This window comes from Staurois parvus, unplaced genomic scaffold, assembly GCF_062004578.1.
Source record: "Staurois parvus isolate SC_StPar_1 unplaced genomic scaffold, SC_StPar_1.0 ptg000471l, whole genome shotgun sequence".
NCBI lineage: Eukaryota > Metazoa > Chordata > Amphibia > Anura > Ranidae > Staurois > Staurois parvus.
The window spans coordinates 1,557,361-1,701,539 of NW_028318267.1; the positions used below are offsets into that span (position 1 = coordinate 1,557,361).

Below are 144,179 nucleotides of genomic sequence, written 5' to 3' on the forward strand. Positions count from 1 at the left end.
AAATAAATAAAAGCTGATCATTGTAAACATGCCAGTGTTAAATGGTTTGTCTAGTCCCTGTAAACTGATACATCTGGAAGAAAGCTTGTTCTTTTGAAAAGCAACAGACTTACTGGCTGGATCACCAGATAAAATTAAGGAAGAAAATGTAAAAAAAGAAAACAAATGCATCATCACATCTAAGAATTGGTAAGCCTCAATATAATATATGTTTCTTTTTGGTTTAACCACTTTTACCACTTCCCGTCTGCCCATGGCCTATGGATTTGTAATCTTGGGCTAATCTACCTGTACATCAGCCTGCAGCGGCAGCTCCTGCACAGCTCACAGATTGCCCAGCAACCTGTATGTTGCCTGGACACAGCGGATCACATTACCACTGTGTCCGGGCGATCACATGGTGTTCTTCCATGTGATTGCTGTGACCAAATCACAGCACTCACATTGTAACACTGAAAGTGAAAGTAAAGATCAGTTCTCTCTGCTAGAGCAGAAAAGACGCAGCATCCTGTAAATGTACAGCAGCCTGTCAGTCTGCTTGTAGACTCACATACTGCAGTGCCAGCCAGCCCTGGAGTCCCTGATCACTGTCCATTGTAGTGAGTAATAAACATGCAGCCAGCCCCTGTCAACTGTCCCAGTACTCAAAATAACATGGCCATACACCACACCAATGTCCTGATCACTGCCATACCTCATACTAGTGCCCTGATCACCACCATACCCCACACCAATGTCCTGATCATGGTCATACCCCATACCAGTGTTCTGATCATGGTCATACCCCATACCAGTGTTCTGATCATGGTCATACCCCATACCAGCACCCTGATCACCGCCATACCAGCGTCCTGATCACCGCTAAATGCCATACCAAGACCCTGATCACCGCCATACCAGTGCCCTGATCACCGCCATACATCACACTAATGTCCTGATCATCACCATACCAGCGTCCTGATCACCGCCCTACACCATACCAGTGCCCTGATCACCGCCATACCCCATACCAACACCCTGATCACCGCCATACCCCATACCAGTGCCCTGATCACCACCATACCCCACACAGTGTTCTGATCACGGTCATACCCCATACCAGCATTCTGATCACCCCATACACCATACCAGCATCCTGATCACCGCTATACCAACACCTTGATCACCGCCATACACCATACCAGTGTCCTGATCACTGCCATACCCCATACCAACACCCTGATCACCACCATACACCATACCAACACCCTGATCACCGCCATACCCCATACCAGTGTCCTGATCACCACCATACCCCATACCAGTGTTCTGATCACGGTCATATCCCATACCAGCATTCTGATCACCCCATACACCATACCAGCATTCTGATCACCGCCATACCTCATACCAACACCGTGATCACCGCCATACCCCATACCAACACCGTGATCACCGCCATACACCATACCAGTGCCCTGATCACTGCAATACCCCATACCAACACCCTGATCTCCGCCATACACCATACCAGTGTCCTGATCACCACCATACACCATACCAGTGTCCTATAACATCAAAATAACAGCGCAAAATCAAGATCTCCAAATAAATATATTATAAGTGCATAAATCAAATGGCCAAGTGAGAAAAAGTCCTTATTTTCATTAAATTTCAGTGTATAACTTATTCAGCATATACTAACACCTTCCACCACGTGCAAAATAATATCAACCGCACTCACCAGATGAAGGTGAGTAATGAGCCTTATAGGATATAAGGGATTCTAAGCCCTCTAGATAAGATCAAATCTTCTTATTCACCATTAATAGGGATAAAACGCCTCCACTTTATTCCTCCATGAATTCCTCAATATAGCAGAGAAAAAAGAAACTACATAGTGTAATACTGCCAAATACTCATAAATAAAAGGAAAAACTAAGGCCACTCACATGGTCAGATATAATAAAAAAGCCTTGTTTAATCGCCTATATGGCTTAAAAGTATCCAGGTTCCACAATCAGAAAGATATATAGGGATCTCACGCTTCAGTTGAGTGGCAGAGGATGATCAGCCTTCCCCCTCTGAAGATGGCCGCTTGGAACGCACTCGGCCTGCGTTCCAAACACCGGAAGCGACGCAGACCCAAATGACGGCGGACCGGAAGTACGTCAACGTGCCTCGCCCCTCCCACAGGGCGTTCTCAAGACCATACCAGTGTCCTGATCACCACCATACACCATACCAACACCCTGATCACCACCATACCCCACACCAGTGTTCTGATCACGGTCATACCCCATACCAGCATTCTGATTACCCCATACACCATACCAGCATCCTGATCACCGCCATACCCCATACCAACACCCTGATCACCGCCATACACCATACCAGTGCCCTGATCACCACCATAAACCATACCAACACCCTGATCACCGCCATACACCATACCAGTATCCTGATCACCACCATACCCCACACCAGTGCTCTGATCACCGTCATACCCCATACCAGCACCCTGATTACTGCCATACCCCATACCGGTATTCTGATCACCCCATACACCATACCAGCATCCTGATCACCACCATACCCCATACCAGCATTCTGATCACCCCATACCAGCATCCTAATCACTCCATATGCCATACCAGCATCATGATCCCTGCAATACCCCATACCAGTGTCCTGATTACCACCATATCCCATACCAGCATCCTGATCACCCCATATGCCATACCAGCGTCCTGATTACCGCAATACCCCAAACCAGCGTCCTGATCACCGCCATACCCCATACTGGCCTTCTGATTACCCCATACCATCATCCTAATCACTCCATATGCCATACCAGCGTCCTGATACCTGCAATACCCCATACCAGTGTCCTGATTACCATCTGTCACAGTGTAGGGACCCGGCCAATTATTAATTCCTAATTAATGATCCAGAGTGTCACAAGTTCTCTGCCAGCCCAGTTATTAATTCCCAGTTATTAATTCCTGGTTCCTTTTAATCCCTCCTGGACATAGGAAGAGCATCCTCCAATTAGTATTCGACTCCTGTGTGCCAAAGGCCCCTAGCTGTAATTAACGCGCCCCCTCCACAAAAGGTCCCAAATTCAATTAGTGTATCCCCCCCCCATTGTTACCCTGTTTACAGCTACAAATCCAATTACTGTGTTGTGTCCTGATGTCCTACATTGTGTCCATCCTGTCCAACAAGTCGTTTGCCTAATTATAATATCCTCCCCACTAATTAGTGTCTTACTATTGTATTAATGTTTTTTCCCCACTGTTACACTGTTTACAGCTGCAAATTCAATTATTGTGTCCATCCTGTCCAACCAGTCATTTGCCTAATTATAATATCCTCCCCACTAATTACTGCCTTACTTTTGTATTAATGTATTTCCCCCACTGTTACACTGTTTACAGCTGCAAATTCAATTATTGTGTTTCAGTGTCCATCCTGTCCAACAAGTCTTTTCTGTTTACAGTTACAAATTAGATTACCGTAGTTCCATTCCTGTCCATTCTCTCCATGGTCATCCAAAATGTCCCTAAACTCAATTAAGCCAGTCCCTCCATTGCCATCCTGCTAATGACCCCCCTCCACCTCTCATCCTGCCTTTAAGAGGTCAGTGCTGGTCTCTCCTGGAAGCCATTCTGCTGGGCAACCACTGAGGGGTCCAGCTGGACTCTAGTGGCCCCCCCGGCTCTGCCTGAGCCCCATTGGAGGAAGAGGGATCCCAGAAGCTACATCAGCCCTGCCTGGAACGCTGTCAGCTCTGCCTGAGACTATCGCATCAGCTTTGCGTGAGTGTATGCTTCCCTTGTGCTATCTGACTGCTTATGAACTGCTTCCTGGATTACAAATTGCTGTAGAGACTTTAACTTTGCCCACCGGGGCTGGATTACAAGTATTTTGGACTCTCTCTCCCTGCACTACTCCCCATTGAGTGACTGTTGTCTGTTTTAATAAAGCTTTAAGTGTTTGCCGTCTGCCTTGTGTGTTCTGTCCCGCTTACCCTCCGTCACACCACCATACCCCATACCAGCATCCTGATCGCCGCCATGCCCCATACCAGCATTCTGATCACCCCATACACCATACCAGCATCCCGATACCGCAATACCCCAAACCTGCATCTTGATCATCGCCATACCCCACACCAGCACCCTGATCACCTCCATACAACATATCAGTGTCCTAATCACCACCATACTCCATAGCAGTGTCCTGATCACCACCATACCTCATACCAAAATTCTGATCACCGCCATAGCCCATACCAACATTCTGATCACTGTCATAGGTCATAACAGCGTCTGTTCTGTTCATTGTCTGCGTGTTTTTTGTACAAAGTGTTGTTAAGTGCGGACTGAGTGTGAGCGCACAGTGTAGGAGCGTGTAACGTGTGTCTCCTGCCAGGAGCAGTGCGGGACAGTGAAGGATGGGATTCAGGCAATAAAAATAATATTTGTAAGTGGATTAGCAATTTATGTTGGGCCAGAGGCAGAGCTGAAGGCAGGGAGTGGGGCTGACAGGGACCATTAACAAGGTGTCAAGAATAGGAGGTATGGCAGGTCAGAGGTGACATTCCTATCCGCACAAATTCATTGCATGTGAAAAATGAATCTTTATGTAACAAGCAAATACTTCGACTTTGCAGAGAATATCCAACCATTCCTGATAAACACCTGTGCAAATGATTTCCTCACGCAATGAGCAATTTAATGCAGAAGAGAGTCGGGTTCCGCGAGCCTGTCTTTGTGGCGTACCAATTTTTTTGCATATTCTAGGACTATCTTGTGCTGCTTTTAATTATTAAAGCCATCATTTCACACTTGTCACATTGCCCCTTCTCACGTGTTTATTGCCTGTCAGCTGTTGGCGAATAAAAGAACGAAAAGCAGTTTCAGGCCTAGAGATAACCTTCGGAGGTTTTTTTTTTTTTTGCTGATCTTTCTAAACTCAGCAAACAATTTTTCAGTGTTTATGCAACAAAAAATAATTTCCTCATTTCATATCCTGACTACCTATCACAGTTTCGGAGACCCTGAAATGCCAGGACAGTAGAAATAACCCCCCCAAATGACCCTTTTTTTGGAAAGTAGGCACTCCAAGGTATTTGATAAGAGGCATGGTGAGTACTTTGTTTGGAAAATGAGGAAACGTAAATGTATTCCTATTTTCTTTTTTCATCTTTCAAAACCCTGTGACAAAAAATGAGATCTGCAAAATACTCTCCGTGCTCCTTATCAAATACCTTGGAGTGTCTACTTTCCTGAAAGGGATCATGTGGGGGGGGGGGGGTATTTCAGGGCTTCCGAAACTGTGATACGTAGTCAGGACATGAAATTAGGAAATTACGCCCTTTAAAAGTCTGAAGGTGGTCATTGGTTTTGGACCCCCATACATGGCTAGGCTTCCAAAATGTCTCTTGCATGTGGTGTCCCCATACTCAAGGGAAGTAGAATGTGTTTTGAGATGCAATTTTACATACCAATGGCATGTGTGAGAAATATCTAATTAAAGTGGCAACTTTAACTGTGTAAAACAAAAAGAGCATTTTTTTGTCATTTTCCAAAAGCTTGTGGCAAAAAATAAAAATCTTCCAGGGACACAACATGCCTCTCAAATACCTTGAGGTGTCTACCTTCCCCATTTGGGGATGGGGGGTGTTTGTACTGCCCTGGCATTTGAGCACCTCAAGAAATTTGATAGGCAGTCAGACAGGAAAAGCTGTGTAAATTCCAGTATCTATACCATAGTTTGTGGACACTATAACTTTCACACAAACCAATCAATATACACTTATTGGGATTTTTTTACCGGAGACATGTAGCAGAATACATTTTGGCCTAAATTTATTTTACTGGATATATTTTATAACAGAAAGTGGAAATATTGGGTTTTTTTCAAGATTTTTGGTATTTTTCATTCATAATAAAAAACCTAGTAGTGATCAAATACCACCAAAAGAAAGTTTTATTTGTGCAAAAAAATGATAGAAATTTCATTTTGGTACAGTGTTGCATGACTGAGCAACTGCCAGTTAAAGTAGCACAGTGCTAAATAGCAAAAAATGGAGGAGGTAAAACCTTCTGGTTGTCAAGTGGTTAAAATACTATTTTAAACTTTTTATTACAAATAATGATGTACAATAAAAGTTAAAGTAGATGTAAACCTTAACTCGATGACATTTTATTTGCTAAAGCATGTATCATAAACAAGTGACATTGTTTTTTTTGTTGTTTATAGAATTCTGTTCCCATTAACCATTTGCCCTCCTGAGGATTTACCCCCCTTCCTGACCAGGCCATTTTTTGTGTTACTCTGCACCTGTTTGATCTCCATTGTCAGCACAGTGTAGGGGTGGGAACAGTCATATGGTTGGTGAGCCTGATGCCGAGGAGGGTCAAATCTATTTTCTATTTTTAAAAGAAAAAGGTGAATATCAGAGTTCGGAGGATAAAAAGAGTGTGATTTTCACAAACACGCTTAGTATTTATGGAAGCCAATAGTAAATATTTTATAGCATTATCTTAAGCACCTACACAGTCCCTTGCTTGCCCCCCCCCCCCCCCCCCCCACCTACCCTCCCCTTCCCCAGCAATCCTGTTTCAAAGTTATGTAATAAATTGCTGGATGCAAGATCTTTAGGTTGTCACTATTTTAGTTTTAGGTGGACCCGTGTAATCCACTATCCGGACTCTAATGTACTAGGAATACCCTGGACAGATCAGTATACCCCTTCTTTCACAACTACTGATCCACGGCTGCTACAGTGAGTACAGGCAGTGTATCTTCTTCTAGGCCCCCAAGGTCAGTGTCTCTATCCTTAATTGCTTCTCCAACTTTATTTGGAAGCTTTATACTCAGGGCCGGTGCTTCCAATAGGCAAAATAGGCAGCTGTCTAGGGCGCACTGCCACCTAGGGGCACCTGGGTGCAACAGAGGCTGGTACTCTCTCTGTGCGGGATGCCACCAAGTCATGAATGATCCTACAACTGAGGGGAGTGGTGGCAGAGGGGAAGAAGAAAGGACAGAGGAAGATGCCGGGTGTCTGGGGCCAGTGTAACAGCTGAGGTTCCGATCCTTTCAGTGTTCCTCTCAGACTCAGTCCCTTACTGCAAGCCGGCTGGCAGCTGCTGATCACTGTGGAGTTCCAGTTCTTCTCTTCCCATTCATCAGCAGAGGCGGAGCTGTGCTTGCGAAGGAAGGTAATGTCTGACTTTCGTCTCGCGTCTGTGTGAGTGTGACCCGGCTGGCCATCCATCACATGTGCAATGTGTCAGTGAGTGATGACATCATCACGATCCCACAGTTTGCCCTTCTAGTGCCTGCTGGGCCTGCTGATCTGTGTCAGTGTTGGTGCTGATCTGTGTCAGTGTTGGTGCTGATCTGTGTCAGTGTTGGCGGTGGTGTGTTGTGTTGGATCTGTCACTGTGTGGGATCGCTCAGTTCAGGTGTTCTCTGTGTGTGTGTGTGTGTGTGGGCTGGACTGCCTGCTGTCACAGTGTTTTATCTCCCTCCATTGCCTAGGGAATTCCAGCCTGGGATCTGTCAAAGTGTGGATCCATCATCCTCCACTCACTGCAACTGTCACTCTGCCACTGCCAGCCACAGATACAGTCCATCCGTGACACCGATTATGTCTTTAATATTGATGCTGGTGGCATGTTATGGCACTTAGTTTTGCAAATTAAAAGAAATTTAGCAGTTTCATGTTTTGTTGATTTATTATTTTCTACTGTGTTTTAATTTGTTTTATTTTTTGGGGATGGGGGGGTAGCTAGTCTTGCCTAGGATGCAAAATAGTATAGCACCGGCTCTGTTTGTACTCACATGACAATCTGTACCAGGGGCGGACTGACCATTTGGAAACTCGGGCACTGCCCAAGGGCCCGGGGTCAATAGGGGGCCCCATGAGATGCCCCTGGTACCTTTTTCATAGGCTTTTTTGAGTTTGGGCAAGGACACAGGGGCCCTATGATCCCCTATTGACCGGGGGCCCCATGAGTTGTCAGTCCGCCCCTGATCTGTACAGAGTAAAACGGTATTCTCCTTTACATTCATGTTTCCATTTCCCTTCTGCTATTCACTATCTGAGGATTTTGTAAGCTTATACTCAAGAAGAAAACAAATGCACACCCACAGCTGAACAGAACGGACAAAGCTTGGGAGATATCAGGGTTCACCATACACCCTACAATCTGACTTTACAATCCTCATACAATCTTCTTTTAATTAACACTAATCTTCAAAGACCTAAATAAACCACCCAATCAATCTGCAAACAGTCAGGCCGACCTTTGCACTACATAGTGGTTGATTAATCTAAAGGCACTTGTACGATCAGATTGGAGCATGTGTGGTGAGCTTTAGACAACAAGTAAGGTCAATCGGTAAACTGCTGCGTGATATTGTTGCTGTCATTTTGTGAGACAGCAAAAAGTGGATCAATACCCAAACAATCTTTGCTCAAAAATGTTTCCAGAATATTGGATTAATGGACAAAATATTTATTTAAATGTTTGCATAGCTGAAACATCATGTCATTTCGTTCTCAAAGGGGCAAAGTTAAAAAGCAGTTTGAATGGGGAAAATACCACATTATGGCCACTAGATGGTGGTGAGTATCAAAAGAAAAAAGCCATGTTCCTCAGCTCCATCTAATGGCCATAATGAGGTATTTTCTTTATGCAAATAGTTTTTGTTTTGTTTTTTTCAAAAATACCATTCAATCTGCAGAGAATACAGTCTGAGAACTTTGCACAGAAGAAATGTACATGCAGTTTGAATGTACAAAGAGCTGTGCTTTTTTTTTTATAAATAAACCCCAACATTATTCCAGCTGGCCGATCTATTGCACTGTAACTACATTGTGTCACAATGAAAACCAGGATCCATTTAGTAGGTGGTATGTGTTCTCTGTATGTTTTATAAGGGTTCATTTTCGATTCTGATTGGAGTATGTTGGGCTGGCCATAGATGGCTCAATTTTCAGCCAATTCCTGTTATATAGGGTTGAGTTCAGGCATGTTCAGATCCTAGTCCCAACCCACCTGTGCGATCCCGCCAGGAAGCTAGGGAGAATGTCACCAGCACATCGAGGATCATCAATATGGGTCCAAAAGTTTTAATGAACGATCACATAGTTACGGCAAAGCAACATTTCGGAGTCTCGCAGGACCCCTTCATCAGGCATGTGACCATCGTCACATGCCTGATGAAGGGGTCCTGTAGGACTCCGAAACATTGCCTTGCTGTAACTGCCTAATGAAGGGGTCCTCTGAGACTCCAAAACGTTTCCATAACTGCCTGATTTAGGAGTCCTCTGAGACTCTGAAAAGTTGCCTTGCCGTAACTGCCTGATGAGGGGGTCCTCTGAGACTCCGTAACGTTGCCTTACCGAAACTGCCTGATGAAGGGGTCCTCAGAGACCCCGAAACATTGCCTTGTCATAACTGCCTGATGATGGGGTCCTCTGAGACTCCAAAATGTTGCCTGGCTATAACTGCCTGATGAAGGGGTCCTCTGAGACTCCAAAACGTTGCCGTAACTGCCTGATGTAGGAGTCCTCCGAGACGCTGAAACGTTGCCTTGTCAAAACTGCCTGATGAAGGGGTCCTCCGAGACCCCAAATGTTGCCTGGCCATAACTGCCTGATGAAGAGGTCCTCTGAGACTCCAAAACATTGCCTTTCCGTAAATGCCTGATGAAGGGGTCCTGCAAGACTCCGAAACATTGCCTTGCTATAACTGCCTGATGAAGGGGTCCTCTGAGACTCCAAAACATTGCCTTGCCGTAACTGCCTGATGAAGGGGTCTTGCGAGACTCCAAAACGTTGCCTTGCCATAACTGCTTGATGAAGGGGTCCTCCGAGACTCCGACACGTTGCCTTGCCATAACTGCCTGATGAAGGGGTCCTGCAAGACTTCGATACATTGCCTTGCCATAACTGCCTGATGAAGGGGTCCTGTGAGACTCCGAAACATTGCCTTGCCGTAACTGCCTGATGAAGGGGTCCTCCGAGACTCCGAAACGTTGCCTTGCCGTAACTGCTTGATGAAGGGGTCCTCCGAGACTCCGAAACGTTGCCTTGCCGTAACTGCCTGATGAAGGGATTCTCTGAGACTCCGAAACGTTGCCTTGCCATAACTGCCTGATGAAGGGGTCCTGCGAGACTCTGAAACGTTGCCTTGCTGTAACTGTCTGATGAAGGGATTCTCTGAGACTCCGGAACGTTGCCTTGCCATAACTGCCTGATGAAGGGGTCCTCCAAAACGTTGCCTTGCCGTAACTGCCTGATGAAGGGGTCTTGCGAGACTCAGAAACGTTGCCTTGCCATAACTGCCTGATAAAGGGGTCCTATGAGACTCCAAAACGTTGCCTTGCCGTAACTGCCTGATGAAGGGGTCCTCCGAGACTCCTAAACGTTGCCTTGCCGTAACTGCTTGATGAAGGGGTCCTCCGAGACTCCGAAACGTTGCCTTGCCGTAACTGCCTGATGAAGGGATCCTCTGAGACTCTGAAACGTTGCCTTGCCATAACTGCCTGATGAAGGGGTCCTGCGAGACTCTGAAACGTTGCCTTGCTGTAACTGCCTGATGAAGGGATCCTCTGAGACTCCGGAACGTTGCCTTGCCATAACTGCCTGATGAAGGGGTCCTCCAAAATGTTGCCTTGCCGTAACTGCCTGATGAAGGGGTCTTGCGAGACTGAGAAATGTTGCCTTGCCATAACTGCCTGATAAAGGGGTCCTATGAGACTCCAAAACGTTGCCTTGCTGTAACTATGTGATCGTTCATTAAAACTTTTGGACCCATATTGGTGATCCTCGGTGTGCTGGTGACATTCTCCCTTGCGGATTCTGTTTGGTTCCAGCCGACAGTTGCTGCAGCACCCACTCATACACATATGTGCATTTGGATTGTACACTTGCCCGCCAGGAAGCTGTCACTGTACTGGCTCAGTCATCTGCAGCCAGGAATTGCCTAGGATGCTTGTGACTGGCCAATAACAGTGACAGCTTCCTGGCAGGATCGCTCAGGTGGGTTGAGACTAGGATCCAAACACATCTGAGCTCGTCCCTACAGCTCAATTGTCCAAAATTCAAGCCGTGGGGGCCCTGGCAACAAATTATCAGGCAGACAGGGATTGCATATCATCAGCTGCAGTCGCTGTTCAGGTATTCAGACAGCCGCGGGTGCAGAAACGAACGACTACAATTACCAGCAGTGGAGATTTCTCCATCCACCCTGCTTAGCGTGTGTAAAGGATTGATTGACTTTCACTCATTCAGCCTGTGAATGTGGGCCAGGTAGAGCAAGCCTTGGTGTAATTTTGTAGCAGAGGTGTGCCCTGTATATACACGACACTTCAATGAACAGGACGTTTAACATCCTCTGAGTAACCCCAGACTCCTATTAATCCAATAATAGTTCGCTTCCCTTTTGCCATCATTAAGCTGCCACTTACTGTTAGACATCTGAAGTCAAAGCTGTAATTCTGGTTCTCGGTGACCATGAAAAGCCCTTGATCTTCTCCGTTCTGCGACATAACCGCACTTTCCGCATGACTTTCTGGGGACTGTCTGATGTACAGAATATGACTCATCGCTTTCATACATTCAGTGTATAGGACAACTAGAAGGCTCCTCGCATGAAAAGTGTCGGGTTATTTTAGTTGCCTCAACCTCGTGCTGAAACAAAACATTAATGTTTTATGAAATCCTCCATGTTTTTAGCTGAACACAACGTATTACAACCACTTGGACTTTCTGCTTCATTAGCATAAGGGGTTGTGTCAATGATGTTGTTTTCTTGCTTTTGCCATGTATTTAGAACATACAGTACATCAAAAGCAGGTCAGCAAAATTCCTTTTACTTTCATTAAAGTGTTACTAAACCCACAACCAGGGGCGGACTGACCATTTGGAAACTCGGGCACTGCCTGAGGGCCTGGGGTCAGTAGGGGGCCCCATGAGATGCCCCTGGTACCTTTTTCATAGGATTTTTTGAGTTTGGGCAAGGACACAGGGGCCCCATGAGTTGTCAGTCCACCCCTGCCCACAACTGTAAAATCAGTCTGTATATGCAGTAAAGCATGCTTGTTATACTCACTGCTGCACCTAAGGGGTTAATCCATGTTAAAAGGCTGTTTGAGCCTGTCTTCTCTGATCCTCCTCTTCTACTGTCCCCAATCAATCTGATGATAGTACAGAGCTCTAGGAGTCACTCTGCACATGCTCAGTTTGGTGTGTATTGCTAGAGAGTTTTTTTCTTTCTTTGTGATCAGCACAGGGCCAATCAGCACTCTCCAGACAGAGGGCCAGGGGTCATGCAGCCTCATAGGACAATCACAGGACAATGAAAACTCCTACAAGCTTTAACCAGTGCTCTACTGGACACTGACAGATGTCACAAGACTGCTCTAACTGCTGATGAGAAAAGGTATTTAGCAGTTAATATTTACTAAAATAATTGCATTTCCATGTTCTGTGTACTGCGGGAGACCAGATATAGTAACACTTTAAAAGGAACATGTTACATATACATCTCCTGCTGCCTCTCCCCGATTCCCACCTCAAGCTAGGTTCACACTTGTGCGGGTGGATGCCACTACATGATCGTACCTGTTTCTGCACCCGTAACCACACTCAGAGAAAAACGCACTGCTTCTCAGGAGATGCATTGGGGTACCATTGATCCTAAAGGCACCCCCTTGCACTTGAAATCAAACTGTACTATGCCTGCGGCTGCGTTTTCTGCAGAGGCACAGGGTCCTTTTCCCTGCTTTTTCAGTGGCTACAGTAGCCCATTCAAATGAACAGGCTGCTGTGCATGAGCAAACACAGCTGCAGGGAAAACACATGTATGTGAACCTAGCCTCAGTATGACAGTGGGCTGGGGATCTTCTTCCCGTTCCTGCGGTCACCATTCAAAAACAGTGTGGTGCAGGGTTCCACCCACATGGCCACATCATTCCTTCACAGTTTCCTGTGAATGATGAACTACAAGTACCATCATCCACTGCAGCAGATGGCTTGTAATTATGAATGAGCTGCAAGAGCGCTGATGAGCACCCTCATAGTTCATTCACAAGACTTGCAGCCTTCAAACTGACAGCTGTATGCAGGCATGGGCTGAAAGCTGTAGGTCCTGTTTGCAGAAGCCGGACATTGCACCTCAGATCCACTGATCATGGCTGCAATGCTTTCCATTCTCCTGCAAAAAAAAATAATAAATGCACATTTTTTTTTTGCAAAAGCACATATAACAGCCTTTTCTCTGCAAACCCTGCATTGGGGAAAAAAAAAAAAAAAAAAGACTGTCAACATGGACCCTTAAAGCGGAACTAAACTGTATCTGGCACCACAAAGTAAAAACGCTGTTTATTTCATAAGCAAAATAAAAAAAATTAATGTTTAATATTTAATGCAAACTTCCCCATCCATCCGTGCTTCAAGGCTTTTTTTTCTTTTTCTGAGAAATCACTTAGAAAAACAACCCCCCAGCATTACTAGCTGTCGCCAATAAAATAAGAGCAAATGATTCATGTAACAGTTACTTCCTGGAATCCATTTGCCCATAGCTCAGGCATGCAGGCAGGAGGGTGTGCTTAGCTGAGAAGGCCCCTCCTCCAAATGAAAGGGAAAAAAAAATGCCCATGAAGACTCCCTGGATGTATCATTTTGGCCTAGGCTAGAAACCAGGAAGCAACTGAAGAAATGTAAAATTAAAATGTAAATTAAAATGTAAATATAATATATATTCCTATCTATTTAATATTGCTAGCAGAGTAAATGTTAATCAAAAGAGTTTCTTTTCGCTTTAAAGATATGATTGGAGGCACCTGGCAAGTGCACATTCACATGTAAATAAAAAAAAATACTTTAAAAAGTGTTTTTTTTTAAATTTGGAAGACTGTTTATTCTATATATTACATTGCAGCAGCTAGTTTATATATATTTATATATAGGACATGTAACAAAAATACAAAGCTTTACAATATATACATGTTTAAACAAATAAATATATTTGTACATCAAAGGAATAATATAACTGTATTACAGTTTATAAATCTGCATTGTATTCCTGGCACAATCCATTTAATTACACATATTGGTGAAATAAGATACATTAAGAAACAATACATCAAGCACAGAATTAGAAATGTCTGCATTACTGAAGCCAGTACTAAATCATCGGTCTCTTCTTCTTGTAACACATTTTAATAAAGCGGTATTAAACCCAAAGCCAAAAATGTAATATATTACAGCTTGCCAATCATTAGATGTGGTGGCTGCATTCATTTTTTTAGACTTTTTTCCTTCTGTTTTCACCTGATCTGGCCAGTAGCACATCTCCTGTATTAGAGCGCCCCCACTCTGGATGAAGGAGCACAGGGGGCACCTTTGGACAGCAGAATTGTCAGTTTGCGATGGCGGGGAATGTTAGATGTATTAGCAGATTTAGATACACTAACAAATTGAAGCCAAACTCCAGCTAACACTTTATAACCAGTTACAGCAAACTTTTTTTTTTTCTTTTTGGGATAAAGCTTTTAGATGAATAAATGGAAGTTGGTCATTGTAAGCACCCCTGTCAGTGGTAAATGGTTTGTCTCAACCCTGTAAACTGATACATCTGGAAGAGAGCTTGTTCTTTTAAAAACTAACAGACTTACTGGCCAAATCACCAAGAGAAAATAAAAGAAAGAATGCTTAAAAAAGAAAACTAATGCAGCCATTACATCTAAGAATTGGTAAGCTCCAATATAATTAATATTTGCTTTGGGGTTTAATACTGCTTACAAAAATTGGTTGATTGCCACTGAAAACATTGCAACTTGTAACTCCTAGTATTGGGTGAATGCCCAGTGAATGTTGTACTTACCAGCTGACATCTTGAGCAGACCACACACATTACAATCTAATTGTATAAACGTCTTTAGATTTGCCAAGAATTATACTATGTAAGGGCCGATGTAACGGAATATTGCCTTGTGGTGTCATGGAGGTTAAAAAAATCTCCACCTATTACCGTACTGCATGGCACTTTGTGGAGTGTATTGTGGCGTCATTCATTTAGGCTAGGTTCACACCAGTCTATGCTCTGAAAAACAATCAGTTATGGTTCACTTTTCAAAGTGCGGCTTAACAGCAACTGTCAGGCGTTCAGTATGTGATCCTACGGCTTCCTGAATGCCCGTTTTATTGTTTTTGTTTTTTTTAAATTGCACCACAAATGAGAGCCAAACGTTTGGCTCATATATGTGGTGCAGCCCCACTGACAGGTGAGTCTGACACTTGTCAGCTCAGCATGCCACGTTAAAGTTGCAGCATGTGAACAGCCCCCTCTGGTTGTATTTTAGACTTTATGTAGATGACTGGGGGGGCATTATAAAAACCGCACAGCTGTCTGTTTTTACTGCCCTCCGGCTGCCCATGTGAAAAAAGCCTTAGAATGTCACCCCAACACACAACCACAGAAGCCTAAAACACACCCACATGCTGTGTCTCACATTAAAAAAGTGCATGTCTGTTTCTTAATTTGTTGCCACGTATGCGTAGCAGTCAGTGTACAACAATGCTAACAAAAAAAAGTTGCTAATAGCCAGGGATAAAGATTTTTAGGAAAATACTTTTCTGACTTAAAATATTGATCTGTCGTTTCGCTTTAACTTGGGAACAGACACACAAATCACTGCAGAGGTCTCCAATGGAGTCTCCGAGAGATGTAAGTATTTTTAATTCTTCACGCCCAGTGTCCACCCAAAGATAATACATTAGATAAGTAACAAGTTCTGTTTATTCCCCCTTTAACCAGAGCCAGGATCAATTAGGTGATGTTTAGAGCTGCCTGCAGAAAATGAGCGATCTTCCAGTCGCATCACTGAGCTGTGTAACTAGGAAGGTTCATTAATCTGGTTAATGAGTTAAAAATATTAAGTACATAAATGCTACAAGCAGCCATCAAAGAATAAAAATACCCACAGACTTTAGATGGGAAGCAGAGGATATGATGATTGTTTGACTGTCAGCTTGAATAGTGTATGAATGATTGCAAACGACCAATCGCACTTCAGCGTTGTGTTAATGCAATGCGCATTTTGGAATTCATTATGTTAAGACCACCCATTCCTTAATAGGCTTCTAACACACCATTTAAAAATGAACAAAAACATACATGACCCTTTTTTAAAAATGCAGCACACCAAAACACATGTATATACGTGGTGCAGTGCTTTGGGCTTTGCTGTACCAGTGAGAATGTTCTATGAGTGGTGCATTGCCATGCCATTGCGCAAGAGTGAATGGGCCCTCAAAGTTTCTCTTTTGAAAATGTTATGAGCCCCCCCTCCCCTATCTGTAGCTGCATTCCCTGCCAATATTTTTTTTTTTTTACTTGCCTCCCTCCAGGAGGACCCATGGTGGCATCAAGGGAGTCCCTGAGGTCTTCTTTTCACCAGAGCTTGGCTCTGACACAGAGCACCATCTAGGATCCTTCCTCCCTGCTTCAGCAGACAATAGTCCTGCTTTGATTGCCAAGAAGGACAACACCACTGAAATCTTTCCTCCACGTTAGGATGCAGCTACGCAGGGTGACAACACTGCAGTGAATTCAATTCAAGATAGATAATGTTGTCACCCTGCAGAAGGCAGGATCGCCAAGTATTTAATAATATTTAAAGTGGTTTGACAAAATTTAGGAGCAATTATATTTCATAGCTATACATGATTTACTTATAGGCTGTCCCTACCCCTCTGCCCTGGTGAGAACACATGGTGAAACCTGCATTTTTAAAGCACATCACCGCAGTGCATGGTACTGTGTGGTATGCAGTAGGTGACACTTCTTTTGAATGGCTCCCAAAGCAGATATACCATAACAACAAACACACCTGTGCTGTTCAGTACCATAACATGGTGCTACGCTACTAAAATAGTGCAGGTTTTTTATTTTTGTGCATTAATGCATGAAAGGGCGTGAAGGAGCCCTTGAAAAACAATGGTCTGTAAAATATGAGTTAGCCATATTAAATTCTTTTTGCAGATCCATGAGAAGTATGACTTGTGTCTAGGAGCCTCCCCTGATGACAAATGATCCGTGGGAGACAGCACACGTGCCATAAGTCAGGCCCCATTCACACTTCAGCGGAGCGTCTTTGGCTGGTTTTTTTAGTGCTTGTACAGGTGTTTTTGAGTGCATTTCAAGCCTGGGTGTTTTTCTTTTTCTTTACATTTTTAGCCAACAAAAGAGCAAGTCAACACCCAAAATATGTGCATTTATTCAGGTGCACCCATTTAAGTCTATTAGGGTCAAAACATGTGACTGTGCTCCAGAAGACGCTCATGAACAATTTCAGCCTACAAGCTTCGAGTGATATTATGTTCAGGTGTGAATGGGCATCACTGAATAGGATTGAAATCTTAGTGTCAACCATGGGAGCTCTTCTGGTAAAGCTTCCAATCAGTCACCTGTGAATGAGGCCTTAAAGGAGAAGTTTACTTTTTACAAAAAAATAATAAATGCACATTATTTTGCAGGTAAAAAAATGTGCATTTTTTTCATATTTTTTTTAATATTACAGAAAAGGCATTGCACCCTTCCTAGATCCTGAAGACACTCAGTAAGCTGTCTGCCCATGCCTTGTACTGGTAGGCAGGAAGATCAATGGACTACAAGAGCGCACACCAGCGACAGAACTACACGCCGTCAGCCACAATGGCCGATAGTACTTGTAGTTGAGTTGCCACCTCATCCCTTTAAAATCAAACACATATTAATTACACAGGTTCTGGGGCTAATTTATTGCAGATAAGGCACTGAGTTTAATTACCATCTTAAGCAGCCACAGAAGCTGCATAATTAATATGTGTTTGATTTTAAAGGGATAAGGTGGCAACCCTACTTGTAGGCATTATTTCATAGGAAACTGAATGAATGACGCAACCATGTGGGCGGAGCCCCATATTGCCGCATTTTGTTTGAATTGTGACAGCGTATGTTGGGAGAAGATCCTCCCCGACTGCTGTCACAGGGAGGGGGGAGGGGAGGCAGGAGCTGGAAAATGTTACATGTTCCACCCTAAATATGAATGGAACTTGTAACATGTTCCAGAAGGTGAACTTGCCCTTTAAAGTGTATTTCCACTTTTGCAAAACCCCCATTATATATTTATGTGTTACCATTCACACAGCTTGCCTAAAAAATAATTTAAAAAAATATTCTTTACCTTTCTAGTGGTTTCTTAGGAGTCAATTAATATACAAAACTTTATAGGCAGCTTGTTTTGTCCATAACAACTTGCAGTGTGCTTATTAGGGACAGATTGGACTAAAAGTGCATTAGCGTACAATGTGCCACTCAAGCCTTGAGATCTTTAACCCTTTAGTACGACATATAATGTGCAAGTCTACAGTAGTTTACAACTGTTATTGAGATCTGGCAGCACAGTACAGATGGCTATTTATGGTGAACATAACTTCCAAGTCCCCTCCTTAACATTGCATAGAAGCTGAAAGCTAAGTAGGATTTTTTGGGGATTGGGAGTTTTCAGAATAAAAAGGCAAGTAAAAAGGTAAGAAGCATTTTTAAAATATTTGTTTAACGTTATGCTATGTGAATGGGAACATGTAAGAAATATAAAAGTAGGTGTGATCTTAATCTGGCTGCCAAAGCTGGAAACACACCTTAATAGTGGAGAAAAAAAAAAAGAGCCGTTGTCACAACAGTACACAATATTAGGCTATAATATAGGTGTTCCATGCGGAAGATGGTTCATTCAAAACCTGCAAACCTTCCTAAATGAAGAAATAATTGATGACTTCACCTTGTTTGTCACAGAAGAACGTGCAAAACATAGAAAATGTCAAACAGTTCAATCAATTCCGAGCTTGCATGGGAGGTGAGCGTGGCAGGCTATGACTCAGGACACATCAGTGGTGTTGGGTGTTTTAAACAGCATTTTATGAGAAGATTCTCCCAGAGTGCCAATCCTTATTAGTTTCTTGCTTCCATTGATTTGAAACTCCTGGTTGGACAGCCTGTACATGAAGGCTTCTTATATTCTGGCAGGTGAGCTGTCATTGTGTCAGTCCTACATAGCCAGAAATGGGGACTCAAGCTGGCCATAAATGGATTACATTTTGGCTAGTTCGGCAGGAAATATGAGTCCCAGATAGCCGTGCAAGCACCACCTGGCGCACCAAAAGTCAATTTAAAATGTGCGAACACTTAGTAGCCAACTGGTGAGCATAGAAAGCGTCCAAATACTTGGTCTTTAATTGGTGAGCGCACGTAGCGCATGAAGTGTCCGAACACATAGATGGAGGGAGTGGGGGCCAAACTCCTGACCTTTGCAGCCATGCTTCCTAACCTTAGCCCTACCTTAACCCTACCCTGGCCAGAACTCTAATCCAAAAAAGTAATCTTTCAGCGGCATTGCTGTATTCAGTCAGCCGCAAGTACATACAATAGCCAGCAGTGGAGATCCCTCCATCAATGTTGTTAGCATGGATGGGGAGATCGATTGAAGAACATTGAGCATGGTTAACTTTAGGCTACAGCCATACAGGAGGAGTTGGTGGCTTATATTTCAACTGGGGTGCCGCAGCACCCTGGGGTGTTGTTTAGGTTCCCCCAAGGTGCCGCATACACAGAATGAAGTTTTCCCTGACTTAGTATCATGTATTGCCATGGTGCAGATGGGCCGAACGCCGGCACAGGAACAACCAATGAAGCTCTAGGGCCAGTAGGCACGCCATCATTCATTGCGATGGTGCTGGCAGCTGACCCGCCCACAACATGGCAATGCATGTAACAGATCAAGGGCAGGTGACATGCAGGGCTACCCCCAGCATTCAGGAAAGGTTGGAAGGGGGCTTCCCCGTCTATACCTGCTATGTCTCCCACCTTCTGTCATGCTGCTAAGGTAGTAAGTAGGGCACTGATGGGAAAAGGGGACACGCCCCCTCCCATTCCCCTGGTCAGACACGCCTCCTTTCTGTTCCCCTGGTCAGACACGCCCCCTCTCGTTCCCCTGGTCAGACACGCCTCCCTTTGCAAGAACACAGTCTGTGTGTGAAGATACTTGTGATGGCGGATCTTAATCAGCTAGGCCAGCACAGAGCACTGGTGCGTGAGAGCAGGAAGTATATTTCCACTAAGAGAAAAACATATTTCAAGACATTTACAAGTAAAAAACTACAACATACAGTGATAAATGACTAAAGCTGTGAGATGTCAATTTGGCTTTTCCAAGAGGAACTAAATCAGAACAGATCTGATGAAGCCAAACTAATCACCAAAGAATAGATCATTTATTTCCTTGGGTGCTTTACAAGAGGTGTAGGCAATGTACATTATATTATCAAGCTCCCATATTTCCATTTTTAGCTCAGCTTACAAAGCATCGTGCACTTTTCGAAAAATGTAATTAAAGTTTAAAACCCCTCCAGCATTTTTTTTTTTAGTTGTTTCAATATTCAAGTTGTTGCATTCATTTTTTTCGCTTAGCAGGGTTGTCCTGAGATAAAAGAGAAATCCTCATGTTGCAAGCAGACCTTTAGGGAACAAGTGCATTAGAAACGAGACTGTTCTTGCAACACAATATTTCAGAAGTTATTAATTTCTGTTTTTAAAGTGGAAATTTATGGTGCATATTAAAAAAAAAGGGGGAGAACAGGCAGGATTGTTAATGCAGAAGAGATATGCTGTGTCTTTTCTGAATTAAAGTTAACTACATGCCTGTCTGCCCCTGTACAGTGAGCTGCGCATGCTCAGCTCACTGTAGAAATATGGCAATGTGAAAGCCGACTGCACTCTTGCGCATGCATGGGAGTGACATCATATTGGCCTGGCCAATAAAAGCAGCTGACGATCAATACCTGGAAGCCGGCTACTCAAAAACATCAGCCTCCAGTGGAGGGTTCCAGGACGCCGCAGCGCTGGAGCCAAGGTGAGTATAGTTCCCCTTTATTGTCAGTATAGTACACTGTATGCATTTATGTATATCATGTAAAATGTATATCATATAAATGTATATCAACGCAACAACAATAACGTAATACAAATCCTTAGATGTGGCTGCTGCATTAGTTTTCTTTTATCAGGTTTTTGTTCCTTTATTGTCACATGTTGATCCTTCCAGTAACACATTTCCCCTCCTATTTCCTATATCAATTTACTGCATCTAAAGAGAAGCAGCAATGTCATCGTAGGAAAGGAAGTGTCTTATGACTAGAGAACACCTCCCCCTCTCCAAAAACATGGTGGGTGGTGTTCTGTAGTCCACAGAGATTTCTAGGAATATTGTAACTGATAACAGTGCAGCAAGCCTGTACAGGACGTTATCAGCTGACAAGATTTCTGGCAGGATCAACAGGTACTTTTTTTTCACAAAACACTTTCAATGATATATTTAAAAGGCCCAGAGGGAGACAATAGGAGACGTTCATTGTCGTGGGTTACATACTCCTTAACTTGCATTAATCATAACTGAATGATACATCCAGGAAAGTGCATTTAAAGCTAATTAAATACAATCGTGTATATGGGACTTGCATTCATAGGCAGGAATAACAATTAGGAAACCAATTACATCCAAAGCCAGCTGTGATACAGAAAGCACTATATAAATGGAGTCTAGATGCCAATGCACCAGGAACTAGGCTTGTGGTAGAAAACAGCCTTATCTAAGCTAAGAAAAAAAAACCTGCAGACATGGATAAGCAGCAATTGTATGACCATTCTCTCTTCTGCTGGAGCTCTCCTTAATGTTTTTTTTTCTTGGATGCAGATCTGCACAGTTTCACATACTAAGAACCTATTTAATTGGCCAAGAACATAGCCTGTCTCATATGTTAGTAAAGGTTCTGCTCTCACAAGGCCCCCACATAAAATTAATTATACTATTTATAAAAAATTGTTCTGACTGAAGAATCCACTGAACATATAAAAATAACAATATACAAAATATACAGCATCCATTCCAATTATAAATAGATCCTATGTACATGGTACACGTAAGAGGCCAGTCTTGCTGCCGTCCTTGACAGTTCTATGTCAGGAATAGCCAGGAACAGTATAGAAGGCACAGAAGGAGGCCAAGGCCTTGTGTGAAATGTCTCTGGGAGCCATTGAGAGGGGATGTGGTGGAGAAGATGGCGTCTGTCTCGTTCCTGGGCAGAGCAATGTTACAGATATTTCCTTCACAGCATGATGTGCATGCCTGCAAGAACAAAAGAGAAGGTTATATTATATTATTTTTTTCCCCTTAAATTTTTTTTGTACATGATGCGCAGGACTTAAAAATACAAATGTAAAAAACATTTTTTCTTTTTAAACTGGTGAATATGAAATGCTGTGTATGAAAATGATATAATCTTTTATCCAGCCAGAAGGTGGAGCTGTAGGCTCCTTTTGCATGTTTTCTTCTGTCTCTTTTACTCCTTGGTTGTAAATTGTCTGGTATTTGCAGAGCCCAGTAGCTCAGGCTGACATTTAAAAACACAAGAGAATGACTTTTCACAGAGACTCATCCTTTAATGGATGGCTCAGGAAGAGGTTTTAGTCAGGCAAAGACAGTATAAATATAATATATGGGATTGCAATCTGTGCATGGGTCTAAGCAGGGCTTTTTATCAGGGGGATGCAGTTCCGGCACCTCCAGCACTGAATCTATGTGTTGGGTGTGCTGGAGGGTCTATTGATGCTGGCTACTGGGGTATCTACTGTTGCTGGGGAAGGGGGTTTGTAGTGTAGCTGGAGGAATCCACTGTTGTAGGGAGTAGTCTTATGTTGCTGATGGGGGGGACCTACTGTTGCTGGTAAGGATCTATTGTTTCTGCAGTGGATCTAATAATACTCATAGGGGATCTATTGTTTCTGGGTGGGGGGATATTTTGTTGCTGGGGAGGTTCTATTGTTGCGGGCTGTAGGGACTCTATTTTGCTTCCTTTTTTGCTATCATTAATAAAGTTCATACAAAATTACTTAGCACCACAAAATGATAGTGGATTCTGTTTTCTCTAAAGGGGCGATACTGGGAGGTGGGTTAGGGGGCAAATACAAGAGACAATGCTCAGAGGTGGGTAGTCAGCAACTCAAAGACAAGTGGTGCACCTTTGAGAAAAAAATCCCTTGGTCTAAGGAATAAATTTGTAGCAGCCAACACTATACCACAATACAAGGTATAATACACATAATAAAAAACATTGTTATGAGAAAAATAGGTAGGCTGCCATTGCGGTCTTCTCCTTCTGACAATGCTAGCTGTCTAACCATTGTGCCAACCTTCCGCAAAATTACATTGAATGTTAATGATCACATTTTCTGTGAAAGTAAAAGCAGTTTTATACATACTTGTGAATTTTTAGTAGCTATTTCAAACCGCTCAGGGCATCCATGCAGCATTGAATCTACCGATGCCCCACTTCCAGGCAAAAAACTAGCTGTGGGGCTGGTAGACGATGCTGCATAGGAGTGATGAGCACACTCTATTGGACAGGGCATGGAAGCTCCCCGCGTGGGATGGGAGCCCCAGCTACAGCAGAAAACATCCATCCTGATGGTTCTTCTAAAATTGAAATTGAACTCCAAGCAGCAAAACACACTGATAAAAAGTGAATGCACCAGATGTGTTTTTCCTGCTAAAGGATTTGAATTTCCATCCATCCAGTCCTGAGATAGACACAGCCCCTCCACAGAGCACAGTAAGCCCCAGCGACCTGCATTTTCACTGCTGAAGTTAGAAGAATGCTGCTAGGTCACCTCCCGCCCCAGCACTAGATCTTGTAGGAGCACTGATGAGGTAATCTCTCTGATTTCTCCTCCTGTCAGCACTTTCCTTGTCACGTGAATGCAGGATACCCCTTCCTCTCTCAGTCTAAGTGCTGCTGTATAGGGGTTTACAATATAATGCAGCACTATTCATTCTGAATGATGCCCTAGCATGCCTAGGCAGTGCACCCCACGCACCCCGATGGGTCATGACTAAGGCCTGTGGGTAGGGCGAAATGCGTTGGAGCATGGCCTGGACGGAGCCAGGCTGAGGCTGTTAATACCTGAAGGACAGTCGTGTTTGTTTGGTGTACGGCGATCAGGACTTTTTTCTTCTCAAACTGATAAGAGGCATGGAGGAGCTCAGCTATGAGGAAAGATTAGAGAAACTGAATTTATTCTCTCTTGAGAAGAGGAGATTAAGGGGGGATATGATCACCAGGTATAATACATAAGGGGGGATATGATCACCAGGTATAATACATAAGGGGGGATATGATCAACATGTATAAATACATCAGTGGTTCATATAGTGAACTCGGTGTAGAGTTATTCACCCTGAGGTCATCACAGAGGACAAGGGGGCACTCTTTACGTCTGGAGGAAAAGAAATTTAATCTCCAAATACGGAAAGGTTTCTTCACAGTAAGAGCTGTGAAAATATGGAATAGACTCCCTCAAGAGTTGGTTCTGGCCAGCTCAGTGGATTGCTTTAAAAAAGGCCTGGATTGTTTCCTAGATAACACAGAATATAACTGGATACTAACATTTATAGGTAAAGTTGATCCAGGGAATATCCAATTGCCTTTCGGGGGATCAGGAGGGAATTTTATCCCCTGCAGGAGCAAATTGGATCATGCTTGGTTTTTTGCCTTCCTCTGGATCAGTTGTGGGTATAAGATTATAACTTTTTTTTTTTTTTGGCCAAACTGGATGGACTTTTTGTCTTTCTTCAGCTAGACTATGTAACTATGTTTTTCTATACCTACAGTCAATGGAAAATGAATATATTGCTTTAAAGGTGTACCTTGTGGCCATGCTTCCCACTGTCTCTGCATCCCGTGTTCAGGCAATGCTCCAGTGACGCGCAGCGTTTTGTCACTGACAAACTTTCCCCCAGAGCATTCATGATATGGTGAGAGTGACAATATCGCGTATCTGGTGACAAAACATTTAAAATACAAATATTAAAGGTCTGCACTGAATTTGTACAATAGTTAAAAATGCATATATTCAGATATTTATCCCATGCAAATTGCTGTTGGTCAAAACTTACACCAAGCCCCGGTTCACATCTGTGTGGTGCACTTTAGGTGTGTTGCATTTTAGGTACATTACTATTTAACTATAAATTGTACGTTTTAAAGAAAGTTCATCAAAGATGCAGCAAGCAGGGGACTTTTTAACATAAAACGCACATAGAATGCACAGGCGTGAACAGAGAATAATGTTATTTTCAGGGCACACAAACACAACTCCAAAATACCTAATAAATAATTCAGGGCATTTAGAGTACATAAATACATCTAGGTGTCTATATTATGCTCTATCATTGCAAGCACAATGGGTCCATTTATAAAGGTTTTTATATATTCACACAGCTTGTACCCAAAATTCACACATTTTTTCTAAATTGGATCCACTTGATAAAAATGTGAATCCTGGGTGAAAGTTGTGTGAAAAAAGGATATACATATACCCAGGACTTTTTTTCTCAAAAAATGGGTGCAAGAACGACCCCCTTCTGAGTCACCCCTTGTTTCTACCCCCGTACCCACCTCCGAGCACCGTCCCTTGGTACCTACTTCTACATACCTCCCTGTACTGCTCATTTTAGAAAATAAAGAGCAAAGTATCATTTTGTATGGAATTTGTCAATGAGTACAAGAAAAGCAGTAAAATCAATCCCCTGCAGCCAGCAAGAGTAGGATTCTCCCAGCAACATTGGACCCCCGCAACAAAATACCACCCCAACAACAACAGGGCCCCAGGAGCAACAGATCTTCCCTCAATATTAGATCCCTTCCAGCAACAATTGACCACCATTAAAAATAGATCCCCTCCAGTTACAATAGATCCCCCAGCAGCCAGCATCAATAGACCCTCCAGCACCCCTTGCCATTACATACATTCAGTGCTGGGCGTGCTGGATTTTCCAGAGCTGCGTTCCCGTGTTCCCACTGGCAAAAAGCCCTGCATATACAAAGCTGTCCACCATACCGCCCCGAACTACATCACTGACCTAATATCCAAGTACCGCCCAGCACGCACACTCCGCTCCTCACAAGACCTCCTTCTCTCTAGTTCCCTGGTCTCCTCCTCCCATGCCCGCCTCCAGGACTTCTCCAGGGTGTCACCCATCATCTGGAACTCCCTGCCCCAACCCATCAGATTATCACCTACTCTCCTCTCCTTTAGGCGCACCCTGAAAACCCATCTCTTCAGGAAAGCCTACCCCACCCCCTGCTAACTTGCCGACCTCCTCCACTCTTCCTACCACTCCATCCCCCACAGCTATCTCCTCCTGTACCACTATCCCCTCCCTCCTAGATTGTAAGCTCGAAAGAGCAGGGCCCTCAATCCCCTCATGTTTTGCATTGTATTGGTATTGTTCTGTCACATGTTCTGTCCCTCTTTGTAATGTACAGCGCTGAGCGAACTATTGGCACTTTATAAATACTGTATAATAATAATAATAATAATATACCCCTTCATAATTTGGTTCTATATTTTTCTTGTCATTTCTTTTAGCCTGGAGTTTTTCTTTAACATCACATCACATTTGTATATAGTAAGGCATGAGTATGTGTAATCCTGCGAGGATTATTATCATAGCCAGGAAACTTCTCTGGGGAGTTCATGCCTAACCCCCCAAACAAATCTCCATTTCACTATTGCTCAGCGATCTCAACACACCCCGAAAGAAAACAACAGAAGCTTTCTACAAACTAACATACCGCCGGCAGAGGTTCAGTTATTACAAGCTGTCGGACCCATCTCTCATCTCCGCTCCACCTACACAAAGGCAGCGCTCATACAGAAACAGTTATTGAGTAAGGAAAGAATAACAAGATTGTCAGAATTCTGGCAAACTACAAACTCGATAAGTGATTAGCAAGACAAGGATGAATATTTTCTCTGAAATGAAATATATGATGTAACTCATTGAACAAAATATGTTTGTAGTGAATGACCTCACTGATGGAGAGCTAAGGGACACAGCTGGTTTTTGGACCCACCTTCAGGGCCATGTAACCTTTATTTAGGAATACGTCTTCAAACGCTGAAGTGCAACAACTGAGCCAAGCACAAATTTCAAGATATTGAACAATTTTATCACAAATAAGGGTGGATACTCTACAGCTGCCTCTCTCAACCGGGGTGCCGTGGGACCCTGGGGTGCTGTCTGAGGTCGTCAGGGGTGCTCCCTGAGGTCGTCAGGGGTGCCGTGGAATCCTGATAGAGAATGGCATTCAGATCCGACTGACCTATCACTGCTCTGCCAAAGTGTAGATTAGCATAACGTGCGCTCGATCAGGGCAGGCAGAAGGGGCAGCTCCGCCAGTGGGAAGGGTCTTGCACCAACCAGGAAGAGATTGAACCCCGTTGGCAATGGCGGAGGAGGCATCTGGCATTGCGAAGTCCGGGCAGATTAGATGCTGGACACGTGGTACAATTTGAGTGAGGGGCGGAGTTCCTGGCCGCCTGTAATGAAAGATCTGCTGGAGGTGGGGGACATGTAGAGAGAAAAGTCAGAAAAGTGATCAATGACAGCACCAGTACCAACTCAGATGGCATCAGTGGTCTGCACCAGGTGAGGATGACAAGACTGCACCACCCAAAGGTGACAGGCAGGGACAGTGCCCAAGACAGCCTGCTCTGTACTCTGTTATATGGAGGCTGCCTTTGATTGACTTCAGTACAACCAGCCTAGCGATAGATGGATTGAAATTCATCAGATTCCCGCTAAACCGGCAGAATTTCGATCCATCTATGGCCACCTAATGTGACAGCAAGGACATTTTAGAAAGACAATTGTGCTCTTCCAACCTTGCACTAACAGTTTGGGAAAGGCACTTTTTTGTTTCAGCAGGACTATATATAAAGACATGGTTTGGGGAGTATGGTGTGAAGGAAAACAGAACAGTGAGCAGCACAATAGTTGTATTACTAAATGCTGAGTCTAGCAGTCTCAAGCCAGCAGTGCCTTAGATGTAATATGAAGATATACAGTTATGAGGCTATAGGCACAAAAATGCCTAGGCACACTTATATACTAGGAAGACCCCTGCCATTTTTTTTTTCTTTTAGGAGGTATTCCAGATAAAAAGGTAAATCTTTTAGGCTTAAGCCAACCATAGATAGTACGGGATTTAAACCATCTATGGGCAGGCTGATTGTACCCAAGTCATTTGTTGTATGACTTGTACCCAAGTCAATTGTTGTATGACTTGTACCCAAGTCAATTGTTGTATGACTTGGGAACAACAAGCATGTTAAATTGTTCATGTGATTATTGCTAGCAGCTAATATAGCCGCTAGCAGTAATCACAGTTTTCCTCCAGCTGCGGGGAGAATGCAATAGCTCTGCAGGAGGGATGCCCCTATCAACACCGACAGTGTTTATGGGGGAACCGAGCAATCTTCTTTCCTGTAACATATGGTTGCAAGAAAGAAAATCTCACCTTCTATGGCCTGATTTGGACACCATTACGGAGTCAGATAGATACCCCTGATGGACTCTGATAAAAACCAGAGCCAATCAGCAGGTACACTGTGTCCCCAGAATAAATGGATTCACAGTCTGCAAAACTGGGTTATTCCATGAATGGTTTCATCCTCCCTGTCCTACTTTTCCCGCCCGCTTCTTCCTGGTCTTCTAATGCCCTGTGAAACTTATCTACATGAAAACATCTGAGCAACATCATAAACTACAACTCTAATCCCCTGTGAAGGGACAGCTATTGTACACTGATTAATTGCTGAGTGTGGTTTCCAGACATACTATATCATGGGCAGTGGACACGGATGTTTGGTAAATACACCCTGACAATAGAAAGGGCCTCTTTCCACCTGGGAGTAAAGACATCTGTGAGGGAATGCTGAAATATCTCTTTCTCCCTAGCTGGAGACCAGGTGAGGTGATGACGGATGCGCAACAGGTAAAGCATAAATCACAGGGGATGTCAGCCATACAGAAGAGATTACCTCTAACGGCATTTCACTGAAGGTAATGTCTTTAAATTCCGATTATCAAGAGTAAAGTAGCTGCTTTGGCAATCTAATTGCTCTCCACGATGTAGAAATGTTAATAAGTGGACCTCATGTATATGATTGAACAATTTGTGTGTAAACTAAAACCGGCCATAGATGAGTTGAAAACCGAACAAAATTTGTGTCGATCAGCAAATCATTTGCTTTTCACATGATTAGTGTGCCAGCTGCGACACAAGGTTTTCGTGCCGCAATCATAAATGCCTGATACAACATGCTGGGGGCTTTTGGGGTTTTTTTTAACTTATTTTCAATGTTTGATCGACAGAATGTTTGGTTTTCAAATAATATTTGGTCGGCTTAAGTCAAGAGGCACTGTATACCTTCTATGAAATTCTGAATTCTGAATAGAAGCTGATTGGCTACCATGCACGGCTGCCCCAGAATAAATCTACCTCTATATTTCATCGACCAGGCTGTAATATGGTCTTACATATGTTCAGTCCCACTTACATGTACACTATATTGCCAAACATATTAGGACATCCCTCCAAATCACTGCATTCAGCTGTTCCAATCACCTCCATGGCCAAAGGTGTATAAAATCAAGCACCTAGGCATACAGATTGCTTCTACAAACATATGCAAAAAAATGGGTCGCTCTCATGAGCTCAGTGAATTCAAGTGTGGTCCGCTGTGCAATAAGTCCAGCCGTGAAATTTCCTTGCTACTAAATATTCCACGGTCAACTGTTAGTGGTATTATAACAAAGTAGAAGCAACTGAGAACAACAGGCCACGTAAAAGGACAGAGCGGGGTCAGCGCATGCTGAAGCGCACAGTGAGCAGAAGTCGCCAACTGTCTGCACAGTCAATAGCTAAAGACCTCCAAACTTCATGTGGCCCTCAGATTATCACAACAACAGTGCGTAGAGAGCTTCATGGAATGGGTTTCCATGGCCGAGCAGCTGCATCCAAGCCTTACATCACCAAGTGCAATGCAAAGCGTCGGATGCAGTGGTGTAAAGCACGTCGCCACTGGACTCTAGAGCAGTGGAGACGTGTTATCTGGAGTGACCAATCACGCTTCTCTGTCTGGTAATCCGACGGACATGTCTGGGTTTGGTGGTTGCCAGGAGAACGGTACTTGCCTGACTGCATTGTGCCCAGTGTAAAGTTTGGTGGAGGGGAGATTCTGGTGCGGGGTTGTTTCTCAGGGGTTGGGTTTAGCCCCTTAGTTCCAGTGAAGAGAACTCTTAAGGCGACAGCATACCAAGACATTTTGAACAATTTCATGCTCCCAACTTTGTGGGAAGAGTTTGAGGATGGCCCTGTCCTGTTCCAACATGACTGAGCACCAGTGCACAAAGCAAGGTCCATAAAGACATGGATGAGCGAGTTTGGGGTGGAGGAACTTGACTGGCCTGCACAGTCCTGACCTCAACCCAAGAGAACACCTTTGAGATGAATTATAGCAGAGGCTGCGAGCCAGGCCTTCTTGTCTGACATCAGTGCCTGACCTCACAAATGCTCTTCTGGAAGAATGGTCAAACCTTCCCATAGACACCCTCCTAAACCTTATGGACAGCCTTCCCAGAGGAGTTGAAGCGGTTATAGCTGCAAAGGGCGGGGCCAACTCAACATTGCACCCTACGGACTAAGACTGGGATGCAATTAACGTTCATGTGTGTGTAAAGGCAGGCGTACCAATACTTTTGGCAATATAGTGTATTTTTTATATGATGTATTCAACAGCATTAGGTTATTATTCTGTAGTATGCCAACATTTTATGGCAATTTAGAGCCTTACAACTTGTTTACAGTCTGCTTTAGTATCACCCTCTATCCTCTCTGTTTAGTGCTAGTTAGTTTAGTCCTAGCTAGACCCTCCATGTTTCTTCTATGATTCCTCAGTCTGTCTTAGTACTTCATGGATCCAAAGTTATTTATACTTTTGATTTTCAGTGTATTTTCTGGAGATGCCCCAAGCTTGTATCCAAGTATCTCTGGTAGGATTTTACTGTTGTCAGAGTCCCTGCTGGGAAGATTTACCCCCTCTATTCTGTTGTCTATTTTAACTCAGACAGAAAGTGATAGAAGTGTTGGAAAATTCAACATTTAGAGTAGTTATCAGGACAGGATGTGAAAAGAAATCTTTTAATGGGGACATCTGTACCAGTAACAACTGTCTTAGAGTTGATCTCTTCATTCCCTGTCCCATAGCAAAAACAGGAAACGAGAGGTGGGAGGAAATTCTTCCAAAGTAAGGGAATCTCTGGTTGTCACCAGAACTAGTGGAAGATTTCCCCTCTATTCCTGTTCTGGTGACAACCCAAAATTTGAGATTTTCTTTGACTTTCACTCCTGAAGAGGGGGAATCTCCCTAACCAAGGCCAGATGGCAAACAAATAAAAAAAAACTTGGTTGCTGCCAAACCAGTGGCTGACAAGACCTGTGCATTTAATCAAACTGGAAGAAATACCATGAAAAGGTCCTTTCACATTATTTTCAATCTCAAGCCCTGAAAAAGCTTTTTTGGACCCCCGAAATCTGTTGGCTACTATTTGGATTGTCTCCCTGACTTTACTGTAAAATAGTCATATCTGGACCTTTTAGGAGTGGCATGGCACTTCAATTTCCATTTTTGTTACAGCAAGAAAGACCTGACAGGTGTTCTACTCCATCTCTCTAATTTACAAACCGCCTTACGTAGCAAATTCTATATGTCAATCATGAAACTGAAGTTTTCTGTTGAAGACAAACAGAGCAGATTACCTAAATCTCTCCCAAACAGGGAGGAGAAGGGAGCAGCGGAAATATGAATGATTGTCCCATCATTGTAGACAAGTTCATTAAGTGAAGGTCGGGTCAGAGGATTCCTGGCTACCAGAGAAGAGTGTAAATCACCAAAGCTGTGATAAGATGATAGGGGATTGGAACAACACAGAGCTTCTTAAATCCCCGCTATTACCTGCAGGTGATATTTTAGTCTTAGCATAAAACAGACTAAACCAAAACAAAAATGATTTTTTCCACGTTCTGACAAGATGCACAGTTTACGCTTCCTGTACTTTCCCAACATCACTTATAGAAGATTTACAGTGAAAAGTTGGATATCAGGCTGTAGAAGTTTTCTACCCCGCAGAGAATGGAGAGAAATATTCCTCGGCTCTTACTAAAATCTGTCTTGAGCTTTTAAATATATAGCCTTTTATCTGCTGTACCACATGGCTGTAAACTGTGCAAGCAAAGACTTCAACAATAGTGTCACACTGACCTCCTCCAGAAGCAACATTCAACAACTACAAATACCATAGTTACATAGTTGGTAAGGTTGAACAAAGGACACCAGTCTATCTAGTTCAACCTGAGTGTGTGTGTTTATGTCACTACCATTGTCCATATGCCTGTACATCATGGTCACCAAAAAATACATCCAAATGTTTTCCAAATTTATGTACGCTCCCCACTGACACCACCAACTGTGGAAGGAGCTCCACATCCTCGCTGTTCCAGCAGTAACCACTTTCATGGATGTCCTGGGTTGAAGTGGTTATACCGGGATGATGCCTGCAGCTAGAGGCATCATCCCAGTATTACAATTTACAGCCAGCAATTCATATTAATGCAGAAGTGATTTGAGTGGCTAAACAGCCACTCAATCACTTCTGCAGGAAGCACAAGAGGGTCGCCCCCACTCTCGCCACCACCGCCGCCTATCCTAGGCTCACCTGTTTGATCATGGAGCCCAGGACCGCTGTAACCAGCAGCAGTGTCGGCGACATTACACACAGAGAGAGAGAGGAACTGACATTGTTCCCCCCTTTCTATAACCCCAGAAACTGGAAGCAAAGAGATTTAGTCATCTCCGGCTTTGGCTCTGTTTACAGCCAGGAAAGCAGCCGATCAGACATCATCGGCTGCATGGAAGCCCAGAGGAGAGATCTGGGGCCTAATAGATCCCAGATATCTCCATAAAGAGGACCTGTCACGGCCCATGCTTTTACAAGAGATGTTGTTCATTCCTTGTGAAAGCAATAGAGTTGATTAAAAAAATAGAAATATATCTAAAAAAAAACAAAAAACAAAAAAAAAAAAAACCTTAAAGCGCCTCTCCCGTGCTTATGTGCAAATGCGAACACATATGTAATTCCCACACGCATAGGTAAACAGTGATTGCACCACACTTGTGAGGTATAGTCGCGACCATAAGACCTCCTGTAAAGGCTTTTAAAGTGTCGCTAGTAGAGATTTTTTTGCTACCGTAGTTTGGCACAATTCCACGAGTGTATGCAATTCTAAAGCATGACATGTTAGGTATCTATTTACAGGACGGAACATCATCTTTTATATTTTAACAAAAAAATAGGTATTATATTGTGTTTGTGTCCAATACAATTCATTAAAGTGTATTTTTTCAAAAAACAATTGCATTCGAAAAACTGCTGCAGAAATACCGTGTGCAAAAAAAAAAAAAAAAAAAAAAGAAAAATTTGCAGCACCCACCATTTTATCCTCTAGGGCTTCTACAAAAAAAAAAAAAAAAAAAGTGTGTGTGTGTAATATTTGGGGATTCTAAGTAATTTTAGCAAAAAAAGGTTGATTTTTCCATGTAGGAAAGAAGTGTCAGAATTGGCCTGGGTTAAAATGGAACACCTTCTCTAACTTCATTGTGTGGCCGTGTGTCTTCTTTAGAGACCTTAGGTTAAATAGTTTCCTCTCAATGCCAGTGTCAGCATTTAAAGATTTAAGTATTGCAATCATATTGCCTCAAGCGTCTCTTCTCCAGAAAAAATGAGTTTAATGTCTACAGTCATTCCTTGTAACTGAGGTTCCCCAGCCCACTTATTGGCTTTGGTGCACTGCTCTCTCCAGTTCAAGCACTTCTTTTCTGAGGACTGTTGACCAAAACTGGACTACATGGACTAGATGTGGCTGAACCAAAGTTTTGTCAAGTGGCAGGATTATTGTTTGATCTCTTGCTAGCAGTCTGCTGGCCTTGCTTGCTACACCATGCATGCTATTGCTGAGCCTGATCTACTAGGACCCCCAGATCCTTTTCCATCCTCGATTCTCCCAGAGATTACCCCCTCCCATGAGTAACTTGCATTCCTATTTATACCAATAGAGTGGGGCAAGACTAGATCCCCTGTCAATTTTTATTTCTGGCTGTATCTCTGTTGCAGATTATCTCTACATTTGTCCTGCAAAACTGCATGTAATTTCATTTTTGTGTGATTGCTGGAAAAATCAATTGTTTATCAATCAGGCTGTTGTCAGCACAGGTCAGGCGTTCATAGGAATCATAAAAATCCACATTTTGGCCACAATATGGAGATGATGATCATAATAAATAAGTACTCATTTCCTATGATCTTCAGCTCCATTTAGTTGCCATAATATGGTACTTTACTGATATATAGTGTTCTTAGAATGAAGAACATCTGGACAGAAAATGGCCTAGTAACTATTGATTTTGCCAGCATTTGCACAGAATGATGTAATGTAAATATCGCAGGATGAATAGCTCCAGAAATATTTATAAACACACTCCTAAGTAAGGAAAAATCTCTCTAAGCCCTATAGAGCAGTAATAACTGTCAAGGGTTCTAATTCTTTCCCATTCTATTCAAGACATACAAAAGACAAAAAAAAAAATAGTTTGGGCTGAAAATATTTTTAAAATAAGATGCAGGTTCCAACCTGGACTAAAGATATTCTTCTCCCAAGTTAGATTTCATGACAGTAAACTGCGCTGCTGTGGACGTGCAAATGATATGTATATGGAAAGGTCAAGTAAAATATTCCACAAGTGTCACAAAAGTGCTACACAGATGAACACAACATTGTGATGCAAAATAACTAATAGAGTATAATAAACAGTCCAAATATTTAAAAGTATCCATATTGCTCCAAATGTGCCCGTGCTCCCAAGACAAATACACGTGATAAGCCTCAGTCTCCAAATGTGCTCTGAAGAGCCCCTACAAAGACTTGCACCCATCAGATAAATTTGACCCTCTGGAGATATATTTTTATTTATTTATTACAGGTACTTGTATAGCACCATCAGTTTATGCAGCGCTTTTACATACTGTTTATATTGTACATTCACATCAGTCCATAACCCTGCGTTCACATATATGTGGTGCGGTATATCGCATGTGATTCCCACAGGAACCGCACCGCATTTGTATGGCTCTATTCGCACTGCACCCGCACCAAAAAGGTGCAGGATCTTTTTTTGGTCTGCACTAGAATCAGATCGCATGGGTATTCACACCTATGCGATCCAATTCTGTACATCGCACCGTGTTTTGAGGACCGCTTTCAGGGTGTTGTTAACTTAACATACACACTCGCAGCGGTTCGCATGAACGGGTGCGATTCTGATGCAGTGCGGAATTCGCACAGAAAATGCTGCAAATTACGGACCGCATCAGTGTGAACCAGGGCTCAAGGAGCTCATCTAAGGTCCCTAACTCACATTCATACTAGGGCAAATTTAGTAAGGAGTCAATTAACATACCAGCATATCTTTGGGGTGTGGGAGGAAACCTATGCAGGCACACAGAGAACACACAAGTTGTGCAGGTGGTGCCGTGGTGGGGATTTGAACCAACAACCCTAGTGCTCTAAGGCGGGAGTGCTAACCACTTAGCCACTGTGCTTTTTGGGTCAAGCCCCTCATTTCATCTCACAGCTCAGGGTTCACAAGTTCATATCCACCTGTATCATATACTGCTCCAATTCAGGAGAAATAATGCCACAGAGAAGCCATTATTGCACAAAGCAGCTGAATGTGTTAAAACCACACAATTACATGTATACAATTACACCCACTTACTACTGTGGCAATATACCAGCCCTAGGTGTATTCAGCACAGCTCAGGATGCGGGAAAGATGGCTGCCGTCGCCTCGTAAACCAGAAAGCGGCGTGCTTTCCACCAACAGGATATGATGTCACCGGAAGTGACGTAAAGAGCAGAAGTACCTGCGGCTCCCAAGAGCTAGTTTGCTGAACACATTTTTCTAATAAAGTTATAAAAAAAATGCTTTTTAGGGGGATAGTACAGATTGGATTTAATGTGACACCTAAGCTGGCCATAGACGGATCGAAAGTCAGCCAGTTCAGCAGAAACTAGACAGAATTCAATCCATCTATGAGCACGCTGGTTGTACTGAAGTGGATGTATCGATCCACTTCAGTACAACCAGCCTGTTGGGTTTTTTCATATGATCACTGCCAGTGGCTATAGCCTCTGGCAGTGATCATTGTATTCTGATGGCAAGGAAACCTCCCACTGTTAGAATACGATATCACAGTGGCAGGGATTCAGCCATCAACACTGACTGTGTTGATGGGGGAATCAGCCGATTTTCTTTCCTTCAACCCTTTCCTGCATAATCTATGGCCAGATAAAAATGCATGAGCAAATGAATGCTGAAACTTCTGCGGTGGACGATGAGATCCACAATGTAAGTAACCCCACATGGAGTACTTTTTGAGAATGCAAGTCTTGCTGCCCTCAACGGACCAGGGAAATCCAAAGGAACTGTGTGCAAAGAACCAAACAGAGGGTGCACGGGCCTAGTGTATTACCTTCTAAAAATTAGATTTATTGAATAAAAAGTAGTATACTCACAAAAGAGTATACTACTTTTTATTCAATAAATCTAATTTTTAGAAGCTAATGCACTAGGCACATGCACCCTCTCTTTGGTTCTTTGCACACATAATCTATGGCCAGCCTGAGTGCCGATACAATCATGGGAATAAATAGGCAGAAGTCCTGCAAGAAACAAAATCATTGTACTGGCATTTCTAATGTGATCCACAAGCAGATCACTTCTCCCCTCCACTTGACTACAGGAGTCCATAATAATGAGTAGATTTAGTTTTCTGATTAGATTGTTTGATTATCTAGAGTGGTACCTTCATATATTTTCAGGTGTGTAGAAACGAGGGCTCAAAAACAGATGTCACCACTGGAATCCCTGGAAGGTTTAAGAAACTATGGGATGATTTAATTCTCCAGCGTCTACCAATGATGACATTTTTTAAATGACCCTTTAGAAGGCCTGGACATAAATCATCAAAAGGCAGGAATCCAATATGGATTTCAGTGGCTTCTTACCATGGGAAGGAAATCACGTAGACAGCGACTGTGTGTCACACAAACGGTTGGACGAGCGTGGGATGGAAATGTGTAAACAGGAGGATATTTAAGGAACTGATCCTGTAAAACAGTATCTGGCCCTATTAAAGTTCATCTGCTGGGCCCCTGGAGTGAATTTCGAGTAATGGAATCGGGTTTTATCTGATTGGAGACGCTAAGTGGATATTAGAATATTGTGTTGCGCAGATTAATGGCTGATTAGATTCTGCCAGCCTTCACATCTTCTATCGCTGGTACAGATCTGCAGACAATTTTGTCTCCTGTGCAGTCACTGGAGTGAACTGGCTTTAAATTAAAGGGCAACTCCAGCCAAACATATTCAATACACAATGGAAAGACATACATGAGATCTGTTTTACCTGACAGAAGGGAAAATAATGAGCTTCCTCTCTTATGATCACTCATCCATGGTGAGCTGGGCAGCATAAGTTAAATGGTAACATCTTTCAGATGCTACAAAGCTGTAGACTATATAGATTAGCCATAACTTTACAACCACCCACCTAATATGGAGTAGGTCCCTTTTTTGCTACCAAAGCAGCCCTGACCCATTGAGGCATGGACACCACTAAACCTCTGAAGGTATGCTCTGGTATCTACCATCAAACTGTCAGTAGCAGACCCTTTAAGCTCTGTAAGTTGTAAGGTGGGTCCTCCATGGATCATACTTGTTTTTCCAGCACATTCCACAGATGGATTGAGATCTGGAGTCCAGTTCAACAACTCCTCAAACTATTCTTGGAACTATTTCTTCAGTGTGGCAGGAGGAATTATCCTGCTGAAAAAGGCCACTGTCATCAGGGAATATGTTTTCATCAAAGGGTGTACTTGGTCAGCAACAATGCTTAGGTAGAGGGTAGACCCTGGTGCCATCTCTTCCCCTAGTAAGCAACGCACACACACATGGCCATCCACATGATGTAACTCATGATATGACGCATCAGACCAGGCCATCTTCTTCCATTGCTCTGTGGTCCAGTTCTGATGCTCACGTGCCCATCGTAGTTGCTTTTGGCTGTGAACACGGGTCAGCATGGGTAACCTGACCGGTCTGTGGCTATGCAGTCCCATACTCAACCAACTGCAATGCCCATTTTTTCTACTTTGAACACCTCAACTTCAGGGACATCATGTACACTTGCTGCCTAATATATCCATTTGACTTTCAGATGCCATTGTCACAAGATAATCAATGCTATTCACTTTTACTGTCAGTGGTCATAAAACTATTGCTGATCATTGTAATGACAATTTTACTGGATCTGCCTTTGTCTTAGGTATTTAGTAATGACTATCCCATGATACAATGAGTTTCCTCCAAGTTAAAGGGGGTGTAGTATGCGATGGTATAGAAGAGGGAGGTGTAATTATAAATGCTGAGCTCACACTGAAGAAATTCCCAGCATGCTCCCAGACTTCTGTACTCATCGCAGTGACCAAGCTGTCCGCCTACCATGACAAGTCTACTCAATAAGAAGTTGGGGAAAAGGTTAGCTTTAATTTTCTAAAGTGATTAGAAAGTCAGGGGCGGAGGGGCTGGGCATGACAAATTCAAAGATACAAACAGACAGTGTTCTAAAGTCATCTACTTCACGGGTGTAACAAATGGGCTTTTATCACCAGGGCAAAAATATTCATTGTGTGTCAGTCATTAAAGGATTAGAGAACTGGATTTCATGCATGAGAGCACTTACCTCTTGGGCAGTAGACATCTGGGGCCCAGCGATTGCAATCATAATTGTCTTTTGCCTTTTCGCAGGTGAAACATTTAAAGCCCCCGGGGTACGGCGTTGCTATAAAAACAATATCACAACAGTGAGAAAACCCGGATGTGTCACAAACATTTTTTTATTTATTGCATACAGATGAAATGCCAAAAAACCTACTTTGTGACAAAATCTCATCAAAATGATTGCCTTTTTGTAAAACTAAATATGCTGTTAAAAAAGGAGTATGTCTGGCCAATTTTTGTTTTTTCTTTTGGATAAAGCAGTAAATGGTGAAACTCCGTCTGGTTTTTATTGCTGCCTGTGTCCCATGGGGGGGATTTCCGACTAGAAAGACAACAGGAAGCGAGAAGAAATTTCTCCACAGTGCAGGGAAATCCCCTCTAAGAATGCTGTAACCTGAACAAAGGTCTCCATTGGAAGATTTCCCCTGACACGCTTATTGAGACATTTCCCTTCACTTTCTACTCCAATGATAATGGTTACCAGAACATTCAAAACAGTGGAGTCTATAAAACATGAGAGGTATTTATACACGGATTGAAAAAGAAAAAAAGTTCTGGCTTCAGGTCTACCTATAGGGCCCATTTATATTCTTGCAATATGTTAAACACGTGAGTTAGGGCAAGGCTTCAAAATCAATGGATTGACAAAATACCAAGTCCTCATGCACACTGGATGTTTTTACAGCTGCTGTTTTTGGCTTTTTGGCCTTTTTTTCTACAGCCAGTAAACTCCTCAGCATGTTATCCTATGTGTCCATACACATATAGGCTGTAATCAGCATTTTTTTGGCAGGGGCGTTTTGTGCCTGGAAAAAAACCCCAGAAGTAGTGAGTTTCTAGAGGACTTTGTTAGCTGTAAAAATGCTCTAATGCTAAAAAATGAGGTAAAATATGGCAAAACATTACAAACCAGAGTTTTTACACTTTTTTTGAGCAAAAAAATATTTTTTTTTTGGTTAAAAAATTCTAAAAACCGCAAAAAAATGCGGCTAAATGCTAAAGCAAAACCCCTAAAAACCTCACGTTTTAACGTGACTTTACACAGCTAATGCTACCAGCGTAATTAAAACGCCCCGTGTGCATGGAGCCTAAAAATCAGATATGCCACAAAATATGCAATGCAAAACACACATTTTGTTGCATTTCTGACGCAACGTGTGTGTGGCACTTTGCACTGCAACACGTGCACTGCCTTAGTGTGTTGGGGTGGTTTTCAAAATGAATGACACTGCAATGAGATAGCATGCACGTTCCTGCAACACAAAGATGTCAATCATCAAAACCTATATTGCAGTTGATAGTATACAAAATCTACTTGCGCTCTTATGTTAAATGATCAATAAATAAGCACATATAGCTGCTAACATCTGATCCTATACCTATAGATCTGATGAAGTATAACAAATAAAGCAAAAAATGATGTAGCGCTAAAACAAAGAAAATATAAAAATAAATAAATACTCTGTTAATGACTCATATTAAGCACATAGTCAATATAACAAAGTAACACACTCCTTAACATGTAAAAGGAAAAATAGTGCGTGATGGAACTAGATGAGTGAGATCTAAAACACATGTGAGATCCCTACACACAGTGCACATATCAAAAAAGTCCAGTGATCCGTATCACATTCCTTCCGCTCATGCAAAATCAATGGACTGTGTATGGACCCACACACCCCCAAGTGCAATCCAAAACCGGCTGAAATGGCCTCTCACCTCCTATCTGCGACCCTGCAGGGCCACAGAGCATGTAATATCGCCACTGGATCAAGATAACATTCCTCTTGGGTAGATGACTTGAAGATATGTCCCCAGTACACTGATTCCACCTCTCCTATAATATCCTTAATGGTCAGATGAGCAGGATGGATCCCAACTCAAATCCCTCCTCTGGTGCCACTTCCATCAAAGTCTCCTCTTTTTTGCGTATCACATGGGGCTCATGTGATACGCAAAAAAGATATTACATGCTCTGTGGCCCTGCAGGGTTGCAGATAGGATTTTTTTGATATGTGCACTGTGTGTAGGGATCTCACATGTGCTTTAGATCTCACTCATCTAGTTCCATCACGCACTATTTTTCCTTTTACATGTTAAGGAGTGTGTTACTTTGTTATATTGACTATGTGCTTAATATGATTCATTAACAGAGTATTTATTTATTTCTTTTTATATTTTCTTTGTTTTAGCGCTACATCATTTTTTGCTTTATTTGTTATATTGCAGTTGAGCAGCTTGGTAAAGTCACTGTTGAACCTACAGCACCCTGGAACACCACAGTGACACCAAACATATACAAAACCTAAGAGCAAACATAGAAAAAATGAAAAAGAGGTATAAGGTTCAAAGTGTTTGTAAACCCCAAGGTCCTGTTCACATTAGGCAATTTGGAGTCGCAGGCAGAATTGCTGCAGTTCTTCCAGCTATTTCAAATTGCAGCAAAAAGTGTGATGTGCTTTTGGGTGCCATTATTCCTAATGGTACCCCAAATGCAGTGCGATTCTGCTGCAATGGTTTACCATCATGGTCGTGCAGCAATCACAGCAAAAATCGCTTGTAAAAACAGTGCTAAGCTTGTCGCTCAAAAAAGAGCAGGAGCTGCTTTTGGGAGACAAATGTTCACAGGGCAGCCCACTGAGGTGAATGAGCTGCCTAATGTACGACATGTGGAAACGCATGCAAATCACGCCTTTAAAATTGCAAACGAGAATGCATTAAAGTGGTTGTAAACCCTTCCATATTCCCATTAAAGTGCCTGGCCTTGGGTGATACGCAGAGATGAAACAAATCCCCCTAACCTAAGTTGTACCTGTTTATCAGCAGCCATCTGTCTCCATCTATTCAAAGTGCAGAATTTACACAGGATCTCCCAGGTCTGAAAAGCAGGGGGTGGGAAGCTGAAGTTACATCAGTGAGGAGAGCTCTGATAGCTGAAGAAACCCCCCTTCCACACAACACACAGGAACAGAGCTGAGGCTTTCAATCTGCTGGAGGTCCCTCCCCTGTCACCATTTTTCTCTTGGTGTCAGGAAAAGTTGCCAGAAGTGACTCATGCTGATAACAGAGGAACAAAGCAGTGGAGAGAAATGACACTTCGGGCTCTTAATTAAGTACACACTATAGAGGGATATGGTTTGTTATTATTTCATGTCTGAGGTTTACAATCACTTTCACCTGTCAAGAATCTTGGTTTAAAGCAACACAAAAAACACTCTAGAAAAGATAGAGATATATATGATGACTGATGTTTCCAATTGTCATATTACACTTTATTTGTTTGCCAAAAATGAATCTGTCATTGAAAATATCCTATAACTTTCATAATAAAAACTGAAAGCCTTTACAATGTGTCCTCCTCTCCAAGACTAGAAGTGCAATTTATTAAAATTGAATGCCTTACTTGATGGGTAGAGATAGATAATGTCCTGCACTGTGAACTCTCGGGATTGAACTGTACTCAGCCAATCAGCTACATGGGTAAAAAACAGGAACCAGGCCAGAGCTGGCCACCTTTCCATCGCAGAACAGGGTCCAATTCATGCAGCCATCAGTGAGCCCATCTTAATGCCTGAGGGTAGAAGAAAAGCATAAGTTATTAGAATTAGACTCTACCACGGTGCCACAACTAAAACATCTTCTTTGGAAAATACTACCCCCTTGGTAAATACTAACCTCCTTGTCATGCTGATATTGTGGTTTCAGTAATTGACTCACAACAAGTATGCAGATCAGAAGTTCTGGCTTCATTCTGGCACTACTGATCAAGTGAGTGACTAAAAAAGTGCTGAAGCCTCAGACAGCTGGTACCGCCGCTTGATGACGTCGTGGTGACGAAACGCGTTGGGCATGGCCTACTTGATGCTGACGATAGGACGCTCTTTTGGCAGTGTGTGTCGGAGGTGATCCGCGGTGAGCGGAGATCATTATCAGTGCAGTGCTGCATATTGCTGGTGAAGCTGGTGTCTGTCTGGACACCTCTCTTGTGAGTTGTTTGGCATTTTAAATAAATTTACATGTGTTTAAAACGTACTGCACCATCAATCTTTTTCCTTTGTCCCTGAGTGAGATTTATATATGGAGATACGGAGTTAATGGAGAGATGCATCATGAGATCTATGGCTGTAGAGTATTGATTATTTCAATGAAATCCGATTACCATTAGTATTTACCTGGATGTGATTGAAAAGTTACTACAATTAACACCTGGATACCGTTTACCCATCGCTCCCAGAGCAAAAGCGCTATTGCTGTTCTATAATTTGAGCAGCATATAGCTCTGGTGAGTCCATCTAATTTATCTGGTGGTGGATTATTCACAATTTTATGAATTCACAGAGGAGATATATATTTTTATTATAAAATTTTTTGACTTTGAATTTTCACAATATTAATTATGGATATTTAATTATGTTGATATATGAATTCACAGAGGAGTGATATAAATCTAAAAAAATCTTTGATTTGCACAAATTAATTATGGACACTTAATTATGTTGCACAGATTGATTATGGACATTTAATAATATGGATATATATTTTATTTAGCGCATGCCTTTATTATATATTGTTTACTTTGCCAACAATAATTTTTGGTTGGGTTTTGCTGCTATCATATAATTTTATTGGGAGACAGTGTGGCGCTTTTTCTATTTTGATTTATTTGGAGCCCATCTTAATGCCTGAGGGTGGAAGAAAAGCATAAATTATTAGAATTAGACTCTACCACGGTGCCACAACTAAAACATCTTCTTTGGAAAATACTACCCCCTTGGTAAATACTAACCTCCTTGTTATGCCGATATTGTGGTTTCAGTAATTGACTCACAACAAGTATGCAGGTCAGAAGTTCTGGCTTCATTCTGGCACTACTGATCAAGTGAGTGACTAAAAAAGTACTGAAGCCTCAGACAGCCAGGCATCTAGCATTTCAGATGCAGGTCAGCAATGTTTCATTTCAATTCAGTGCTTTCCGACTGACGTTTTTAGATCAACGTTCCACAGCACAAAGCCCCATGTTGTAAAACGGTCACTATATGGTCCACATTTGACAGCTAGCAGGCCATTGTTAGCAGTCAGAGCACATTCTGTCTGACAGATCCAGTCTATACTAATAATCAGCATATTTCACAACCATGTGATCACATGCAGGCTGTTATGTTTGTTTCCAAACCCTGCAGCTTGCAATGTCCACGCCAGCCTGAAGATGGCAATGTACATTTGTTTAATACAGTAATCATCAGATACAATTACAATAATAAAAAAAAATATTTATTAATACAATTAAAACTTTTATATTTGAAATAAAATGAAAGTAAATATTTAAAGCAGAACCCCACCTTTGCCCGCAGCCTTCTGGGACATATCACGGGTCCAATGGGATCATTCACAAACCGCAGCACAGCTCACACATGTACAGTGGGAAGCCAGTTGTGAAGCAAGAGTCACAGCTAGCTTCCCACATTAAACATGCTGGTACCGGGGACCCAAAGACCAGTGAAGAACCGGGCGGGGTGAGGACAATGCTGGATCCTTGGACTGTTAAATGTCTTTTTATGAAAAGTCAGCAGCTACAGTATTTGCAGTTGCTGACTTATTTTTTTTCTTTCTAGGGTGAAGATCCTCTTTAAGTAGGGTTCCATAAAAAAGCTTTTTATATTCTAAAACAATTTTTTAAATGATTTTGATAAGAAAATTGGTCAAAACAATTAGTGTCAAGTTAACAGATGCTGCTAAATCTGGTTTTGGCACAGATGACCTCTGATCATAATAGGGTTAAATAAAACCCATGTTTCAGAAGCTGGTGGGGCTTAGCAGAATATATTTATTTTTTGTTGTTTAATGATTTATGCCAAATGCTTCAAAAAGGAACATTGACAGAACAAGCATGTTATTGATGTACACTAATGAAATAACATTTAATCTCTGAGCAACAGCCGGCATGCGTGTTATACTTGGCACCGATTCACAGGATGTTGTTCCAAATTAAATCCACCTAAAAAGTTCTGGAAAAACAGAAAATCCCATAGACTGGTTTTGTTTATTTATTTAAAAGGAACTGCTTTAATAACCCTAATCCTTCGGTGTCACGACCAATGACACCAAAGTAATTAATCCCATTGGAGAAAATGCACGGGGAAATTACTGATGAACAAAACACAGGATGTAGAGTTTTATTCTTTCAAAGTAAAACAAATATACACTCGTGACCATGGAGAAGTCATGTTTAAAAGGTAATGGGGCTCATTTTCTCTAGTGAAGCAAAACTGGGACAACTAATCAGGTGCTAACTTTAAACGCATAAAAAATTGGCTGCCACTTTCCTTTCCTTTTTTTTTTAGTATATTTACTCTAATTATATTATAAGTAGTTTTTTTTATTGCTGCATGCAAAACTGACTTATACGGTTTTTTAAATATGCACTTGACCATTCACCTTGTACCTGACAGAATCTGAATCAGAAATGTTGGTTGTGAAATTTCTGATCCGTACAAATGGGCGAGGCTCACCCAATGCTACCATTGCAGTCTATTTATTTTATTCTTTTTTTGCACAGTAAGTCCCTGACTTAACAAAATTTAAGTTGAGAACTTTCACAGAGACGAACAGACCTCGTGTTACGAACATTCGTAGATGCGAACAAAGCGCGGACGTAGCTCACGTGCCTGCGCTGCTGTGTGCTTACTGTATAGTGAGATAGTGTACTGTGCAGAGCCCAGGATGTCTGGAAGCAAGAGGAAAAGCAGTGGTGATGTGGAGGGGACTACTAGGAAGCGCAAAGCAATAACCATGAAAAAAAGTGAAAATAATTGAGAAATTGGACAGAGGCGAAAAGATGGTAGACATCGCTCGTTCTTGCGTATGAATGAATCATACGAATGAATGAAACATGAATCGTTCAACCATTGGCACAATTCTAAAGAAAGCCAAGATCATGGAACATGGAAAGTCTGCTGTGCCTATGAAGTCAACAATAATATCCAAAACGCGTGGTAAAGTGATAGAGGAGATGGAGAAACTTCTCAGTGTGTAGATGCAGAATCAGCATCAGCGGCGAGTCTAACTCAGCTTAATGCTTATTCAAGAAAAAGCTAAAAACCTATTAGAAGACTTGAAGAAAAAACGGGGTGAACAGTGTGCATCTTTTACTGCCAGCCATGAATGATTTAATAGATTCAAGGCTAGAGCCAACCTTCACAACGTAAAAGTAAGTGGTGAGGCTGCGAGTGCAGATACCATAGCAGCCCAAGAATTTCCAGCAACACTTAGAGAAATTATTGACGAAGGTGCTTATTTACCCGCACAGGTTTTTAATGTCGGTGAGACAGGACTGTACTGGAAGTGGATGCCAGAAAAATAAAAGTTACATCAGTAAAGAGGAAAAGGTGATGCCAGGCTTCAAAGTGGCAATGGACAGACTTTGTTTGGTGGCAATGCTTCCGGTGATATGAAACAAAAGCCTCTTAGTTTACCATTCAGAAAACCCAAGAGCCCTCAAAAACATAACCAAGGGCTCTCTACCTGTTGTGTGGAAGAGTAACGCCAAAGCCTGGGTTACACAGGCCATTTTCCAGAACTGGTTTTTCCACCACTTTATCCCAGAGATAGAGAAATATTGTTTGGAGAAAAATATCCCATTCAATATTCTTTTGCTGCTTGACAATGCACCAGGTCACTCCCAATTCATGGATAACTTTCATCCCAATGTCAAAGTCTGCCACCCTGCCACCTACCAGCCTAAACGTCATCTGCCACCGAATACTACTGTGCTCATCCAACCTACGTCACATTTTTTGTCAGGCAGTGAAAGCTATTGATGAAACAGGAACAACCTTACGACAATTCTGGAAAAACTATAATATCTACAATGGCCATAAAAACATCAACTTTGCTTGGCTTGAGGTTTCGGCTGTCACCATGAATGGGGTTTGGAAGAACCTTTGCCCGCACTTTGTTCATAAAGTTCATGGACTTAAAAAGATGGGTAAGGAGTCCAAAGAGGTCTTAGTGACCCTTAGCACGAAGCTGGAGCTAGATCTGCAAGAGAATGACTTCACTGAACTCCTTGCTGTGCAACATGAGGAGCTTACTAAGGACCTGATGGAATTAGAAGCCCAGCAAAAAGATGAAGTGAGCCAAGAGGAAGATGTAACTGAAGAACCAAAGAGATTCACAACACAGGAAATGGCAAGGGGATTTTCTTTACTTGAAGAGGCACGGTTAGTTTTTGAGGCACAGGACCCCAGCGTAGAACTATACACAAAGGTTGCAGCAGCCATTCAGAATGCCATCCAGTGCTACAGAGTCATCTATGATGAGAAAAAAAGAGCTACTACTCAGACATCACTGGATCATTTTTTTCAGAGGGTAGACAGAATTGAATCCATCAAAAAACCTTTGTCATCAACATCAGGTGTGAGTGAAATTCCATCTTGCCCTCCATCTTCTATTGTTGATGATCCTTCAGCTCCATCAACATCAGCTGTGGGCCAAATTCCATCTTGCCCTCCATCTCCTATTGCTGATGATCCTTAAGCTCCAACAACAACAGTTGTGGGCCAAATTCCATCTTGCCCTCTGTCTCCTATTGCTGATGATCCTTCAGCTCCACCATCTCCCACGTACCCTCCCTCCTCCAGTTAGTAACTCTCTTCCACTATATGACAGTTGTGGTACTGTACTGTACCACCATTTTAAGTAAACTGTAAAAGTAAAAATAGTTTATTTACAGTATTTTCGTGTGTGTTTGGTTTTTTTATGTTTTACATTGTATATTTGTGTCAAAGGTGTATAAGACTCACTTTCTCGAACTTACAAACTGATCCGATTTACGAACGTTCTCCCAGAACAGAACTCATTCGTAAGCCGAAAATACAAAAATGTATTTGGTATGTTCCACTGTACCCTCTCTTATTTTGTTTTAGTTTTATTCTTAGTCAGACACTCTCAATCACCCCATGTTCTCCTATTAGTTTTTGTTTTATCTTTGCTAAATAAGTAGGGTTTTTAGAGTTTTTTCACCTATATGAATTACCCAAAAATACATCCCTGCTGGAAAACTATATCAGATTTCACATCTGTGTCTTCTTGGTGAGCTGACACTGCCTGTGGATTATGCCAGGTCACCAAGTTGCCAAACTGTTTTTGTGTCGTATGTCTTTTACATTAAACTAAATTTGAGACAGAATGTACCATAAGGAGCATTTCAGTAATTAAAAAGAACCCATTATCAATGGCCATTTGTAATCTGAATCTCCACTACTGAAAGTGGTTATAAACCCTAAACATTTTTACCTTAATGCATTCCCTGCATTAAGCACTTGCCACTCGCTAATAGTACATATACTGCTATATACAGCACAGCTAAGCCAGGTGACATACTGCTACATCGCTTGTCACATGTGAACTAGCACGTCCCCTGAGGCACGCAGAGGAGCGATCCCGTGACTTCTGTGTCCACTGACACTTTTTACCCGGCCGCTGTGAGAGGCCGGGGTATCATGGAATGGCTACGACTGTATGATCAATGTAAACAAAAGAATCATGAATGGTTTCTATTTACAACTGCGTGCAAACTGTTGTGAAGCTGTGTCAAGAAATGAGACAGGCCATCAGTACATCACACAACTGAGCATGTGCAGAGCAGGGTGAGACAGTATATTACTGGATTTGAAACAGTATAGACACTTGTTTTTAATTTTTTACATAGCTATACCTGCAAAAGAGGCCAGCTTGAAGTGATCTAGCAGGACTTAAAGTGGAGTTCTGCTGACTTAATAAACACACACTCACCTGTCCCAGGGTCCAGTGATGTACTCACCCGAGCTGTCCCTTCTATCCCTCTTCTCTCCCCGATGCCGGTATCTCAACTGTGGGCACCAGGCTGTGACAGCTTGTGACTTTACAGCCAGGTGCCCACTGCGTATACGCGAGTCAAGCTGCGCCTCCTGATTGGTCCAGTAGTCTTCTGGGACCTGTCATGTATCCCAGAAGACTGCGGGAGGAAGAAGGAGGCGGAACTGAGCAGGAAGTGGAACGGGCACCTGTCAAAACCAGATATCCGCTGTCCCCCAAAAAGTGCTAAATATTGCAGTGGAGGAGGCAAACAAGCAGATCTTCCACTTTTGGGTGGGTCTCCACTTTAATTTTCTGACTAAAGTTCCACTTTAAGGTAAAAAATATGTTTCAGGGTGTGTATCACCCCCCCATACTTACCCTCACTTGATCCAGCACTGTGCCTATCTGTAGCAGCTCTCTCCTCTTCTCCCTGGAGGACCAAGGAAGAGGAGGGTTTGGGGCTGCTCTGTGTAATACCATTGCACAGAACAGGTAAGTATAACCAGTTTGTTATTTAAAAAAAAAAATTGAAACATCAGACCAGATGGTTCTATTGGGATCGGTTTTGTTTCTCTGACGACTACTCTCAATATGTCTGAATTGTTGTTCTGCTGCTCATGCATGTGCAGCTTGGTCCACTTGCACACCACATGCAACCTCTAATCTCCCCTTCCCCTCTCCCCCTGTCTCCCCTTCTGCAATTCTAACTCTTTCCCTCCACACCCAATCTCCTTCCCCCCTTTTTTTCCCTCCCCCCTTACTCCCTTCATTTCTTTTCCTTCTTCTGATAATGCTTATCTACTCAAAGAACAGTAAAAACCACCAATGCACATTTCCATGGCCAGTAGCCATTAGATAGCATGACAGCTCAACAATGTCAGAGATTGTAACTGATGGTTTTAGGTCTCTATAATGTCACTCGGAGTTCCCACCCGAAAACTTACTTTCTACGGACTCGCCCTTTGGATTACGATTCCATCTGCTTGATTTGTTAGGAATGACACCGTTATTTCAAACAATCGTTTTGTATTTCTCTTATGGGATGTAATATTTCTTGTCTCACAAGCTGTTTAATGCTTATGGTTCTTTGTATATTTATGTGCATCCATAAATGAAAATAAATAAACTTTACAAACTCTTGAACCATTATAATAATGCAATCTTACCAGTCAGTATTTATTATTTTTGTATCTTCTCTCCCTGTCAGAGAAGTGTCAGGCTATGAGACTGTCCTATCTCCTGTCTGAACTCCGTGCTGGCAACACTAATCTTTATATACCATAATTGATGTCAGGACAGAAAACAGATGTTGTTGAATGACCGGTTTTCTCCTTGTCCAACAGTTGGAGGAAAAAAGTGTCAGTTATCAGCCCTCAGCTCAGGTAGGAGATAGGTCAGCGTCCACAGGGGTTTTACAGCTTACCACTCAACTAACATTTCTGTTATGACATGGAGAGAATACAACTAAATAACAGCACACACACCAATCCCTAGAGTTCCTTTCACATGGGCGTTCTGTTTTTTTTACAAGTTCAGTCATGTTTTTCCATGAAAAAAATGGATCAGTTCACATCAGTTTACATCCATTTTTCATCAGTTTACATCCATTTTTACATCCTTTACCAATGCAAAAATGGACCGTATGTCTGTATACATCCATTTACATCTGTTTTTTACATCCTTTACCAATGCAAAAATGGATCTTATGTTAGTGTACATCTGTTTACACCCATTTGTTTTCATCTGTTCCTTTTTGTTTTTCTATTTTAACGGAAGAAAAATAGGGTTTTTCTTCCGTTAAAAAAAAAAAACAGATGTTACCGAATGCGGACATTCACAGATGTAAACAAATGATCATTCGTTTACATCCACTAGTCCATAGAAATACATGGGTGTCCGTCTTTCATCTGTAATTGGACAGATGAAAAACAGACACTGAACGCTCGTGTGAAAGGGGCCTAAGAGGTAAAATCTAGTGTAACAATTTAAGAGCGGATGTTCACATTCAATACTCATTGCTTATGGTTTCTATGTAGGCCTGTTGACAGCTTTGCATATTTCGAGATGACAGCAGTTTTGGTGGATCATGAATCTGTTTCTAAGCCTCTACTCCATGCTGCCATAAAATTACCGGTAGCATAAAAAGTATCACAATTATTTAATCTTTTCATCTTTTGGTGATGAATTCCCAGAGAACGTTTTGAAGGATGCAGTAACATGACCAGAAGTACTAGGAAGTTTTTGATGCTAAAGAGAAGGTCATGCATTGCTTACATATCTAATAAAAATCCTGGGATTAGGAAGGAATTGATAAAAACTGATTTACAGATAACATAGTACAATAAAAGAACTGAGCACTACTTACAGTCATTGAACTGAATATCCCCCCACCGTATGGAAAGAAGTATTTCAGCCTTAATCCTTTAGGTAAGGAAGAATCAATGTCATACCCCAGCGCTGCATGTCCATCCATAGCCTGGAATACAAATAGGTTTGTTAACTTCTTCATATTTTTACCCATTGATTAAGTAGTAGTTAAATGTAAACACTAACTGAATGAAATTTGCTAAAAAGACAGTATACCATGAACGACTGTGATTACATACAAAATACGGTTTTTGCATTCTTTTATTCTTTGATGCATCTCAGTGCTGCTGGTCACTTGCAACCTATTTGTAGCCACTTCCTGTTTATGTGCACTCCATGGCATTCCCTGAACAAGGATCTTCATGGCAAAATCACCAAGTATTAATATAATGGAAGATTTAAATATATAGAAAAGGCCTTTTAAAATTAGATTAGAGTGGCTGTAAACCACAGACATGACATATGAACAATGCATGTCCCTCTATAGGGTGTACTTGTCTCAATTCAAAGCACTACGTGTCATCTCTGCCTGCTGCTTTATTCCTCTGCTATCAGCATGAATCACTTTTGACAAGTTTTCTTGACACCAAGAGGAAAAATGGTTACAGGGAAGGGAACTCCAGCAGATTGAAAGCCTTAGCTCTGTTCCTTTGAGCTGTGTGGAGGTGGGTGTGTCCCTTTAATTCAATCAACTCTCAGAGCTCTCCTCACTGAACTCTGCAGAGTGTAACTTCAGCTCTCCTCCCCCTTTTTTCTGAACTCTCAGAAAAGCATTAAAATTCAGCACTTTAAATGGCTGTAGAGAAGAGAAGACTGCAAATGAATAAGTACAACTTATGTAAGAGGACTTGTTTTATCTCTGTGTATCACCCGAGGCCAGTCTCTTCACTGGGTATGTGTGATTTACAACGACAACGACTTTAAGCCTGTATATAAAACCACGTACAGCGACATCTTCTAATTCATCTCAATGCAGCTCTATTGCTGCAAATGTGTCCACGCACATTGTGCCATTTAGATCCATAGTCTAAAGCAGCGTTCAGAAAGGTAAAAAAAATGCCTAAAACCTGAATTCAGAGGAGGAAAGTGTTGGGAAAATTCAGGTCGTACACATGAAAACATTTGTGCTAACATTAACATACAGTGCACAGTGCAAATGTATTCTATTGGAGTGCAAGAGCAGTCTGCATCCTAGCAACAGCTTCCATCAGAAGTTGCCTGCTTCCTAACAACAAGGGACGCTAGGTGTCTCTTTAAGAGCTGCCTGTGTGCTAACAACAACGGACGCTTTGTGGGGTCCTGGCAACCAATAGGACCAATCTGCACTATACACTGTATACATGTAAAACGTACGCAAAAGGCCTGCATAGAATTATACACCCCTAGGCAAAATTGTCTGCCAGCTACAAATCCACTGCTGCAGCTCACTAACTACCATGAGTACAGTTGCTCCAGTAGGCAGTACTAAAGAGGAGTCACAATATTCCTTGAATTTCAAATGAAGGTAATGACCATCACTATGTTCCAGAAGCCACCTTACCTACAGAACCAAGAATGGAAGCCCCTCAGGTGGATAACTGCAGTTGTTCTAATACTAATGGCTGTTCTATAACATCAAAGTCAACGTAATTAAAATGTACTGTGTTCCTAATATCAAACTACGAGCTGACTCTGCGGGTTTGGTTGTAAAACAAACATCACTTTGTTAGTTATGGGATTAACCACCCCAAGAAAAGCTCCATAATAACAACGTGTAGCACAAAGTCCTCTGGTCAGACGTTGCCAAGAGCACAGTCAGCGGGAATGCATCGCTCCTCCAGAAAAATGCTGATGAGTCTGTCTCAATGCAATCTGATGTCTACAATAGACTGCTATCCCTTTCATAACCTGCAATGTTCAGAAGATGTAGTGTCTTCTGTATGACTAGAGCAAAGTTCACAGCTTGGAGGGACTATTTAGATTTTGGTTCCTTTTTTTCTCAAAAATTTTCTATTTTTAGATCTGCTGTATAGATCTATATAAAGAAATGTACTGCGATCTTAGAAACAGTATTTGTTGTGTTACAGAGAACCAGCCATGATAACGTTATGGAATCTACGTCTATAGTCTAAAATTATTGTAATGATGCAGGAATACATAAAGAATAGATTTCCCCTCTGTTTAGATTGACTTTGCCTATGCCTGACATTTTAGCTTGAGTTTGGGGTCAAATGTCAAAGTTTGACAAATGTGGTCATATCAATGACCTAACCACAAACAAGGTCTTCCAGCTCCTGAGAGTGTATAACAGTAATTAACAAATGCCCAATGTTAGGAAAAGACAAATACAAGCCTATATTCACACGTGCCAGCTGCATTTTCCTTTTAAATATGTTAAGCAAAAAAGGCACCTGGTACCCATCCCTATAGCATTCATTAGTGAAAGTAGAAAAAAGTACATGTGTATTTGCCCAACAAAACACAGTAGAAGTATAGGGGCCCAATGCACACACAGTCTAAGTATAGTGATCCAATACACATACAGTATAGGTATAGTGAACCAATGCACACACAATATGTGTAGTGACCTAACACACAGCATGTAAGTACAGGGACCCAACAAGCACAGTATAGATATAGTGACCCAATTCACAAACAGTATAGGTTTAGAAACCCAGTACAGGGGGTATACAGGCCCAACACAGTATAGGTATAATGTCCCAACAAACACAGTATAAGTATAGTGGCCCAAAACACATAGTATAGGTATAGTGGTCCAACAAACACAGTGTAAGTATACAAAGCTTCCAACAGTCCCTGATTTTGAGGGACTGTCCTTCTTTTGGAACAAAGTCCCTCTGTGCCTTCTTTTTCTTCATTTGTCCCTCATTTTGATCTGATCTATATAGTTGTATATAAAATGCATTATTTATCTCTAGCAGAAAGTGTTTTAAAGTGCTAAACATTTCATCCAATTTCCTAACTGCTGCATTTGTACATTTCAAAAGCCAATATAAAGGCCTAGTAGTGGTAAAGAAAAAAGAACTTGTGGGTTTAACCAATTGTTTTGTAGTATTATTATCCTTTAAGGTGGGCATGTGAGAGGGGTGTGTCCTAGGCTTACATACTTTTGCTAATAGGTGCCCCTCATTCCCATCTCATAATGTTGGGAGATATGGGCATAGTGGCCAAGCACACAGTACAAGTATAGTTTAGTAGCGTATAGTTACTCAGTACTCACAATATGTATAGTGACCCAACACACACCAGATGATTATAGTGTCCCAGCACATAGTATACTGTAAGTATAGTATTCCAGCAAACACAGTAGTTACCCAATGCTCCTGGCTTAGGTATAATGCCTCAGCATATGCAGTATAGGTATATTGACGAAGTACAGGTATAGTATCCCAACAAACACACCATTCCATAGTGCTCACAGTATTTGTATAGTGACCCAACACACATAAGGGTTGATTTATTAAAACTGGAGAGTGCAAAATCTGGTGTAGCTGTACATGATAGCCAATCGCCTTCTAACTTCAGCTTGTTAAATTAAGCTTTGACAAAAAAAAAAAAACTGGAAGCTGATTGGCTACCATGCACAACTGCAGCAGATTTTGCACGCTCCAGTTTTAATCAACCCCATAGTATATAGTGACCCAGTAATCAAAATATTAATTAGAAAGCTTCTTCCAAGAGTATCACATGGCCATTTGTGGCCAACTGCATACGGTTGTGCATAATAGCACAGTAGCTGTTATTACCTTGACCTTGACAATCTGGGGTCTTGGGTTCAATTTCCAGGGGATGATGAATAAGGTGATATATTTACAGTAACTTATTCCTTACTATCAGACTTCCTCCTCTTTGCAGGTCCAGTCCCTGGCAGCCGCTTTCCTTCATTGCCTGACCAGTTGCAACTCTCTGATGTCCTTGTGTACAATGCAAGACCCGCAGTCATGCAGTGTACATGAGGATGCGGAGGAGCTGCCCCGTAACATAGGAGCGCCAAACATTGGAGGCTGTAAGGTGAGTAAGAAGCAAAAGTATATCACCTTCTTCATCAGCCCTTCGGCAAAATGAGCAGTTAACCTTCGGAGTAGTGAGGAGGACCCACGGCAAGGGTAAGGGCTTTTCTTCTCTAGAGTTCTGCTTTAATGGTCTATAGAGTTTACAGAATAAATTTGAGATATAGAATTAAATTAATATAGAAAAAAAAAATCAGTGTGAAAGACATTTATATAGTAGAACAAGAATAGCATTGGTAAGATAAAATAAAGATAGGATTCCAGGTTGCAGAGGGATCGTGGGAAAGGCGTCAATGGTCCACCTCCTGACAGCTGGTCCATCTTGACGTTCTCCTGGCTCCACTGTCCTTTGGACCTTAGGTAGTCAGAGCTGGAAGTGTAACAACTCAATTAAAGATGCATAATTAAGAGGCAAACGCCATCAGTGTACAAATTAATCTTGCGACTGTGGAAATGTGACAACCGGTTTCAATGACACATTGATCTCATGGTACAATTACCGCTCGTTTTATTTGCTCAGTCTGCAACATGACAGTCTGTCATGTAGAAGAAATTAAAGGCTGCTTCTGTTTACTTTGTGACTGGGGGATTTATATTCAGGAAGGAATTAGCAGGAATTCCCCCAGAGGAACTAGAATGATACATGAAGTTCCCAATTTGAAAAATTGAAACAAAATTCCAACCAAACGGCAAAATACACAACTGAAATACCACGAGGATACAAAGATCCTATCATCTTCCTGTATAAGAGCAAATATTACAATGAAGATAAGGAAAAATTCTGCTATAGGCATTATGAGGGAATATTATGGGCAAAACAAATTGAATCATTTGGCACTGGTAAGTGTAACAAGAGTGTGCCAGCTTATAAAAGTCACATTTCCATTTATATTATATTGAGTTTTGATGCAGCCCTGATGAAGCGGGAATTTTTTTCTGACTCCCAAAACGAGCTGGATTTTTTTTAATGTAAATCAGTAATTAATTTGGACTCTTAATCTTTGGTCTGGCACTCCTTCCCTTGGTGCATGTTTTTTTCTGGCTTCCGAAACGCGTTGGATTTTTTTAGTGTAAATCAGTAAATTAATTTGGACTCTTAATCTTTGGTCTGACACTCCTTCCATTGGTGCATGTTTTTTTCTGGCTTCCGAAAGTTGGTCCGTTTGAATTTCAGGAGTGTTGGCAATAATTTCCTTTGGATCTGAACTCAATGTACATATAAAAAGAAACAAATTACGCCAGCTATGATTGTGTTGGAAACTTAATTACATTTTGTGTTTAAAGTGTTAGTTCTCCTTTTCAGGAAACAATTATGGTGAACCAACACCCTACACCCTCAACACCCTACACCCTCAACACGCTATTCCCCCCTGGTCCCCGCTGCACTACTTATAAGCTCCATGTGGGAGTGAAACGTGTTACATTGTGGAAGCACCAGATGGTATAGAGTGGATTATTCAACAAAATTAAAATACTGGCTTTTACTACGATGAACATCTCACCTTTTTTTTTCTACTTGGATAGACTTGGAGGGGCCAGTGACTGTCGGGAGCCTGCATCCGGTGTCGGAGGCATAGTGGGGTAATGTGCCTACAGCGGAATACAGTTGCGTTCAATACCCTCTTGCACTTACCCCCCATGGGTGGTACAGTTTCAGCTTCAACACAGCTCAGCGCAGCAGTCCTGGAGTTTGAAAACCACACTGTCCCTTTCCTTTTATTTCCCTAGGGAAGCCAGGATGGATCAGCGTGGTCATATGCTGGCGCTGACCAATCGGAAAACTGCTCTGATCCATCCAAGGGTCCCTAGGGAAAGAAGAGGAAAGACAGCATGTTTTTCAAACCCCAGGACCGGGGGCGGACTGACAACTCATGGGGCCCCTGGGCAATAGGGGATCATGGGGCCCCTGTGTCCTTGCCCACACTCAAAGCACACCCAAAAAAAGCCTATAAAAAAGGTACCAGGGGCATTTCATGGGGCCCTCTACAGACCCCGGGCCCTCGGGCAGTGCCAGAGTGCTCGAATGGTCAGTCCGCCCCTGCCCAGGACTACTGCACTGAGCTGTATGGAAGCTGAAACTGTATTACCCATAGAGGTAAGTGTAGTGGGGACTGGTTGGGGGACAATGGGATGAGGAGGGTGTACATCGCTTTTTCTAAAAAGGTGAACTAACACTTTAAATCCAAGTATTGTTGTTACCTGAATTTGACCTGATATCAGTCTCTTACAACCCACAGTACAGCAGAGCTCAGACTTGGAAAGGAAGACACAGCACAAGGAGACAATAGGCTGTGTTGTGCTCATGTGATAATAAGGAATATTCAGAAAGGAGAGAACAGAGTGACAAGGAAATGAGCTCATCAGTCAGCTGCTTCACCTTTTACTTTCCACAAGCTGGGGATAGACAAGATCTGTATGTTTTACTTACAGTGGAGCTCCACCCAAAAGGGGAAGTTCCGCTTTAAGCCTTAGTTCCCCACTCCCCATCAAGGATTGGCACCTTTGGGGAGCGGGTACCCGAATTTGACAGGTACCCGCTCCCACTTCCGCTGCAGAAGTTGTCCTCCCCCTCACTCTCCCCGTAGTCTTCTAGGACACATGACAGGTGACTACAGGGCGCATTCACAAAGCGCAGCGCTTATCGTGCATGTGCAGTGGGCACTCAGCTATCACAGCTGGGTGCCCATACTGAAGATGCCAGCGCCGGGGAGAGAAGGCTGGTGAAACTTGTGGTGGTAAAGACACTGCTGGAATGAGGAACAGGTAAGCATCTGTATTTTAAAAGTCAGCAGCTACAGTTTTTGTAGCTGCTTTTTTTTTTTTTTTTTTAGCTGGAACTCCGCCTTCATTGCAGATCTCCTGCCCTACCAGACAGGACTATACTGTGTGGCAGATCTGTGTAAATCTCAGTACTGGATGGACACACATACAAGTCATTTGTCAGATAAAACAGCTCCTTTGTATATGTTTCATCTGTTCATTTAGCTGTCGGCCTGGAGTTCAGCTTTTATTTTCAGCACCAAATGATTGCGCTCAAGTGAATTTTCATCATCATTTATTTTTAGACCTGAACTCATACTGTATGTGGTATGTCAGCACATTTATCACACCCGAAATACTAATATAGAACGCCCAAAAGAAAACAAATAATTCTATACAAGCCCAGCTTTTAGGTTTGCGTAGAGCAAGAGCAAGGAAGGGTTGGATTGTATTGCTGGCCTTGTCCTGGATGGAGTGATATTTGATCACTTCCCAGCCCAGGGGCCACTAATCTTGGAACATTAGAAGCAATCAAAACCCAACCGAGCTTCTAACCCTTTCACACTGAAAACAAAATAAAGTTTGACTGCTGTATGTTTCTCCATTGGAGAGACTTGCCCTTGGTGACCAAGTTGCATTGTTCACCTGAATCTGGGATCACCGATGGTGTCTGGTTGATCACAAGTCTGGTTGAGTAGAATTACAAATTTGTTGGCAGTTGGAAAAGTTGACATAAAGGGCTCATTCACACACATTTTCCTCATAATGCATGTGTGGTGGTGAACGTTGTGAAATTCATTGTGAAGGACGTTGTAACAAATTGCTCTGCTTGACTTTTTTTTTTTTTTTAAATGTCGCAAAGGCCTCAGGTGGTTTGGCCCATACAGCATTTTTGGGCACCTGGGAGGCACAGGCGCAGCATAGAGTCAAAATCAATAACAGGCTAAAATATGCAGCGGGTGTATGCTATTCCCAGCGGTGCTTGCAGTTAGGACCAAACTACGTTCAAGGACATAAGCTCTGAACAAGGAATTCCTGCATACAGAACATATGTCCCAGAACACATACAACCCAGTTCACACTACATGCGTTTCAGTATGCTTTTTTTTTCCACCATCCAAAATGCACAGAAAGTAGGTTATATGGTTTTCAATGAAATAGTTCACATCAGTGCTTGCATTTTCAGTGCGTTTCAGTTGCAGAAAAAAAAAAGTGGAACATGCTATATTTTTCCTGCACAGTACTGTACTGGAACACGGTAAAACACATAAAAGACGCACTGGAATACACAAAAATGCATTGGAACACTCATGTCCCCATTTAAATTGAAGAAAAAGAGGGGAAAAAATGAACCAGAACACATTAAAAAAAAGCACCGGAACGTGCCAAAAACCATGCATCTGGAACACATCTGGACTGTGTTTTTATGGTGTGAACTGGCACTAAAGGGGAGTACCATGCAGAAAAGGTGCATTGAAGTTAAAGCAGAGCTCCAGTCTCCATAATCAATTTTTTTTTTGTACATTTAAATTAGAATTAGAATACTGATAGAACCGTATTCGTACTGGTTAGCTTAAAATCTTTAAAAATGTACGTGATCTCAGACGCAGGCAGGTGGCCATTTAGGATGTGGGCATCTGAAGCCCACTTGTGTCTTTTTCCGGGATTCGATGCAGCTGGCTACCCAGTATGCACCTCCCGATCTCGAGCCTGCGCAGTAATGACATGGTGCGGCGTACTGTGTTTAGTACAGGTTGCCGTAGCAATGGCGGCATCACAAAAGTACTCACCCTGTTGCTATGGCAACCTGTCAATCATATTACATTATTAGGCTTCCCAAAGACTCCTAGGATAGAGGACGCCGATATCCCAGGAGTCAATGGGAATCGCCTAATGACGTCATCGTCTAGACGGCCGGGACAGGAAATGCCACCTGTAGAATTATAATAAAAGGTATTTAGAACAAAAAATTATTACCATTTCGTACTTTACATTGGAGGGGCATTTGACATATTTGAAGTTTAAAAAAAAACTGGAACTCCACTTTAAAGCAGACTTTAACCCCAAATCACATTTTGAGCTGCCCTGACACCTACCAACCCCCCCAATTATCCAATGGACATTTTTTTTTTTTTCTTTAAGTATACCTTATTCGAGCTGCAAAGTAGCCTAGGCAAGAGTTTTCCCCATCCCCCCACACATGCACAAATATGCCACGGGGTACATTTGCACACACACCATTTCCCGGCTATCTGTGCAAGCAAGTATTGTAACAGGGAAGGTGAATGGGCACCCCCTGAACCCGAAGGCCAGACATAGCCCTGTGGGTGTTATCTGCACATGCACAAATATGGCGGCGCCGGGGGGAGAGCAGGGCTAAAAGTGGAACTCCGCTGTAAGGGCCCGTTCACATCAGAAATCTGCATTCTGTACACGTTTCCGGCACCGTGTTCAAAACACTACAGTTGTGGTCTGCAGCGGGTGTAAATGTTAACTTAACACCCCAAATGCAGGTCGTCAATGCAGTGCATAGCATAGTAGTACCATCTGCTCTGTGAGGTTTTTTTTTTTAAGTAGTATATGCGCTATGTTAGGTGCACCTGGATCGCATGTGAATCGCACAGGAATACGCAACATGTTCCAATGCGATTCGTGGTGTAAATCAGCCCTAACAGGTGTGCTTCACAACGCTTTGTATGCTACACCCACACATTCCAAGCTCCCAAAAACGCTTATTTTTTACACTATATTCATCCAACTGCTTGTGTGCATTTGGTGACAATGACAGTTCACTGAACTCCATGCACTGCAGCGCCTAGCAACAAGCTGCTGTGTGATGACATGCGACGAGCGATTAAAATGCAGACATGCTGCATGTTTCTGCAGTGCATCACAATGCACCTGCATGGTGTGAACAGGGAACATAGAGAACAATTGTTTTTGAAGTGCCCTTGCCTTGTGCCTGTGTTGATCATGGTTTGATCAATAGACATTGGTGAATGAGCCCATTCTGTTCATACTGTATTTAGCTGCATTCACTTTGAAGGTGATTACATAAAAACATAGAAAGCCATTCTTATAATACTATCACCCCCAGTAGCACACAATGTCCATGTTAAAGCGTTGCTATACCCACAACAGAAAAATCAGTCTGTATATGCAGTAAAGCATGCTTGTTATACTCCCTGTGGAACCTAACGGGTTAATCCTCTGCATTGTGTAAAAAGGCTGTTTGATCCTTTCTTCTCTGCCCCTCCTCTTTTTCAAGGGACCACCTCTTATCTCCTGATAAGACAGACTGAACTGTAGCCATTCTGCATATGCTCAGTTTGGTGTGTATTGCTAGAGAGGGTTTATTTTTTTTCTTACATAGTTAGTCTGGCTGAAAAAAAGACAAGTCCATCCTGTTCAACCATTAAAAAAAAAAGTTATAATCCTATACCCACAGTTGATCCAGAGGAAGGCAAAAAAAACCAGCAAAGCATGATCCAATCTGCTCCTGCAGGGAAAAGAAATTCCTTCCTGATCCCCCAAGAGGCAATCAGATATTCCCTGGATCAACTTTCCCTATAAATGTTAGTATCCAGTTATATTCTGTGTATCTAGGAAAGAATCCAGGACTTTTTTTTAAAGCAATCCACTGAGCTGGCCAGAACCAACTCTTGAGGGAGTCTATTCCACATTTTCACAGCTCTTACTGTGAAGAAACCTTTCCGTGTTTGGAAATTAAATTTCTTTTCCTCCTCCTCTTTTTCTTGGGAGAGTGCATGTGATCAGCACAGGGCCAATCAGCGCTGGTCAGACAGAGGGTCAGGGGTTTTGCATCCTCCTAGAGCAGAATGAAAACTCCTCCTACAAGCTTTAGCTAGTGCTTGGTTGAACACTGATAGAAGTCACAAGACTGCTATATACTGGTGATGAGAAAAGGCATTTAGCAGTTTATATTTCCTAAAATAATTGCATTTCCATGTTCTGTGTACTGTTGGAGACCAGATATAGTGAATGCAGGGTCCTGGGAGACCAGATATAGTGAATGCAGGGCCCTGGGAGACCAGATACAGTGAATGCAGGGTCCGGGGAGACCAGATACAGTGAATGTAGGATCCGGGGAGACCAGATACAGTGAATGCAGGGTCCGGGGAGACCAGATACAGTGAATGCAGGGTCCGGGGAGACCAGATATAGTGAATGCAGGGTCCGGGGAGACCAGATATAGTGAATGCAGGGTCCGGGGAGACCAGATACAGTGAATGCAGGGTCCGGGGAGACCAGATATAGTGAATGCAGGGTCCTGGGAGACCAGATATAGTGAATGTAGGGTCCGGGGAGGCCAGATATAGTGAATGCAGGGTCCTGGGTTTAGTAACACTTTAAGGCCTCATTCACAGGGCCCTAAACATTTTAATGATATTTTTACATGTGTTTTCAAGCAGAAAAGTTCCTTGCATCAATGCGATAGATGCGTTTGAATGCGTAAAGACGTGTACGCATACTTAACTTGTTTTATTATCCCCTTTATTTAGACTTAATTTACGCACTTACAAACACATATACATGCGTTTATACGCGTAAAGCACATTCACACATGCAGATGGGTCCTGTGTTATGGATCTGAAAGCAGCTCATGTTTCTGCACCTGTGTGAATGGCTCTATTGAAAACAATGCCGCTGCATTCAGATCTGTAATTAAAAATCCAACTGGGTTAAATATACTTTTTTTTTTACCATTGCACTGGGATGAAAATGACCTCATTGACTTTTTTCAGGACAAAACTATGCTGAACTTTTTTCTCTCTTTTTTTTAACAGTAGAGATACCAATACAACTTTGAACAGAAAACAATTAGTTCTGCCCATCAGCATTGGTGGAATCCGATCATAAGAATTGGATTACTGCAGCTAATCCCTCCTCCCGGCAAATGTCTGATGCCGCAACAGCTTCTCTCTGGCTCATCAAACTCACAGCGGCCGAGCTGAAATAATCTGACGAGCTCGCTGTAAACCTATCCGTCCAACCCAAAATGTGGCAGTGTCACTGAGTGCCGGGGGTGACGCTCTGTATCCACGTGAGGCCGGACACTCCGAAACTTCTCAGATTTCAAATCTCAAGAAAAAAGACATTTAAATAATTTAAGAAGAGCAGCTGCTTGAAGAGGGGGCCTAAAATTACAGGAGGATAATGAGCCCACGGAGCACCCCGGGGGAGGTGAAAGGGCAAAGAAAATGTTTTGGCTTTTACTAGAAAAAAGTTGGAAATACCATTGAAGATAAGTAAAGATCAGTAGACTGGCTTAAAGGGACCTGTCATCTGCACAGAGTACAGTGAGAAACGCGGGATGGTTTTTCGTATATATATTTTTTTTAATTACAGGTACTTATATAGCACTATATTTGCCGTATTTTTCGCTCCATTAGACACTTTTTTCCCCCAAAAGAATGGGGGGAAATGTCTGTGCGTCTTATGGAGCAAATATAGAGCAGCCGGCCTGGTATTCCCACCGCGTTAGAATACCAGGCCGGTCTCTCGGCTCTTCTGTGCAGCAGAACCTGTTCCTCGGTCCCACCTGTTCCTCAGTCCAGTGGTGTCCTCACTGTCTTCCCTTCCTGGCGCCGGCATCTTCAGTGTGGGCACCCGGCTGTGACAGCTTGTGGCTTCCCAGCCGGGTGCCCACTGCACATGCGCAAGAAGCGCTGCGCTTTGTGAATGATCCAGCAGTCTTCTGGGACCTGTCACGTGACGGGGAGGGAGGACAACTCCACTGAAGTGGGAATCTGTCAAATTCGGGCACCCGCTCCCCAAAGGTCTGCAGTCTCTGGTCATCTCCTGCACTGTGTCCGCAGTCTCTGGTCATCTCCTGCACTGTGTCCGCAGTCTCTGGTCATCTCCTGCACTGTGTCCGCAGTCTCTGGTCATCTCCTGCACTGTGTCCGCAGTCTCTGGTCATCTCCTGCACTGTGTCCGCAGTCTCTGGTCATCTCCTGCACTGTGTCCGCAGTCTCTGGTCATCTCCTGCACTGTGTCCGCAGTCTCTGGTCATCTCCTGCACTGTGTCCGCAGTCTCTGGTCATCTCCTGCACTGTGTCCGCAGTCTCTGGTCATCTCCTGCACTGTGTCCGCAGTCTCTGGTCATCACCTGTACTATGTCTGCAGTCCATTGGTTCAGAATATCTTTCTTGTTTTCCTTCTGTAAAGCCTAGGTGCGTCTTATGGTCAAGTGCGTCTTATGGAGCAAAAAAAATACAGTATATATATATATATATATATATATATATTACATTCACATCAGTACTAACTCTTAAGAGTGTACAATCTAGGGTCCCCAACTCACATTCATACATACACATACTAAGGCCAATTTGGACGTATGTGAATGTACATAGCCTGTGCTACAAGGTGAAAAAAAAATGTCTTCTTTATTATATGCAAGGAGTAAAAGATTTCATAGCGCAACCAATGCTAATGCATTTCAGTCAAGAAAAGGCCTGATTCATAGCTACGAGTAGTTCTGTTCTTGACTGAAACGTGTTAGCTTTGGTTGCTCTCTAGAATATTTTACTCCTTGCATACAATAAAGAAGAATATTTTTTTATTTCATCTTGTTGACGACATTTCTTTTTTTTGGATGCTCACACAAGAGCAGATGGAGACTGCTTGTCTGGCACGGTGATTTTGAGCTTTAGTTTCTAACCAGGTAGCAGCACCTTACCTTTGTCTTGTCTAATACACAGCCTGGGCTGCATTTAAAATGCATGTCAAAAACAAAGTACAAATGCCTGTATATACCATGGCAGTTGTTTTTATTGTGAATAGAATTAAAGTGGAACTCCAGGCAAATATTTTTTCTGGTTTTGGTAGAGTAAGAAAGAGTTAGAGCTTCTGCCTGGCTTTTATTTTTCCATAAAGCTTCTATAAACTGACAGCAAGTCCCCGATCTATAGATCCTGTTTAGGTGACAACTGTAAAAATTTAGATGTACCTTTGGCTAGGTTCACACCATACAGGTGAAACCGAGAGTGCGTTTTCCACACGTTGCATGTGGGGCATTTATTTCTAAGGGCTGTTCTATGTGTGAGAGATGCAGAAAAAAAGTTTGTGACCCTTTTACAAAAACACGTCGCATCAAACCACACTGTTGTGGCAAAGATGCACACGCTGGTAGATAAGCGGGGGGTGCCATTAACAACTGCCACACGACTGCTAAAGGGCAGCAAGTTTCCAGGAAAGGGATGCGTGCCAGGAAAGTGTGCAATTTTCCACGTATTCCCAACACACAAAAAGTGTGAACCTAGCTTCAAAGTGGAAGTAAAGCCTAATTATACTTAAAATATCCCCCCTCCTCCTCCTCCGTCTATCCCGCCTAACCTGAATAAAAATAGATTTGTGTACTTATCTATTTTTAATCCATTCCAGTTATATGATCCTGCAGCTCTGCCATGGGGAGTGCTCAAAGACTCATTTCCAGGAGCCATATCATCACCCATAGGCTTCCATATCCTAGCTATTGTTGGTGTTCCGTCCTCTCCCCTGCAGTAGCTGCTCACTTCTGGAGCTGCAGGGGAGAGGAGGGGACTCGGAGCTGCAGGATCAAATGACTGGGCCAGAGTGGATTCAAAATAAGTATACAGATGAAGTAGGAAAGGTAGGAGGAGGAGGAGGAGGGAAGGGAACATTTTTAAGAATACATATAGTTAGGCTTTTTTTTCCCAATTTAACCTACTATATTACTAATGACTCTTCCAAATGGCAACGAAGATAAAAATAAAAACCTGACAAAACCCTTTTCTACTCTGTCCAATGAGAAGAAAAAAGTTTTTTTTTTTAAATTTCCAGTTTAATATTACAGATCTGACTGCTAAAACTAACAATATAGCAGCCGTCTTTATAAAAGCAGTCATGGAACTTCCATTAACCTCCCTAGCGGTCTGATTATGTCCATATTTCTGTGCTCAAAGCGGTAAATTTTTTTGCATGGAAATATTTATGTTTTTTATTGTAGGCCTGTAATTTTTAGGAATAACTCACTGAAATCTGTCTGAACAAGAGTCTAATAAACATCCCGGGTATGTTCAAACTTGAAACACGAAATCATAAATTATAATTTGATAAATAATCATAAAAAATAATATAATAATAATAAAATTCAATAATATAATCAAACCAAAAACACTGAAATTTTAAATATAGCGCCAAGTTCGCACATCACTGAGCAAAGTCTCAAAATCGTTTTCAGTGTCTGATGACGAATTCCCCCACGAATCATTATCACTCAATTCTGCAAGTGGTTCTGATTTGCTATCGCTGTTCTCTAGCTGGTCTAAAACCGCATTTCACCTAAAGTGACGCTTTTTGGACGCCATGGACTTTTCTACGTTTCCAAGCAGGGCACAGGACAAAGCATTCGGGACAAAATGTATGTGAAATGGTTTGATACAGTAATGTTTTGCTATGTGATTTTAGTGAATGTAATTTTTTGTCATTCAAATTTCCCGCCGTTCCGTCCCCCGTACGTTCCGACGCTCGCAGGGGACAGAACCCAGATGACAGATGCCGGCATCCACCGGATTACATTGCAGGAGGGACATCGCGGGAGCGCAGGACAAGGTAAGTGATCGAGGGATCCCGGAGCAACGCCGCATGGTAAGCCCGAGTGTAGCTCGGGATTACCACTTGTGGTACTGAAACTTTACCCCGAGCTACACTCGGGAATACCGCCAGGGAGGCTAAGTGTTGCCATCTGCACACTATTGTACAATAAAGTGAACCTGCCTAAAGCTGAGTTTTTAGCACAAAAACTTTTTAAAATTTACTCCACAACAGCCACAAAGAATATTAATCTACAATGTGTGCATCATATGCTTGATCAAACCCAGAGATTTCCTTGTTAACCTCTTCCCGGCGGCCGCACGCAAATGTTTGGCCTCCCAACATCTGGACCTTGGGGCCGAGCGGCCGCACATTTGCGTGCAATTAAGAAAAACATATGTGCTGAGAGCGCACGCCCTGCGCGTTTCCAGTACACATCCGGTACTCACGGAAAGGTCCCGATCTCCTCTTTCGATCGGGACCTTTCCCGATCATGTGACTGCCGTGACAGCGAATCACGGCGGTCACATGACCCTAAAAACCCTGCCCCGCCTCCCAGCTTCTGAAACCCTTAAAGGGTCGGGAGGCGCCAGCACCAAGGGGTCAATGTAGCAGTGACATCATTGCTGTGCTGTTCATAGCCTGAGCAGACTAGTGGGAGGGGCCCAGCAGGCTCCTCACACTACAGGCTGCCTGCAAAAAAACTAGAGGAGGGGGTGGAGACTAGACCAGTCACCCTGCACAAGGAGAGATCATCAGTAACCGGTCTTTATTACAGGATGCTCCTTCACAGAGGAAAAGGTTCACACTGGATTACTGCACAAATCTGGAAAAAATACACAAAGCACATCAAGAGTCCAGTAAGAATACACTTGACTTGTATTCAGACAATATTTACTTATCTAGGAGTTCAGATTTAATATATCTTGGCTTGCTCCTTAATAAATAGCAGCATAAGAAAAAAAAAAAAAAAAGGAACTGTATATACTCTCACCTGTAGTGACTAGATCTCACGTGAAGCACTATGCTTGGGCATCAATCTACAAGATTTGGCTCCTCCGCATTCCCCGGCTCTAGGAACAGAAGCTGGGGGGTATGCTAAATATATTTATTAACCTTTTTCCACATGCCTTAGAATGGGCAGGGGACCAATATAATAGGCAGACATTGCTTTTTAAAGGATAAGCTCCCAGCTCATTTAGATTTTCCAGAAATATGGAATAGGAGGACCCACCTATCCACCCAATCACTCTATCCAAATCAGGCAGGCCCTTGCACTACATACTTGATGCTAGAGCTAAAGGAGATTGTACAATCAGATTGTATAGTGTATGTAAACGTTACAGAACCCAGGACACAATTCTCCTGTTTTCAATATTACAGCTCTAGACACATAGGCTGTTTACTGGTCACTCAGTACACTCTGCCAAATGAATGATCTATACAAGATGAAAGTTGAGGTAGAAAAATAAAAATCAATATCTGTATTTAGTGAGAACAGTGATCACTGATTGATTGCTTTTCATTTAAAGTGTTACAAAACCCAGGACCCTGCACTCACTATATCTGGTCTCCCACAGTACACAGACCATGGAAATGCAATTATTTTTGTATAGAAACTGCAAAATACCTTTTCTCATCAACAATATATAGCAGATTTGTGACTTCAGTGTCCAGCCAAGCACTGGTTAAAGCTTTCATTCTCCTCTCGCTGCCCTATGAGATTGCATAACCCCTGACCCTCTTTCTGGAATGTGCTGATTGGCCCTGTGCTGATCACATGCAGTACACACCAAACTGAGCATGTGTAGAGTGCCCCTGAGGCTGTGTTCTATCGGGAGATGAAATGGGGAACGTGAAAGAAGAGGAGGATCAGAGAAGACAGAATAAAACATCTTTTTTACACAATGCAGAGGATTAACCTCTTAAGTTCCACAGTGAGTATAACAAGCATGCTTTACTGCATATACAGACTGATTTTACTGTTGTGGGTTTAGTAACACTTTAATATTTGTGCACCTCGAAGCGCGTGGTAGGTAGGAGGGTAGATGATGCAGGGTGTGTGCTAATGAAGTCAGCTGGTCCTAAAGTCTCTCCCGGACGTAAAGCCGGCCATACAAGGGTCAAATTCTGAAAGAATTTTCTTTTGAAACTCTTTTCTAAGAATTTTCATTCGAATTTCGCAGCATTAGTGGGTCACAGAAACGGCCAATCTGGCCGAATTTGAGCGATCGGGCTTGTTGGAAATGTTAGGCAAACCGAATTAATTTTGAATCGATGATGGCAGAATTGTGCTAGAAATATAAATGAAAAAGAAACGAGTGTGAGCTGCGACCTGGAAAAAAAAGAAAATTCTTGGCCACGAAAATTCTTTTCTGTAGCAACAGAAGGTGAAATTAAAGGCTTGGTTGGTTGAATTTCAAAATCAATATTGGCACCATCGGATTACAAAACGCACTAAATTTCCGATTTTCTAAAGAAAATTTGTTCGGAATTCGACCCATGTTTAAGGCAGAAGTAATAGAGAAGCTTTTTGGACAGCGATTTGGACACTGACATAAAAGGTGGGTAGAAAAAATGGAAAGCTTTTTAATTTCTGCAAAAGAAGTACATTAATGCTATATTGATACATAGAGGAGCTGGAATTTAGAAAAAAATTTAAAAAGTTGAACAAAGGTGAACGTATCCTTTAATTCTTTGGCCACGTAACAACTGCTGCATATACAAGTTTTGCTTACTTCCTTACAGAACATTTCTTCTTCCTTTAAGAAACATGAACCCGACCTTCACACTGCTCACTACTAATGACCAAGGAGCCAGATTACCCCAATGCTGACCTTGGGAAGGAAAATATTATTTGAACGTACTAAAAATCTCCTTTAGCTGAGAACAGCATTTTGCCAGGAAGACGACCATTGAACTCAATTTACTGTCTGTTCTACAGGAAGAATCGAAATCCTCGGATGAAAGCACAAGTAGCACGAAACATATTCAACTAAATGCATAAACAAAAGGAACAAATTCAATAACCCAATCAATAAAATATACTTTGAATATGGCTGCAGAATACACAACCGAAATACATACAGTATATGAACACTGTGTACTGTCTTCATTCTCCACTCATTGTTGGTTTTATACAGTATAACATAGAAAATCTGATCGGTATAGCGAATTACCAGAATGTTCAATCTAATGACACATATAATGTTTTTAAAACCTATTGTTAAAATCAGGGTGGATTTGATTTAAATCAAACTGATTTAAATCACGATTTAAATCACTAGTCAGTAAGGCTTGATTTAAATCCTAGTTTTCTACATAGACTAATTCTTGCTGGTATAACTTTAATATGCAAGTAGATGAAGATTTTTAGAATAATAACTTTTCATATTAGTTTTTTTATCCCCAGTTTAATAGGTTAATCATTCATATTTGGACAACTTTTCTGTTGTACTTAGGAAGGAGAAAAATAATCATTACCTTAATAACAACAATTTAGATAGATTTATTCAACTGAAACAATAACATTCCAGCATATATTATTTGCTTAAACATCCATGTTTGTTAACTAATTTGGCTAAACAAAATATATATATTTGAAGAAACTTAGACTGTCAGCCCCTTCCTCCTCACACTTAGTTTCACTTTCTTCTTGTGCAGATCTATTCCACTCCAAACAATCAGAAAAATATTGTTTCTATTCTATTCACTGAACTTCTTAAACTTCGCACTGAAGGGGTTGATTCTGTATTCATAGGTTTGTAGAAGTTAGGATGAAGGTCTTTTTCTTAACTCTGTTCATGTTATAACATTTTTGCTGTGAAGAAGAGGCATGTGATCTCCGCTGAGTCAAATTCAGTTTTGAGAACTGCAAAAGTAAACCAATCATCTGTGATAATATCTTGTAGGCAGAGAAACTGCCCAAAAATCTTACAAAATCCTCTGGAAGAGCATGACATTGTGAATGGATTAATGGAATTTATTTACCAAAAAAATTAAACGTATACAGCCTTATTCTACATAATTAAACCAGGGCTCAAAGTGGTTGTAAACACTTACATATCCCCTATAAAATCACAGTTCTTTTCTATGGATTCGCTAACTTTCTATTTTTTGGAGGTCAGTAGCTCAGTAACCTAGCAGTCAGGATTTTCGTTTTCAATTCGGAAGCAAGATCCCCTGCGACGATCACTCTTCATTCACCTTTATGGCTTATCTATAAAATCACTACAGAAGAGTAATATGTAAGAGTACACCAACTCAAAGATGTAGCACTAGTTCTGTTTGTAGCAGCGACAAAATTCTTTGCAACAAATCAACAGCAATTTTAGAGATTCAATTGCTAACTTCAGATTGCGGTTTAAGTGACACCAAACTCAGATTTAAAGAGGGTGGCTACATTCGTTCTCCAGGTCCCACTGTATGTAGGAATGTAGCCACCCTCTCTTGCTCTCTCCTGAGATGGACTAGGACTATGGGGTGTGATTTGCATAGAGCAGTGAGCATGACTGCAACTAATATACATGGCTTGTTCCAAACGCACTACTTAATTGCAATGCAATCTGTTTGTCATGAAATTTAAACTTAAAGTGTTACTAAACCCACAACAGTACAATCAGTCTGTATATGCAGTAAAGCATGCTTGTTATGCTCACTGTGGAACCTAAGGGGTTAATTCTCTGCATTGTGTAAAAATGCTGTATGATCCTGACTTCTCTGATCCTCCCCTTCTTCTACTGTCCCCGTTATCTCCTGATATGAAATATCGTGTGGAGACACTGCACATGCTCAGTTTGGTGTGTATTGCTAGAGAGGTTTTTTTTTTTTTAATATGGTACATAGAGAAGAAAAAAAAAAAAAGTTGAACAAAAAGGTAAACGTATCCTTTAATTATTTGGCTATTTGCATGTGATCAGCACAGGGCCAATTAGCACTGTCTAGACAGAGGTCAGGGGTTCTGCATCCTCCTAGAGCAGAATGACAACTCGTACAAGCTTTAACCAGTGCTCGGCTGGACAGTGATAGAAGTCACAAGACTGCTAATTGTTGATGAGAAAAGGTATTTAGCAGTTTTTAGCTAGTGCTTGGCTGGACACTGATAGAAGTCACAAGACTGCTATGTACTGCTGATGAGAAAAGGTGTTTAGCAGTTTATATTTACTAAAATAATTGCATTTCCATGTTCTGTGTACTGTGGGAGACCAGATATAGTGAATGCTGGGTCCTAGGTTTAGTAACACTTTAATGTGGTGTAACGGGGTTTGCTCGGCAGCGGGTGTGTGTGACCCCCTGGATGGGTGCACAACACAAAAAGATAGGCACAGCACAACAATAGTGGAGGTGAAAACAAACAGGTGCAATTTATTTACAATATTTACAGAAAAAATGGTAAACCAAAAAGAAACATCAAAATAAATCCTGGCCAACTTGGCTACTTACTGCAACAACAGCTTTCCCTAGCTACCCACTAGGTACAGCCTGCTGCTATACCTAGTTGCTAGTACTTGGAGGCTAGCCACACAGGCTTTGGTCTCTCTGCACACAGATAACAGGTCAGCTCCCCAGACAGTTCAGGCACAGATCTGGTTCTAGGGTGGAGCAACTCCCTAAGCACTCTGGGAAGTTTTATACAGGTGTTAATGAGCCCACTACCTTCAGCTGGGCTCATTACCTCAGTGCTGAAGGACTCAGCACTTCCCTCTAGTGGTACAAATCCCCATAAAGCCTGAACCTCGGACAAATATATCATCCATCCAGGACGCAACCAGGTGATTTCACCTGCCTACTGTCACATACCCCCCCCTCTTGTTTCAACCTTGGGGTTGTAACACCAGTAGCCAGGCAGGCATGTACCCGGGATAAAGCATCCACATTTCCCATCTGAACACCAGGGCGATGCTTCACCGTGAAGGTAAATTCCTGTAGGGCCAGAAACCACCTATTTACCCTTCTATTGGTCTCCTTATTTTGAGCCATCCATTTCAAGGGAGCGTAATCTGTGATCAGGTCAAAATGTCTGCCCAGCAGATAGTACCGAAGGGAATCGAGGGCCCACTTTACCGCTAAACACTCCTTCTCAATCGTGGCGTAATTTTCCTCGTGAGACTTTAGCTTTCGGCTGAGATAGATTACTGGGTGCTCCTCCCCCTGCCAAACCTGGGACAGCACTGCTCCTAAGCCAACATTGGATGCATCCGTCTGGACCACAAAGTCTTTTGAGAAGTCTGGTGAGTATAGGACTGGCTGGCTACATAAGGCCCTTTTTAAAGACAGGAAGGCTGCTTCAGCATCAGGGGACCACTTAACCATGACAGACTCCTTCCCTTTTGTCAGGTTGGTTAGGGGTACTGCCATAGAAGCAAAATGGGGAATGAATCGCCGATAGTAGCCAGCAATTCCTAGAAAAGCCCGTACCTGCTTTTTGTTATTTGGGCGTAACCAATTCTGTATTGCTTCCACTTTGTTTATCTGAGGTGTTATTACCCCTCTCCCAATAGTGTACCCAAGGTACCTGGCCTCCTCCTGTCCGATCGTACACTTCTTTGGGTTGGCCGTAAACCCAGCTTTCCGTATTGAGTCTAGCACAGCCTGAACTTTTGGCAAATGTGAGGCCCAATCTGCGCTATGGATAATCACATCGTCCAAGTACGCTGCAGCATACTTCTGATGGGGACGAAGAATCTGATCCATTTTTCGCTGAAAGGTGGCCGGTGCATTCTGTAACCCGAACGGCATTCTTTTATACTGGAATGACCCTTCTGGGGTTACAAATGCAGTCTTCTCCTTTGCTGACTTAGCTAGGGGAATTTGCCAATAACCTTTTGTCAAGTCTAGCGTTGTCATGTATCGGGCTGCTCCCAGTCGGTCAATTAGTTCATCTATCCTTGGCATGGGGTAGGTGTCAAATTTTGTAACTTTATTCAACTGTCGAAAGTCGTTACAAAATCGCCAGCTCCCATCTGGTTTGGGCAACAACACTATGGGGCTGGACCAGTCACTTTGGGACTCCTCTATCACCCCCAAATCTAGCATTCTCTGTACTTCCCCATGTATTTCCTCCCGTCGAGCCTCTGGGATTCTGTAGGGTTTCAGTTTTACCCTTTCCCCCGGAGGGGTGATAATGTCATGCTCTACCCCCGAGGTTTGTCCCGGCAGCTCAGAAAAAACATCTGTGTTGCGGAGCACAAACTCTTTAGCCTCCTGTTTTTGAATTGTAGACAGCGTGACTGCTATTCCAACCTCCGGAACCAAGCAGTTAGATGGCGCTGGTGACAAAACCTCAGCAACTAGGGATTCCCTGTCCCTCCAGGCCTTTAACGGATTAATGTGGTAGATCTGCTCCGGTTTCCGCCTTCCTGGTTGTCTGACCCTGTAATTCACCTCACTCACTCTCTCAATCACCTCGTATGGGCCATGCCATTTGGCCAGGAATTTGCTTTCAACCGTAGGGATTAGCACTCTATCTCCTTCAGCAAACGACCTGGTCTGGGCCCCCCCGATTGTACACCCTCTGCTGCGCTAACTGTGCTTGGGACAAATGTTCCTTTACGATAGGCATGACCTGGGCAATTCTATCTTGCATTTGGGCGACGTGCTCAATCACACTCCGGTGGGGAGAACTCTCACTTTCCCAAGTTTCCTTGGCGATATCTAACAGCCCCCTTGGGTGTCTCCCATAGAGCAACTCAAATGGTGAAAACCCTGTGGAGGACTGGGGTACCTCCCGGATGGCAAACATCAAATAGGGTACTAAATAATCCCAACCCTTTCCATCCTTATCATACCACCTTCCTTAGCATTTGTTTCAGGGTTTTGTTGAACCTTTCCACCAACCCGTCAGTTTGGGGATGATACACAGAGGTGCGCAACTGTTTTACCTTGAACAGTTTGCACAGCTCTTTCATCACCCGGGACATAAAGGGGGTTCCCTGATCCGTCAGCAGTTCCTTTGAAATACCCACTCGGCTGAAAACGAGGAATAGCTCCTTAGCTATTGTCTTGGCAGAGGTATTTCGGAGTGGAATTGCTTCTGGATAGCGGGTGGCATAGTCGAGTACGACCAACATGTACTGATGCCCCCTAGCGGATTTCACCAGCGGACCTACCAAATCCATGGCAATCCTTTCAAAGGGGACCTTAATGATGGGAAGAGGTACCAGTGGACTACGGAAATGGGGCATAGGGGCCGACTTCTGACACACAGGGCAAGAGGAACAGTAATTTTCTACCTCCTTAATGACCCCAGGCCAATAGAACCGCTGCAGTACTCTTTCCCGTGTTTTCTCCGCCCCCAAATGACCCCCAAGGATGTGTCCATGGGCCAACTCCAACACCAACTTCCTGTAAGGTCTGGGCACCACCAGTTGCTCAATGGTTTCTTCTGCCCCTTGAGCAACTCGATAGAGTAGGTCCCTTTCCACAAGGAAGTATGGATAAGCAGCAGTTTTCTCAGGACTCACTAGTTGGCCATCTACTTTTACTACATTTTCCCGGGCTTTTATCAGCGTGGGGTCTTTCAGCTGTTCGGTGGCAAAATTTTCCCTATGCACCTCTAAGTCCGAGAACTCCACAACCGGCAGATTTTCATCTGAGGAGGCGGGCTCCTCCCCAGTTCCTTGGGTCTCCCCAGCTAGTACCGACAAGGGGAACTTGGGAGAGACCTCACCACACTCAGACGTTTTCTGGGATTCACCTTCCTGGTCTGCAGGGGAGACAGTGGGGGGGTCAGAACAATCCCAGAGTTCCCAGAATTTTGGAAAATCCCTCCCCACAATGGCATCATGTGGTAAGTGAGGTACTAATCCTACCTGATGAGACAGGTTACCTTTGAGGGTCTCAAAAAACACAGTAGCCACGGGATACTCCCTAGTGTCCCCATGCACACAAATCACTGCCACCTTTTTATGTCCAGAGACCTTTGTAGTGACAATCTCCTCTCTTATCAAGGTTACCAGGCTACCTGAATCCAGCAACCCCACAATATTATTTCCATTAACAGTCATTTTGCACAAATGTTTCTCAGTGCCCGGGCTGGCCGTGCATACCACTGTCGCAAACAGCGACTGACGTCTATTGCTCAGAAAGTCACACTGCATAGGCTCATCCACCACTGGGCAATTAGCTGCAATATGTCCCTCTTGCCGGCAGCGGTAACAAATAAGTTTTTTCGCCGCTTCTTGCGGCCTTGGCCTTCCTGGCCGCTCTTGCCAGACATTGGGTAATACTCCCACCCTCTCACTCTCTCCACCCTCACCCCTTGTAGTCATCTTACCCGCTGCTGGGGATGGTCTGGTCTTAGGGTGGAAAGTCCGTGAGTCTCTGGAAGAGGAGGTCAGGTTCTCAGTAGCCAAGTATCTCTCCACTAGATCCACCAGCTTGTCTGCGGTCTCTGGGTCTCCATGGCTGACCCACTTTTGAATAGCATTAGGCAGAGACCTTAGGAACCGATCCATGACGACCCTTTCCACAATTTTTGGGGCGGTCAAAGTCTCTGGCTGCAGCCACTTCCTGCTCAGGTGAATGAGATCATACATCTGTGACCTGGGAGGTTTCCCAAGCTGAAAAGTCCAATTATGTACTCGCTGAGCAGGGACAGCGAGGGTAACACCCAATTGTGCCAAAATTTCCGCTTTTAGCACATCGTAGTTTTTGGCCTGGTCCGGCTCCAGGTCATAGTAAGCTTTTTGCGACTCTCCAGTTAATAATGGGGCCATCAATCCAGCCCACTGTTCTTTAGGCCACTTTTCCCTTTCAGCAGTCCGTTCAAATGTGGTTAGAAACACCTCAGGATCATCATCTCCAGTCATTTTTGGCAATAAACGGCCCACACAAAATGATGGTGTATTACCAGAATTATTACCAGCCTCAGTCTGTTGCCTCTGCTGGAGCTGCTTCACGACGGCCTCCAGGGCTTTCTGCTGGGCTGCAATGCTCTGCTGGAGACTTGCATTAGTCTGTTGCTGATTGGCATTTGCCTGCTGTTGATTGGCATTTGCCAGAGCCAACTGTCTTATTATCTCCTCCATGCTGGCCTTTATTTACCACAACTGCCCGCGGTCCTCCACCATATGTAACAGGGTTTGCTCGGCAGCGGGTGTGTGTGACCCCCTGGATGGGTGCACAACACAAAAAGATAGGCACAGCACAACAATAGTGGAGGTGAAAACAAACAGGTGCAATTTATTTACAATATTTACAGAAAAAATGGTAAACCAAAAAGAAACATCAAAATAAATCCTGGCCAACTTGGCTACTTACTGCAACAACAGCTTTCCCTAGCTACCCACTAGGTACAGCCTGCTGCTATACCTAGTTGCTAGTACTTGGAGGCTAGCCACACAGGCTTTGGTCTCTCTGCACACAGATAACAGGTCAGCTCCCCAGACAGTTCAGGCACAGATCTGGTTCCAGGGTGGAGCAACTCCCTAAGCACTCTGGGAAGTTTTATACAGGTGTTAATGAGCCCACTACCTTCAGCTGGGCTCATTACCTCAGTGCTGAAGGACTCAGCACTTCCCTCTAGTGGTACAAATCCCCATAAAGCCTGAACCTCGGACAAATATATCGTCCATCCAGGACGCAACCAGGTGATTTCACCTGCCTACTGTCACAGTGGTTTTCTACCTCCTTGTAGCGTCCAGCTTTGGAATCTCTTATTTTCCCCTCCACTTCTGTATATTTTGGAACAAGCACCACATGTTAGTTGCATTCATAAGCACTGCTCTAACCACACTACCAATCCCATAGTCCATCTTGGGAGCGAGTAAGAGAGTGGCTACATTCCTACATACAGTTAGACTATGGAGACCAAACATAGCCACCTTCTAACAGTATCACGGCAGCAAAAATAGAAATTTGGAGATTTGGAGGAGGCTGGGAGCAACAAAAGGTGCTTTTCTGAGTTAAAGTGGTAATAAATTCTGCTTTAGGACTTTTATCTCCAGGTAAGCCTATAATAAGTCTCACCTGTAGGTACAGTGAAAATCATCTGTGTACCATCTTGGAAATATTCATATTTGTAGCGGCCGGTGACATCACTGGTGCATGCGCACTGAATGCAAGGCACACTGGAGTATGCCATCCATTGAAAGTGCCGCAACTGTGACCCCCTTGAGCAAGTGCAGGAGTGACATTATTGTGGCCTGGCCATTCAAACAGCCAGAGAGCTCAAACTCAGAAGGACAGATGAAAGCGCCAGCAGTGAGAGTCTGGTATCATGTGCTAATATGCAGTTACATACTAGCACATTATAACTTAAACCGCCCAGGGGCCCAAATTTTGGGGGTTTTTGGACTTTACTACCGCTTTAAGAATACATACTTAAACAGATTTCTTTTTTAACCAGAGTTTAGTGTCACTCTACCCTAAAGCTACGACTTCACATCAACTATTAACACATACTCTTGATTTTGCTGAAAGGGAAGCCATCTCCAAAGCCCGTTTTATAGAGCTGAAGTACTGAACCTCGCAGAAATGTAATTAGGTCAGCTTGTCCGCTGTGTTCTACTAAAGATATAGTTGTCTTTTGTAGGAAATATGTGAAGCCAGGTTGTTTAGCATGGTGTAGGCGGCTGGGTGATCACACTTTCAAAACATGACATTTGTTGACAAAACCTACAAAGACGACCACAATTAAATCATGTTGAGTCACGGGCAGTACTCAGACAGCAAGCTGTGGAGGCGGAATATTCTGTCCTGACCAAGACAAAGGGACTAAATTATCAGCAGTTAAAGGGGACCTAGCACATGGCCCTCTGTAGCCCATTAGGATGGAAAAATTAAAGGAAATTGGGTTCACTTGAAGAAAAAAAAAAAAAAAAACACTCCACTTGACCCATTCCACTGATACTTACAACTGCCATGCTTCCCTGACATTCTCTTCATCTGTTGGATCCCTGCGTTTATGCCATGCGCTGAATTTATGCCATGTGTTAGTCTGTGTCAGGTTACACAATACTTAAGACCTTCTTCCCTTATTCCATTTTTCAGGTATTTTCCGAAGCTCAGAGAGACCAAAAGAGAAGCAAGATTGTATCAGTGGTGTTGGTGACATCAGTGGTGGTGGTAGTAGAGGTGGTGGAGCTGGTGATGGTGGTGGATGGGATATTCAGGAGAAATCTTATTTTTCCCCTGAGTGGAACAGTGACAGATTCCCTTTACAGGAAAGAATGTTCATCTACCTAGCAACCATGAAAGGCTGCTACAAGTAGCCCAACGTCGTGTGCCTGCTCCATCTATCTGGTGTTAGCATCAGTAGCTCAATCTTCATCTTCCTTTTTTTTCTTCCCAGCCTTGCAAAACTCAGAGCCTTTCCAATGAAGAGTTACTAATGGCACTGCTGGGGGTGGCAAAATTATTTATTCATCTTAAAGTGTAAGTTCAGTTTTATCAAAAGTACACTATGCTGTCCCATATGGGTATATTGGGGCCATAGTGTGCTAAACCTACCTACCAGCCAGGGTTCCCTAGTGCCACGGGAGGAAGCACCATCATGTTCTTTCAGGCAACATATGTGTAGTGTGTACTCTCTCCTGTTGCCTATGATGAACCTAACAAGTGTGTAGGACCTGTGTCCTAAACTGAAAGTTCAGGTGAGTTTAAGTAAATTTTCAGGGCTCAACTTTCCATATCCCGCTGTCTGTTGCAAAGTAGTAGCAAAACTGGAAAACCCCTAGCTAATTGCTTTGACCACTTATAGCTTCTCCTTGTGTTTCTCTGTCTCACTAACCAGTATTTCTGGAATAAGGCACATGTGATGGCCCTTAAGGCCTAGAATATAATGGAATGTCTGCCTCCTGCAGGATTTTTTATACATACAACCATCATAATGGCCATGGGTTGGCTGAAAAGTGTCACAGACCTATGGTAATGGTCAGAGGTGCAGCCACAATTTAGTCTTCGTTCTGGCTGGGTCCATAGCTACCATAATAAAAATGAGATGGTTGCTGAGTCACCAGGTTAGGGGGTCCACTACAATGTTCTCCTTCCTGTGGGGTGTTATTGGAGCATTTGGACCAGTCAATACCTCAGCAAAATCTCCGCGTTTTACCAACAAGGACTTTTTAAGCTGTACTCTTTCAGACAAAATCTACCCTTGCAGTGCCCCACATCCTAACCCTAAATGCTCATGTAGTTTAAAGCTGATGATTGTCCAATTTTCCATGAAAGTGTGTATCATGATGTAGTCAGAATTGTATTGACTTGTAAGAAAATTCTCAGCCAACAAACGCAAACGTATCTATGTACTATCAGAGTAGAAGAAAAAGTGATGTAGTCTACAGTCGTTCTATGTTTTTGATCATGTGCATTTTTTTCTATTCGATAATCTACTAGATTACTGTACACATTAAATGAATATCAGACGTTGTGTTTACGTAAACATTTTCCAGCTTGCACCCTCAGTTTTTGTCGTCCTAAAAGTCGGAATCAGCTGTCGAAAGCACTATGCTAACAATCAGATAATTGGCCAATCATTCCTTATACACAAATTTTGGGACAATTTTTTTTTATCATGTGTACAGGCCATAAGGAAGGAATTACACTTACCTTATTCCTTGTTCTGGCAGGCAACTCAATGCACATGACTGGTCCAGGGTTGCAGCATCCCTAAGGTGCTCTCAGCCATGGTTGCATGTTTGTCTCCTCAGTAGCCCTGCATTTATGTGATGTTAACAGACCGCCCGTAGCCCCGGCCTTCAGGTAGAAGAGAACATTGCTGGGGCCTGTAACACCGAGGGATGGGGTAAAGCTGGCCATAGATGGATCAGCAGGAACTGGCTGATTTGCCATCCATGTGTGGCTACTCCTACTCAACAGAAGTTATTATTATTATACAGGATTTATATAGCGCCAACAGTTTGCGCAGCGCTTTACAATATAAGGGAGACAGTACAATTACAATATGTTTCAGTACAGAAGGAATATGAGGGCCCTGCTCATGGAGCTTACAATCTAAAAAAAGTTTAACTATTGACTTCTGATGAACAGGAATATTTGAAATTTTAGCCACCAATCAGTGTAGTCTGACAGAATACAATGTCTAAGCAGAGAGGATTCTTCCATCCACCTTGATTGTGTGGATAGAGGAACCCATTCATAGTCATATCCATCTCTGGGTGTCACCCTGGACTCCCACCTCTCCTTCCTATCCCACATCCAACTGCTATCTAGATCTTGCAGGCTCCACCTCCGCAACATCTCCAAGATACGCACATTCTTCACCCCAGACACCACCAAACAACTCGTACACTCCCTCATCATCTCACGCCTGGACTATTGCAATTCCCTTCTCACTGGCCTACCCAAACATGCGCAATCCCCACTCCAGTCGATCCTAAACTCAGCAGCTAGACTCATCCACCTTACCAACCGCTCCACATCTGCCTCCCCCCTCTGCCAATCCCTTCATTGGCTCCTGATTGCCCAACGCATCAAATTCAAACTGCTAACTCTGACCTACAAAGCCATTCACAATGCCGCCCCAATCTACATAACTGACCTGATACCCAAATACTACCCTACCCGTGCCCTCCGCTCCTCACAGGACCTCCTACTCTCTAGCTCCCTGGTCTCCTCCTCCCACGCTCGATTGCAGGACTTCTCCCATCCTCTGGAACTCCCTACCCCAATCCATCAGACTGTCGCCTACCCTCCTCACCTTCAGGCGCACCCTGAAAACCCTCCTCTTCAGGGAAGCCTACCCCAACCTCACCCAACAACTAACCTCCTCCACTCCTCCCGCCACTCCATTCCCCACAGCCATCTCCTGCTGTACCACCTTCCCCTCCCTTCTAGATTGTAAACTCGAAAGAGCAGAGCCCTCGAACCCCTCGTGTATTGTACTGTTACTGTCTTGTCTCATGTTATGTCCCCCTTGCTACTGTACAGCGCTGAGCATACCCTTTGGCGCTATATAAATACTGTATAATAATAATAATAATAATAATAATGGATAGCTTTAGTAATACACCTTTTTTCTGCACCTCTAGATTAAACAAGTGAGGGGGGGGGGGCTCACTCCAAGGGCAGATTATATCTAATTCCTAGAGTTCAAGTTTAATTTCCTATTGAGCATAATTAGCAGCATTTCAAATGCCAAACATGTCCAAGCATGTTGAACTTGTTATATAGCGATTTCTGTTCTTCCAAGACAGCATTGATATCCCTGAACATTATTCTTACAATGTTGGCAATACGTCCACAAAACAAGAGCCTGAGTTATTAGTAGATGACAGGTCCACTTGCAATGGTTGGTCACATTTGATGGGGCTGTTTCAGAGGTTACCAATGCAACAGTGGCTCTCAAGAGTTAAACTGACAGTAGATGATAAAAATGACAGTGTGTCACAGTCAGCCATTACTGAACAGGTGAAAAAGACAAACGTCTTATGTAAGCAGGTTAAACAAGGGATCATCACAGCTCAATGTCTTTGTGGTTTCCTAATGATGGATCATTGTACTCTGCCTGAGCATGCTTGTCTGCAATGTTCTACAACATCGGGATCACGATGGGTAAGACGGTGCAGAAAGCAGACACTGTAAACCTGGGGAACGGCCCATCAAATAAATATCAAAGCCAATCGCTGCCATTTTATTGGCTGTTTTATGACCCAGATCACAGCCTTCGGCTCCATTCACACTAATGCGTTTTAGTGATTTTTTGCACAAAACGCACTACAGTCCATTTAACATGGTTTCCTATGAAACATGTTCCCATCTATGCTATTTTGAGCTGCTGGATTTTTGGAAAGGGCCAGGGACTTGTTTTAAAGAAAAAAAGCAGCATTTTTTGCTACAATAGAGTTCAATGGAGAAGCTGCTGAAATTATTATACAGTATTTAGCGCCAACAGTTTGCTCAGCACTGTACATTACAATGGGAGACAATACATGAGACAGTAAAATAACAATACAATGTGATACATGAGGGGTTCGAGGGCCCTGCTCCTTGGAGCTTACAATCTAGGAGGGAGGTGGTAGTGGTACGGGAGGAAGAGCTGTGGGGGATGGAGTGGTAGGAAGAGTGGAGGAGATCGGCAATTAGCAGAGGGTGGGGTAGGCTTCCCTGAAGAGATGGGTTTTCAGAGTGCTCCTAAAGGAGAGGAGAGTAGGTGATAGTCTGATGGATTGGGGTAGGGAGTTCCAGAGGATGGGTGATGCCCTGGAGGCGGGCATGGGAGGAGGAGACCAGGGAACTATAGAGAAGGAGGTCTTGTGAGGAGCAGAAATGCATGGTAGTGCGTTTTTGCCACATTTTGCATTGTTATTTTGCCCAGCAACAAAAAACAATTCAACTTTAATAAACAAAAAAAAAAAAAGAATAAGAGCTGAACAAAACGTGGTACAAATGTGTAAAAAATGCGTGTAGAAAAACGCAAGGCAAACTGCAAAATACACTGGAGAAAGCATCAAACACAAAATGCATATATGTGAACCAAGCCTAAGCCAAGATCAGATGCTAAAGTGACACATTCATGTTTTCTAGCTTCATGTAAAATTTGTAATGGAAGGTGATGTTTGTGTGTGTGAATTATAGAATGTAAATTATATTATAAAAGTATATTATATTATACGATAATACAAGTTATAATATAGTCTATGCTGTAATTGTGGCAGGCGCAGCACCCTTTGGTGCCTTGTGCGCTGTGGCATTAGAAAAATTATGCAATTGCTGTTTCTTTGTTTGATTAGACTGACTTTACTCTGTAATTCCTCCAATGCCGCTCTATGGATGCAGTAGGTTTAAAGAGCACACCGAATACTTTAGTTATCTTCTTTAATAACTAAAATCTTCTTCATATAACACTGCTTACAATGGCTTGTTTCGTTTATCTTACAGTAGCTTATTTCTTTCATATTACAATGGCTTAATTCGTATTACAGTGGTTTGATTCGATAGCTTATCTCGATAGATTCGTTCTGTATATTTCGATAGATTCGTTAGATTGATAAATTCGATAGGTTCGGTGGAACTATTTGGCCTTCTCTGCCTCCATAAAGCTTTTCTGACTGCAACTTGTCTGTTTCCTCTTCTGTCTGGTGAGCAAGTGACCCTAGAAAATTCTAGCAGGGAGTTTTACACAGGCACACATGTGAAACTGGCTGGGATTGGTTAAGGCTCTGTACAGTGTGAGGATGGCTGTGATTGGCTCACCTATATACTAGCTCTTAAAGGCATATTTTCCTTTTCTGCTTCTGCTAACACAGTGAATATATAAATGTCATATAACATTCAAAGACATAAATTACAGCAATGATTCTGCTTTTGGCTTTAACATATGCACATATATACTGTACTGAGGTTATTGGCAGGTTTGGTATACACATATATGTGAACCATATTAGCAACCTAGGACTGGTCTTAGCTGGCCAGCTACAGTAATGGGTTTTGAAATAGTAAAAGGAGTAAAGAATTTCAACAAAAGATAGAAGGTAATATTTTATAGTTGGAAAACTGACACTTCTGAGAGTATCAATCTACTGGATCTTCAGCAGGAGGAACCAGTGAGAGCTGCAGGGACCAAGGAGGTCAAGAATCAGAGCATCGTTCGGTGGTGTGAGCAGCAGGACAAGTATTTGCACTGTTCTTTACCGGATATGGCTTGGCTTCGTGACTTTGGTTAAAGAGTTCCAGTGAAAATAAAAGTCAGCAGCTACAAAAACTGTAGCTGCTGACTTTTTAAAAACAGCCACTTACCTGTCCCTCGGTCCCAAGGTGTTCCCCCCACAGCCCATTTCACCGGCCGCCCTGTGTTCCCACTGCCGGCATTTTCAGTGTGAGCACCCGGCTGTGTGTTGGGACAGCCGGGTGCCCACTGCGCATGCGCAAGTAGTGCTGCGCTTTCTGAATGGTCCCGTAGTCTTTTGGGACCTGTCACATGTCCCACAAGACTACAGGGAGGGGAGGACAACTTCTGTTTCCAATCGCCTAGGCGATTGCAGCGGAAGTGGGAGCGGGTAGCTGTCAATTTCTGGTACCCGCTCCCCAAAGATGCAAATAGTAAACAGACCAGTCCTTAAAGCAGAACTTCCCCTTTTGGGTGGAGCTCTGCTTTAAGTGAGTCAATTTAACTTGGTTCCCACCCAAAACATTAAGCTGACCACACACTAGTACAGGGGTGTCAAACTCAATTTTATCACGGGCTGCATCAGCATTATGGCTGCCCTCAAAGGGCCAGTTGTATCTGTAAGACTAGATGTCCAGAGCACCCCACTCTTCCGTACATTACATGTCAAGAGCCCCTCCACCATCAGAAGTCAAGAGTACCCCACCATCCCCCTACCTTGTGCTGCTGTCAGGAAGAAGCTGGGAGGGCAGAGCTGGGAAGCAGAAAGTGTCTGGAGGAGGACCAGAGGAGATTTGGAGTCAGTTGCTGGAGTCTGCTAAATGCTGAGACCGGGGGGAGGGGGTGGAGACGAGACGGTGCTGTGGCTGCATGGAGAAGAGCGGAATCTGGTGGAGGAGTTCTGTCCTCCTCTCTGCTGCAGACTATTGAGACAAGGTGGGGGCAGAGACGAGGGAGGGTGCCGCAGCTGCAAAGGAGGTGTGGGGGCCACATCAAATATCCTGGCGGGACAGATTCGGCCCGTGGGCTTTGTGTTTGACACATGTTCATATAACTAAAATTTATCTACAAAATTTTACTAGTGCACATTTCTTTGAATTCGTAATGGTTAGTGGGGTCAAATCGATGATCGTTTTTGGCTGAAATGATGAGAAAATTTGAAGAAGGTTTGAAAAATGTTCTTGAATGAGTACAATTCTAACCGGTATGGTAAAAAAAAAAAAAAGTAAATATTTTAACGTGTATGTTCTAGGCACAAAAGAAACCTGTTTGATATGTCTGGGATGTCGTTCAAGTAGCAGGTCTGGACGAAATTTTAAGGGCTTTACAAAACTAGTTGACTCACTGATGGCAAGAAAGACTGTTCTGACAAAACGACGTTTTAGAATTTCTGTTTAAACGAAAATTCTACTGATGTGTGGCCACTTTTAGACTGTACAGTCTACACCCTGAGGGGCAGATGAGGTGGGATGTCTGTCTGTCCTTGAACAACCATCTATTTCCCCGACGTAGTTGGTGCCTGAAAGCACTGCTCATTACCTCCTTAGGAAGTTCTAAAAGGCTCATCCCTCACGTAATGCTTGAAAAACGGCTGGGACAAAGCTGTGTACAGCTACTCTTACATAAATATTCATAGCCCTCTGTCCCTGGTTTGGAAACAAATCCTCTGTCCCTCCTCAGTTGTCCCTTTTTTTGGTGTGATGAATATATACAGTATATGGTACACATGAGGGCTGGACAAATCCCAGGAGCCAATGCTCCTTAAAAATGACAGTTGGCGCCTAACTTTTGAGGTTTTCTGTTGTTGTCAATGGAGCCGACTCATAAAAAAAAAAAAAATCCTGTTGCTCTTGGATCAGGCAGACTGATTCCTGAAAGAGCAGCCCCGAACCACATCTTCTGGGGTCCCCTACTGGTGCTCGACTCATTCTCAGCTCTGTAAGCGCCCATAGGAAGCCTCTTGCTATGATAGCATACCATGAGGGCACCCTTCCAAAGGGCTGTGTGTCCATAGACACACACAGAGTAGCTCAGCCCTGCCCTGTGCTCTGAGCTCACAGGATTTGACTGACAGCAGCAGAAGCCAATGGCCCCTGGTTCTCTTAGTGTAGTGCAGTGAGAGCATGGGGAGGAGAGAGAAGACTGGCAGTTGGGCATCACATTAGATCTATGTAGGACGTAGGTAAGTGTTTGGGGGCAGGGGGTGCACAGCGAGTGGCAAAAGCTTTTTTTTACCTTAATACAGAGAATGCATTAAGGTCAAAAATGTTTTTGCTTTAGAACCACTTGATTCTATAGTCATGTATAGTCATGTGCTATTAAAGTGTTGCTAGACCCTGCATTCACTATATCTGGTCTCCCACAGTACACACAACATGGAAATGCAATTTTGTTTAGTATATAAACTGCTAAATACCTTTTCTCATCAGCAGTTAGAACAGTCTGACTTCTTTCAGTGTCCAGCACAGCACATGTTAAAGCTTGTAGGAGGAGTTTTCATTCTGCTCTAGGAAGATGCAGGACCCCTGAACTCTGTCTAGTTGACCCCTGAGCTCTGTCGGATTGACCCTGTGCTGATCACATGCACTCTCCCAGGAAAAAAACAAAAAACAAAACCTCTCTAGCAATACACAATAAACTGAGCATGTGCAGAGTGACTACACACAATATGTCTTATCAGGAGATATTAGGGGGACACTGGAAGAAGGGGAGGATCAGAGAAGAAAGGATCAAACAGCATTTTTACCCAATACAAAGGATTAACCCCTTAGGTTCCACGGTGAGTATAACAAGCATGCTTTACTGCATATACAGACTGATTTTACTGTTGTGGGTTTAGTAACACTTTAAACTATCAAAAACTTTTTCCTGCACCAAACCTTTCATCCAACCTCTAGATTATTATATTTCTGATTTTACAAAAGCCAGTACAATGAAAAAATAAAAATGAAAAAAAAAAGTTTTATATATGACTTCTTCATGGTCTGCATAGAGGAGGGAGGCAAGTGTGTGTCCTTTACCTACCTACCTGTAATGGGGTTGATCTTTTTTTTTTTTTTTTATTGCCTATCAGACTGAATCACTAAACCAGCTTCTTACATGCATCCACTGATCAGTGTCCCTTACATCATCTTGGCAAAACTTATATCACAAAAGTATACAAAAATACCTTACATATCCCGACCTGTAATCGGGTTGATCTACTAAAACTGGAGAGTGAAAAATCTGGTGCAGCTCTGCATAGAAACCAATCAGCTTCCAGCTTTTATTGCCAAACCTTAATTGAACAAGGTGAAGTTAGAAGCTGATTGGCTACCATAGACAGCTGCACCAGATTTTGCACTCTCCAGTTTTAGTAAATCAACTCCTGTTCCTGTGTCAGGAATTTGGGACTTATGAATCTCGTACAAATAAAAATCTACTGGTCCATTTCCTTCTATGGTGACAGGTGAGTTGAGGTCTTTCTGATGCTAATCATACCAATTCCTGGGAGGAGAGGCACATTCTGCTGAACAATGGCGGGTGTTGGTCCAACCTTATCAGAATATCAAAGCTATTATTAACCATCAGGAGTTGGCTGCTGTCAGCCAGAGCATAGCTGGGAGGAGGTATACTAAAGTAATTAAAGGGTGGTAATATCTCCTTACAGAGCAGATCAGACACAAGCCTCAAGACATTAAAGTGTATGTACACCTGATAAAAATGAACTTTTTTTTCTCTTATTTGCTCCCTTTTGGTCTGTTCAGTATACCACTGAAAGTATTTTGTTATATCTGTTCCACAATTGCAAAAAATACCCATTAATTTTGCAAAAAAAAAAGTGGTGTGCTACTGTTCCACTCCTACTCATGTTGATAGAAAACATTACAGCCTGCAAGTGGCTTTTCCTGTAATTGGTTATATCTCAGCAGTTAATTTGTCCAACATGCAGAAGGAAGGGGAATGTAAGAAAATAAGCAAAATATGACACAAAATGATCTTCAGTAAACGCCGCAGTGATAACTATAACTATAGCATAAGCACACAATGAAAATTCCACTATTGCGATTTAAAGTATACATAAAGCCAAAATTACTAAAAACACACACACACATATATATATATATATATATATATATATATATATATATATATATATATATATATATATATATACACACACACACACATACACACACATATATATATATATATATATATATATATATATATATACACACACACATACACACACATATCTATATTATATAATATAAAAAAAAAAATTATATATATATATATATATATATATATATATATATATATATATATATATATATATATACACATACATACATACATACATACACACACATACTTACAATATCATATATAATTTTCAATATTTATAAATATGCAGCTTTAAAGTGTTCCTAAACACCCAACAGTAAAATTAATCTGTATATGCAGTAAAGCATGCTTGTTATACTCACTATGGAACCTAAGGGGTTAATCCTCCAAATTGTGTAAAAAAGGCTGTTTGATCCTGTTTTCTCTGCTCCTCTCCATCTTCAACTGTCCCCAATCCATCTGCTGATACTACAGAGCTCTAGGAGTCACTCTGCACATGCTCAGTTTAGTGTGTATGGCTAGAGAGTTTTTCTTTTTCTTTGGGAGGGTGTATGTGATCAGAACATAGCCAAACAGCATTTTCCAGCAGAGGGTCAGGGGTCATGCAGCCTCATAGGACAGTCAGAGCAGAATGAAAACTGATAGAAGTCTATATACTGCTGATGAGAAATGGTCCAGATATAGTAAATACGGGGTCCTGAGCTTAGTAACACTTCAATTCAAATACCACCAAGTAATCTTGCCACAAAGGTTCTCTTTCAGGCACTTCCTGTTGTGGGGTAACCTCCCTCCATTCCTCTCCTGTAGTAGCACAGCACATCCAGTGGGGAGTATAAGTGGCCATGCCAAAGCTCAAAAACATGGCAGTTGTTTCTCATGATTTTTTTTTTTGTGTACACTGCAGAGTACACAATCAGCAACTCCAGAGTGCATGTGCAGGAGTTACATACTCACCTCCAAAGCCTAAAGCTGGCCATGCATGGACAAAAATTTGTCCGGTTTAGCAGGAACCGACCAAATTTCGATCCATGTATGGCCATTCCCATCTATTAAAACTCAATCTATTGATCATCTCTCATGCGCTAGCTTGTTGGTGAATTTCTGCTCAATCATACATGCAGCGAATCGGCTGCAGAGCAGATCAGTATACTCTGACAACGATAGAGTCCTGAAGTCAGAATTCAATGACACATCGAGGAGGATTCCAGCATCTGCCTTAAATGTATGGATGAGGAAATCGGTTCTGTGGATGGGCAGGTTAAGGGTCCTTTCAGAGGGGTGTTCCTTCTGTCCATTTCTCAACCATCTGTTGATGGATGAAAAATGGACAGCAGGCATTCCTATGGGCAAACAAATGAAAATTGGGCATCTTTCATTTACATCAGGTTTTTGTCCGCTTCCGTTCAGGTATGATTTTAAGTGGAACAAGTCTACATTTTTGTTCCATTAAAAAACGGAACGGACAAAAAAACCATATGTACAATGGGCAAGCAGTCAGTTTTTACATCTGTTTTTGTACTGGTAGTGGAGGTAAAAAACTGATGTAGAAATGGATGCAAAAACTAAAGTAAATCTGGTGTACAACTGATGTAAAACTGATCCATTTTTTCTGTGAAAAAACTGATGAGAAAAAAAAACAAAACTGAACACCCATATGAAACGGGCATGGATGGAGGAATCGCCCCCTCCTGGCTATTGTATTCTGACAGTCATCATCAGTGGCTGTCAGATTGGAAGCAGTCACTGTTCAGCCAACAGTTTTCCTCTCCGTTTCAAATCAAAGAATATCAGGCAGGAGGGTGGGCCATCCACAATTGGATTTTCAGTTGGTTCCTCAGGAACCAGTCAAATTGGCTCCATGTATGGCCAGCCTAATGTCTGCTTGAGTACTCTACTCTTGGTGTTCAGACCTTGTCCTGTCTTGGACATTCCTGAATCCTCATTTCAATGACCAGCAACACAGGAATGTTATCTTCAACCCTTCTCCTAACCCGGCAATGAAAATCATTTGACTTGATGAACAGACTAGGCTATTGACCCTACACATATTTAAGTGGTTTTCTAGATAGGGCTAAACTTGTCATTAGATGAAGTCAGGTAATCACCACCTGATTGTCTATTGTCCAAAATCTCAACCATCACACTCTAAACAAAGGATGTAAATCATCTACTGAATTGGAGCTATGACAAAGCCTGTTCATTATTCTTCATTATCATAAGAAAGACTGGTTATCTAGAAGCTGAATTAATTATGACAAGTTAGCAAACCTTCCACTCCTCTACTCATTGTGACTTTGTACTTTGCCCATTCGGAGGATCCATCGTAATGGCTGCCCCAAGAACTCCACAAGAACTCCACTCCATACTGGCCAAATATAAGTGTCCGAGGGTGGATAGTAAATAAAAATATTGTAGGGGACAACAGAAGTGGTGGTACAGCAACAAAGGTCTACCAATGCAGTTTTTATATCTGGCCATATATTAGGAAAAATGTCTAAAACTTTGTCTGCAATAAAGCCCAACGCCTTCCTTTTTTGAAATTTTAAAGGTTCAGAGAATGCTTTGCATCTTCTGAATCTTCTGAATGAATGCAAAACATTCTCTGATTGAATGAGGTGGAGAGGTGTGATGTTGACCTCACTCTCTCCACCTTGCCCTGTCAGAGAACACTTTGGAAAATGCAAAGGAGCCTGTGCCAAATGGCCGACCTCCTGTGTTCACAATGCATCAGACTGGCTGCTCAGCATTTGACCCAGAAGCTAGTGGAGATCACTGAAGTAGCGGGATCTACTCCACCATTTACCAGCTTACAAGGGGATCGTCCAGGTCTAGTACCAAGCTAGATCAATGTAGCCATGTAGAACATGCCAATGGCTGGAATTCTTTTTTAAATTGGAGAACATTTTCTGGTTGCACTTGTATGCAGCCATGGAGAAGAGTTCTCCTCACTTTTTTGTTCTATTCAACCTTATTTGGACACAGATGGCCATCAAATCTTGATAAAGATTTTAAAGCTGGTCATGTGTGAAGCCCAAACATTATATATTTTCTGAAAGCACACACCTTGGAGAATAAAATATTGGCATTTAAAAATGTTTATGTCACACAATATATGTTCAAATTTTCATTAATTATACACTAAAGTGCATTTTAGGGCACACAAATACAATAAATTATTGCTTGGTAAAATATGAGGTTTCATCAAGTAAAGAGATACCCAACATGTCAAGATTTAAACTGTGTACATTCATGAAACAATGTTGCACTTTGGCACCATAACATTTCTATAAGTAACATTTTAAAACCCCCTGCAGGTCATCACTTTAAAGTGATTCTAAAGGCTGAAGGTTTTTTACCTTCCTGCATTCTATGCATGAAGATAAGAAACCTTCTGCATGCTGCTCCCTTCACAGTCCCCCTTATAATTACACTCCAGGGACTCTCATTCCTAGTTGGCTCAGCGGCTCAGGAGTGAGCCTGCGGGTGATCCCTTAGCAAGCTGCTTGCTCTGGGGCTGCTAGGCAGGAGGGAGGGGTCAGAAGCACCAGCAGGGGACCTGAGAAAAGGAGGATCAGGGTTTCTCTGTGCAAAACCACTGCACACAGCAGGGCAGTATGACATACAGGGGCGGACTGACCATTTGGAAACACGGCACTGCCCGAGGGCCCGGGGTCAGTAGGGGGCCCCATGAGATGCCCCTGGTACCTTTTTCATAGGCTTTTTTGAGTTTGGGCAAGGACACAGGGGCCCCATGATCCCCTATTGCCCAGGGGCCCCATGAATTGTCAGTCCGCCCCTGATGACATGTTTTGTTTTTTTTAATTGCCTTTAATATCACTTTATGCTAGCCATAGATGGATCGAATCTTGGCCAATTCGGCAGTAACCGGACGAGGTTTGATCCATTTATGGGCAGGCTGACTGTACTGAAGTTGATCAACTTCATTACAACCAACCTGTCGGATTTTTTTCATGCGATCATTGTGTTCTGCTAAGTGCGGCACAATCGTACCTGTTCACCTCCACCATCACACGAGGCAAGGGACTAGGGTTTGGCAGGGCTCGGGAGGGAGGCAGGAGGGCAGGATCAGCAATTCTAGAACAGGGAGGTGGGCTCAGCTTATGAACCCGCACCACTCACCTGGCCTCTCTGCAGCCAGCCGGCCATCTATTCTGATCAGTGCATGCAACCGTCATGGCCGGAGGGCGGAGCCTAGAGCTGACCATGAAGAGGGGGAGCAAGAGAGGAGACTCCATCGCTGCATGTCAGGTATCACGGCCACGGACCCTAGATAAGTGCAATAGATGATCGATCTCCTCCCTCTCGCTTTCCCCCCTCTCTCCCTCAACCCCCCCCCCCTCTCTCCCCCTCCCCCCTCCTTATCTCCCCCCCCCTCTTTCTCTCTCTTTACATTGTACACAGATCTGACCCAACAAGGTGTCCTGCATTTACTGTATATTTCACTCCATAAGACACACTTGGGGGGAAATGTCTGTGCGTCTTATGGAGCAGCCGGCCCAGTATTCCCACCGCCGTTGCATGTCCGCAGTCTCTGGTCCTTCCCTGTACTATGTCCGCAGTCTCTGGTCCTTCCCTGTACTATGTCCGCAGTCTCTGGTCCTTCCCTGTACTATGTCCGCAGTCTCTGGTCATCTCCTGTACTATGTCCGCAGTCTCTGGTCATCTCCTGTACTATGTCCGCAGTCTCTGGTCATCTCCTGTACTGTGTCCGCAGTCTCTGGTCATCTCCTGTACTGTGTCCGCAGTCTCTGGTCATCTCCTGTACTGTGTCCACAGTCTCTGGTCATCTCCTGTACTGTGTCCTCAGTCTCTGGCCATCTCCTGTACTGTGTCCTCAGTCTCTGGCCATCTCCTGTACTGTGTCCTCAGTCTCTGGCCATCTCCTGTACTGTGTCCTCAGTCTCTGGCCATCTCCTGTACTGTGTCCTCAGTCTCTGGCCATCTCCTGTACTGTGTCCGCAGTCTCTGGCCATCTCCTGTACTATGTCCGCAGTCTCTGGTCATCTCCTGTACTGTGTCCGCAGTCTCTGGTCGTCCCCTGTACTGTGTCCGCAGTCTCTGGTCATCTCCTGTACTGTGTCCGCAGTCTCTGGTCATCTCCTGTACTGTGTCCGCAGTCTCTGGTCATCTCCTGCACTGTGTCCGCAGTCTCTGGTCATCTCCTGCACTGTGTCCGCAGTCTCTGGTCATCTCATGTACTATGTCCGCAGTCTCTGGTCATAGTTTTTTTTTCTTTAAACTATAGTCCAGCCCTCCAACGGTCTGAGGGACAGTGAACTGGCCCCTGTTTAAAAAGTTTGAGGACCCCTGATCTAGAAGAAGGCAAAAAAACCCAGCAAAGAATGATCCAATTTGCTCCTGCTGGGGAAAAAATTCCTTCCTGATCCCCCAAGAGGCAATCGGATATTCCCTGGATCAACTTTACCTATAAATGTTAGTATCCAGTTATATTCTGTGTATCTAAGAAAGAATCCAGGCCTTTTTTAAAGCAATCCACTGAGCTGGCCAGAACCAACTCTTGAGGGAGTCTTCCACATTTTTACAGCTCTCACTGTGAAGAAACCTTTCCGTGTTTGGAGATTAAATTTCTATTCCTCCAGATGTAAAGAGTGCCCCCTTGCCTTCTGTGATGACCTCAGGGTGAATAACTGTACACTGAGTTCACTATATGAACCACTGATGTATTTATACATGGTCAAAGCCCCACGTGAGTCTCCTGCTTGTGTGACAGCGGATATATCTGGCAGAAAAGGAGATTGTGGTTGGTTGCCCCGGGCAACAAGAACACACTTTCATCCAACGCTTTCATATACAAGGCCTAATATGTCAAGCGTCAAGTTAGAAATTGAAAACTGAACTCTACCTGGTTGCCACAGGCAACAGAACCATTTTTCTCCTGGCTCCAGTTTTTTTCAGTAGTCCTCCATATATTATGGAGATCGCAGGAGCGTAACAAAAACATTTCCTTCACAAAGAAGTATGATGTGTGAACGTCAGCAGCCATCACGGACCGCCTCAGAGCGCTGACACTGATTAATGGCTGTTCCCAATCCTCCACCATAACATCCACACATGTCACTGAATTTAATTTACTGAGATGTTTTGGGGCCCACAGGTCAGCATGTAGGTCACCAAAGAAGAATGAAAGCAGAGGCCTGTTCTGGTGAGTACACACCCCGTGCGTGTCATGGACAGAGATGGCTTCAGAGACAAGGTGGGAGGACCACACATGCTGTCCTACCTGGACACATTGAAAGTAGGAAAACCATCACAACCCTTCACACAACAGATGACTGACATCCAGTAGGACTTACAGGTCCCAGAGCTTCATACCAGAAGAGCACTCTGTAACCCCTATCAACATCCACATGCCCCCATCACACGTAAAGTTCAAACTTCTCATCATCCATCTTCCTCTACCGGTCATCCTGAAAGTGCAAGAATTTTCACACAATGCTAAATACAGCTGAAGGCCTTCAATCAGCCATGAAGAGCAGAACTCCACTGCTATAGGCCCCATTCACACCTGAGCATCTTGTCACGCTTATGCCGAACGCTCAACTCATTCACTCCCTTATTATATCACGACTTGGCTACTGTAACTCCCTCCTCACCGGCCTACCTCACCACAGGCTATCCCCGCTTCAGTTTATCCTGAATTCTGCAGCCAGACTCATCCACCTTACTAACAGCTCCGTATCCGCCACCCCCCTCTGCCAATCCCTCCACTGGCTTCCAATTGCCCAACGCATAAAATTCAAATGACTAACATTGACGTACAAAGCTGTTCATAACACTGCCACAAACTACATCACTGACCTGATATCCATCTACCACCCAATACGCACTCTCCACTCCTCACAAGACCTCCTACTCTCTAGTTCCTTGATCTCCTCCTCTCATGCCCATCTCCAGGACTTCCCCCATCCTCTGGAACTCACTACCCCAATCCATCAGACTGTCACCTACCCTCCTCACCTTTAAGCGCACCCTGAAAACCCATCTCTTCAGAGAAGCCTACCCCGTCCTCACCTAATTGCCCATCTCCTCCACTCTTCCTACCACTCCATCCCCCACAGCTATTTCCTCCTGTACCACTATCCCCTCCCTCCTAGATTGGAAGCTCCAAGGAGCAGGGCCCTCGAACCCCTCGTGTATTGTATTGTTACTGTGCTGTCTTGTGTACTGTCTCCCATTATAATGTACAGCGCTGAGCAAACTGTTGGCGCTATATACTGTATAATAATAATAACAGGTAGAATCATATTTATGTCAATATGGCGCGTTGCTTGTATCATGTCGCCCATCACTGAACAAGGTATAGGAATGTTTCTGGTCCATATAGACTGAAAAATGATTGAAAATGCGCATGGGAGTACAACATGAACGTGACAGTTCCAGAGAAGAATCAGCGTTTGCTCAAGTACAGGGGCATACAGTTATTCACCTCTATGGTATGGCCAGATGTATACATGCGGATACCCAGGTGCAAGAAAACTTTTTTTTTTAAGTATGTCCATGTAGCCTTATAGGTACTAGCCTGCATTCACACTTAGCGTTTCCTAAACACGCACAAAATTGCGCCAGGGCACATGCATGGGGGGTTTTTTTTTGCACATTTTTTGCACCACACGCATTGGCCACCCTATATATTTGAATGGACAACCCTACACACAGCAAATGCACCTTTTTTGAGCGTCAAGCTTGGCTAGTTTTTAAGCACATGGTCTTTTGTGCGAAAAATACTTGTTTTTTGCCATGTTTGGGCTGCCATTAACAATGAATGGCAACGCAAACACTTAGAACTTAGAAAGACCCCAGTTATTTAAGAAGGTAACAAATTCCTCATTATGGAAAAGGAATGGCAGAAAAAGACCAAGCAGTCCATTGAGTCTGCCCTTTTTTTTTTATTATACATGCTTTTGTACTTTTTGAGGGTTTTTTTGTTAACGGAGTATAGATTTCTGTTTGTACCAAGCATGTCTGAAGCCACTTACTATTGACTGACTCACTACCTCTGCCGGAAGTGTATTCCAAGCATCAACTACTCTTTTAGTAAAATAAACTTCCTGTCCTTCTGGCACAACAAAAAGCAGGAGGAACAACTCCAGCTAACATTTTTTCTTAGTATTTGGTAAAATTGGGAAGACTTCAGATATCTGTAAAATTTTTAACTTTCTCTCTAACCCCATTGGGGAGATTTGTACTCACTTCCTGCTACTGTGATGCCCATACAAGAGGGACATGAACATGCAGACAGCTATATTCTAATTTATCCCCAATTTAATAAATAGGTGTTGGTATTTGGAACACAGCATTAAAAACCTGACAGAGGCTCTAACCATTCCCCACTCTATCCAAAACAAAATAAAAGGCTTTGGCTGGAGTTTGGCTTTAGCCAGTTGTGGACATTGGGCATATTACCCATGTCACTCATAAAAACTTCATAGAAGTACACTGGGCATATGTAGTATGCCCTGCCCTTATTCCCTGCTGCTGCGCTCTCCCACCCTTGCTGATAGTTCTCATTCACATGGGTGTACCGATCCATACACCCGTGTGAAGGACCGTCTTTACCCGAGCGCCTTGCAGAAAACATCTGTGCATCCCGCATGAGGCCCATCACACAGGTCTAAAAGGTGCCCATGTGAAAGAGGCCTAAATGCAGCAGTTCTAGAAGCTGCTGCTGCCAAAAAACACACAATAGATACAATTTACAATGCTACCAGGGCATACAGTGGGGATCGAAAGTTTGGGCACCCCAGCTAAAAATTTGTATTAATGTGCATAAAGAAGCCAAGGAAAGATGGAAAAATCTCCAAAAGGCATCAAATTACAGATTACACATTCTTATAATATGTCAACAAAAGTTAGATTTTATTTCCATCATTTACACTTTCAAAATAACAGAAAACAAAAAAATGGCGTCTGCAAAAGTTTGGGCACCCTGCAGAATTTATAGCATGCACTGCCCCCTTTGCAAAGCTGTGACCTGCCAGTGTCATGGATTGTTCTCAATCATTGTCTGGGAAGACCAGGTTATGTCAATCTCAAAGGTTTTAAATGCCCAGACTCATCTGACCTTGCCCCAACAATCAGCACCATGGGTTCTTCTAAGCAGTTGTCTAGAAAACCGAAACTGAAAATAGTTGACGCTCACAAAGCTGGAGAAGGCTATAAGAAGATAGCAAAGCGTTTTCAGATGTCAATATCCTCTGTTCGGAATGTAATTAAGAAATGGCAGTCATCAGGAACAGTGGAAGTTAAAGCAAGATCTGGAAGACCAAGAAAAATATCAGACAGAACAGCTCGCAGGATTGTGAGAAAAACAATTCAAAACCCACGTTTGACTGCACGATCCCTCCAGAAAGATCTGGCAGACACTGGAGTTGTGGTACACTATTCCACTATAAAGAGATACTTGTAGAAATATGGTCTTCATGGAAGAGTCATCAGAAGAAAACCTCTTCTACGTCCTCACCACAAAAATCATCGTTTGAACTTTGCAAATGAACATATAGACAAGTCTGATGCATTTTGGAAACAAGTTCTGTGGACCGATGAGGTTAAAATTGAACTTTTTGCCCGGAATGAGCAAAGGTACGTTTGGAGAAGAAGGGGCACAGAATTTAATGAAAAGAACCTCTGTCCAACTGTTAAGCATGGGGTTGGATCAATCATGCTTTGGGGTTGTGTTGCAGCCAGTGGCACAGGGAACATCTCACGAGTAGAAGGGAAAATGGATTCAATAAAATTTCAGCAAATTTTGGATGGTAACTTGATGCCATCTGTGAAAAAGCTGAAGTTAAAGAGAGGATGGCTTCTACAAATGGATAATGATCCTAAGCACACCTCGAAATCCACGGGGGATTACATCAAGAGGTGTAAACTGAAGGTTTTGCCATGGCCTTCACAATCTCCTGACCTCAACATAATTGAAAATCTATGGATAGACCTTAAAAGAGCAGTGCGTGACAGACAGCCCAGAAATCTCAAAGAACTGGAAGACTTTTGTAAGGAAGAACGGGCAAAGATACCTCAAACAAGAATTGAAAGACTCTTGGCTGGCTACAAAAAGCGTTTACAAGCTGTGATACTTGCCAAAGGGGGCAGTACAAGATATTAACTCTGCAGGGTGCCCGAACTTTTGCAGACGCCATTTTTTTGTTTTCTGTTATTTTGAAAGTGTAAATGATGGAAATAAAATCTAACTTTTGTTGATATATTATAAGAATGTCTAATCTGTAATTTGATGCCATTTGGAGATTTTTCCATCTTTCCTTGGCTTCTTTATGCGCATTAATACAAATTTTTAGCTGGGGTGCCCAAACTTTCGATCCCCACTGTATGTTCTGGAATGCATATGGTCCTAAACACGAGTAGCACTCAATACAGCGTCCATTTGCAGCCTATTTCAGCTTACCAAAGACTTTGCAACAGCACTGAACGCTGCACCTTTCATTGATTTCATGCACAGGTGCTAAACGCATCACTATACATGGGATGGCATGCAAGATATGAAATTTAAAAAAAGGGCTGAAAGCCCGCAGATCTTCAATGAGGGTTGACCCAAATAAATTATAACACAAATATTAATTTAATAACTAATTAAACTGCATAAGCAAGGGCCTAGCTAGCCAGCTCAGGTCAATAAGGTCTAGTACACATGGGTTGGACTAAGGCATGCACCTGTGTGAGGGCCATCTTGGTCTGCATTGGATGAACACGTGTTCTGTGCATCGACATGCAGGTAGTCCCATTCATGTCCCATTCATGTCAACTGGGATGCAGCAGCAGCATGGACACAGCTGCTGGTCCCAATTTGGCTGAGGGTGCGTGTTGGTGTGTGTCCCCAAGCTCACACTGTCTGCATCTGGGACACCCCCCCAGCACCCACACAGCTGTCAAATTGGCAGCGCCTGTGTCTATGCAGCCACTACATCCCAAATGACATAAATTGGATTGCCTATACATGGAACACCTATGCATCCCATGCAGATCCATACACGGATGTACACGTAAAGCTGAACTACACTGCATCTGAGCACCACAAATCAAAAACGCTATTTAATTTGATATTAGGGGTGCACCGAAATTTTCGTGCCGTAACGCTTCAGCCAAAAACACCCCTATCGGCTGTTAGCCAATATGCAAATAAGCACAGATACAGGTGCCGAAAATAACTGTAAAATTCGGATACCCGCCCCCCAAAAGGTGCCAATCCTTAATGGGGAGCGGGGGAGCAGTCCTTTAAAGCGGAACTTCCCCTTTTGGGTGGAGCTCTGCTTTAATTTTGTCTGTCAAGCATAAGGCTAGACGATAATTCCCCCTTATAAAGCCCACAATGTAACCAATCAAATGGAAGGAAAGCCCACAGGTGACGGAGAAGTTCTTTTTTGCCTGTTGCTCCTTTAGGATGAAATAACAGTCAGTAGTTTGAGCTATATGGATCACAGCTAAGTACGCAGAGACATGAGGATGATATTAACTCATTGATTATAGGTTGAGCCATTCATAACCAATGAGAAGTTTTTAGGCAGATCTGTAAAAAATACAAACAATTAAATTGGCACCCTGTGCCATACCATGCCATCTCCCTCTATTCAATGTGGTCCCATGAAATGAGACCTTAGTCCTAGTTTTTAGATTTACTGCCAAAATTAGAGATCAGCTAATTGAATCAACCATACTCAACCAGGGTTCCATTGAGAACCCCACAGTTCATCCAGAAGCTGCCACGGGTTCCTTGAGCTGTGGCTAACTGACCTCCCATGTGATGATGTCTGTATAGTTCCAGGTCCAACACCACTTGGCAGAGACATGACTGGGTGACATTCTGACCACCACTGTAAGGGGAGCATTCTTCTCAAGGACTACTACCAATTTTCCCAATGAAATCTTAGCAGGGGCTTACTGAGACCTGAAAATTACTGCAAGGGTTCCTTTGGGGTAAAAAGGTGGAGACGGACTGTTAGACTCTCCTAGAAGGAGCAATTTGTTTCGGTGTAGCGAATGTAAATTTACTGAGCCCCACTGATAGTGAGAACCGGAGATACTACCCATAGAGTAAGCAGAAATTCCATTATTTGATCGAGTAGTCAGAGGCCAAAGCACAATGCCGATAAGACCCGCATACACCTGTGTGGTTATCTCGGATTGTACTCTGGCAGCGAGATAACAGGAGATCAGAGCAGTGGACACAACACACCACACAAAACCCATTCTTTCCTGTCAATTCATTTAAAGGTTCCTACAGACATGAGGTAATCAGTAATGTGTATGCCCTGCAACACCTTCAGTCAATTCAAACTCAATTAGCCAGGATGGATTTTCCAGGCCAATCTTATCCTGCTCCTTATCCACATGAACATGCCCTCTCAGGTGATACCACCACAGATGTTTATGGAGCACTCTTTACAGGACAATCATACCTTTAATACAAGTTGTCCTTCAGAACCAATTTACATTCTTGAGGTATGAAAACACTTGTTATGTCGTGCATTAACATACGTTGCAATAAGGCAACTCACCGGAATCAACATGTAAACAAGTCAAAAGAGCTGCAAACAGTCCGAGTCCAACGCCATTTAATAGTGACGTGACTAACAATAGTGAAAAAAAGGGGAGGCCAATGCATTTGGGGGGATAGTGATCCCCCTTTGTCAAGGCTTAGACAATGTAACGAATGTTATCTAACTGCACTCAAAACAAAGTTCCTGCATAGAAGGTTCAATTCTGGAAGGAAAAATTATTTGCAAATAGTGATTCCTTCTATTACTTGGGACCATGCCTGTATTTGTAAGTGACTGGGCCAGTAACGGCCAAACAATTTCAGCCTAATAAGGCATGGGCAGCCTCAGGTGATGCCTTGTTAACACCAAAGGCCATAGGGCTGCACATAATATTTTGTATATGTGATGATACAGAAAACTGTCAGACTGTAAACATACTATGCAAGATGGTAAGAGACTGTTCAAATACGCCATAAGATGGTCAAAGACTGTACACATACGCCATAAGATGGTCAGAGACTGTACACATACGCCATAAGATGGTCAGAGACTGTACACATACGCCATAAGATGGTCAGAGACTGTAGAATGCCACATAAGGTGGTCAAAGGCTGTTAACAAGCTACATAAGATAGTCAGAGACTGTAAACATACTACATAAGATGGTCAGAGACTGTACACATGCTACACAAGATAGAGACTGTAAACATGCTACATAAGATGGTCAAAAGGTTGTTAACAAGCTATAAGATATTCAGAGATTGCACACATACTACATACTGTAGAAAATGGTCAAAGACTGTAAACATACTACATAAGATGGTCAGAGACTGCACACACACTACACAAGATAGAGACTGCACACACGCTACACTAGATAGAGACTGCACACACGCTACACTAGATAGAGACTGCACACACGCTACACTAGATAGAGACTGCACACACGCTACACTAGATAGAGACTGCACACACGCTACACTAGATAGAGACTGCACACACGCTACACTAGATAGAGACTGCACACACGCTACACTAGATAGAGACTGCACACACGCTACACAAGATAGAGACTGCACACACGCTACACAAGATAGAGACTGCACACACGCTACACAAGATAGAGACTGCACACGCTACACAAGATAGAGACTGCACACGCTACACAAGATAGAGACTGCACACACGCTACACAAGATAGAGACTGCACACGCTACACAAAATAGAGACTGCACACACGCTACACAAGATAGAGACTGCACACACGCTACACAAGATAGAGACTGCACACACGCTACACAAGATAGAGACTGCACACACGCTACACAAGATAGAGACTGCACACACGCTACACAAGATAGAGACTGCACACATGCTCGCAAGATAGAGACTGCACACATTACACTGGATAGAGACTGCAAACATGCTACACTAGATAGAGACTGCACACATGCTACACTAAATAGAGACTGCACACACACTACACAAGATAGAGACTGCACACACGCTACACTAGATAGAGACTGCACACACGCTACACAAGATAGAGGCTGCACACATGCTCGCAAGATAGAGACTGCACACATTACACTAGATAGAGACTGCAAACATGCTACACTAGATAGAGACTGCACACATGCTACACTAGATAGAGACTGCACACACGCTACACTAGATAGAGACTGCACACATGCTCGCAAGATAGAGACTGCACACATTACACTAGATAGAGACTGCACACACGCTACACTAGATAGAGACTGCACACATGCTACACTAGATAGAGACTGCACACATGCTACACTAGATAGAGACTGCACACGCTACACAAGATAGAGACTGCACACATTACACTAGATAGAGACTGTAAACATGCTACATAAGGTGGTTAAAGGTTGTTAAGCTACATAAAATGGAAACATACTGCGTAAGATGGAAAGAGACTGTAAATATACTGCATAGGATGGTCAGAGACTGTAAACATAATTCATAAGATGGTCAGAGACTGAACATATTCTACAAAAGAGATGGTCAGTGACTGTAAACATACTGCATACGATGGATTGGGACTATAAACATACTGCATAGGATGGTCAGAGACTGTAAACATACTACATAAGATGCTCAGAGACTGCACACATACTACACAAGATACAGACTGTAAACATGCTACATAAGGTGGTCAGAGGTTGTTAACAAGCTACATAAGATAATCAGAAACTGCACACATACTATATAACCACTTGCCTACAGAGCACTTATTCCCCCTTCTTTACCAGGCCAATTTTCAGCTTTCAGCTCTGTCGCACTTTGAATGACAATTGCGCGGTCATGCAACACTGTACCCATATGAAACTTTTATTGTTTTTTTCTCACAAATAGAGCTTTCATTTGGTGGTATTTAATCGCCGCTGGGGACTTTGCTTTTTGCGCTATAAACAAAAAAAGTGTAAAAAGTTTGAAAAAAAAAATTTTTTACTTTGTTTCTATTATAACATTTTTCAAACAGGTAATTTTTCTCCTTCACGGATGTGCGTTGATGAGGCAGCACTGATGGGAACTGATAGGCGGCACTGAAGGTCACTGATAGGCGGCACTGATAGGCAGCACTAATGAGGTGGCACGGATAGGCGGCACTGATAGGTGGCACTGATGATGGATACTGATAGACAACACTGATAGGTGGCACTGACTGGCATCACTGCTGGGCACTGACTGGTGGCACTGCTAGGCATTGACTGGCGCAACTGATGGGCACTGACTGGCACAACCACTGGGCACTGACTGGTGGCACTGGCAGCACTGCATTGATGGGCACTGGTGGGTGGCACTGGTGGGCACTGCTGGGCACAGGTGGGTGGCCCCGCTGGGCACTGGTTGGCGGAACTGGTGGGTGGCACTGCTGGGCCACGATCATCAGTGGCCTGATGATTGTTGCCGATCCCTGCTCTGACAACTGCCAGTTCTCGGCAGTACATTCCTCGTGCTCTGACAGCGTGAGGAAAGTGCAGCCGAGAACCGGCAATTGCATTTCCCGGTGATCAGCGTGTCATTGGACACGGCTGATCACATGGTAAAAGGCCGCTGTGATTGGCCTTTTAACACATCATGTGATCAGCTGTGTCCGTAGGACACAGCGATCACGGAGATCGCCGGGGGCACGCCCCCTGGGGGCGCGCAGGAGAGCGCGTTCTGGGAGGACGTCATATGACGCCCTCCCAGAACTAGCAGGCCGCAGTGTAGCCATCGTTCGGCTATCTGCGGTTGGAAAGAAGATAAATTGATCAGAGACACTAAACATGCTACATAAGATGGCTACATACTGTTCACATACTATATAAGTTGATCAGAGACTGTTCACATACTAAACAAGAGATATTCAGACTGCAGTCTCTGACCATGTTATCTAGCAGGTTTACAATCTCTAACCATAGTCCCACCAGAGTGGTTACAGGTAAATAGAATTCTCCATATGTATGCCCAGGGCAGGGGCGGACTGACAACTCATGGGGCCTCCGGGCAATAGGGGATCATGGGGCCCCTGTGTCCTTGCCCAAACTCAAAAAAGCCTATGAAAAAGGTACCAGGGGTATCTCATGGGGCCCCCTACTGACCCCGGGCCCTCGGGCAGTGCCTGAGTTTCCAAATGGTCAGTCCGCCCCTGGCCCAGGGTCAATGTTCCTATTCCGCACATAAACTGCCCTAAGCTGACCATCCAGTCTGTATGCAGCCATAGCACAGGGTGTTTAGCCGCCTCTGAACACCACAAATTATCCACAGATATGCGCCCATGTGAGTGTATTCTTATTGTTTTATGAATCCGTCAACCATGTCTGCCCGGCCAAAAGTATTTATATTCTTCCAAACAGCACAAAACATAAAAATCACATTGAATACAAGAAATAGTTATATGGCAGAAAACATTCAATTTCGTGTTCAAACATTTTAAAAGTACAGGTTCTCTTTGCCCAGGAGGTATTCCAGGTATTGCAGAATGCCTCGGCCTCTTCATATTATCACACACCTTATTGTTTGCATTCCTTCAAGGGAAATCTGCATTTTTTTCAGACATGCTTTTTGTCAAAAAAGTATCTATTCATATTTCTCTTGCCTTATATTAAGGCCGTAAGGCAGATTAAAGAGCAATGATAAGAAAAAGTGTAAATCAATCTACAGCAAGCAATGAACAGAAAAAAAAGAAAAAAAAACCTGCCGTAGGAAACTAACTTTTGATGTAAAAGTCATTTTCAGTGTTTTGAATCTGCAGCTTTCACTAAAAGTATACCTGTTCATCCTGCTAGGAGAGTCCTTGTTTGAGCACTTCCTGTTATAGGGTGACAACGTTCTGTTCCCGTCTCTCAATTGTGCTCCTGCGTTGTCACATATTCAATGGAGAATAATTTAAACCTTTACACTTTCATTACATACCTTATTTTAGACCCTGTGATATTGTGATTGGTTCTCTGTGTTCTCTATGCAATGCAGGCAGATTGTGGAGAGTGGGAGGGGCCAGCTGAGTTCTGCCTAATTCCTAATGCAAACATCAGTTAGCTGGCTTTTTGTGAGGAATTATGCAAAATATCAAAATGTCCTGATAGGTACATGTTGGACTGGAGGAGTGGTCATTTCTAGGAAGGCTTGATTTGCGTGCAGATATGTGATGCGGAGCCTGAAGAAAAGAACTGATGTCCACTGAGTCAGGCTGGGGTGGAAAGAGATAGATGATGCTGGATGTCCCCCCACCAGGACATGAGGTGGGTCTATATGCAGCTTCTGTGGAAAGCTCACAGTGTGCAGTGAAATCAGAGTAAGCAGTTTCTGTACAGGAGAGGAACTTGTACAACTGTGCAACACTGAAGGTGGGACTGGAGTTCAGCTCTGTAAAGCCATATTGATAGAAATATGAAGGCTGTTTATACCGACTTCCTTGTTAACCACTGCAGACCACCCGCCCGCAATTCACTGCAGACCAGCGTCCCACACAGGCAAAGCGATGTACCCGTATGTCAGCAAGTGTCAGCCAATGATTAATGGCCTGGACCTGCTGATTCTCTGTGTACAATCACAGCCCAGAGCTCTGTGTTGTACAGAGGGAATGATCTGTTTCTCAGAGATGACAAGCAAAGAGTTCAGTTCGTAAAAGCGGCACACATTATACATTGTTAGGCACATGTTTAACCCCTTGATATTAACCCTTTCCCAGCCAGTGTTATTAGTACAGTAACAGTGTACAGTATAGTATTAACACCGATCACTGTATTAACCAGTTCAATGCCCAGTTCCGGCACTTTCACCCCCTTCCTGCACAGGCCAATTTTCTGCCTTCAATGCTGACGCACTTTGAATGACAATTGCGCGGTCATGCAACACTGCACCCAAACCCAAAATTTTTGGCATTTTTTGAGACAGATAAAGCTTTCTTTTGGTAGTATTTAATCATCACTGGGGTTTTTGTATTGTTTGCTTAACAAGAGAAAAAAAAAACCTGGAAATTTAGATTTTTTTTCTCCTCCAATGATGTATGCTGATGGGGCTGCACTGATGGGCGCTGATGAGGCAGGGATGATGAGGCTGCACTGGTGGGCACTGATGAGGCTGCACTGATGGGCACTGATGAGGCAGCAATGATGAGGCTGCACTGGTGGGCACTGATAAGGCGGGAATGATGAGGCTGCACTGGTGGGCTCTGATGAGGTGGGAATGATGAGGCTGCACTGATGAGGTAGTAATGGTGAGGCTGCACTGATGGACTCTGATGAGGGAGGAATGATGAGGCTGCACTGATGGGCTCTGATGAGTTGGGAATGATGAGGCTGCACTGATGAGGGAGGAATGATGAGGCTGCACTGATGGGCACTGATGAGGCGGAAATGATGAGGCTGCACTGATGAGGGAGGAATGATGAGGCTGCACTGATAGGCACTGATGAGGCGGGAATGATGAGGCTGCACTGATGAGGGAGGAATGATGAGGCTGCACTGATGAGGGAGGAATGATGAGGCTGCACTGATAGGCACTGATGAGGCGGGAATGATGAGGCTGCACTGATGAGGGAGGAATGATGAGGCTGCACTGATGGACTCTGATGAGGTGGGAATGATGAGGCTGCACTGATGGTCACTGATGAGGCGGCACTGATTATCAGCGTGAACGCCCCCTGTGTGAATTGCCGGTTACTGGCTCTCCTCTCCTCAGCGCATGAGGAAAAGGCTGACAATAACCAGCAAGTCTGTTTACAATGTCATCAGCTGTGATTGGACACAGCTGATCACATGATAAAGGGCCATAGTGATTAGCCCTTTACTGCAATCAGATATGTCCAAAGGACACAGCAATCACAGAGCTCGCCAGGTGCGTGCCACAGAGGGCAGATGCATGGGGGTGACATGATTCTGGGAGGACGTCCATGGATGTCCCAAAACTGAACGACCGTGCTGTAGCCAACTTTTGAGAAGAAGTTAATGTCACTGGTGATGTCTGTGGCAGTTAGTCTCTGTCAGGATTGCCAGCCGCACTATCCCAGACACATTGTACTGTAAGTCGCTGATCACCGCCATTACTAATATGAAAGAAAAAAAAATTCCAGCACATATACCACAGTTTGTAGGCGCTGTCACGTACGCAAAGCAAGCAATATACACTTATTGGGATTTTTTTTTACCAGACGTGACAGAAAACATTTTGGCCAAAATTTATGAAGAAATTTTATTATATTTTATTGGAAGTTTGTAGCAGAAAGCAAAAAAATATAGTTTTTTCTGTATTATTTTCATTTATATCGCAAAAAAAAGGAAAAAAACCCAGTGCTGATCAAATATCACCAAGAGAAAACACCATTTGTGTGAAAAAAGGGATATAAATGTCATTTGTGTACAGCGTTGCATGACTGCGGAATTACCAGTTAAAGTAGCACGGTGCAGTATAGCAAAAAATGGCCTGGTTGGTTAAAGTTGCTCAACCATCCCTGATAAGTTCTGAGTTACTGTCCCGAAACAAGCATGTTAGAAGTCCTCATTGTATTCTTGTTCCAGGCGAGTTCTTGGAATAGTACACCAGCCAGGACACCATCAGGGATAGAGCTCAGCAATGACATGGTCTGTATTCTCTATTACAGGTCAAAGTGCATTAATCCACAGGAACCAATCAGAACAATCAGTCCTATAAAGATGAGTTCCCATTGGTCGCACTGTGTTCTGCACTTTGCACAGTCCTGCACTGCCTCTGGAAAAGATCCTTTCATGTCAGATCTTTAAAATAACCGATTATGTGGATTAAGCCATCACGCCATATTTTTAATTAAAGACAAAAAGAAATCTTCTAATTATCATCTTCGATAAAGAGATTGAAGAAGCCAAGCCGCCCCATCACAGACGAGCGCAGATGTCCCAGGTGTCCCAGCACCCGCCCCTCTGCCGTCTGCCCTTTGGCAAAAATGTTAGAACTCAATGTAACCCGCCGCCGCCGCAAACCTTTAAAAAAGTAAATAATGAAGAGGTCTATGGAGACCACATCAAGGGGCAAATCCATCAGTTGGAATATTTTTCTGAGTTTTTGTTGCACAGCTGGGCACTATATATGCATTGCTGAGTTGTTGTGATCATTTTTCCAAACTAAGAATGAATAAAGATTAGAATTAGGCTCCATGTACGCGGGGCGTTTGGAAAACACTTCTGAACGATGGAAACTGCTGGAAAACGTAGGTTAAAAAACGTCTGTTTAGACGTTTGCATATCGCGTTTCTGGGCGTTTGCGTTTAGAAGCGTTTTTTAAAGATAACCTCAGGAGACCTTCCAAAATGCCAGAATGCACTGAAAAACAGTAAAAAATTAACTATTTAAGACATTTTGAGAGAAATAGAGAGAGCAGAAGCAAAGAGAGCAGTATGTGTTGAGATTAGCTGTCTTTTCTGGTTGTATTCACTATGGATCCTATCATCAGCATAATGCGGCACGTTCTACCATTTATTCCTTCACTTGAAACCTGGAACTGACTGCGCTGGTGTACTGGGTCCAATTGAATACATGGAAACAGGGGCGGACTGACCATTTGGAAACTCGGGCACTGCCCGAGGGCCCGGGGTCAGTAGGGGGCCCCATGAGATGCCCCTGGTACCTTTTTCATAGGCTTTTTTGAGTGTGGGCAAGGACACAGGGCCCCCATGCTCCCCTATTGCCCGGGGGCCTCATGAGTTGTCAGTCCGCCCCTGCATGGAAAATGTTTTGCATGCATTTCTGATGATGAAAAAAGGCTCTGGACAGCATCTGGATATAGAACAGTTAAAAAAACGCTTCTAAACGTAAACGCTTATAAACGCAGTTTGCTGCGTTTACAAACGTTTGAAACAGTGATAAAATCTACTCCTGAACGCAAGTTTGGTGCGTTCAAAAAAAAGGACTGTAAACTCAACTACCTGTAAATGACGATGTGTACATGGACACATAGGAAAACATTAGGGAGAGTTCAGGGGCTGCTGAAAAAAAACGCAGAAAAGCTCCTGAACGTCAGTTTATCAGCTGCAGTGTACAGGGAGCCCTAAGATGAACTCCAGCCTGCACTTTTAGCACAGTTGTACAGGCTGCTACTGAAATTGCTTACTTACTATTGATTCTGTTGCACACTGTGAGCCTCTAACAGTGTGCATTAGAAGCTGCAACAAGCCGGAAGGCTTCTGCTTCTTTTCCTGGCTGGAGGATGTCCAGCATCATCTAGCGCTTTTCTCCCCAGCCTGACTGTCCCTTGCCTGTCCCTTTTATTCGTTGGCACTTCATTAGTTAGCCCAACCAAAATAAATGGACTGGCAATGCATCTTAATTGGGTGCTGAAAGGAGTTTATCCTGGAACTGGAAGCAACGTCACATCTCTCCCAAGGGGAGGCAACCTTAGCAGTCCAGCTTTGTCAAAACTACAAATCCCATCAAGCCTCAGGCTCTGGGAGTCATGCCCGGCTCCACAGGACTTGTAGTCCCACAACAGCTGGAAAGCTGCAGTTGCCTACACCCGGATCTATTCTATCTTAATACATGCCAGCAAGATGATGACAGAGGAGAATTCTTCTTTTATGCATCCATAGAAAAATATGGCAACTATTACAAAGATGCATCAGCCAGCACAATCCCGCCATTCTGGCTGCATTACAATGGCCAAACATATTTATGATTCTCAAAGATGACATTCACCGAGTTAAACATCGTACAATGAGTTACTAAACTCGGATAGTAAGGCAGCAAGACACTAGACAGAGATCCAAACACAAAAAAAGGTTTTTATCTGGAGCTGACCATTAACCACATAATAGAAAAAAATGGATCAAGAGTTAAAGAGGACCTGTCACAGCAGTGTAAGCTTTGCAGGGAGGTTTGGGATTTTGGTTACCATAAACTTTGACAAGGTACAGAAAAAAAAAAAAAAAGGCAGGGACTCTACGATGGATGTCTTAAACGTTGTTGCTTTGTATAATGTTTGTAAAGCAAAGGTTTGAGCAATTAAAATAACCATAATAAAAAAAAAGAAATGTAAAAAGAAAATAAAAATAAATAATACTTTTTTAAAAAATCACCAGTATAAATGGTCAGCTGTACTCAAGAATTCAAGTTTCGCTTGCAGAAATCGACCTTTGGAGTTCCCTTTGTCCTCTACATTGACAGTCAGTATGGGTTGCAATGGTGATTTATATAGGGATATAAATTTACGGAGGATTAGTGTCCCATCATTGGTGTCAGTGGGAGGAAAAGTGCCCCATCGTTGGTGTCAGTGGGAGGAATAGTGCCCCATCACTGGTGTCAGTGGGAGGAATACTGTCCCATCACTGGTGTCAGTGGGAGGAATACTGTCCCATCACTGGTGTCAGTGGGAGGAATACTGTCCCATCACTGGTGTCAGTGGGAGGAATAGTGTCCCATCACTGGTGTCAGTGGGAGGAATAGTGTCCCATCACTGGTGTCAGTGGGAGGAATAGTGTCCCATCACTGGTGTCAGTGGGAGGAATAGTGTCCCATCACTGGTGTCAGTGGGAGGAATAGTGTCCCATCACTGGTGTCAGTGGGAGGAATAGTGTCCCATCACTGGTGTCAGTGGGAGGAATACTGTCCCATCACTGGTGTCAGTGGGAGGAATACTGTCCCATCACTGGTGTCAGTGGGAGGAATACTGTCCCATCACTGGTGTCAGTGGGAGGAATACTGTCCCATCACTGGTGTCAGTGGGAGGAATACTGTCCCATCACTGGTGTCAGTGGGAGGAATACTGTCCCATCACTGGTGTCAGTGGGAGGAATACTGTCCCATCACTGGTGTCAGTGGGAGGAATACTGTCCCATCACTGGTGTCAGTGGGAGGAATAGTGCCCCATCACTGGTGTCAGTGGGAGGAATAGTGCCCATCACTGGTGTCAGTGGGAGGAATAGTGCCCCATCACTGGTGTCAGTGGGAGGAATAGTGCCCCATCACTGGTGTCAGTGGGAGGAATAGTGCCCCATCACTGGTGTCAGTGGGAGGAATAGTGCCCCATCATTGGTATCAGTGAGAGGATTAGTGCCCCCATTGTTGGTGTCAGTAGGAGGAATAGTGTTGCCAGGAAAGGCAAGCAAAGGGCCACATCCACCCCCATGCCACATTTTGGAGACCACTGCCTAGAGCATGGAGGTTTGAACATCCCCCTTCCTCACCTAGACAACTCAGGGGTAGGTGTTCTTCAGTCCACAATGGATTTCTGGATCAATGGGTACTTTTTGGCAAAAAAAAAAAAAATGTATACAGTGGTAGTTTTAAGATACCAAAAGGGAACAATAAAAGATCATTAAAGTTAGGGTGAACATACACTTTAGCTCACAGGTTCTCTTTAAGCCGTCAGCTTAGTGGATGCAGAGATATCTATGTGAACTCAGACTTCAGTAATAACTCTGAATGCCGACACAACGCAGATTCTTCCAACTTGGGTTTTGTAGTTTTCCTATCTTCTAATGTTACTCCGGAGGCCAATCTAAGCAATGCAAATGTATATATGATATAATTCCTGTGTCCAATGGTCACCCAGGGATATTCCATAAAACAATACAGAGCCGTAAGGATGTACGAAGTGCCAAGACAAATCACAGCAGGAACGCCTATTATTTGTATCAGTCAGAATAATGTAGGATTTGATTTCATATTACATATTTTTCTTTGCACCAAAACGATGACGATATAAAATATTTAAAACAGTCTATAATATAAAACACGTTAAAATAAAATAAAAAAATTCCAACAAAAGATAAATAAAATCAATAATAATAAACAATTTGTAAAATTATGTAATTTGTAAAATTGCAAATTGCGCTTTTGCTTAGTGTAGCTGACCTATCCAAAGACCAGACCGGTTGTACATACAGTATAATCTGCAGAGGTGTCGCTGTGAAGGACGGCCAGCAAGGCATCTAACTGTCCTCACACCCCACCAGATCCTCTGGGAATTCCCGTGCACCTCAACCGATACTTAAGAACAGGGTTCTTGTGGTTAACACTTACCTTTTCTCTGTGGAAGAAGGTCAGCGCCCACCTCAACACAAATTTCCCCAAAAGAAGGAAAATCTCCAGAGGTCGGTAGTTGTTATTGCCTCCCAGGGCAGCCCTACATGGCCGAATCCCATTTAGTCATCTCAGGCAAAGCTCAAATTAAACTGTTCATAGTCACTCTAAATTTACAGTAGAGTACATTCTTCAAAGCTCTGTACTTGTTACATAATTCCAAAAGTATGCCAGTAAATAAAAATGTCAGTCCACCCAAAGGTGGCATTGAAGTTATAGGTGCAGCCTGATATGCTGAGTCAGCACCAGGGTTCTACTATGTCTTTGATATTCAAATTGTGAGATTTCCCGCATAGAATTCCCATCCACTTGCAGTTTTGGGTGTCCCTGTTCACCTCTGTGTTCTAGAACCAGCCACAACAAAAATACAAAATCCAACTTGGAGAGTGGGAACCCCCCCCAACAGGGAGAGTGGGACCCAACCCCCCCATACTGGCCACACAAGGTGTGCACTGCAGACTCAAGCCGTCAAGCAGGGCCGAGGCAAGGGGTGGGCAGGAGGGGTGACTGCCTTGGGCACTGTGGTATCATGAGAGGTTAGGGAGTGAAGCAAGGAGATGGGGGGTTGTGTTGGAAGGGGGCATTCGGGGGGCCGCAGGGGTAAGAATTGTTCTAGGAAGGCAAACTTGGGAGGGGGGGTGCTAGAAGCTGTGATTTAGGGGGATGTGCGCTAGAAGAGGTGATATGGTAGAGGGGAAGGGGATTTCTGCTAGTAGGGATTATTTAAGGGGGGGGGGGGGTGCAGTACAGAATGTACTAGAGCCCTGGGCGCTAGAGGATCTTGCCCCAGCATTGTCATTAAGTGGAAAAGCATTACCCATCAGGATCCTTGAGAGATATAGGGCTTGTTTACACTTGTGGTCGGAGGGGAATAAAAAAAAAAAAACAGGCAATTGAGGTTCATTTTTACTGCCCCCCAACCGCTTCCCTTTAACCTGCAGAGACAGTGAACAGGGGTGAACACATGCCGTGGCATAAATTGATCCCCTTGTCAAATCTGGCAGGCAGTACTGCAACCCAGTCAACCACACGCATGTGGCGTAGTGGTACTACCCTTTGCAGGGGAAGGGGGGGGTGACATAAGGGCTCCCCACCACCAGTCAAAAGCCTTCTGAAGAGGGATCTGCCATAAATCACACTTCAGGGGGCTAACAGTGTAAAGGAGCCCTTAAGGAATTGTCAGATGATTTAACTCTGCAACTATTGAAAACTTTTGAATGCAGTAAACCTTTATTTGCATGAACCCAATGCAACCAATCAGAATCCAACCTTGGCTAATCTGACAGCAGCAGTATGTATTCTAATTGGTTGCTGCAAACGAAGGGCCCATTTAGGTTTGTGCATGTGTTTAGAGGTGCTTTTTTTTAAGTTATGTATCCATTGTACACTATCAGGTGCTAGTGACGCACGTTTCTTAAGCATTTTTAAAGTTAGGATTTGGAGTGGATAGAGTTACCAGTCATTGACCAAGGCTTGTGGATACTTATTACCGATACATCAAAGTGCATATTACACGCGTTTTTATGTGTTGCCATTGACTTCTATTGGCCTCCCAAAGTACTGAAACACAGAAAAAAGTGGACATGTCGTATTTTTAAAAATGCACGGCAAGCCAAAACTTTGGGACAGGCGCTATATTTATAACGGGGAACCTGGACACATCCGTATTAGCGCAATGTAACCTATGTGCAAAAACACAACAGTGTGAATGAGCCCTAATACTTCCCATAGACTGTCATCCACAATCTATTCCAGTGTTCTCTTACACAATAAACAAAAGAAAATATTCACCACTTCCAAAACCAGCTGTAAAACGCATAATATCAATATTAAAAACATTGCTTCCAACCGCCAAAACAAACAATGCCGATAAATACAAACACTGAAAACAAACAGATTAATGGCACAACTTTCTATTGTCCCATTACATCACTACAGGCCATCTGAATATTACTCTGTTGTGTTATATATATTGAGTGATTATTATTGTTATCATCTGCAACCATCAGCAATGAGTACATGGAAAACAAATTCTGCTTACAAATATTTCCAATGTTTTGTTCTCACTCTTTATGATCAGAAGTACATTCTTCAGTCTGATGACATGGCTGCGGGCAATCATTAGATTGTCGGTTTCAAAAAGTGTGCAAAAGAGGTTTTAAAATGGACTGAGTGTCAAACAAAAAAAAATAAAAAATATATAAAATTCAGAACAGATAATAAAAGATATAAAATTCAGGAGCAGCAGCAATAAAGATAAAAATATAAAATTCAGAACAGATAATCAATAAAACTAAAGATCTAAAATTCAGTACAGATAAAAAAAAAAACTTTAATAAATACACGATTATAAAAAAAATAAAAAAATTCAGGACAGATAATAAATAAAACTAAAGATCTAAAATTCAGTACAGATAAAAAAAACTTTAATAAATAAACAATTATAAAAAAAAGAAAAAATTCAGAACAGATAATCAATAAAGATAAAAAAATTTTAACAAAAGTTCAATAAGGAAATAAAATTCAGAACAGATGATCAATAAAGATATAAAAATATAAAATTTTGTACAGATGATCAATTCAGTTGAGCTAAATTTAAAGCTGTCCAGAGTATATAGGACTTAATGTGAAACAAGAATAAGGGCCAGTTCACACTATAGATAAGCAGTCCAGATGCGTTCCGGATGCGCTTCAGCATGACTGTTTTTGACACGTTCTGGTGAGTTTTTGACGCTTTTTTATGCATTTCAGTTAATTTTTTCCCCTGAATTTTTCTTCAATTTAAATAGGGACATGTATTCCGGTGCGTTTTTTTTATGTGTTTTACAGGTGTTCTGTGCAGAAAAAATGCAGCATATACGGAATGGAATATACATCTATGTGTATCAGACAACTGATTGTGATACGGATCAAGTAAATGCTTTTATTTTTGATAGATCATATTTTCAATTGATAAAGCCGACCATACACTGTACAATCTCCTATAGATCTACCATCACCTATCATCGATGATGTTTTAACTGACAAATAATCGCTCCTACCGGGATCAATTACAGATCAATACATGACCAACTTGTCTTTCCCCTTTGCCCACAAAAGGTCCCTTTCAACAGCGATGATGTTTACTACATTACTTAATAGAAAATATTCATGTAGGAAGCCAAGGGTGGCTGTGCATAGAAGTCAATCAGCTTCCAGGTTTTATTGTCGAAGATGAACTGAACAAGCTGAAGGTAGAAGTTGATTGGCTACCATGCACAGATTCCAAGTGTTCCAGTTTTAGTAAATCTCCCCCAAGTGTTACATAGTTACATCATAAATTATAGAATCAAAGTATCTTCATATGATCAAACACAGTTCAGACCTCTTCATCACCCTCCCCAGCTACAACGATCAGTGACCTCTGACCCCTCCAGAACTTCACCTGCTGTCCCCCTCCCAGATTAAAACTTCATCCAGACTTTTTCCAGCAGGGTGAAGTTTTGCTCCATACAGCCGCCCTCCCCCCACACTGCACAAGTGTACATTAAAGAGACTATTTTAGGATGATAGTTTACATTGGGAGATAGTTATGTTCCTACAGAGACAGTCCAGTCAACAAGAGAGGGCCCAGTGTACAAGAGACACCTAATGTACAACAGGAAACTTCTAGTGTACAACAATAGATGGTCTAATATACAACAAGACAAGTGTACAATCAGCAAGGGTCCAGTGTACAACCAGAGAGGGCCCAGTGTACAATGAGCGAGGGTCCAGTGTACAACAAGAGAGGGTCTAGTGTACAAGAGAGGGTCCAGTGTACAACAAGAGAGGGTCTAGTGTACAAGAGACACCTAATGTACAACAAGAAACATCTAGTGTACAACAGACAGTCTAGTATACAACAAGAGAGGGTCCGGTGTACAACAAGAGAGGGTCCGGTGTACAACAAGAGAGGGTCCGGTGTACAACAAGAGAGGGTCCGGTGTACAGCAAGAGAGGGTCCTCCGGTGTACAGCAAGAGAGGGTCCTCCGGTGTACAGCAAGAGTGGGTCCTCCGGTGTACAGCAAGAGTGGGTCCTCCGGTGTACAAGAGAAGGTCCAGTGTACATGAGACACCTAATCTACAACAAGAGAGGGTCTGGTGTACAATAAGAGAGGGTCCGGTGTACAACAACAGACGGTCTACTATACAACAAGAGAGGGTCCGATGTACAACAAGAGCGGGTCCAGTGTACAACAAGAGAGGGTCCAGTGTACATGAGACACCTAATGCACAACGAGAGGGTCCGATGTACAAAAGACACCTAATGTACAACAAGAGAGGGTCCGGTGTACAAGAGACACCTAATGTACAACAAGAGAGGGTCCGGTGTACAAGAGACACCTAATGTACAACAAGAGAGGGTCCAGTGTACAATAAGCGAGGGTCCGGTGTACAACAAGAGAGGGTCCGGTGTACAACAAGAGAGGGTCCGGTGTACAACAAGAGAGGGTCCGGTGTACAACAAGAGAGGGTCCGGTGTACAGCAAGAGAGGGTCCTCCGGTGTACAGCAAGAGAGGGTCCTCCGGTGTACAGCAAGAGTGGGTCCTCCGGTGTACAGCAAGAGTGGGTCCTCCGGTGTACAGCAAGAGTGGGTCCTCCGGTGTACAGCAAGAGTGGGTCCTCCGGTGTACAAGAGAAGGTCCAGTGTACATGAGACACCTAATCTACAACAAGAGAGGGTCTGGTGTACAATAAGAGAGGGTCCGGTGTACAACAACAGACGGTCTACTATACAACAAGAGAGGGTCCGATGTACAACAAGAGCGGGTCCAGTGTACAACAAGAGAGGGTCCAGTGTACATGAGACACCTAATGCACAACGAGAGGGTCCGATGTACAAAAGACACCTAATGTACAACAAGAGAGGGTCTGGTGTACAAGAGACACCTAATGTACAACAAGAGAGGGTCTGGTGTACAAGAGACACCTAATGTACAACAAGAGAGGGTCCGGTGTACAAGAGACACCTAATGTACACCAAGAGAGGGTCCGGTGTACAAGAGACACCTAATGTACACCAAGAGAGGGTCCGGTGTACAAGAGACACCTAATGTACAACAAGAGAGGGTCCGGTGTACAAGAGACACCTAAAGTACAACAAGAGAGGGTCCAGTGTACAAGAGACACCTAATGTACAACAAGAAACATCTATTGTACAATAGACGGTCTAATATACAACTAGAGAGGGTCCGTTGTACAACAAGAGAGGGTCCAGTGTACAAGAGACACCTAATCTACAATAAGAGAGGGTCCGGTTTACAACAACAGTGGGCCTGGTGTACGAGAGGGTCCGGTGTACAACAAGAGAGGGTCTGGTGTACAAGAGACACCTAATGTACACCAAGAGGGGGTCTGGTGTACAGCAAGTGACAGTCTAGTGTACAACATGAAAAGGTTTAGTGTACAACAAGGGAAGGTCCAGTGTACAATAAGAGACAGTCTAGTCTGTACAAAATGAGAAGTCTAGTGTACAACTAGAGAGGGTCATTCAGCCCCAATCACCCTGTAGAGTCAGGTCTGTGATCCCATCTTATTTGCTCTAACAGTCACATTTTTCAGTTCTCGGGGACGGTGTCCCTATTAGTGGGAATAAAAGACATATCTCAGACATACTCAGCTGTGTTGTTCCAAGTGCACTAAAGATTGGAGAGGGAGTCACTCACCCTGTTAGTCCATGGTCTCCGGTCTCCAGGATCCAGCAGCTGGTGTATTGTGTATGGGGGGAGCTCCTCTGCTTGCCTGGGAGATGGACACACTGAATACATTAAGGAGACAACAAGCGAAAGCCTGATCTTGCTGCTCAGAGCAGCCAATCACCTCCCACTGGGTGTGGCTAGAAAGGAAAATGTAGACTGGGATTGGGTGATAGACAATGGCAGTGTGCCCTACCCTGTGTGATCTGGGGGGGGAGGGGGAGGGGAGGAGGTGATCAATTTCGTGTTCAACTGCAGGACATCAACTCCTGGAAAGTTTACTGTACACACAGGACAGAGGCACCGACATCCATCCAATGATCACTCCATTCATATCCATCTGTCTACTCTGTCCTGCCTGATCCAACCAAAGATGGACACACATTACAATCTGATTGTACAATCTTCCTTAAATTTTCCAACACCTATGTCATCTAAGGGTCTGCCAGACTGGAAATAAGCAGAGGATTGTTCTATATGGACCTTGCATTACATCTGTATAACTATCTATATTTTTCTTTCTCTTTCTTTCTTTCTTTCCTCTCTTTCTTTCTTTTCTCATTCTACATATCTATTTTTTCTTTTCTTTGTCCGTTTATCTTTCTTTCTTTCTTTCTTTCTTTTCTCATTCTACATATCTTTTTTTTCTTTTCCCGTTTATCTTTCTCTTTCTTTCTTTCTTTCTTTCTTTCTTTCTTTACTCATTCTACATATCTATTTTTTCTTTTCCCGTTTATCTTTCTCTTTCTTTCTTTCTTTCTTTCTTTCTTTCTTTCTTTCTTTCTTTCTTTCTTTCTTTCTCTGTCTTATCTGAACCAGTAAATGAGATTACATTTTAATCACACTATGACCTCCTTGTACTGTTACAAGGCTGCATTAATTTTTCGGCTTTTCCTGGTAATCCTGCTGCTAACACACTGCCTGTCCTAGGGTGACAATGCTCACTCACCACATTATATCTATGAAGGAATGACGTTTTCACTCTCGGCTGCAGGACTACAAATACCTCCCCCTCTCATTTCCATTATACAGGGAAGTGTGCTTTTGTAATTTACAAAAGATTAGAAATCTAAAAACATTTTATACTTCATTTCAATTCACAGGAAATTGTTAGGACCCTGGAATTCTAGTGGGAGCAGCAGCCTCCAGCCTCCCCCCCCCCCCCCCCAATACTTACCTAAGCCCCTTCTTGATCCAGCAATGTGCTTTGGAGTCTCAGCTATCCCAGGACTTCCTCTCCACTAGCTCCCGCTGCTGTCAATCACAGCCAGTGAACCAATGAGAAGAGAGAGGGGGTGGGGTCAAGTCGCAGCTCCGTGTGTATTTGGACACATGGAGCAGCAGATGCCCCCATAGCAATCTGCTTGCTGTGGGGGCACCCAACAGGAGGGAGGGCCAGGAGCGTTGGCGGGGGACCCAGGAAGAGGAGGATCCAGGCTGCTCACAGCAGGTAAGTATAGACATGTTTGCTATTTTTATTTAAAATGTAAGTCTTTATAATCCCTTTAGCCTGAAAAGAGAAAGAAAACTAATGCAACCGTCACATCTATGGGCCAGTGAGCTGAAATATACTGAATTCCCGGTTTTTGGGTTTAGGTTGACCATTACTATGATCTCATATAAGATGTGTTATGTGTCACTATGACTTGTGCTGATGAATACGGCATTTTCCTTGGCGACTCTCATTAGGCAGATGGCAGCAGCTGTGTTCATGGATCACTGATTGAGCCCTTTATACATTTCTCCATTATAATCAGGTCATTGTCACTGCAGACACACCCGTCCCTCAACAAAGCTCTGCAATATTATTAGCTTTAGCTGCAAATGTCTGTTTTATAGGATGGCTTCATGTATGGCTGACATTTTACTAGTTGGCCTTAAAGTGATCAAATTGTAAAATCATATAAATAATTCCATTCTTTCCAGTCTACTTCTAATAATCTGAATGTTCTTGAAGTTTGTAAACTTACTTTGTGAAGATCCCGCACATTTACTTCTTTGAATTCTGTGACAAGTAGTCATTATGCCCTGTGGGTAGGCACTGCTGTGTCACACATTTCACAGAGCCTGCCTTCTAAGGTATTTAGAGGAGGAGCTTCAGGAGGCGGAGTCAGTACAGGAATCACTGCTTGCAGGCAGCAAGGTACCATGGGATATGTAGTCCTTAGAAATTGAAAATAAAGTTTTTTCTAGTAAGATTATATTATATTTAATCTCTTTTAACTGCTTCCCCTCCGCCCTATAGCAGAAATACTGCTACAGGGTGTCACAAGTGCGCAATATCAACATCGGCACTTTCACCTTCTTGCTGCCCAGGCCAATATTCAGCTTTCAGAGCTGTCGCACTTTGAATGACATTGCGCGGTCATGCAGCAGTGTACCCATATGAAATTGGTATCATTTTTTTTAAACAGATAGTGCTTTCTTTTGGTGGTATTTAACCACCACTGGGTGTTTTACTTTTTGCTAGACAAATGAAAAAAAGACCAAAAAATTTGAAAAAAAAACCCTGTTTGTTTCTGTTATAAAATTTAGCAAATAAGTATTTTTTAATCTTCACTGATGAAGCTGCACTGATGGGCACTGATGAGGCTGTACTGATGGGCACTGATAAGCTGCACTGATGAAGAGGCACTTATGAGGCTGCATTGATGGGCAATGATGGCCACTCATGAGGCTGCACTGATGAAGGGGCACTTATGAGGCTGCACTGATGGGCAATGATGGCCACTCATGAGGCGGCACTGATAAGCTGCACTGATGAAGAGGCACTTATGAGGCTGCAATGATGGCCACTCATGAGGCGGCACTGATAAGCTGCACTGATGAAGAGGAACTTCTGAGGCTGCACTGATGGGCAATGATGGCCACTGATGAGGCTGCACTGATGGGCACTGATATGCTGCACTGATGGGCATTGTTGGGACCGCACTGATCATCAGGTTAAATGTCCCCTGTCACAGGAAAGCCGGTTATCAGCTTTCCTTTCCTCAGACAGTGACAGCGTGGCATTTGTTGAACACAGCATTTGTTGATCACATGGTAAAGAGCCAACACCATTGGATCTTTTTTTCCTTTAATAAATAAAATCAACATATAAAACCTGCATTTTGTATTTAATCGGGTTATCTTTGTGTATTAAAATTTGTTTGATCTTAACCATTTAAGTGTGACAGATATGCAAAAAGAAAAAAAGAGGCTGCTAGGGTGGTTTCTGGGTGGGGAAAGGGGATTATTTATTGTTTAACTGTACAACATATATCCTTTATATAATTTCATACATTTTTTGGTCATATAAGGAAGCCAAATTAAATTTTTTTTCTCTGTCGCCCTTCCAGACTCTTGAAATTCCCTCTTTGTTCAATACTGAAATTAAGTAAATTTACTTGCTCCTTTGCAGGTGCGCAGTCATTGTTACCCTATTAGGCCTCATTCACACGTAGATGATATACTGCACAGGAACGAGCTGCGGGCAAAAAAAGAAACATTCTTTTCAATGGTGCCGGTTCCTTTTAAAAAAGGTTCAAGAGCATTTTTTGATGCTTCCAAGCATGCTAAGGGGCCATCTGTGAAATATACACAAGAGGGCTGACATAATAGTGGCCATTTACTGAAGGAGAAAAGCGCATTCACTGAGCTTCATCACATTCACTAAGTGGAAAATACAATTTGCAAAGTGAAAATTTTCTTCTTTTTTAGTAAATCAACCCCAATGTAACAAAGTGGGAGACTGAAGAGCACTGCACAAGAGCTGACAATCTAAAGCAAATAGAGGAAGTTTTTATTTAATGCAACTTACCAGTCCATAAATCTGGTGCTGCATTAGTTCTCTTTTTTTAGGCATTTGTTTTCTTTAGTTTCACCTGGTGATGCCAGTAACAGACTTCCTGTCTTAGGTTGTCCCCTTTCCATCCATGCAGGACCAATGGAGACACCTTAGGACAGTTGCATCTGGGGAGGGGGCAGTGGTAGATGAAGTAGTAGATTTACTGTAGGTGAACTTGATTTATAAATTAAAGAAGAATTCCAGGTATATCTATACTATACAAAGTTACATTGATCCCGCTTGGACCAATGTAACTATGTACACTGCTCAAAAATGAAAGAAACACTTTGAAAACACATCAGATCTCAATGGGAAAAAATCTCCTGCTGGATATCTATACTGATATGGACTGGGTAATGTGTTGGGAATGTAAGGATACCCCATCGTTTGATGAAAATGAAAATTATCAACCTACAGAAGACTGAATTCAAAGACACCCTGAAAATCTAAGTGAAAAAATGATGCAGCAGGCTAGTCCATTTTGCTGAAATTTCATTGCAGCAACTCAAAATGGTATTCAGTAGTTTGTATGGACCCCACATGCTTGTATGCATGCATGACAACATCAGGTCATGCTACTAATGAGACGACGGATGGTGTCCTGGGGTATTTCCTCCCAGATCTGGACAAGGGCATCACTGAGCTCCTGGACAGTCTGAGGTGCACCCTGGCGGCGTCGGATGGACCAAAACGATATCCCAGAGGTGTTCTATTGGATTTAGGTCAGGTGAGTGTGGGGGCCATTCAATGATATCAAATACTTCATCCTCCAGGAACTGCCTTCATACTCTCTCCATATGAGGCCGGGCATTGTCGTGCACCAGGAGGAACCCAGGACCCGTTGCACCAGCGTAGGGTCTGACAATGGGTCCAAGGATTTCATCCAGATACCTAATGGCAGTCAGGGTGCCATTGTCTAGCCTGTAGAGGTCTGTGCGTCCCTCCATGGATATGCCTCTCCAGACCATCACTGACCCACCACCAAAATGGTCACGGTGAAGGATATTACAGGTAGCATAACATTCTCCACAGTTTCTCCAGACCCTTTCACATTTGTCACATGTGCTCAGGATGAACCTGCTCTCATCTGTGAAAAGCACCTGGTGCCAGTGGAGGACCTGCCAATTCTGGTGTTCAATGGCAAATACCAATTGAGCCCTATGGTACAGGGACCACTAGAAGACATCGGGCCCTCAGACCACCCTCATGAAGTCTGTTTCTGATTGTTTGGCTAGAGACATTCACACCAGTGGCCTGTTGGAGGTAATTTTGTAGTGCTCTGGCAGTGCTCATCCTGTTCCTCCTTACACAGATACTGGTCCTGCTGATGGGTTAAGGACCTTTTACGGCCCTGTCCAGCTCTCCTAGAGTAACTGCCTGTCTCCTGGAATCTTCTCCACGCTCTTGAGACTGTGCTAGGAGACACAGCAAACCTTCAGGAATTGGCACGAATTGATGTGCCATCCTGGAGGAGTTGGATTGTCTGTGCAACCTCTGTAGGGTCCAGGTATCTCCTCATGGTACCAGTAGTGACACTGACCCTAGCCAAATACAAAACTAGTGAAAAACAGTTAGAAAAAATGAGTAGGGAAAAAATGTCAGTGGCCTCCACCTGTAAAACCATTCCTGTTTTGGGGGTCATCTCATTTTTGCCCATCTAGTGCACCTGTTGTTAATTTAATTAACACCAAAGCAGCTGAAACTGAATAACAACCCCCTCTGCTACTTAACTGACCAGATCAATATCCCAGGAGTTTAACTGTCTGGATGCTATACTCTGATTAAATTGTGTTCATTCAATTTTTTTGAGCAGTGTATATACCATACCATAATGGACGAGGTGGAGAGGTTGGGTGGTGATGTCACGCTCGTTACCTCATCCAATCAGAGAACACGTTGCGTTCATTCAGAAGATGCAAAGCATTCTCTAAATGGCGTCTGTGCTGGGAGGCCGATCTCCTGTGGTAACAATGCATCAGGCTGGCCACTATGATTTCCAGTTTCTAGCAGCTTCAGAAGATTTTACCCCTTTCGTGACCAGGCCATGTTTAGCTATTTGGCACTAGACGATTGCATGGCCATGCAATGCTGTACCAAAATGAAATTTATATCTTTTTTTCCCCTGAAAATAGAGCTTTCTTTTGGTGGTATTGATCACCTCTGGGCTTTTTATTTTTTATTATATAAACGAAAAAAAGACCGAAAAGTTTGAAAAAAAACCCCAATATTTTTTGCTTTTTACTATAAAAAATATTCAATAACAAATTTAAAAAATCAAACTTCTTCATAAATTTAGGCCAAAATGTATTCTGCTACATAATAACTGGTTTGTGTGAAAGTCCTAGCGTCTACAAACTATGGTATCTATACTGAAAATTAGTGATGGCAGTGATCAGAGAGTTATAGCGGGACTGTTATAGTTCAGCGAGCAATCTGACACTAACTGACACTTTGTGGGGACTGTCTAATGGATGCTAACATCAAAAGTGACACTAATACAATGATCAGTGCTAATAATATACACTGACACTGTAATAATCACACTGGCTGGGAATGGGTTAATATTTAGGGGCAATCAAAAGGTTAACTGTGTGCCTAACAAGTGTTATAGTGTTAACTGTGTACTGTTTTCACTAAGCGGTGTGCTGGTTTTTATTCCCAACTTTGCAGGGAGACAAAAAAACGGGACATTGCAGACAGTAGAGAGCTCTGTGTTGTTTACCTACACAGAGCTCTTTTCTGTCATTCGTTCAGCTGATCAGTGGATCCTGGCCATAAATCATTGGCCGGGACCCACTTATCAGCATGTGCTGAAGCAAATGGCAGCACAGCCAGGGCAGCGGGCGCACGCGTGCTCCCTACCCAGCAAAGCCAAATCCTGCTGGCCAGCAGTATATGTACATGGGCCGGTCTGCATTTGACTAGAGGATTCCCACGGGTATGGTATATACAGTCAGGGGCGTATTTACAACATGGCAAACAAGGCATTTGCCTAGGGTGGCATTTTTTAGGTGGGAGCACTGGAAGAAGGGACATATGCGGCATGGAGACCAGGTGAGATCCAAGAGAGGCTGCTTGATGGTGTATGCAGAGCTCGATCATCCTTCCTGGAGATGTCCAGAGCTGTGAAGGTGAGTGTCGCCGCGGAGGGGGGGGTGTTAGTGGATGGCTTTCTCAGGTTGGGGGGGGTTGGGGCAGGGGTGTTGTTGGTCACTGTCAGGCTCTCTCCGTTGGGGGGGGGGGGGGTGTTGGGGGTCAGATTTTTGTGTTGCCTAGGGCGGCACAAAAACTGAATATACCAGTATATACAGTACATAGTTACATTGGCGAGCAAATAAAGGTTTTGAATAAATAAATAAATAAAAGCTGATCAACGTAAGCACCCCTGTCAGTGGTAAATGGTTTATCACAACCCTCTAACTGCCACTTTTAGTGGTCAGCTTGGTCTGTTATTAGCTTTTGGGTTTGCTTTAACTTTGGGGAGATTTTCTCTCACTTCCTGTTGTACCCCCATGGCAAGAAATGGAGGTGATTCTCCACCATGGGACACAAACAGCAGAAAAAAAAACCTGACAGTTTCACCTACTGTTTTCAAACTAAAAAAAAACCTTTTGCTATAAGATATACTTTATTTCTTTCCTATTATGCATAAAGACAGTTCATCTAATTACATCTGACAGGTGTGCTTTGATACACGCCAAAAATACAAATGAGAAAAGTCAGTGCAGATGCTGATGTAAGTGTACCTGGAGGTTACAGTATATCCTGAGTGGAGGTCTCCATTAGTTTTTATTAATGCTGAACTCTGGGGTAAGTACAGTTGTGCTCAAAAGTTTGCATACTCTGGCAGAAATTGTGAAATTTTAGCATTGATATTGAAAATATGACTGATCATGCCAAAAAATGCACTTTTATTGAAGGATGATGATCATATGAACCCATTTATTATCACATAGTTGTTTGGCTCCTTTTTAAATCATAATGATAACAAAAATCACCCAAATGGCCCGGATCAAACGTTTCCCTCCCCTGGAATGTTTGGCCTTGGTACAGACACACAAGGTGACACACACGGGTTACAAAGCCAATTAGAGGTTAATGTCCCACATCTGTGGCTTTTTAAATTGCAATTAGTGTCAGTGTATAAATAGTCAATGAGTTTGTTAGCTCTTACGTGGAAGCACTGACTAGGCTAGATACTGAGCCATGGGGATCAGAAAAGAACTGTCAAAAGTCCTGCGTAACAAGATAATAGAACTTAATAAAGATGGAAAAGGACATATAAAGATGTCCAAAGCCTTGAATATGCCAATCAGTAATGTTAAATCACCTAATAAGAAGTGGAAAATTTGGGGATCTCTTGATACCAAGCTAAGGTCAGGTAGACCAAGAAAGATTGCAGTGTCCTCCCACATTCCCTGGCTGTGGGCGCTCCCTGGGAGCAGTGGCACCACGATCCAGTGCCCTCTGCGGAACACCAATCGCTGTACGGAACCTCTGCGTGAGGTCCCGATCATGTGATCACTGATTGTCCAATCAGTGATCAGATGAATAGTAATGAGTAAGATGTCACTTCTGACATCATTGCTTACTACTTGTGAAATCTGTGAATGATCACAGAGGTCACATGGTACAAGGCTATTCACAACAGCCTTGTACCATGTGGCAAGCTGTGACCAATCACAGCTCTCACAGTATTTCTCAATGGCTGCAAGAATGCATCCAAAGAGAAGGAGAAATGATTGCTTTTACAGCCTTTATGGGTGTAAAAGCAATCAGCGTAAAAAAAAAAAAATCTTCATCACCCCCCCACAAGTAGTACAGTGTCACTATGGTGACACTGTACTGCTAGGGTGACAGTATGTTAAAAAAAATAAATAATAATAATATAAAAATAAAATAAAAATGTAAAAACATTTTTTTAAAAATTATAATTTTTGGTTATAAACTAATTTGGGTTTTTTTTTTTTACTAAAAAGATAGCTGAATACATTTTGGCCAAAATTTATGAAGAAAGATTGTTTATTTGCAAAATTTTGTAAGAAAAACACTTTTATTGCAAAATGTTTGGACTTTTTCGTTTATATCGCAAAAAAATCTAAATCCCAGTGGTGAATAAATACCACCAAAACAAAGTTTTATCTGTCTCAAAAAAATGCTAAAAGATTCATATGGGTATAGTGTTGCATGACCGCGCAATTGTCATTCAAAGTGTGATAGCGCTGAAAGCTGAAAATTGGCCTGGACAGGAAGAGAGTGAAAGTGTCCGGACTTGAAGTGGTTAAGGGCCCATTTACACTCTGCATTGCAGTAATGCATGCACTACTGCAACACATGTTACAGGCATTGCTGCCTTGTGGTGCAGGTCATATTAAATGGCACTCTGACGCATTAAGGGGGTGTATAGTGGTGCATTGCGTTACAGACAAAAAGGGTCACATCTGATTTTCTGCACATCAGGTGGCATAGGCAGACCATTCATTTCAATGCAATGCAATGCATGTTAATGCATGACATAATGTGTGTGAACGCATGTGTGCTAATGCATCACAAAAATGTACATGGATCCTTAATGAAACCTTTCCAGGAAGAAACATGAATGCTGCAAATGCTGCTATCTCATTCTACAAATGCCAGCTGCACGGCTGTCCTGATCCTCTGGTTTCAGTACCTTGAGGTCCCATTCTCGCCTAGTGATTTGTAATTTTCACCCACTCCAAGTTGCACTAAAAGCACGGCAAAATGCACATTTGGGTGTTATTCATTCTTAATGGTACCCTGAACGTGGTGCGATTTTGTTGCAATTGTTGTGTGACAAAAATGCACTGAAATCCTGGCAAAAGAGCATGAAAAAGTTGCCTAAAGAGGTTCAGAAGCGACAAATGTGCATAGGGTGACCTATTCAAATGAATGGGCTTCCCTATGCATGACACACGGAAACGCATGTAAATCTCCCCAAAAAAATTGCAAGCAGGAGCGCAGCAGACTGTGAATCTGTGAATGGCGCCTGAGCCTCCAACCTGCCACAAGTAAGCAGATAAGACATCTGTCTTTTCTACTGTTCCTGAATACTATTATTATTAGGTCATTGTCTCAGAGTACTGAAGCCAGAGGATGAGGGTAACAGCCAGGTAAATGGCATTTTCAGAATGAAGCCAGCAGTGGCCACTCCCATATTATTTCTTTAAGCACAGACTACACTAGAATGGGGTTAATACAGCAAGGAGCTGTTCTTCAGCCTCGGGACCTCTGTTGGATGGAAGGTTCGTGCTTGTAGGAGTCGTAGAAGTCGTTTAGATGTGGAGTCGTGGCCCCGGGCAGAGCGAGGTCCTGCCAAGTGCAACAGAAGAGCTGTCAGCTAAAAACCATTGTGTGTCAGTGAGGGGGGAGGAGCCGAGTGTTGCTACTACAGGCGGAGTTACCACGCAGATGTGTCTGAGCTCCACTACTAAATAGACAGCTCTGACGTCTACACAGCCAGGTAATTGTGACAGCGATGTCATAACACAGCTCCCCAGACAAGAGGACATGTCCTTTAATTATATACTCCTGCCATGTCACCGCTCTGAGGAACAGGTCATTCATAGGTAAATTAGCACATATTTTATAAATGGTCAGGCTGAGTTCACACCTTTGCAGGCAGCAGCACTAAATGAGATCCTTATTTCCAACAATAATCCATACACATCTACTACTTCACATGTGTCAAACACAAGGTCTGTGGGCTGAATCAGGCCCTCCAGGTCAGTTCATGTGGACCTTGCACCTCTTCCCCGTGTCTCTGCCCCCACCTTATCTCAGCAGCTATCAGCAGAGAGGAGGACAGAACTCCTCCACCAGATCCTGCGCTTCTCCGTGCAGCCGCGCAGAGGCTTATCTCTGTTCCCCCCCATTTCAGCAGTTGACAGCAGAGAGGATGACAGAACTCCTCCTAGAGATCCTGCACCTCTCTGTGCAACTGCATCACCTCTTTGCCTGCTGCAGCACCGCCTCCCTCTGTGGTCCTCCTCCAGACCGTGCACTTTCTGCTTCCTAGCTCTGCCCCCAGCTTCTTCCCACTGCCAACTTGCCCCAGGCTTCCTTCCAGATTCGCGTTGTCCGACTGTTTGAATGGCCACAGTGATGTCACTCCTGTGCATGCGCATGGGAATCAAGGTCGTGGCACAGCATTCTCCGTGGACACCGTACTCCAGTGTACTGTCCATTTAAAGAACAGTGCGCATGTGCTGGTGACATCGCCAGTCGCTACAAATGTGAATATCTCCTAAACCAGGTATGTCATACTCAATTTCACCGTGGGCCAAATCAGCAATATGATTGCCCTCAAAGGACCTATTGTATCTGTGAGACTAGATGCCCAAAGCACCCCCCCCCCCCCAATTTCAGCAGATGTCCAGACCCCCCACCATCAGAAGTCAAGAGTCCCCAACCCTGTCTTACATCACAGTGCAACCCCCCCCCCCCTACTTTGTTCTGCTGCCGGGAAGAAGCTGGGTATGGAGCTGGGAGGCAGAAAGTGAAGGGTCTGGAGGAGGACCAGAGGAAGGCTGGAGTCAGCTGCTGGATTTTGCTAAATGCTGAGACCAGGGGAGGCAGAGACTGCGGCTGCACAGAGAGGCGCAGGATCTGTGGGAGGAGTTCTGTCCTCCTCCCTGTTGCCGACTGATATGACGGGGGAAGGCAGAGACGAGCTTCTCCGGGGCTGCAGGAAGAAGTGCAGGATCTGGCAGAAGAATTCTGTCCTCCTCTCTGTTGCCGACTGCTGAGACGGGGGAAGGCAGAGATGAGCTTCTCTGGGGCTGCAGGAAGAAGTGCAGGATCTAGCAGAAGAGTTCTGTCCTCCTCTCTGTTGACAATTGCTGAGGCAGTGGAAGGCAGAGACACGCTTCTCCGGGGCTGCAGGAAGAAGTGCAGGATCTGGCAGAAGAGTTCTGTCCTCCTCTCTGTTGCCAATTGCTGAGGCGGGGGAAGGCAGAGACGAGCTTCTCCGGGGCTGCAGGAAGAAGTGCAGGATCTGGCAGAAGAGTTCTGTCCTCCTCTCTGTTGCCAATTGCTGAAGCGGGGGAAGGCAGACATGAGCTTCTCTGGGGCTGCAGGAGGAATTGCAGGATCTAGCAGAGGAATTCTGTCCATTTCTCTGCTGCCTACTGCTGAGACAAGGTGGTGGTGGAGACGAGGGGGGTGCCACTGCTGCAGGAGAAGTACGAGGGCCGCATGGAATGGCCTGGAGAGCTGGATTTAGCCTGTTGGCTTTGTGTTTGACATGTGTCCTAAATGGTACATATTTAGAAGACATTCACTGTACCTACAAGTAAGCCTTATCATAGCACCCATTAACCTCCCCTCCCCAGAGGGGAAGTATTTGTGGGATTCATCTCCGTCTGAATGAAATTTATATACAGGTGAAAAAGTTTCTTTATATGGAATTTAGTGATTCCATTTTTTTAACAACATGGAGCTGTGACACCTAAAATATGAAAAATCAACTCCATAAACATATTCTAGTCAACTCATAGCTTCAGTTTGGCTAAACAAAAGGATTACAATTGTGGTTTGGCAGTCAGCTTTATTTTGGCTGTTTTTTTTTTAATACATTCATACTTTTTAAAGCAGTTTTATAACTGTGTTTATTTTACGTTATACATATACAGTATAAAAACATACATATACTAAAAAAACATGTAATGGATAACAAAGAATTCTCAGAACATTATGCTCTAAATAAAAAAAGGGCGCAGATCTGGCTGCCTGCTTTGTGGCTGCCTTTGTCTAATTGAAACTTCTGATTGAGCTGTACAACTGAGGATGAGCCATTCACTCCTGTGTTTACATTGCACAGACAATAAACAAAAGGGCTTTGTAACAGGCTGTATAGTTTTATTCTTTGAAAATGAGCACAGCGTATATTTGGTCGGATTCCTGCTGAATCAGCTGTAATCTGAGCCATGGGTAGTCCTGTCGGGCTCAACAAAGTTTGATCAGAAAATCAAAAACAATTGAGTACTGTCCGTGATACTTTTTTAATTTGCACTAACATACAATTTTGAGGACAAGCTTTCGGGGAGTGTCCCCTTCTTCAAGGTCCAAGCCGTACTATACCAATAGTACCAATAGTATAGTACTGCTTGGACCTTGAAGAAGGGGGCACTCCCCGAAAGCTTGTCCTCAAAATTGTATGTTAGTGCAAATATAAAAAGTATCACGAACAATACTCAATTGTTTCTGTCGCAAATGCACTAATACGGCTACAACCACCTCAATCAGAAAATCAAAGAAGAGAAGAGGAAAATCATCAGCTGAACAGTGACTACAGCCAATCAGATGCAGCAGATGTCAGAATACAATAGTAAGCAATCCACACTGTATAGCATGGATGGGGGAATCTATTAGACATACGCAGAAAGAAAAAAATTGTTTCATTTCAGATTGATTCGCAAAGTTACTGATTTTGTTTCGTTGCATTTATTCGCTTTCATCCAAATTAAAATTTTTCCAGTTGACTCAAAGTGTTCGAATCAAATTTAAATAAAAAATATTGAATCAATTCGAATTCATTGGGAAAAATATTTGGTTCTATTTTATTCTAAATTTGAATTTTAGAGGATGGCTATATTGTTTTTATTTTATTCTATTCTACTCGTATCTATTCTATTCCTTTATTTTCTATTCTATTCTTTTATTTTCTATTCTGTTTATTCTATTCTGTTTTTCTCTATTTTAGTCTATTCTTATTCTTTTCTGTTTTATTCTATTATTTTAAAATTCTAATTTTAGAAGACAGCTATGTTCTTTATATTGTATTCTATTAAATTTTTTCTATTCTTTTCTATTTCTTTCTATTCTATTTTATTTTCTGTTTTATTCTATTCTTTCTGAAATTCATATTGTGGAAGACGGCTATATTCTAATACAAAACACACAGTCTTTGAAGGAAATCAGCAATAGTCAGCAATAGGTTTACATTTCAAATTTGTTTTTGATTTTGATTTAATTTTTGAATTCGATACAAATTGGGACAAGTCATTGTGGACGAAATTTTGTTTCATTATTTCAGATGTTTAAATTTGTTATTATTATAATTCAGGAAATTCTGATACATCCGAATCTCCCCGAATAAGGAAAATTTCAATTCAGAACTAAACAAACTGCACATGTAAAGAACCTATAGATCTATGGAATCTATAAATCAACGTAAGCCTAGAGCTACATTGGAATTTGAGCCCTGGTTCACACTGATGCGGTGTGTAATTTGCAGTTTTTTCTGTGTGAATTCCGCATCACATCACCCCATTCATGCGAACCGCTGTGGGTGTGTATGTTAAGTTAACAACACCCCAAAATCGGTCCGCAAAACGCGGTGTGATGTGCAGAATCGGATTTCATAGGTGTGAATACCCATGCGATCCGATTCTAGTGCGGAACAAAAGAAGGTCCTACACCTTTTTGGTGCAGGTGCGGTGCGATTAGAGCCATACAAAATGTATGGCTCCAATCGCACCGCACACAAATCACATGTAAATTGCACAGGAATGCAGTGCGGTTCCTGTATGAATCACATGCGATATACCGCACCGCATATATGTGAACCCAGGCTAATTCAACTACTAAGCAATTTTAATCACTTGTTACCCATCATCATATTAGCGTCTCACTAATTTCAAAGTGCTACAGATCACGTTACTGTCAACAAACAGTTAAGTCTCTCAGCCAGGGGCGGACTAACAACTCATGGGGCCCCGGGCAATAGGGGATCATGGGGCCCCTGTGTCCTTGCCCAAACTCAAAAAAGCCTATGAAAATGGTACCAGGGGCATCTCATGGGGCCCCCTACTTAGCCCGGGCCCTCGGGCAGTGCCCGAGTTTCCAAATGGTCAGTCCGCCCCTGCTCTCAGCAGCAAAGCGATTTAACTGCCCATGTACCCCTAGACTAAAGCTTCGCCAGTAAGCTCAAAAAAGCAAAATACTGCCACTTTCCACATATAAGTCACTAAAAACATATGCCAGAGACTGGTAGATGTTACAATGTGCAAAATGTTTTACTGACACTTGTGGACTCCAAAGCAAGAGGAGCCCAAATCAAATAAAAAAAAATAAAAATAAAAGTTTGGAGGAGAAGAACATGGCCACATAAACATGCCCCCCTCCAATCTCAGCATTCTCTCTGCAATCTGTTGTGAAACCCTGCAGGCTCCACCCCGCTGCCTGCATTTTCTGAATGAGTTATAAAATGTAGTGTGATTTAAACACGCAGTTACTGTCAGAGATAGTTGATATTGATGTTCTATGTCTTGTATAAATCACTCCTCTTTCATTCCAGGCCCCATACTGCACACACTGCCAGTGGCAGAAACTCATGACATGAAATATGAAACTATATAGTCAATAACTCTTGTATTTCAATGGAGCCCTGCCAGATTTGATCCCTATTTAATAATGCACAAGCCCTGATGAAGGGGTAGCATCTGAGCCCCTGAAACGAGTTGGTGTTCATTTTATTGATCATTCAATAAACCAGCTCTCTGACCATTGGTGTGGCACCCCTTATGTATAGTTAAGCAGCAAGTGAAGTCAGAGATGGGTATACTGTATGTTTGCATGTTCTCCCTGTGCCTGCATGGGTTTCCTTCGGTTATTCCGATTTCCTCCCACAGTCCAAAGACATACTGGTAGATTAACTACTTGACTTCCAGAAGGTTTTGCATCCTTCATGCCCATATGGAAGAAAAATATATTTGAAATATATTTTAAAAATATTCTTCCTAAATATATTGGCAGATATTTGAAATGCTACAAATTTGGCCATATTCTATATATATATATATATATATATATATATATATATATACACTGCATGTTGAAATGCGTTTTTATTACAAAATATATGTATTTATATTTTTATATAAGTATATAAAAAATACATTTCAAATATACTGTATGTCTTTAAAAATACATTTTTGGAATGCATTTACAAATATATGTAAAAATATATGTTAAAATGACTTTTTTATATGTTAAAAAAAGATCAGAAGAATATATTTAATATATATATATTTAAAAATATATATTTTTTAAATATATTCTTCAGATTTTTTTTTAAACAAGACATACAGTATATTTGAAATGTATTTTCTAAATATTTTTCAAATATTTTGTAATAAAAGTGCATTTCAATATGCAGTGTGTGTGTATATATATATATATATATATATATTGAAATATATTGAATATGGCCAAAATTGTAGCATTTCAAATATATGGCAATATATTTGGGAAGAGTATTTTTAAAATATATTTCAAATTTATTTTTCTTCCATGTGGGTGACCAGGCCATTTTTTGCTATTCAGCACTGTGCTGCAACACTGTACCCAAATTAAATTTACATCATTTTTTTCACACACATAGAGATTTCTTTTGGTGGTATTTGATCACTGAGTTTTTATTTTTTGCGATATATACGAAAAAGACCAAAAATGTCGAAAAAAAAACCCCTCAACATTTTCTACTTTCTGTTAGAAAACATACCCAAAAAAACCTAATTTCTTCATAAATGTATTGTGCTGCATGTCTTTGGTAAAAAAAATCCCAGTAAGTTTACATTAATTGGTTTGTGTGAAAGTTGAAATTGTAGTTATTTATAGACATAATATATAGATATTTAAAAATTAATCACTCCTGATGTATATTTGTAGAGGCCCTAAAATGCCAGGACAGTACAAATGAGCCCTTTTTGAAAGGTAGGCAGTCTGAGGCATTTAGCAAGAGGTATGGAGAGTTTTTTTTAAGGTTGTAATTTTTTGTCACACATTTTTGGAAAATGAAGAAATGAAAAACAATAATTTTTTTTCACAATTGTTTTTTTCTATACTGTCACCAAATGCAGTACAATATCATTATATGAATGGTGTGATTGGTGATCAGGGATACTGACTGGTGACACTATGTAAAAAAAAAAGTGGACTTAAAAACAAAAATCCTTTTTTTAACAATTTCTCTCTTTGTTTACAATTTTTTACATACTGTCATCATAGTGACACTGTACAACTTGGGGGGGTGATCAGGATTTTTATTTTATTACATTGTGGTTGCTCTGTGGATCATAAGCAATATTTTTAAATGTGGCTGTTGTTATGATATGAATGGAAAAATGGCTTTCCATTCATAACAACTTACTTACTGTTGACGTGCTGTGATTGGCCCTCAGCAATCACATGGTACAGGGTGCTGTGATTGGCCCAGGTACCATTTGATAGCTGTGAGCCAATCACAGCATCACTATAGTAAGCACAGCTATTATAAATGAAAGTAATTAATAACAGTTATGTTTACATTGTGATTATGTGATCGCATAGCGATAACATGACACCCTAGCTCAAAGCGGATGGGTACCGGAAACTGAAATCTACAGGACACAGTGGTTAGAGGAGCAACATACTGAGCATCCCGGGGGGGGGGGGGGTGCACCACTGTGCATGTGATAGGCAATGTAAATTTACATTACTGAGCCTGGGGAAGCCGCCCACCACAGTTAAAGTATTGCGGTCGTGACAAGTAGTTAATTGGCTCCTGTCTAAATTGGCTCTAGTATGTGTATGTATGAATGTGTGTTAGGGACCTTAGATTGTATGCTTCTTGTGGGTTATGCAGGCCATACATGGTTCGAATTCCGAACGATTTTTCATCTGAAAATCAGAAACGTTGTTCACTCGGTAATCCGATGGTGACATCATTGATTTCGAAAATTGGCCGACCAAGTCATAAAGTTCACCCCATATAACATGCAAAACTTCTGCTCCCTCCAGGTCACGGCTCATGCGCATATTCTTTTCGGAAAAAATGATTGTACAATTTGACCATCATTGAGTCAAAAATCAGTAGTTTTTCACGAATTTTCCAACATGCCTGATCACCGAAAAGAGGAGGAACCATGAAAATCGGCCGGTGCCATTGACCCACTAACAGAGTGAAAATCATCTGATTATTCTTAGATCCGATTTTTGGACAAAAAATCGGTCGATTTTCGACCCATGTATGGCCTTAGGGACTGTTGTGAATGTACAATATACTGTATATGTAAAGCTCTGTGTACATTGTAAAGGACCTGTACCAAATAAATAAATAATTGTCTCATGCACCATTCTTAATGGACTACTTCCCCATCTCCACTTTGATGAAGATGTTTTTTGGTGAAGCTTCAAGCATGGTAAAAAAAACCACATTCACATTTATAAAATGGAATCAAGTCCACACAGACACTTTCAGCACCAGATTATAAAAAATAAAAAAACTGTAACATATGGAGAAGATTTTCTAACTGGTGTGATTGTGGATTCCTTAAGATCTCTCAGCTAGCAGGGTTTGCTGCTAGGAATATAGGAAATGACAGTCTGCAAATGCAGCCAATTTTGAGTAGACCAGATGATGGTCTAAGGTCTAAAGAAGTTAGGAAACCATTACTAGTGTTTCCTTGAAGATAAGTAAGTGCCAGAGCTGCCTGCACACTCATCTCTTCTCTGCTTTCTAAACCGTGAAAGACAAACGACTCAAATGGTCCTGTTTGGGGATGAAGCTGAGCCAATAGATGTAATGCTGTAATCAAGTCCAAATGTTCTCTAATATTGCTGATGAGATATAGGTTGTCAGTAGGCTGCAGGCTGGATTTAACCATCTCATAAACAAGTTTCTACCATTAATGTGAGCTTTTAAGCCGCTACTCTTTGGGACAGCCACTCTCAACCAGGGTTCTGTGGAACCCTAAGGTTGCTTAGGGGTTGCTTAGGGGTTCCTTGAGTTGTGGCTGATTGGCCTTCCATCTGATGGTGCCTGCAGGGCCAACTCTACAAGGCTAAACCATCAGCATGGCACAATTATCTTAACAAAAGAACAAATGGGGCACTGGATTCAGGATTTGTAAGGTGAATTTGTCACAGAGCACACTGGCTCTGATTCGGTAGCACTCCACAAAACCTGGACTCCCCCTCAGGAACAGGAAAGGACCCAGAGTTGAGAATCTGCATACATACAATCCAATAAGGGTGCCAAACAAATGCCCAAGAGTCCAAGATTTTTAATGATAAACTTGTTTCCTAACAGAAAATTATCTTTTTAGCTGTATTTAAGGGTGGCATTCTTGACACCACTGTATAGGCTGCATTCACCCTACTGCTGATCACCAATGTAAGGGGTAATCTCCCTATTGAACCGCAATAAATTGGTTTTGGTAAGGGTTCCTGAGACCTGAAAACTGTTTTATGGGTTCCTCTGAGAATGAAAAAGGCTTGTTTAGGGTAATGAAGAAAGAAGGGACTCCAGGAAAACTAAAGCTGGACATAGATGGATGCCAGTTTAGCAGGGACTAGCTGAATTTTGATCCATCTATAGACAGGCTGGTTGTTCTAAAATTGATCCATCAATTGGATTCAGTACAACCAGCCTGTTTGTTTTTTTTTCTTTCGATCACTGTGGGCAGCTATAGCCACTAGCAATAATCATTTTATTCTGCCGGCTGGGAAAGCTCCCTACCAGCAGAATACAATAGTGCTGCAGGAGGGATTCCCCCACTAACATTGACTGTGTTGATGAGGGAATCATACAATTTCTTTCCTGCAACCCATGTATGGCCTGCTTAATCGAAATTGGGCAAAGTTTTGTGGCCTACCTGATAACTTTATTCCCCAAAAATGCTCATTCAGGGCAGTTGTATTTGCTCTCATGGACACTAGATTGTCAGTAAAGGCAGAATCAGGAGACATTTACTGTCTTTGGGCACCTGAAATCCGGGAGATGTCTTTGCAGTTTAAACCCTGTACACACAATGAGAATATCGGATGAATGATCGTCTATTTTTTTTTTTTTGCATGCTAGTCTCCATATAAAAAATAAAGAGGTTACTAAAATTACGAAAATTCTCATACGACAGAATAAAAATTTGGAAGTGACGTAAGGTATTCTATTGTATTTTCAGACGAAAACTGTACTACTTAAAGGAAAATCGTACAATTTGTTATCGTACAAGAAAAAATTTTGTGCTCGTCCCTTTGAATAATTTCAGACCAAAGCTGCATACTAATGATCAGATTATCATACGATTGCTTTGAAAGCGGTATTTTTCGTAAGATTAGTCTCTTTTTAATCTTTTCCTTAATTAATAGATGTTTTGCCCGTAATGTCCATCTTATCAGCACTGTTATACAAGGAGATAAAGGCACTTTATTCACAAGTGAGGTTTTCTATTGAACGGCTTAAACAAAATGCAAAATTAAATCTCGTTGATTAGTAAATGGGCCACCAATGAAAACAAAGGATTCCTCAAATAATCAGGAAAATCTGGATTGAAGGCCACAAAGAAAGCTGCAACACATTATTCCCCCTGTGGGCATTAGGCGCGTTCCCAGAAAGGGTGATGGAAGCTGTCTAGATCTCAATGCAGAAACAAGTTTGACAGAATGTCAAGAAAAAGGGGGTTGGATTTCTTAGATACTTTAAAGAGTTGCAGAGAATGTTAGAAGCTTGGATGATGCTCTGAGGGTCCAGAAGAAAAAAATGATAATCCCTGAATGTCTTTATGTGATGGATAAATAGTAATGACTAGAGTCCCTGGCAATGTCCTTGAGACAAACAGGTGTGTGTTTATACATGACCGGTCTGGTAGGTCCTGGAAGAAATTAGAAGCTTCAGACCAAATCTTGTAATCTTGTTTTGGAAGTATATTTAAACCACAAAACACAAAGAAGTGATGGTTTCATTTGTTTTCCTTTTTCATTTTTTCCTTTATTTTTACCTGGTGATCCTCTCAGTAACCCATTTCCTTTCCTAGGGCAGCCTCTCCCAACCTTTTTAACCTAGAGGAGCCCTTAAAAAATGTTGGGTCTCAGGGAACCATTTCTAAAAAATATTTGTGTATGTGTGTGTCCGTGTGTGTGCTGTAGTGTCCACTAGTGGTTGATTGATAAGTGTCCTTTACATTGGTGTTGAGTAAAGAAAAACCTCTTTGCATTGCTGGTCAATGTAGTTCTTCCACACAGTAGTGTAAGTAGAAAGGCCCCTTTAGATTATTGGTTGAAGTTTCCCTTACATTGGGTATCACTAGGTAATTGTCTTCATACATTGATGGTCATTGCAGAAAAGAGATGAATCTGCCACTACTCAAGGAACCCACAGGAATCTCTGGAGGAACCAAAGGTTTCTATGGAACCCTTGCTAAGAACGCCTGTCCAAGGGTTGTGCTCAGGATAGTAGGATAGTACTGTCACCCTAGAATAGGACTACATAACACCTGCTCCTCTCACCATCTCCATTACACAGGGGGAGAGATGATTTATAGTTCACAGAAGATAACTAAAGCTGGCCATAGTTTTCACTACGGGTTGCAGGAAAGAAAATCGCTTGATTCCCCCATCAACACAGTCAGTGTTGGTGGGGGAAACCCTTCCACAGAACCATTGTGTTCTCCTGGCAAAGGGGGGGGGGGGGCAGAGCAGCGGAGAGTCATCCCAGTCAGGAGAACACAGTGATTATTGCTAGCCGTAAATAGCCAATGGCAATAATCACATGAAAAATCCAACAGGCTGGTTGTACCCAAGTTGTACAACAATCGAATTGGGTACAATCAGCCTGCCCAAAGATGGTTAGAATCTCGGCCGGTCCCTACTGAACCAGCCGAGATTCGAACCATCTATGGCCAGTTTAACTCCAAACATTGAATTAGCATTGTCCCCCCCTCCCACACCCAGCTGAGGTAGAATATACTGCTCAATTTTCTAACAGATGACCTAATACAGAGGAATGCTTAACCTAAATCAGGAGTCTTGCATGCAGTCCTCCTCCCCACCGGTTCTGTTTGTGATGAATGATCTCCCAAAACTGGCCAGCCCCTCTTGACAACACCATCACATACAAAGCAGGACTAGCGTCCACCCAGATTCTGGTGCTAGAGAGTAGATCAACAGCCTGCTTGCTGCTGTAGGACTGTGAAGGTAGGTAAGTATTAGATCATCCCCTAGAAAAAATTAATATTATCTTCTTCATCAACTGGGGGAGAGGAATTTTTATTACTGTCCAGCAAGGGATGATCAGAATTTTAAATAAAGGTTGTTTGGAGATAAAGCTATATACTGTAGCATAGTCCAAAGAAGAAGAGAGAAATGCTGTGGTCAGGTCATGCATGGTGGGAATTGCCTGTAGATCCTTGTGAAACATTCTAGACCAATGGACTCCAAACTCTGGCCCGGGGGCCAGATGTGGTTCTTTGCTTGCCTTTATCTGGACCTTGGGACACTATTCCTCCAACTGACACCAATGAGGAGGCACCATTCCTCTCACTGACACCATTAATCTCGTCCTATCTATCCCAACGCTCCTTCAGCGTTTCCTACAACGGTGCCACCTCCTCTTCCCTCCCCCTCTCTGTTGGGGTCCCCCAGGGCTCTGTCCTTGGACCCCTTCTCTTCTCCATCTACACCTCCTCCCTTGGCAAACTCATACACTCCCACGGCTTCAACTACCACCTCTACGCTGATGATACTCAAATCTACCTATCCACCCCTCACCTCACCCCCACATTCTCCGCCCGCATCACTCACCTCCTAAACGACATCTCTGACTGGATGTCGCTCCATCTCCTCAAGCTCAACCTCTCCAAAACCGAGCTTCTCGTCTTTCCCCCTTCCCACGCCCCCCCATCCTTTCCATCACTACCAACAACACCACCATCAATCCCGCCCAGCAAGCCAAGGTCCTTGGCGTCATTCTGGACTCAAACCTTTCCTTTCAACCTCATGTCAAATCACTTACAAACACATGCAGGCTCCACCTTCGCAACATCTCCAAGATACGCTCTTTCCTTACCCCAGACACCACTAAACTACTCGTACACTCCCTGATTATCTCACGCCTTGACTACTGCAACTCCCTCCTCACCGGCCTACCCCAGTGAAAACTCTCCCCGCTTCAGACCATCCTGAACTCAGCTGCCAGACTCATCCACCTCACCAGCCGCTCCACCTCTGCCACCCCCCTCTGCCTCTCCCTCCACTGGCTCCCCATTGCCCAACGCATTAAATTCAAACTGCTCACTCTGACCTATAAGGCCATTCACAACACTGCCCCTAACTACCTCACCGACCTGATTCCCAGGTACCACCCTACCCGTACCCTTCGCTCTTCACAGGACCTCCTTCTATCTTGCTCCCTGGTCTCCTCCTCTCACGCACGACTGCAAGACTTCTCCAGGTCCTCCCCCATCCTCTGGAACTCACTACCCCAATCCATCAGACTGTCACCTTCCCTCCTCACCTTCAGGCGCTCCCTGAAAACCCACCTCTTCAGGGAAGCCTACCCCACCCTCACCTAACAGCCGCTGCCCTTCCCTCCTCCTACCACTCCATCCCCCACAGCCATTTCCTCCTGTACCTCTACCCCCTCCCTCCTAGATTGTACGCTCGAAAGAGTAGGGCCCTCTTACCCTTGTGTGCTGTTTGATGTTACTGTACTGTTTCATGTATTGTCCCCCCCTCTATAAACTCGATAAATAAATAAATAAATAATTAATGGGGCACTATTCCTCCCACTGACACCATTAATGGGGCACTATTCCTCCTGCTAAGAGCAATGATGGGGCACTATTCCTCACACTGACACCATCGATAGGGCACTATTTTTCCCATTGATACCAACCATGGGGCACTATTCCTCCTGTTAAATCCAACAATGGGGCACTATTACTTTGGTTAAAAACGATGATGGGGCAGTGTTTACTCCCACTGATGCCTGGACATTTTCTACCCACACTGGCCACAGTCCAGCACCCCTAAAGCCCAAAGGACAGTAAACTGGACCTTTGTTTACAAACTTTGGAAACCCCTGTTCTAGACTAGTGGGACATGTGCCCCATGGGGCTCTGGGGGTACTTCTGGCTCTATGAAATGAAATGTATCAAATCTGTTCCGAGTTTTAGGAATTAAGCTTTTGCAATATTTATACATAATTTGGGGTACCTGTAATAAATGATCCTACTTCAAGGGGTGCTTGACATGAGATGCTTTAGCTATTCCAGGGCAATTTGCCTTTCTTAAAGTTCTATATATTTTAAACAACAGTATTATAGAGTATTTTGGTAGGAAATACAAAGCGTTAAAAGTGAAACATTTTGGTCCTGCATCATTACCTGTGTTTATCATGAATGTTCTTTGTTGAGAGTCAAAACTTGCACATTGCGCAGGTGAGCACACTTGGGAACAGTGACCCGTGACTGCACCTGTCGCCTTTATTCCAGTGCAGCTATTGTCACTTTCTGGTCGATAACAATAACCCTAATTATGGAGGGAAATGTGACATTTAAAGTGATGACATATCTGTGAATCAGGATCATTAATTATCATGTTTCCAGAATTGATTAATTTACAGCTGTGAGCTCTTATCATTGAATAACTCAATTAAAGTAAAGGAATCAAAATGTATTTATTTTTTTCTCTTTATTGGGGAAATGACCAAAGGGATATATTTCAGTTTAACAGAAATTAGAGTCAGGCGTTTCAGTCAATAAGATGATTGTGAGTGGGGGACGGCATCGTACCTGTACGGTGCATTTAAGCTAGGTTCACATATGTGCAGGTGGTGCCTCTGCGGATCCACACTAAAATCCGTGCAGCCGCCCTACCCACACAGAAGAATGTGGACCTGCGGGCGGGTGCCATTCTAATGGCACGCTGCCCGCACTGGAAATCGCAACCGCATTGGGAACCGAGGTTCCCGTACGAGGTGCGGTTTCCAAAGAAGTGCAGGGACTTCTTCCCTGCATGTCCTGAGGCATGGGAGTCCATACAAATGAATGGGCTCTCGTGGCCACGCAAAACGGGGCCCCCTGGAACGCACATATGTAAACCAGAGCTAAGACCAAATGGATGCGATTCAATGCCATAGTTACCTATTGACCAACAAAGATTACACCAAGGTGAAAAAGATGCATAGGGGGTTATTTACTAAAACTGGAGCGTGCAAAATCTGATGCAGCTCTGCATAAAAACCAATCAGCTTCCAGATTTAATTATCAAAGCTTAATTGCACAAGCTGAAGTTAGAAGCTGATTGGCTACCATGTGCAGCTGCAAAAGATGCTGAGTACTCCAATTTTAGTAAACTTTCCCCATTGTATCTTTGTTTTTAGTAGAAAAAAAAAAGTATTTAAAAAATAATGATAAAGATAAAATAGATTGGGGCTTGATCTAGGTCATATCAGGGCCCATACAGATGATAAGAAAATCATATGAAAATTTCCATACGAGAAACGGTCGTCCAATTATCTGATCATTAGTATAGTGCTTTGACAGCTGGTTTCAACTTTTCGGACAACAAAAACCAAGGGTGCAAGCTAGAAAAATGTTATCATACGTGAACACATCATCCAATTTCCTTTTAATGTGTACAGCAATTGTATGGAAATAATCAAATAGAATAATATGTACATGATCAAAAGCACAGAACAACCCTACACTTCCTCTTCTACTATGGTACGTAGCTGCATTTGCCTTTACTTACCTTTGTTGGCTGAAAATGTTCTTACAGATCAATACCATTCTGACTACATCATGATATGCACTTTCGTCCGATTTTCTCATAGTGTGTGCTAGGCTTTAGGATCAGTGCCATTGTGTTTTAGGTAGGATCAGTGGCATCACTAGGGGGGTGCAGGCCGCACCGGGTGACACTATCACAAGGGGTGACACCAAAATGAAAAGAAGAGCTATCAGTGGCTATTATCCATCTGAGCGGAGTGTCCCCCGTCCTCTCCCCAGGCACCGGGGCTCCTCATCCCTCCTGTAGCCCCAGGAACAGCCATGCCATGCGGGGGGTGAGATGTCAGGTCCCGGCGGGGGGTGCAGGGGTGGACTGACCATTCAAGAACTCGGGCACTGCCCGAGGGCCCAGGGTCAGTAGGGGGCCCCATGAGATGCCCCTGGTACCTTTCATAGGCTTTTTTGGGTGTGATTTGAGTGTGGGCGAGGACACAGGGGCCCTATAATCTCCTATTGCCCGGGGGCCCCATGAGTTGTCAGTCCGCCCCTGGGGGGGTGTGTCCATTAACACCCAGCCTATCTCCCGTACACTGGTCGGAGCCCACGCCTGCCCTCTGATTGGACAGCTCCTACTCTACATGTCAGTCCATGAATAGTAATGACCCACCCAGAGCACGCCCCTCTGCATTACACATCACTGACCAGTCCCAGCACAGGACATCCTTCCCTCTCCCAAAACAGAGCCCGGGACCGGGGAGACACCACGTGCTACCGCGCCGGGTGACACCAACCCTAGTGATGCCTCTGGGTAGGATAAAAAAATGGATACAAACAAAAAATAATGCACACATGTGTAGTATCCCTGTGCACATAAGAAGAATTTAATTTGGAT

At 42.9% G+C, this 144,179-nt stretch overlaps 1 protein-coding gene across 1 annotated transcript; it reads right to left on the reverse strand.

Annotated features, from left to right (window-relative positions):
* Positions 1-13,799: 13,799 nt before the first annotated feature.
* LYPD6 (LY6/PLAUR domain containing 6) lies at positions 13,800-118,049 on the reverse strand. Its single transcript, XM_089689368.1, has 6 exons — positions 117,923-118,049; positions 51,109-51,219; positions 42,310-42,477; positions 38,869-38,967; positions 24,808-24,938; positions 13,800-22,230 (listed from the first exon to the last, which is right to left on the reverse strand). The coding sequence occupies exons 3-6, from the start codon at positions 42,425-42,427 to the stop codon at positions 22,060-22,062; spliced, it is 519 nt and encodes a 172-aa protein (XP_089545494.1). The 5' UTR covers positions 42,428-42,477; positions 51,109-51,219; positions 117,923-118,049; the 3' UTR covers positions 13,800-22,059.
* Between the last annotated feature and the right edge of the window lie 26,130 nt (positions 118,050-144,179).

What these genes read in the sequence shown, in the direction of transcription:
- LYPD6 (XM_089689368.1), bottom strand. Translation starts at nt 42,427, where the DNA reads ATGGAAAGGTGGCCAGCTCTGGCCTGGTTCCTGTTTTTTACCCATGTA. An exon ending in AGATGTCTACTGCCCAAGAG is followed by an intron (nt 24,939 to 38,868) that starts GTAAGTGCTCTC and finishes TTTTGTCACCAG; the next exon opens with ATACGCGATATTGTCACTCT. An exon ending in GTGGGAAGCATGGCCACAAG is followed by an intron (nt 22,231 to 24,807) that starts GTACACCTTTAA and finishes TTGTTCTTGCAG; the next exon opens with GCATGCACATCATGCTGTGA.